The sequence below is a fragment of the Mercenaria mercenaria genome, chromosome 10 (assembly GCF_021730395.1).
Source record: "Mercenaria mercenaria strain notata chromosome 10, MADL_Memer_1, whole genome shotgun sequence".
Classification (NCBI taxonomy): Eukaryota; Metazoa; Mollusca; class Bivalvia; order Venerida; family Veneridae; genus Mercenaria; species Mercenaria mercenaria.
In genome coordinates, this window is record NC_069370.1 from 22,234,140 (window position 1) to 22,353,587 (window position 119,448).

At 34.2% G+C, this 119,448-nt stretch overlaps 6 protein-coding genes across 6 annotated transcripts; 2 read left to right on the forward strand and 4 right to left on the reverse strand.

Moving 5' to 3' along the window:
• The first annotated feature begins 246 nt into the window (after window positions 1–246).
• Window positions 247–16,947, forward strand: LOC128546364 (beta-mannosidase-like). Its single transcript, XM_053516810.1, has 17 exons — window positions 247–349; window positions 1,278–1,426; window positions 2,430–2,626; window positions 3,177–3,238; window positions 3,804–3,973; window positions 4,366–4,537; window positions 4,897–5,063; window positions 5,234–5,371; window positions 5,960–6,039; window positions 6,627–6,820; window positions 7,594–7,773; window positions 11,345–11,442; window positions 11,755–11,902; window positions 12,157–12,352; window positions 14,397–14,544; window positions 15,154–15,339; window positions 16,711–16,947. The coding sequence occupies exons 1-17, from the start codon at window positions 247–249 to the stop codon at window positions 16,945–16,947; spliced, it is 2,625 nt and encodes an 874-aa protein (XP_053372785.1).
• Window positions 16,948–16,963: 16 nt separating this feature from the next.
• LOC123559671 (sushi, von Willebrand factor type A, EGF and pentraxin domain-containing protein 1-like) lies at window positions 16,964–37,567 on the reverse strand. Its single transcript, XM_053516811.1, has 17 exons — window positions 37,435–37,567; window positions 37,259–37,351; window positions 31,744–31,950; window positions 30,771–30,977; window positions 30,280–30,486; window positions 29,829–30,035; window positions 29,244–29,450; window positions 25,632–25,838; window positions 25,194–25,373; window positions 21,123–21,326; window positions 20,706–20,803; window positions 20,297–20,365; window positions 19,805–19,898; window positions 19,343–19,443; window positions 19,066–19,134; window positions 18,119–18,239; window positions 16,964–17,208 (listed from the first exon to the last, which is right to left on the reverse strand). The coding sequence occupies exons 1-17, from the start codon at window positions 37,565–37,567 to the stop codon at window positions 17,204–17,206; spliced, it is 2,409 nt and encodes an 802-aa protein (XP_053372786.1). The 3' UTR covers window positions 16,964–17,203.
• A 10,834-nt stretch (window positions 37,568–48,401) lies between these two features.
• LOC123559670 (uncharacterized) lies at window positions 48,402–81,825 on the forward strand. The gene is made up of 12 exons (XM_053552501.1): window positions 48,402–49,054; window positions 50,357–50,409; window positions 52,293–52,481; window positions 58,776–58,916; window positions 60,143–60,305; window positions 64,416–64,679; window positions 68,685–68,749; window positions 69,189–69,400; window positions 76,693–76,842; window positions 77,667–77,832; window positions 80,049–80,258; window positions 81,426–81,825. The coding sequence occupies exons 1-8, from the start codon at window positions 48,475–48,477 to the stop codon at window positions 69,357–69,359; spliced, it is 1,626 nt and encodes a 541-aa protein (XP_053408476.1). The 5' UTR covers window positions 48,402–48,474; the 3' UTR covers window positions 69,360–69,400; window positions 76,693–76,842; window positions 77,667–77,832; window positions 80,049–80,258; window positions 81,426–81,825.
• Window positions 81,826–91,775: 9,950 nt separating this feature from the next.
• Window positions 91,776–93,015, reverse strand: LOC123559666 (heavy metal-binding protein HIP-like). The gene is made up of 2 exons (XM_045351670.2): window positions 92,721–93,015; window positions 91,776–92,191 (listed from the first exon to the last, which is right to left on the reverse strand). The coding sequence occupies exons 1-2, from the start codon at window positions 93,013–93,015 to the stop codon at window positions 91,776–91,778; spliced, it is 711 nt and encodes a 236-aa protein (XP_045207605.2).
• Window positions 93,016–100,746: 7,731 nt separating this feature from the next.
• LOC123560464 (protein draper-like) lies at window positions 100,747–114,058 on the reverse strand. Its single transcript, XM_053552502.1, has 8 exons — window positions 113,466–114,058; window positions 108,930–109,018; window positions 108,667–108,735; window positions 107,018–107,111; window positions 105,512–105,612; window positions 102,882–102,950; window positions 102,162–102,279; window positions 100,747–101,665 (listed from the first exon to the last, which is right to left on the reverse strand). Exons 1-8 carry the CDS (start codon window positions 113,824–113,826, stop codon window positions 101,661–101,663), a joined length of 906 nt encoding a protein of 301 aa, XP_053408477.1. The 5' UTR covers window positions 113,827–114,058; the 3' UTR covers window positions 100,747–101,660.
• A 369-nt stretch (window positions 114,059–114,427) lies between these two features.
• Window positions 114,428–116,675, reverse strand: LOC128546366 (protein draper-like). The gene is made up of 4 exons (XM_053516812.1): window positions 116,547–116,675; window positions 116,113–116,329; window positions 115,022–115,239; window positions 114,428–114,441 (listed from the first exon to the last, which is right to left on the reverse strand). The coding sequence occupies exons 1-4, from the start codon at window positions 116,641–116,643 to the stop codon at window positions 114,428–114,430; spliced, it is 546 nt and encodes a 181-aa protein (XP_053372787.1). The 5' UTR covers window positions 116,644–116,675.
• Window positions 116,676–119,448: the final 2,773 nt, after the last annotated feature.

Consider the following 119,448-nt stretch of genomic DNA (forward strand, 5'->3'; position numbering starts at 1 on the left):
ATTTGATATAAACTGAAAATTTGGGAGACCTGAAATTAGTAAAGTAGACATTTTCTATAAACTAGGGTTCTAAAACATGATAGTTTTTTACATTTGGATAGAAATAATTCGATGCCGAAAGAACTTCAACGATATCAGGATGTCGTTGTATAGCTTGAACAGAATACTGATCAAATAATTTAGATGCTGTGGTTTTGTGCAGATGGTATAACCTGCAAAATGTTCCGGGGGGGTTCATACACCCTTATGGAGGCTGGGATACTGAATGACCCATACTACCGTAAGAATGGACGAAGTTTAAACATTGGGGCGGGAGAGGAGACTGGCAATACAATAGAAACGTTTGAAGGTAAAACTTTGGAAAACACTGCGATATTTCTTTTCCCTTTCTTAGGTTAAAACCATAACAAAATGTTGGACTTATAATGAATACGATCAATAACCATTCGAACTTTGAACACGATGAGATTATAGCCACTATTAGCGATCGGTTTAGTTAAAGCAAAGAGGAAAAATTGTGAGTGCCCGGGAATTGTTGGGTGATTTTTGGGACCCGGGTAATGGTTTGACGGAGGACCGTCTTGTGAGTAGAGGTTAGTATATCGTAGTGTCTGCTGCACTCGGTTGTTCGTTTGGTCAGGCGATCGGATGCCAATATTGTCGAGTTCGCACTCGGCTTAAGATTATAAAAATAGAATAATATTGCCCCTTGTTGTACTATTAGAAGAATCATATCGCGCACTAGGTAAATTGTATAAGCGGGAAAAAAAGCCTGTCGAGATACTGCAATACAGAGATTCATACCTTAAACCAGCGACATATTTTTTTCGGCACTCTGTGTTCTACAAATAATAGAACAGGTAAAAGAAAACAATAGTAAACAGATAAAACATCGTAGCGTTTTAATCTCGAACATAAAAAGTCGAGCTCTGATTTAGTTTTAGATTTAGTTTAATATTCTCCGAGAAATAACTTATCCTAAATCAAGAAATTTACTTTAAGGAACAAAGAAAAAAACGGAGCTCTCCAATTTTTCCCCAGTTTTTCATGATACATCTATTGAGTTCACAAATACTACGTATATCTAGTTTGCTAATTGTCTTTATATATAGAACTGGAGTGGAGCGATGTCAGATGGGTTCTACTATTGTCATTCGTTATGATTGTCAGACGTTTTCTCCTCTAGCTGAAATTCAAATGTTGAATCTCATTGGGACAGAGTGTTTTGGGTTTTTTATGTATGAATGTTCACTTTCTAATTTTTTTGTGTTTAACAGTACCGAGTGATGTTTTACAAATGGACAAAATCCTCTTGTTTTGTGAGGGACTGGACACGATAGCGACAGTGACCATCAATGACAAATGGTTGGAAAATCTGACAATATGTTTGTTAGATATATCTTTGATAATCAAACCAGCTCTCAAGGTCAGCATATCTATTGCTAGATAGATCTTTGATATTAAATCAGATATCATATTCAATATATGCCTCTCTCTCTTTTTGTTAACTCTAAATGGCGTGTAATATTATGTATAAATAAAACATCAGATGGCAACTGAAACTTAAAATACCAAAACAATTTATTATACGTTGGTTTTATTTCGACAGAGTACTGAATTATTAGTCTAAAGTAATATACGTCTGGTAATTAAAAAGTAAATATTCCGTCTTTGGCATGCAATGTGGTATAATGCGTAGGACACCTTTTGCAATGCGACCTCTTGCAAAATCCTGACAGCTTCCAGGGATAAGGTCTCCACATACATTTCAGTTTATCACTTAATTTCTTATATTTACAGTTTTGTACATGTATTTAGTTTCTCTTCCTTTCACGCTAATTTATTTAATTAAATGTTGAATACTTTGATCTTTGAAATGACAACACCGTCAACTAAAGGCTGCAATGAGACCACCTAAGCTCTTTTTGCAATTCTGGCATGTAAGCAAGTTTTTCACATGACGACGTGACGTATGTAAACAAGCGCAATATAACTTAAGTACTCGATCTTCCTATGTGTAGCGTTAATAGGGACGATTTAAATCAGTTGTAAACAATCGCCTTATCGTCACAAGATTTTTGGAAACTGGTATTTACCAGCTTAACCAGGAAAGACGCATATCAACTATAAATGTTAGAGATGAATCCGTGATTATATAAGCGATGTGTGGGGTGGGGGATCTGAGTAAATTAAATGACCCGCTAACTGGAAAGTTCATGTAAAACCAGTCATCCAATCTGTAACATGGAATGTTTGGGTCGATATAATGCTTTTAAATAGCCTTCAATGTATTGTAGAAACTGAGAAAGATCTAAATATGGTGCGAACTTGTTATATTCGAAAATTAGAAAATAGCATGTTTGACATATGTCGGGTGTCCTGATTTACTTCTGCTAAATTAAACAAGATAAGTTTTATACTGACTGCAGGAAATGAATACTATTACTGTAGACTTCACATCACCTGTAAGTTATGGACTGGAGAGAGCAGGGTCTACTGAGTACAATATTCCACCTGACTGCCCGCCATATTATTTCCATGGTGAATGTCACAGAAACATGGTGAGAAAGATGCAGTGTGCTTTTAGCTGGGACTGGGGACCAGCATTCGTCACCATGGGAATCTGGTAAGCATTTCTTTAGTGGAAACATGTGGCCAGAACATTTTAACAATAAGATTCTGGTAATTTTTTTTCATTTGATACCGGAACAAGCTTTCTTTTTCCCAGGGAATATGATGGGTTTTTTCCCTTTGGGACTGGGGATCACCTTTCTTTAAAACCGCGGGGCTTTTTTCAGATGGGACTGGGATCACCTTTTTTTAAAACCGCGGGCTTTTTTCAGATGGGACGGGGATCAGCTTTCTTTCTCATTGGAATCTGATATTAAGATAATAAACCGATAATTCGTATATGAAGATCTGAAAACAATGTAGGACAGTGTGTGAACCCCAAATTCTAATGAATTTTTAAAATTGATTTTAAAATTTTAAAGTCAATTGTTAGAGGGGATATAGCCGCTTGACAAATTCAAATTTCTTCCATTTCTGCAATTGATGGCATTATTTTTACTAAAATCATCACATATTTTTAATTAGACAGCTTGCTTGATTAGAATGTCAAATGATTTTTGCGTTTTAGACTAACCCCTTCAATCAGATTTAAAATATCGTTTTAGGGACCCTCCGTGCCGCCGAGCAGTTAAGGTCGCCGACTTCAAGTCGCTTTCCCCTTATCGCTGTGGGTGGGGAAATCTCGCTGCCGTGTAGAGTTTCTTTCACGTGAAGAAGCCATCTAGCTGGCTTATGGGGATCGAAGATTCTGTTCAGGGGCTCTGACAATAAGTTATTTGTCTTTTTTTCATTCTGCAGGAAGAATATTTATGTACAAGCCATAGTTGGACACTGATCACAGACAAACTACGGAAACTTCACAAGGTAGGTGATAATGTTTTGAAACGTGATATCTGAAATAAATATTTGCTATTAATTGAAATACCAAGCATGATTACACAAAAACCAGTATCGCATTTATATTTTGAGTTTATTCTGTGAATGTCGGTTCCGATTTTACATGCAGGCAATCATGTACATCTACTAGGTGGTTAGCTGACTGGCTCCCAACGCAAGTAACCGCTTATTAATATAAGTGGCTACTAAGGTATGTTCATCTTTACAGTGTGATCTAAATTGTCCTCACATTCGAGATTACTTTCAGATATTGAACGTTAGTCTCCAAAATTTGTTAATATTCCTAATGTTAGAACAAAGGCTGGACGAACTTTGATATTTTTTGAACATTTCAGACAACGATGTTTGGAGATTACATGTGGATGTATTTACGCGAAATAGTGACAATATCGGCGGGAAAGGAATCTTAGAGTTGACACTTGAAGATACTGATGTTAGTTTAGTGAGAAAAGCGAAACTGAACGGTGGCTCTCAGAAATTGACAGCAGAGTTTGATATTCCAAAGGTAACAATGTTAAAAGTGAGCTACTTAACTTTTATGGTAGATTTTAATCGGTGCGAAATTATGCTGTCTGGGGCAAATTTAGGGAAACCGTTTTTAATATGACATGCATTCAAGGCATTTGTCAAATTTTGTATAGTCTCTGTTATAAAAGCCTTCAATTAGTCAATATATTCTAACAAAGACAAAAGCATGTGTATATTCATTCCAGTGAGACAAAATTCTCTTGATTAATTGACATTTCAAGAAAAACTACCTCTATAGACAAACACATTTCAGTTGTCCTGTTATCGATTATTTAACTTGTGTGTTAGTTGTGTATGAGAACCCATTTTTATATAAAATGTAACATATTTTGATAATTGGATTATTTCTGTATTTTTTCATTTTTTAAGAAAACAGGAATCATTGCCTGGTGGCCGAGAGGATATGGTCCACAGACTTTGTACAATTTATCAGTCGCACTGAAAACCGAACTTGGAATTCTTCTATCAGAGAAGACTGTAAGATTCGGATTTAGAACCGTTAAGCTTGTGCAGGAACCGATTTCAGCTCGAGAACGTGACGGTATATATGTTAGCTTAAGTCTCAGATTTCGAAGTAAGTGCCTCCCTAATGGATCTACAAATTGTCATGACCAGACTCATTCAAGCTGTATCTGATAACAAGAAGTACTATAAGACGCTTGTGTAGATAGTCCGAGTAATAAAAATGTAGTGCTCACGTAGACCTCTGAAATTTAACCATTGAACATTTTTGTACCCGATCTTTGAATGCCTTGGTAATCACAGTTTTTACTATACCATTTCTACAAGTGTATAATGTTTAAAATGATTCGACCAGACTCTAAACATGTCATACTAGTATGAGTAGTATAAAGCAATTTTTAGTAAATTCTTAAAGGCATTATTTGTTACCATTTTCAGGACTTTCATTTTATTTTCGCATAAACGACCATCCAATATTCCTAAAAGGTTCAAACTGGGTACCAGCAGACAGCTTTCCGGAACGAGTTACCAAGGCTAGAATCAGGAACTACTTACAGTCAGCAGTTGACGCAAACATGAACTGTCTGCGAGTATGGGGTGGTGGTGTAAGTAGCAATAACACAGCTCTAATTAAGTACACATACAAAGGCAGTATACACTAACCCGTTGGGCATTTTTAAAGTGATCCATTATAAATACTAATTAAAAAATATATGGGGGCACCCTTAATTATATTTTCTTTAAGACATTGAAAATTTGCAATTTTGAATTTCAGATTTATGAAACGGATTACTTTTATGATTTGGCGGATGAATATGGCATCTTAATTTGGCAAGATTTCATGTTTGCATGTGCATTGTACCCGGCAAATGAAGAGTTCCTGTCATCGGTGAGAGAGGAAGTTACTTATCAGGTACCTAAATGAAATGTTCCGCTTATAAATTCAGAAGTTCATGTTCAAAACTGTTCCTTCATATTGAATATTTTATGTCTGACAAAATATAATAAACATGCATTTTCATATTTGCTCTCATACGCTAGTAGATCCTACAAAAACGTTTTCCAATGGTAAAGATGGGTAAAATCTCATGTTCTTAGTAAAATAGAACCAATGGAATTTGAATATCATTTATTCGCTCTGGAGCAAGGTAAGACATCAACAACATTTATTACCTCTCTACTGATATTTTGTTTGTTTGCACTCTAGCTTAATTGATTGATAATTGAGCTATGTGTAATACACATGGAGCATTGAAATATAATTCGAATTTAAAAGAAAAGATCCTTAGTAAGCATTATAACGTTACCAATAAAAAAACAAAGGCAGATTCAGTTTTGTTGTTTTAAGTAATATAAAATGCAACATCTCTCATGTCTCCAGCGGCAGTTTATGGCTTTTGTTGGAATCCTCATTTTCAAAGAACAATAAATAAAGCGTAAAACTTCGGATGGGATCGAAACGATAATACATTCTTATACATGTCTCATTTTATTTTGAAAGATTATACGACTGAAAAATCACCCATCGGTATTCGTCTACAGTGGAAATAATGAGAACGAAGTAGCCATCACTGGAGGCTGGTAATTAATTTTTGACATTTGAACACATGGAATTTCTTAAACGTATAAGCTTTCAGTGGATGCTGGTTATTTCTTTTTAAGAGCTTATTGACATGTTGTATCCTTGGTTTTTTCATTGATTGTTTTATATATATGTACTTTTACAACTATTTACTCGTTCGTTTTAGTGGAAAAATCTTTCTACGAAGTTATTGACCTGCTATTTCCTTTTGCTTTTTCAGTGCATGTCGTATATTTGTACCCATAATTACAACAATTTACTCGTCTGATATATAAGCGCTTACTAACGGCTATCAGGTTAAGTATGTAGATGATATTTATTGAAAGCTATGAAAAGGTCCTTTGGAATTACAGAATGCAATCATTAACAGTTGAGTCAATTTAATTGTTTCTGTTTGTGAGAGGTAATGAAATGTGTAACACCTTTGAAGGGAATTTTGAATTTTGTTAAGCAGATACGTTGAATGAGCGTATAAGAAAATATAACAACACTGAGAACAAGTATGGGGGAGAAGTTTCACGGTCGTTGAAGTTGACTATCGATCTATATAATATTTCTGTATCTTCCTTTTTGCATTCTATTGTAGGTGGCCAGGTGTATTTAGAAATCAGAAATTAATGTCAGACTATGTGAAGCTTTACATAAACACAATTCAAGACATTGTTAAAGAAGATGATCCAACGAGACCGTTTTTGATTTCGAGTCCCAGTAACGGCGTACGTACAGTTATGGATGGTGGTATATCTAATACAGACCCAGGGGGTGTATTGTATGGTGACAGTGAGTGTATTTGTGTAAACAATATTAAAACTACTTTACTAGAACTATTTTGTAAATGCATGAAATATGGAAATTGATTACGTGGTCACATGTACAAGAACTTACAGCATTTTTGTGTACATGTATTTCAGCGGTTACTTTATGTAGTTCATCAATTTGGTCCTGTAAGTTACGTACAACTGGAAAGCATAAAGCTTTGGGGAAGGTCGAAGTACATCAGTACTGCAATAAATTAAGTTGTTATGATATTTGTGCTCCTTTCAGATTTTTTGATGCATTGCTCTACTTTCAGAAGTATCTGAACATACCATTTTTCGATCCATATCATCGGTCATTTTTAAAACTGTTTTGGTGTTCGTTTTTGATTATAACCTTTCTCCCTTGTCTTTGAACACTAGTTGAATATAATGTAATTGACAAAACTTTTTACAAACAATTATATAAAATTAATAAAATGGACTGAACCATGATGGTCTTGAGTGTGCAAAGTCTCACACATTTCAATGTGTTCATAATGAAGATATAATGTGACTGTTATATATTGTCAATATCATAGTAATCATATTACTAGTAATCAGACGGGCCGAAACAGGAGGTAAATATCCTTGCTTAAAGCAAGCCGACTGAACAAATGATACGGAAATAATCAATATGAAAGAAGCCATGTCAAGCATGCATTGGATAGGTGACATTTCACTTTTTTATAGATTTTCATATTTTACAGATATGTGCAGAATTGTTTACATGTGTTTTCAAAATTCTGTTAATTTCAGTTCATGACTATCAATACACACAACCTTTCTTCGACGATATGACATACAAAGTACCAAGAATGGCATCGGAATATGGTCTCCAATCATTTCCTAGCTTAGAGTCATTGGATGAAGTGTATGATAAACGAGATCTTTTCTACGAGTCAGACCTAAATGACTACAGGCAACACCATGCTGGCGGTAGGTCTTTCGTACTTATTGCTTTCTATAGAACGATGTTAAAAGGAAGTGTATTGAATGCTTTTAAAGTGGAATGGGCCTATTCTGAAGTTATCGGGTTTCGTTTCGAAATTTTGATTAATATAAAATTCAGCATATTCCTCATAGACTGCGGATTTTACTTTTTTGATATTTCTGTAACCTTTTTCTCTACAAACCTTCAAACACGACCATTGACGTCCATTTTTGATGAACCATGATTTCACGTCCGTCAGACTGTTTTCTTAAATCGTTCTGTTAAGTCAACAATATCGATTTGCTTGTTTCTCATCATATTTTCATTTAAAAATGTCTTTGAAATGGTGTATAATTTGTGGAGATCATTTTAACGTTGAAGTCGATATTTACGTTAAAGTGACGTCAGAGCGACAGATATGACGTTTAGTTTTGAATAAAAAGTTTGCGTTAACCTTGTCTCATGTAAAACCCAAACGATAGAATTTGACAAAAAGAACATGATCATGAAAACTTTATTTTCTGTCGATTGAAGGAATAAAATTATGGGGTCACCGAATTCATTTTCGCGTAATATTACGTTACCGGCTACCCCTACACCCCCCCCGGCCCCCCCCCCCCCCCCCCCCCCCCCCCCCCCCCCCACACACACACACACACAAGATAGCGCAATTGAGTATTTTTTCATGTATCTCCTCCTTCTAGGATAAACTCTACTATTTTATTTTTCCTAGTAAAATTAAATCAAAATAGCCTTTAAAACTCTGTTACATTCGCGAAATAATTTCTGTGTAGAACTCAGATTTTAATGTTTATATTATATTCGATATATGAGAATGCGACAAAATTAACACCCCGTTACCCTTTGCACTGAATTACATTACTCTACTCCTACCCCAGATATGAAATGCGTAATTAAATGGATTTTCTGATTCTCGTGATCAAGACAAACTCATCTTTAACCTATTTAAGTAGAATTTAATCAAAAGAGGCCTTTACAACTATTAATGATTTCATTCAATGTTACAAGTGAAATGATTTATCTCGCAAGTTAATGATAATACATGAAAACTCATGTATCGATGCACATTAAATTGTTAACATTTACAAAAATAAATTTAAAAAAACAACGACAGAATATAGTGAAAATCCTTTATTTGAATTATCTCAACCTTTTAATGTTAACAAGTACCAGTATAGAATTCCATCACATGCCGCTATTTCCGTGACGTATTATCTTTGCCTAGAAAAATGTTACATAAAGAATTTTATGCATCTAATAGAACTGAGGCAAACAAGTGTAGGCCTACATTATAAATATATGCCATAGATATCATATTAGTTAATATAGGTGTATTCTTAATGAAGCAGATTCGAACAACAACCAGTCTTCAGAAAATAATACTGGGGTAAACAGAATCTGGCCAACCTCGGCACAGTACGCAAAAAGTAAAGCGTAAGTGAAAATGAGAAATATTCATTTTAACATAACTCGGAAAAAAAGTGCTAATACAATTTTTAAAATTTAGAAAGCCTTTATGTAATTATAACATCATGTTCGAGTAAACATTATTTTATCTAACTTTATTACAAATTTTACGTTTTGGAAATATTTCGATTGTTTCGAGAGTAGTCGGACACACCGATTTCGAATTAAGTGAATCCTCCTCATAACCGCGGGAAAACAGCATATTTGTTGTAAGGAGGCTGTTGTTCTGAAAAGCTTAATTTATTTAGCAACTTGGCTAGATAGAAACAACATCCTTTCCAAAGAGGTTTTAGCTCTCCGGAGCTGTGTGTACAAATGTTATCCTTGTATTCATAGACACATAATAGAAACATATTCCATACATAATACTGTTTCCTAATATTAGAAACATAAGAAATACGAGTAAAGAAAACATTCCATGACATTAAAAAAAGCTCTGTTTTTCTACGCTACTGCGGGCAGTTAACCTAACCAGTGTTCCTGGATTCTGTATTCCCAACAAATAACTTCTATCTTCACCACATAAATCAGAGGTGGAGGACAAATGATTTCGGACACGTGCCTTCTATCAAATCGTCATGCCCTACCCGGGGACCGAACTCGCGATCAGTAGATCTGCGCTCCTACTGAGCTAAGCGGATGGCGTAAAAGAAAGAAAGAAAGAACGAAAGAAAGCAGCGGTTGTGACTGACACTCGCTGTAACTCAACGAAACCTCTCTTATATCATGAATACTGAACTTGTAAAAGTTATGATTTATTTCCAATAGCGTCTGTGGTATGTAATTTCAAAAAATTGAAAAATTAACTCTGACCCGTAAAAACCAAATTCCGCCATCAAATTATGCGAACGTATGCATGGAGCGGGTAATTAACAAGGCAAGCCCATGGCAACTTATCTTATGGTCAGACATTACTAGGGTGGTGAAGTAAGAAACGAAATAGTAAAAATGTAAGATCTCGGAATGTGCGTGCGTGCGTGTGTGCGTACTTAGGGAGGGTTAGGGATAATATTAAGAAAAACAAGATACAAACAACCTTTATTCCCTTGGAGGGGCGGTTGAGTCAAGGGTCATACGTCTGAAATTACAAACTTTAGAATATTTGAATCTGTTGTATAATATTGATCAATGATATTGTACAATAATAATGCTTTCTGTTTGTGTTTCAAGTGTGAAAAATACCAACAATAAACACAACTGCGTATGCAAATATTCTTCATATTAGCAGTGTTTTACAACGGAAAACGTGTTTATTGGTACTTTGAATAAGAACTATTTGAAAAAATAAGCTTTATCATATAGAAAGTTCCATTATTCGTTTCACGCCTGTAGTGAACAACTGATGAATGAGAATGTAAAATACTAAGATTTGAAAAGAGATATATCGGAAAGACAGCCAAACTAAGGTATGTTGTTATTTGGGGGTAGGGGTAGCGTAACGTAATTTTAAGTGAAAATGAATTCGGTGACCCCATAATTTTATTCCTTCAATCGACAGAAAATAAAGTTTTTATGATCATGTTAGTTTTTTGTAAAGTCTGTCATTTAGGTTTTACATGAGACAAGATTAACGCAAACTTTTTATTCAAAACTAAACGTCATATTTGTCGCTCTTTATACACCATTTCAAATACATTTTTAAACGAAAATATGATCAGAAACAAGCAAATCGATATTGTTGACTGAACAGAACGATTTGAGAAAACAGTCTGACGGACGTGAAATTATTGTTCATCAAAAATGGACGTCAATGGTCGTGTTTGAAGGTTTGTAGAGAAAAAAGTTACAGAAATATCAAAAAAGTAAAATCCGCAGTCTACGAGGAATATGCTGAATTTTATATTAATCAAAATATCGAAACGAAACCCGATAACTTCAAATTAGGCGCATTCCACCTTAAGTTCTGTCATACTCTTGAGTTTTGTCAGAACAGCTTGGTTTTCCGTAGTCATTCTTTGCAATGAAAACAACAATAATCCTATCAATGAAAACATTACAAAATATAAACATATTTTTCAGTTGCAGTTAACCAGTAATGATAATAAATTAAACTATACTCTTAGCGCCATCTCCTCTCTCTAATTTTAGGAAATCTTCAGATGCAGCACCTTATAACCATGTATATGTTGCCTCCAGAAAGCAGTGTTCCACATCAAAGGTTTGAGGATATAATCTACTGTACACAGGTATAAGTATTTTTATAACAAACTTTAGGCTAAACCATTATAATGGGCATGCTCTTGATACTATATGTATGATTCCTAATGTGACATGAGATTATTTCAATTTTTCCAGATTGTGCACAGCAATTTCCTGACTTGATAAATGATTATTTCCATTTTTCCAGATTTTGCAAGCGATTTCCTAGCTTGACAAAGGATTATTTCAATTTTCCAGATTGTGCAATTGATTTCCTAGCTTGACAAAACATCATTTCTATTTTTCCAAATTCTGCTAGCGATTTCCTAACCTGACAAGGATTATTTCCATTTTTCCAGATTGTGCAAGCAATTGCTATGCGAACGGAGACGGAACATTATCGGCGATGGCAAAGTGAAGTCAATCTATACGGCGAGGGAAAGACAATGGGCGCAATGTACTGGATGTTTGCCGACATCTGGCAAGCTCCCTCTTGGTCTTCTATCGGTATATTTTAATAATATTACAACATGTTTTACAAAAGCTATAACTGTTATAGATCAAGGCACAAAATGTTCAGGATAATTGAACGATCCGTATTGAATAGCCATTGCATTTTGTATTAAGTGCCAGTTTTAAATTGATGTCTAAACATAAATGTAGACGGCGCAATATTTGGACAAAACAAATGTGTATTAAAGTTATAGTACCTGATATAAATACATGGGATTTTAATACAAAAGTTTGTCTCTTTCTTCTAGAATACGGAGGTAAATGGAAAATGTTGCATTACTACGCATACCACTTCTTCTCACCTGTTTTAATTTCACCGTATGTGAGCAGAGACAAGTTACAAGTGTACGTTGTTGTTGATGAACTACCGAAGTTTCAGCGCACATATCTTCTGGATGGCAAAACATTTTCACAGAAAAACAGCAAATTTGGCACATTTTCAAGGTTGAGTAGTGGACCTATATCAAGGCATACTATATATTAATTGCATTGTTTCTACAAACCTTTCACTTGTGTTGAAAATCAATAATAACAAGCAAATTCGATGAATTGGTATCCCCCGCCGAATGGGTTTGTGTTGAGGAATGGCAAAGAAATTTATCCCGTAAAATATTAAGGAAGTTACCAAGAAGCGAATAATTTCATTACATTTGAACAGAAGTCCTTAAGAGAGCACAATCAATTAAGAATTCTGAAATGTGGGTGGTGACGGGGTTTGGGTTCTACAACTTCACATGATATATATTAATGGAAGGTTTTAAAAATGGAATTAATTTTTTTGATGGGGAGGGATGTGGGGGGAGGGGGAGGGGGCGGGGGCGGCAAAAAGGTCTACCTGACTCAATTTATAAATCGCCGCTCCACTACAAAGTAACAAATGCATAGGTATAAATACTGTATGAATATGTAATGATTATAAAAATGAAGTTTTTTTTTTATAACAAAGACAGTCAATATACATATGATATAACTGCACCACACGAGTGATGGGGGTTATAGGAATGGCCTCCGTCCGTCCTTCCGTCTTTTGTCCTTCCGTCTGTCCGTAACATTTTGTGTCCGCTCCGTATCACCTAAACCCCTTAAAGAATTTTCATGAAACTTGGGTCAACTGATCACCTCATCAAGACGATGTGTAGAACACATAAGCCAGCCAAATCGGCTGATGGTCAAGGCCACAACTCAAGTCAAGGGTTTGACCCTTCTATTTTGTGTTCGCTCTGTATTTCCTAAACCCCTTATAGGATTTACATGAAACTTGGGTCAAATGATCACCTTATCAAGACAATGTGCAGAACTTATTAGTCAGTTATGTCGGCTCAAGGTCAAGGTCACAACTCAAGGTCAAATGTTTGAGTCTTCCATTTCCTGTCCGCTCCGTATCTCCTAAACACCTTGAAGGATTTTCATGATACTTGAGTCAAGTGATCACCTCATCAAGACGATGTGCAGAACTCATGTGTCAGCCTTGTTGACTCAAGGTCAAGGCCACAACACAAGGTCAAAGGTTTGAGCCTTCCATTTAGTGTCCGCACTGTATCTCCTAAACCCCTTGAAGGATTTTCATGATACTCTAGTCCAATAATCTCCTCATCAAGACGATGTGCAGAACACATGAGTCAGCCAAATCGGCTGATGGTCAAGGCCACAACTCAAGTCAAGGGTTTGACCCTTCTATTTTGTGTCCGCTCTGTATCGCCTAAACCCCTTAAAGGATTTTCAAGAAACTTAAGTCAAATGATGACCTCCTCAAGACGATGTGCAGAACTCATGTGTCAGCCGTGTCGACTCAAGGTCAAGGTCACAACTCAAAGTCAAAGGTTTGAGCTCTGTATCTTCTTAACCCCTTGAAGGATTTTCATGAAACTTGGGTCAAATGATCACCTCATCAAGACGATGTGCATAACTTATGAGTCAGGCATGTGGGCTGAAGGTCAAGGTCACAACTCAAGGTCAAAAGTTTAAGCCTTCCATTTTGTGTCTGCTTTGTATCTCCTAAACCCCTTGAAGTATTTTCAAATTCATTTATTGCCTCATACATGGACAATAAAATATACTTAACAAAGTCAATGCTTTCACCCAGTACCATCAACCCTTTCACTATCCATAACGGCGACGGAGGATATAGATTTCTTTCAGACTGCCTTGTACATATAGACAAGATAAATATGATTATGCCTAATAAGCATTTTTCTGCATTTAAATCAATATCTAATGATGAAATAATTTAGTGAAAGATAAGCAAATTATACCTTAAAAAGATGAAAAGTAAATAAATTTTAAACGTTTTTTTGTGTAAAAAAGTAACATAATTAGAATTTACGTAAGAAATAGCCTTTTTTTCAGTTGCACGTGGAAGAAGTTTCAGCTACTTTCATATTATTGTACAAAATAGCTCAGGAAAACCAACTGGATATACCCCCGTTAATGGGTATGAGTTATATACAATGGAATTGTAATATGGTGCTTTATTTTTGATTAATTGCAGTTCGTGGAAGCACATACTGTTAGATCTTCTAAAGGATAATTTAGAAGGAAGTAATGAGGCACTGTTGTTATTGTCTGGTACTGTTTACCTGCGTGTATACTCCTGGGACAACATGGAGCCAAAGCATACAGAAGAAATAGCTTTTGAGGTACTAGTAATATTGCGCTGTTACAGTCGTTGCTATTCGGTTTCAATATATATACAATTTGCTCCTTAAAGGGAATTCCTATAGTTTTTTATGCGCATCTTTCTGCGCAGCCGACACTATCTATGGGAAACTGTCGTGAAGTCAACATTTGTTGAAAGATTTGAAAGATAATCTTAAATATGAGGAATCTTGCATAAAATATCATTTCTAATAAGTTTTATCAGTAATCAAAGGTTGCATTGTATGTTGTATTGACATGAATCATGCGTGGCAGGTATCTTGCCATTTTTGTGGCTATGTTTTGACAGCGCGCGCATTTTAGTACAAAGGCAGTGTTTTTCATATAATGTTAGATAATTAACTTTGCATTGATAAGACACTATCTCCTTTCAGATTATTTAGTATTTAGCAAAAGTGGGTTCAAAACAGTTTTTCAAGAAAACAAGCCTGGTGACCCATTGTTTTTATTTATTCATTGTTTTCAGCACCAATTTTCCTATCATATATGTGAATTTGAAAAAAAAAAGTTATTCATTGTATTTGACAGTGCCTGCTTTATGCTACAAACTAATCAAGATTATAACTCTAAATACTTCGACTTCATTCCAGCTGTATAAACCTGCCGAACAAGTTTATGAAGAATCTGTGGCAAATCTTGTCTGGAAAGCCGATTGTGGTGCACCAGAACATTGTTTCATTGTTCTGTATATCGGCGACCTCAATAATGGACTTTCCACGTGGTATCCCTTGACAACATTTAAGAAATCGAAAGGTTTAAGAGTACCAAATATGAAGGTATTTTTGAGTAGATAATATCATATACATTCATTGCCAACAAGTTGTTGGTTAGTTATTCATTTAAATCGCAAATTGATTTGATCCTTATACAAATTATTGAGTTCTTCTTTGAAATAATCTGTATTTAAATATATATATTACAAGACCCCAGAATTTTACAAATATTCTACTTGTTATTTTGACTGTCGATATTTAAATCTTATATCTAAATAACATGCTATATTGCGAGATATTGTCTAACTTATAAGTTACTGATCGCATAAAAAATTACTCAGCATTGGATTTTGTCGGTTTTGGGTTCCTCCAGTCATCGCACTAACAACAGGTCTGGTATCCAAATAGCTTTGCCTAATAAAGATGTAAAGAGAATGCCAAAACAACCGTACTTGAGCCAATCATGAATAGGAATATAATTTTGTGCAGAGCACAGACCTTTTCAACATATTTTCATAGTTTTGAAAGTTTTACAACCATATTATTCTCGTTTTATGGCATTCCGTATTAGCAAATAATCTAGTGCCAGCGATAGGCTATTTTCACATATTTTGTTGAAAACAAAAACGTATAAATAGTCTTATGCCTAAAGTTCCATAAGTTTTCAAATGTAAAGTTTAATACAAATAAATCAGCTGTCTAAATGGTGAATATGCATAATTTATGCATAATTGATGATTTATTTAGTTAAACACTTGTTTCAATATTACACATGAAATAATAAACCCTTGGCAAAAAAGGGGGTAATCAAAACAAGGATTGAATACTAATAATACTTTCTATCTTGGTAAGAAAATATTAAATAAAATCTGTAAAACAGAGCCTTTGGAAGCATAGAATGCAACCAAGCAAAATAACAGCAGACTCGGTTTGACTGAGTCTGTTTATGAGAGGTATTGGAAAGGGCAACATCCCTCACGCCCCCTAGCACCTTAAATCTAAAACCTTAGCAAATGATCTTAGAAAAGTATTGCGAAGAATAGTATTTGTTTTATTATTATGTTAATGTTTTATATTCCTGACATAAAATGTGGCAGCCACATGTTAAACAAACGCATTATAAAGCCAGGTTCGTTATTCACCGTTCCTATTCGTGTGAAGACTTTAAGCGATACCAGAAGTTCAAAACATGGCTCTAACTTGGTTCGCTATGACTAATAAGAATGGCCATAAAGACATTTTCGAATGTTCTTACATAAATAAACTTAATTCTTTATATATATCCTCCTCCCATATGAGCTAATGGAAATCATCCTGGTCATCTTCAGTTGTTCAACAGATGAAAGGGTCACATGTATAACACACGATAAACAAAGGAATAGTCGGCAGTTTTCTATATGTGAAATATAAGAACCCTTCTCTTCGTTTTTGTAGGTTGACCAGATTATGGAATCAGAAGACAGAGACACATTTGAAATACATCTTATAACGGACGCCATCGCTCCGTTTGTTTGGCTGGAAGCTTACAGCATAAAAGGAAGGTTTTCAGATAACGGATTTCTAATGTTCCAAGCAGAGAAAACCATTGTGTTTTATGCGTGGGAAAGTACAGATGTGGATACGCTAAAAGATATTATTTCTGTTAAATCTCTTATGGATATCTACAACTGACCGATAAATATAAAGGCAATGCTTTCTTTATATATTTGATTTTCCAAAAGTCAAAACAGCAGTAGTTTCGTATATTGATCTAATTGATTTAAATTCCAAGGGTGACATGTAGCCATGAGTATCTACGTCGAAAAGCAAACTGGTAACATTTCTAAAATGTCAGAAGAAGAACACGAACGCCTTTTATATTCTTTATATATTGATGAGCCAAATGTTCTGAAAATCATTTCTCCGACTTTTGTAGAGTGTCTTTGTTTTATCCTGAAACATATACAGAACCTCAATATCCACTCTGAGTAATAGGTGAAAAGCAAACATAGTTTTACATATGAAATGGAAGATTGACCTTATGGCATACAAACTACTATGAACATTGTATACTGCCATTTCTGTGTAAGATTCAATGTAGGTTTCAATATCATATTTCTATAATGATTATAACAATATATTTTGTGGTAAATAAGATAACAAGTTAATTTCTAGTGGTGACTTTTAGTGCCAAGTTATTTGAATATTCATCTATGCAAAGTAAAGTTAATTTGACCTTGTGATACAGGCGCATGGGTCTTTGCACGTGATTTGTCATCCCATTATGGAGAACATTTGTGCCAAATGATTTTGAAATCCAATCCCTTGTATGTTATGGACCAGACATTATGCCGATGCTCGAAACCTGTGACCTGCAAATGTGACTTTGACCTGGAAGCTAGGAGTTTGGTCTTGCGCCTGATATATCGTTGTCTCTTTATTGAGAACATTTATGCCCATTAATTTCAAAATCCCTTGATGAATGGCAGAATTATGAACTGGACACGAACAGATACTTTTAAGCTTTGACCCCTAAATGATACCTTGACCTTGGAACTGGCGGTCTGGGTTTTGCGCATGGCAATCCGTCTCATATTGTGCAAAATCATTGTTCAAACTCTTTAATGGCAGAATTATGTGTTAGATGTAACGGGCGGACTGAAAGGGAAATGCGGGGGACAAACAAGCAGCCTACTTAACAATATGCAGTGCTTCTATACAAAGATTTTGGTACTATTGTAAGTTTTTAAGAGACAAATGTAATAAATAATTTTAAATCCTTTATATATGCTTTGAAAAACACTAATATGTTAACTACAACATGTTGACGATAAAATACCATATGTACTATACATTAGCTTACCGACAAATATCTCTCCGGGTACCGAATTACTAACTGAGCAATTCCGGTTACAGTAATCGTCATTACAACACGAATGGCAGGATGGTACAGAACGTAAAATGTGCCGAAATACTGGGTTACACTGCAAGTAAATTGAACTTGATATATGTAACCGTGGTTACCTTAAATTAAAGGCAGATGGATTAAAATATTGCATTTCCTTGTCCGGGGATATCTTTGCTTCACCCATTCCGATATGATTTTATTACATATCCAACAAAAAAGAAAGACCTAGTGACCTACTTTTTCACCCACAAAAACTTCATGTAAATCATTCTTATAATACAGGTAATATACAGTTATACTACAAGTTTTCAGGTGAACAATTTAGGCCCTTCCTGAATAAATGTCTTTTCTCAATTTCATCTGCAAACTTATTCAGTCAATCTCTTTTCAGCATATTTTCGAAAATATAGATAAATAACTCAATAATCTTAAACTGTAGAAACATATACATATTGCTACAGTAATTCAATACAATGTTACGACATTAAACACATTGTCTTGGTCTAATATTATGTTACTGTCAACTTGTTACTATTGAATACTTGTATATCTCATTTTTTCATGCAAATCAAGAATAATTACCATCATGGAAATACAAAAAAAAATACAGTTATTTTGTGGTTTGTCTTTAAATGGTCGGTGTTAAGAATAAACCAACTATTTTTCTCACTGTGTTGTCCTGGTCTAAACTTTATTACCATTACCCTGATTAGTATAGAACTATGTATAAATGGTGAGTGTACGTTGCAATGTTTTGATCCATCTTGAATTGAAACCTGTCACTGCCTTTGTAACACATATTAATTTGACGATTGTTATTACAGAAAACGCACAAATAGCAATTACGCTAACAAAATTGAGTTTAATATTCTTAAAATGGATAAGAAAGTATTAAACAATACCAGATGGTGAGTGCAGCCAAGCTTGTAATGGAAACTATCTCCCCACTGGTATCTTCCTATAGAGCACACCTGTAAATGTCAACAAGTTTTGTCTGAAATACATTTGTCATAGCAATGTTTCTATTTATGCTCAAATTAAACCTTTAACTGATACTTGACATTAGTTATGAGATAAAAGAATGTAAGCAATGGTTATATCACATAGCCAAAATGTTTGTGTAACAATGATTTTTATACTTTACTCAGATGTAACGTTTTACCAAGCTGAAAGAGTTACCTGGTCCGATGAACACATTGTAACCTTGCTACACGAATTTATGTCTCCAGTATGATGACAATCAAAACACATAGGACCTCTGTGTTCGCGTGTAGGGAAGTCTGAAATGGGTTATTACAATGTTAAATCTAGGTATTGCCTGAAACAATGTATTGAATATAGTTGAGATTTTTTTATCCATTACGAAACATACACACAGTAGTGCTTGGTGACTTCATCCCAGATTTTGCACGAGAATACAATGCTAAAACGACTTTAGTATATCCAGTGGTTAATTGATAATGAACTTGACCAGTATCAATGTCATTGTTATGTGAGAAATATAGATGTAGACATCAATATGCTTATATTTATCGCTATTACTGTTAAAAGCACAAAATGAGTCTGAAAACCGACAATTGTCAAAATGACATTATCAATAAGCAATGGCACAGAAAAAGGACGCGGAGACTGTAAAGGTACCGGAATTTCCACAGCCTTTGTTGTTACACATATCAGTAGAGCAACATTCAACACATACTGCACTAGAGGTGCTATTCTCTTCTCTGTGACATTTCTGAAATGGGAAACGCTCTCCGTAAACAATAATGAACGATTCCAAAAGTTTAAAGTTAAAATATGTTTAACTTGAACATATATCCCAACAATGCAGATAGTCAGCCGCTCGGGTACCGGAGTGAAATATTAACCGTGATGATATAACTTAAAATCAACTGACCACTAACATTAGTTGTTGACTTTAAAACCAGAGGGAGATTTTCTTATCCGTAACCTAATTGGTGTGCTACTTGATGTTCCTGGAAAAAGAGTAACTTAATTCGTGACGAGCGTGAGGTTAAGTCACACGGTATTTCATGCGATATACATATATAGCGCTTCCAAGAAAGTATGCAACGCTCAAACTAATTTTACCGTTATTCTGTTGTACTTTCCCTGTGGATTTCAAAAACTTACATGTTCATCCATACAACCAGATCGAAATACCTTTCCGTGGACAGACGGATATGACTCTGTGTAGCAAACCTTAAAACAAACATGGATATATGTTGCTGAAATTATATATCTCCTGGTGAAGTTTTAAAGGAATTTATATTTCACTAGATAATCGGTGCAACGGAAATAGAAATGATGACGTCACTTAAAAACATTATGTCACTTAAAATTTCTGAATATTTAATTAGTATCATTTACGTAAAAAGAATGCAAAACGTTCAAGAATAAAATCAAATTCCACAATTTAAGCAATATAAATTGCAATATAAAACTGTAGAGATATTTAACTGTTTGAGCTAAAAAAAAACTTTCGTACGGAAATGCTTGTTTATGACCCAGTGAAAAGATATTCTAACAATTCTATATTAACCTGGTTCTTCTGGCATCGTGCAACAATGTCACAGTACTCGGGACTTGACATATCGTCGCAGTTAAAGCATATTTCTGGCTTTTTTGTATTCAGTATAGCTAAAATAAATAACATATCAACAGTCTAAGAAAGTCTGTAATTATTTCAACTTAAATAGGTCAAATGTCAAAACATCGTTTTCCCAACATTGTAGTTTGGAGTTTAATAGCAACTTTTGCCTCTTTATAAATTCCGAACATGATTACACTTTGATCGGGCGTTTAGATTGACATCACTCTTTAGAATCTGCTTTGTCTGCTCTTAAAATAAGTTACATACACTTTAGTTTGATTGTTTGAACAGTTTATCTAAACATAAATTTTGTGATTTATGCGAAGGAGCAAGCGTTCATGTATGTATATAAATAACACGTTCTACCTTTTCGTGTACATGTTTCTAAATGTTCAAAGAATCCTCTATCTGTACAGCGCACTGCTTTTGTTAGATTTTGAGATGCATCTTTAGCAAACTCATAACCTATATCACACTGATATAGAAGAAGGTCCCCGTAATGGTACGTCGTTTCCGTTGAAGCGTTAACAAACTGGGTAAAAGTATTACCAGCCTCAGGTAATTTACATTCTGAAATAGGAAAATCAGTTTCAGGGTGTTAAAAATGGATGCGAGTAATTTGAATTTCTATTTACGTTTCAGCATGCGAGCAGAAATTCAGAAACGTTCTGTGCAGCTGTATTAATTTTTAAGATGCCCCTGTAATACTTCGAAATAAATTGCACACTATTTCTATATTCTTCTATATTTTAAGATCAATACGGTACAAAGAGAAAAGATAAATGCTAAAAACTGTATTTCAACAAAAGTGATACAATATAAAAGTTTTCGCTTTTTGTTGTGACATTTAATATGTCACCGAATCCAGTCAGAACTATTTGGTTTTGATTACCTTAAATAAAACTTACATTCGTTTTTACGCTTGGTAGAATGAGTTTTTACGCTTGGTAGAATGAACCAAGTTGTAAATGTATGTTTATATTGTATAATGTCTCTACTTTTGAAACAGCAAAGGTGTTCAGTTTTATTGTCAATAATCATACAAGAAATGTAGATTTTGCAGTCTATCTACCTCCATAATTTGATGTTTCATACCTTTGGAGCTATGTAGGTTTATACTGATCCATTTTCTTGTTTAAATATTAGCTCCTTGGAAACCGCGCCACATTATAAGAAGTTTAGACGTCCTAAATAATGGAAACCCATTAGCAGCTTCAAAGAAGCAACTGTAGCACGCAATAGAAAAATAATATACCTACCTCACAGTCACTGTCTGCAGGTGGATTCTTCAGTTTTTCGCTTAACTGATTGATTTGAACACAACAACGTCCGTATCCAGAAGCCTTTATTAGGCAAACACGATTCAAATTATAGAACAAAGTCCTGTTTTCAGGTTTAGTTGGAGTTGGGAAAATGGGTTGCCAAACACGATAGACAATGTATATAGAAAATATATTAAAAATAGTTTAGATAATAACGAACTGGAGGATATATTGGTTCATTTAACCAAGGAGGTAAAGTTAAATGTTCGTTTTCTTTAAGGTCATAAGAAGACAACATTTTTGACTTGCCTCATTACCTTTTCAAAATTACATGTATTTTAACAAAGCGATCATAAACACATTCGTATATTGTTTTACTAGTTTAAGAATCATTATTTAAACAAATGATAGTGGCGTGCAGCTGAATTTTAAATATTACGGGGTCATATTTATAACTTAATGGAGCCGTTTGCGTTTAGTAAAATAGTTCCTTTTATTTCATGAGAATCTTTAAAGTGGCATTATGAGCATCTTACTGCACATAGTGTATTTTGTGAATGTTTTATAAAAGCAATTTTCGGTTGCTATGCATTTTATAATATATGTTAAATTAACGATCATGCCGAATAAGTATTTAAGGGGACGCATACTTTGAAATTAGAAAAAAGTGGGTGGGGTATGATAAAATTTACCTGCAAAAAAGTACAAGGTTTTGGTACATGAAATGGATACTGTTTCAACTGTTATAAGTACACAAAGGATTGCTCACTAAAATAAAAATGAAAAAACTGAAACAAGAAAGTTATTGTTGAATTACAGAAGACTTATTGTGTACATTCAAAGTCAACAATTAAGACGTTTTGGTGCGAAAATAATAGTGCTTCACCTTGTCCAAACATTTATCAATGTCCTACAGATTCTAATTTAAATAAGAATGTGAAATATGGTCACTGTCTTGCTTTTCATTTCGCATATGTACGCTAAAACACATTATTTAGTTTGTTTACAAAGTAGTGCATAAGAAAAGATACGGTGGTCAAGGAATGCCACATTCCAAAACTAAAAGAGTATATTCCCCTTAATACATTAAACATTTATCGTTACAGAAGTCTAGTGGCTTAAAATAAGGGCCTAGAAATGTTGCCATTATTAATTTTTAACTTGGTATTCATGAACTACAATGCACTTAAATATCAAAACACATTTAACAAACTTTTGAAAATGTATTGTCTTAAAAATCCCTAAAATAAGGTATGAAATTTGGTTGAGAGGTTCAATCAATGTGTATATGTGCAAAAGTAACATTCTAATCTCGTTCACAAACGTTACTTATACACAGCAGGCATGTCAATGATCAAAACTGGACGAATATACAGTTATCCTCACTTTAATGTCATTTATAATTTGTCCTTGAATTCTCCACCATACTTTTCACAACTCTGTTTGCACGAGTTGCACGAGAGTGCTGTCATTCACGTAAAAAATGGGGTCAAATAAGTTGTAAATGCAATATCATCTAAACGTAATTAATGGATTATGCAGTTCAAGATAAACTTTATCTCATAACGTAACGAACATGTATAATGTTGTAACAACAACTTTATTTACACTGATTTAAGTAGCAGTCGGTTTATAAGTGACTTTATTGATTCATTTTGTGTTTTGTTATTGTTGTCAAAAAGTATAACGGAAGTGCCTCACAACTGAAGCGGAAACCAGTTTGATGCGCAAAGTAGCCCAATGTAAGTAATATTTTTTGACAAATGTCCACAGAAATTAATAATTTTCTAATATTAAGAAGGAATATCTGAATAGGATTCATTATTTGATAAGTAATTATAATCATCGACATGTTTTTTTAAAAATAGTACACGTGCTGACACCTAAGTTGTCTCCCGTTGTTTATTAGAGTTACCTTTCGTCCGGCGCAGTAATACATTTGCAGTGAATCGCCGAGAAGTCGTGGGAAAATTAAAAACCATGTAAATAAACTAAAATTAACCACCTTTTCAAGATGAATTTCAAGTGATCGCCATTATGCATTTAACCCGCCTGACCTGTGTAGCATCTTAGATATCTGTTCTAAGGTATTCATTGTGTAGAATGTAATGTTATGCTCTTGCAATGCTAATCCCACTCTGATTTTTTTTGTTTACATTTTTATCAATGAGAAATATGGCGTCCATCCCGAGCTGAAATGACGTGAGGTTAAATTTTTACATGTTTAAGCAAACCTGGTGTGTTAGAAAGAAAATCTCATCCCTTCAACATTATTTGGAACACTGTTATTGTAAAAAACCTGTTTTTTCTTTATACAAAAGCTTAATATTTTGTGTTGAAGGTACTTTCACAAAGACCTCTGTTTTCCTATTACATTCATAGTACCACATCCTTATCCACAAAATACTGAATATGACAGGTGTCCATCAGTATTATATCAGTTTAGGAATATGGTTTTTATTTTCCCACCATCGATTTCTTGAATATGCACCCCTTCCGCATTTCTGTATGAACTGTGAATGTAGCAATATGCGTCCCCTTAATGTTGATGCTTTAGAAATAATAAAGAACCTCAAGAGTTAAAAAAATCGATCAACCGTGAAGTATGTACTCCCACAAAATCCGTTTTACACGAGTTCTTCAAGTCTAATGTGGTATGAAGAAAACAAGTAAAATTTATAGTTTTTATTAAAAATTACCCCAGTTATACATTTGGACAGTTTTTTTTTGTTGTTTTTTTTTGGTTTTTTTTTTTGGCTGTTCAATATATTTTTTATCAACAACCGAACCATTGATGAACAATCAAGGGAAAGAAATAAATGCTCGTACATTTGAAACTTAATATACTAAAGGAAACACCATTATCCGTAACTAGATTCCAACAACACAATTTAACATGAGCTAAAATCAGAAAAATACGTACAATAAAATAATGGCCAAGAATTGAATACGAACAATTTACACGTATTTTGAGTAAATCACTTCATATAACAACGCACTTCCGCTAAGATATAAATATATCATTGACAAGCTACGCGTCAGGGTAAACGTTTCCAAACTGCAAAATTTATTCACACATATTTTATGAACATTTACATGTAACTCTGGTGACTTTGCAAAATGGCTTTTGGAATCTATGCCTTTGCAATCGAATTAAAATCTGTTTATACATTACCATTAATTTGACAATGTGTTATGTAGCTACTCCAGTTTCCTGTCTTCTCACACACAATATTGTCTGGGCCAGCCACACTGTACCCATCATGGCACGTGACTGTGGCATTAGATCCATAGAATGTATCATTATGTTCAAATGCGATATTTCCATTCCGTGGAGTTGATAAAGACCCGCAGTCTGCAAAAATTTTTAATAGAAGGCAAACATCTAATTTCATAAAAAATATTGCTTCAACCAATATTATGAAAGTATCACCATTACCAAGTATGAAACATGAAAAAAATATTAATCCGAAGCTTTCGTTAACTTTTTCTTCGGACGGATATTGCGACAAAAATTGTAGCTTGCATCAGAATTTTATCAGAGCATCCAGGTTTCTTGACCTTCGTGTACACAACTCAGGTTTACGTGTTTTAAGACTCTTTATGACATTACCTTTCCGTATGCACGAAGGTATATTCTTCCATGTTCCATTCTCGGAACAATGAATTGTTGTAGTTGATATTTCAGCCGTTTGAATGTAATTTATGTTATAGTATCCTTCATCACAGTCTATATCTGCTGTAGACCCGTACTTTGTATCATTGTTCGGGAGTCTATTGGCTGCATTGTCTATGTTGATATTATGCACATCACCACAGTCTAAAAATGACATAAACTTAAAGGTGGTTATACAGAATTTGATCAAGTGATGGGTTTGGTCGAAAGTTTAACACAGGATCATTTAAACTTATTTGTGTGTACTAAATTATTAATATGTTAGATTTTCACTGGACGTATCTTTAGTATTTGATTTTCCTGTCATGTTTGACCAACCAAGATAAAGTTATTTTAGCATACGGATAAATCTAATAAGTATTCGTTGCCTAAGACGAATAGAAGTGCTTATGTATTATATTTGTCAAATTGTACCCATTAACAAATATATATTTAACCTACATGCGGAATATTATTACCTCCCTCCTTTTATCTATCTTGGTAACGCAACAAGGATTACACGACGTATTAAAACTTACCTTTAAGTTTATAATTCCATACATGTTCATACTAGTATATATATACAAACAGTATACAATATATGTACAAGCAGTAATCAATGTAAGATTTAAATTTAATCTATGCTTTCCAAAGAAATACTGAAATATATCAGTGAAATTAAATTGCTATTTTCACTGCTCTAAAAGTACTGGTACGGGACAACACAACACACAACTGTGAAAGAGTAAGAATCATAAATGATCCGAAAGTCTTTGCAAATTGTACATCAATATGATAAAGATGTATATAATTACCTATACGAACATACAGACATACGCTTCAGCGAAAGAAGATTTTTAAAAATCAGGGAATTCATAGAACTATCTAACAATGTTTCAACCAAGATATTGTGATTTCACAACACTGTGCCGTCATGGCGCAGTACACGTGACGTTACGCAGGTAAAATTGGTAAAAAGATGTAAAACCATTGAAAATCCTTAAATAAAAAGAAAATTTATTTCTTTTACATGTAAGAGCGTAATACAATTCACTCATGAACACCATATCTTACATATTTACTTGACGCTACGCAGATCGAGAAAATATTTCAAATGGTATTCACTTGGTTAAATATATAACAATCTTACAAAATTTTGTACTATATATAAAACACAATACTGTTTATATAACACGAACTTCTGATAAAAAAAATTGTATTTTGGCATATTTCTGCCATGAGATAGCTAGGAAGCAATACTTAAATACATTATCTTGATAAAGCGAAGTTTTCTGAAAATATTTTCTCAATAGTGGAAGGTTTCCTTGAAATATTATTGCGATAATTTACATTATTTTCACGATACCTTTTGTGTTAATGCCCACAACTGCCATTTATTTGCTAGATAAGTTTTCTCGATACTTTCAGAAATCACCTTGATATTTCGAACTTTTCTGAAAAGTTTTTCGCAATAGCCTCAAGATTCCTAGAAATAAAAAGTACATCAAGAAAAAAATAAAATAATTTATTGCGATAATGTTATCAGAAAAAAGCACAACTTTGCTGGAAAGTTTAAAATATTATCGTGATAATTACCGAGCACCTCGTGGCAGTTCAAAGCATTAACGCGAAATGTTGCGCTAAAACATTTTCAGGAAATAAATAAACATATCTAGAAAATATTATGTATTGCTGAAATGTTTTCAGAAAAAAATGCCTGGAAAGTTTACAAATTATCATGATAGCTACCTTGCAATCTCGTGGCAGAATATGCCACCATAGATTTGCAGATATAAAAATCTACAGATTGCGATTGCTTAAAATATAAAAGTAAGAGTACTTAAATTCAACCTTTTTAACCATTTTATTTTGAAAATAAAATGTAATAAATCATCATATTAACGAGAAGTCGTTCCAACAATCTTTTGATTGGGTCTTCATGACACATTAGCTTATATTTAGATATTTTACAGACTGGACAGGAAAAGATCAACATTGATTTTTGACCTTCGAGTGTGACTTTGACCTTTGAGCTAAGAATCTTGGTTTTGCGCATTCTGTATTGTCATTATATGGGGAACGGTTGTGTCAAGTAATATTAAATTTTTTTAATGGATTACAGAGTTAAGATCAGGACAGGAATAGAACCCTTGGACATTGGACCTCTAAGTATGATCTTGATATTTGAGATAGGGGCCTGGGTGTTGCACACGTCATCTTATTATGGGACACATGTGTGCAAATTTATATTAAAATTTCTTCATGGATATTCTAGTTCTAGCCCGGATGGGAAAAAGCTCCGTTTACCTTTGACCTGCAAGTTTGACCTTGACCTTTGATTTAAGAGGAGTCTGAATGTTGAGCACAATATGTCGTCTTCTAATTCGATACATTTGTGCAAAGTTATATTAAAATCCTTCATGAATTGTCGAGTTACAGACCGGATAGGAAAAAAAAGCCCAAAAGCCCATTTTACCTCTGACTTAAAAGTGTGACCTTGACTTTGGAGCTACGTATCCGGGTTTTCTGCATGCATGACATGTCGTCTCATTCAAGGAGATACTTTTACCAACTTATATATATATATAATTATATTATATATTTAAATCATGTTTTGCATGACAAAGATTTAGACCGGACTTGGTAAAAGCCCTTTTGGCATTTGATCTTGAAATTTGAGCTTGACCTCCAATCTAGGGTTCTGGGTGTTGACACGTCATCTGATTATGGGTAATACGGTAATAATCCTTTGATGATGAAACAGACCCTGTTGACATTTGACTGTCAAGTGTGTCCTTGACCTCAAACTAGGGGTCCAAATAATGTGAATAACATTTTGCCTCATAATGGGGTACATTTGTGCCAAGTAATATAAAACCCCTTCATGGATTGTTGACCGGGCAGAAAACAAGAGCTGCCCATAAGACAGCCAATGCTCGACTATTCCAATAATTGGCCAGAGCAAGAAAATATTACCAATCCAGTATCTATATTAGTTTTAAAGATAGTAACTTGCATGCAAAACTTTAACCAAAAGATTTAAGTTCAAAAGGGGACATAGTTTGACCAAAATGCAGGTCAGAGTTATTGGACTTGATGCTATCAACCAGTTTTATAACCCTGAAGGCACACGCGAAGTTTCAATTTAATATCTGCATTTGCTCTGCATATATTTATTTGCACGCAAAACTTTAACCAGAATTTTCTAAGTCCAAAAGGGGGCATAATTGCCCAAAGTACATATCAGAGGTATGGGACTTGACCCCGTGAGGTTGGTAATTGATGTAGAAAAAGAAAAAAAAGTTTCAAATCTATATGCCTTTAAGTAGAAGCTGTATGTACTTGCATGCAAAACTTAAACCAGGATTTTCTAAGTTCAAATGGGGGCATAATTTTGCCAAATGCAGGTCAGAGTTATGCTACTTGATGCTATCAACTAGTTTAAAATCACCTAAGACACAAGCGAAGCTTCTGTTCAATATGTGCATTTGTTTTGGAGATAGTAACTTGCATGTACTTTAACCAGGAAACTTTTTCATGTAATAAGAAAAAATGTGTTTATGGCGTTACTTTTCCGTATGCATGTAGGCTTGTTCACCCATATTCCATGTTCCGAGCAACTTATTGTTGTAGTTGATATTCCAGCTGTTTGGTTTTGCTTTTTGTTATAGTATCCTTCATCACAGTCTATATCTGCTGTAGAATTGTACTTGGTGTCATTATGCTGGCGTCTATTGACTGCATTGTCTATGCTGATACTGTTTAAATCACCACAGTCTGCAAAGGAAATGTTCAAAACTTACATAGATGAACACATTAATTTACTTACAGCACCTAATTGTATACTATTCTTCAACAAAATTTTTATTTGTACGGATGCCGGGCCTTTTTTCTTTTCAAAATAATATACTTTTTATTTTCCCATATTAGATTAGTTTTAGCATCCAACGGTAAGTCAAAATTGCTATAATATATGTATCATAATATCATAATCCTTGGCTTGAATTTATGCTGAACGGTTTGACATACTTTTCTTTCTTATACATGAATGTGCTTATTATACATCGCATATTATCAATCACCGCTGAATGTCCGAACATTTTCCGTTCATCCCCTTAATGTCGCAGAACGAAAACATGTAAAATCAATATTTACCCTTTCTGACACACCTCGGTTGATTTACCCATGTTCCATTTTCATTACATCTTATAAAAATACTTGCAATTCCTTCTGACTGACTTTCATTTTGATTATTATATCCTGCATCACAGCTAATATTTGCAATCGAGTTGTATTTCGTGCCATTAATGGGATCCCTGTTCTCAGCATTTGATATATTCAACAGACTTAAGTCTCCACATTCTGTAATAATTAAAATGCACATTTGTATGAATACCATCATATCTACTTTTTACGTGTAATTTTAGAAATAAGAAATTATATTTGAACACTATGAATTGCACATAATGTGATGTAATTCGTCCGAGTGTAAAATAGTATACATAAATGTTTTGTAGGTCATTCTAAATCATAAACGATTGTTTGTATTTGAAATTTAATAATAACAATTTGAATAGATGTACAAATCAATTGTATACAGCGGTACCTTTCCGTACACATGTGGGTATATTCACCCATATTCCATGCTCAGAACAACGTATCGTTGTAGTTGATATTCCAGTCGTTTGAGTGACCTTGGTGTTATAGTATCCCTCGTCACAGTCTATCTCTGCTGTTGAAGTGTACTTGGTGCCGTTATACTGACGTCTATGGGCTGCATTGTCTATGTTGAGGTTGTATATATTGCCGCAATCTAAGTATAGTCAAATACATTTTCAATATCTATGTCAAACAGATATATACAATTTCTTGTTACAATTAGCTAATAATACAATAACTACACATAAAATATTTCGATTAATAACACGCAATCACGTCTTGAAATCATAATAGCACCTGGCAGACTTCACTTAGTAAATATTATCCTCTTTTCTATGCCGTTAGTATAATGTACTTAAAATTTAAAATTACTATGTTTTATACCCTAACTGAAATCCTATATATAATTAACAAAATGATCCCAAACGCTGACATTACCTTTCCTTACACACTTCGGTACATTAGTCCATGTTCCATTGGCGGAACACTTGATCAAGGTTGTTGATGTATCCACTGCTTGATGTTTATGTTGATCAGTATATCCAGTATCACAGGCTATGACAGCATTCGACTGGTATTTTGTATCAGTTACAAAGAGCCTCAGTTTAGCATTTGATATATTCAGCTGGTCTAGCTTTCCACAATCTGCAGCAAATATGATTGATACTGTTCAGTTTATTGAACTTCATATTGTTTATCACATCAGGAATTAGGTACTTTACTTATAAATCAAAGTGTACAAACTGATTAAGTATATGTTATATTAACTAAAATAGGTAAGCCGAACATTGTTTTACCTAAGGACTTCGGGCACATTTTTATAGACTCGGTATGTTTTTGACAATAAATGCAGAAAGAGAAGTCAGACGACTTTCAGGTTTTACCGGAAGTAGGGAAATGGTCACATTTGTATTTGTTTACATGTAGATTTCACGCGCAGAGGTCACGCTGTCTAAAAGTACAAACTCTTGCTATTCTCATAGGTTTACTGCAGAATGCCAATCTTAATTAAAGCTTTTGACCCTAAGCAGTATTTACTTTCTAATTTTAAATAGGGAGTCACTTTGTCCTATTTCTTACGATAAGAAGATACCTGGAGCGAGTTTTTGATATATAAAGCAAAACCAAAACACAAATCACATAGGTATGCTACAGAACAAGACTACATTGTGTTTCTTAACCTCTTCAAATTGTTCTTGAGACACCTTTTGAGACACCTTTTGATGTTGTTTTACATTTTAAATTTATGCCTCAGGTTTCAGACCTTCTGAATTTTAGAGCTGCTGACCTTGAAAATTCAGCAGTAATTGCAAAATACCTTTCGCGCAATAAATACTGATCCTTCGGAAGCCTGAAAAGGCCATCAGATGCTAATGCGTTTTATTAAGTTAGTATACATATATGACGTTACCTTTCCGAACACACGTAGGCATATTCACCCATGTTCCATTCCCAGAACACCTTATTGTTGCAGTTGAAATTCCGCTTGTTTGAGCGTCGTTAATGTTGTAGTAGCCTTCGTCACAGTCTATTTCTGCTATGGTATCATTATGCAGACGTCTATTGGATGCATTGTAAATTGCGATGTTGTGTACATTTCCACAGACTAAGTAGTTATCTAATAAAATAACATTATCGGTATCAAAAATTATATACAATAATCTTGTTAAGGAGGTAGGATACCTTGTTACAAGGGTAAATTCAAATTAGTTGAACCGCAGCATGTTTTTGTATTTCGTGTAATATGAAGTTTTAACTGCTACAATCTCAATTTCGTTTGTCTCTGTCTCTTCAAGTTCAATTTTTATCCAGGTTTGAAGAACATGACCCTCCAAAGGTATTTCATATTGAAAGAAGAAGGAAAATATCGGATATTAAACACTTTTCAGTGTATTTTAGTTTCATTGATATCCGTAGAAGTCTGCATAATTGATTATTTTACTGGTATGCACGTTATTTTTCTTATATAAGCTTAAAATGTATATGTCGCGGGCTCGTGTTTCCATGGTAACGCATTTTCTCTCATTTTTAAACAACTATGTATAAAAATAGGGTTTTCGACGGCTTCAGTGCCATTCTGTTAATGACCAACATGAAATATTTGGGTAATATTATTAGCAAAATACCAAGCACTTTATATGGTACCCTATTTTTCTTAAATTTTAAAGTAACCATGGCAACAGAGATGTTTAAAATAGCTTATATCTTGCTGTTTATCGTAATTTCTTTAAAAAAATATTGAATAAGATTATCTTTCTGGTTGATGTAGCTTTAAAACATATTATTTCTAACGTAGGTTACATTTTCGTGCTATTTGCATTTATTCAAACAAATTTCATAGCTTAGAATACGTACAGCAGTACCCTCGTCTGCCATTTTTCATGGAAAAATCGTTCAGCGTGCTGCTATTATTCTCATGGATATTGTTGAAATGAAAATAAAAAGCCGAAGCTGTGTTTCTGAAATAGACCAGTGTCAACGCTTTTGAATTTTACATTTAGATACATAGGTCACGGGCTTCGTTTCCATGGTAACATCAATTCAATTTAAGAAACCACAATTTTCTACTGAAATTTGAACAATTTTAGATCGTATTTTTAAATTTTGTTGTACGCAGTAACAGGGGAGGCTTAAAATACGTTCACTTTAACACGTTTAATGGTAAAAGATTTACTAAGATTATCAGTTTTAATGAATTTCGAATAGCTGGAAAATACATGCAACTCTAAAGCTAGAATTTCCGCCACAAAATTTTCTCGAGAAAATTTCCGCCAAATTCTAGCCTAAGTTCTCTCAAAGTGCGACGGAAAGTTTATCAAGTGAAAAAATCAAGGCCGGAGTTAGACGAATGTATTCATCTGCGCGAAATAATTCTATCGCTTTATAAGAAAATGTCAATTTTGAGAATCCTGTTACGACTGTTCTGAACTATTTCCTTATGCCCTATTCCATTTAAACGGCGAAGTTTATCAATGGACACGTGAAACGGTACACATGGAGAGGACCATTGTGGTACCAAGGAGGCCTGTTGAAGGAGCATGTTTAACCTGACGGTTTCGAATTGAATGTTAGAGTAATAACATTGCCCAGCATAACCGTCAAACTAGGAATTAGGAACACTTCCATAGGCAAAACCTTGTTCACGCACTTAAACTGACCGGCAGAAACACAAGTAAACCAACACACGAGTTTACATAACTTTACACCGTAAACCACCACACGGGTTTACATAACTTTACACCGAAAACCAACACACGGGTTAACATAATATTACACCGTAAACTTAGTTTTCCTACACACGGGTTTACAAAAACCTTACCGCGTAAACCAACACACGGGTAAACATAACTTCATACACAACTGACATGATGTACACTTTTATACACAACTGGCATTTGCCCTGACACGCCGAGGATATATACATGGACACGCCTAGAACAGTAGTTTTCTTGGATACATTATTACTTACACGGACAAGTTTGCATTTAAATGGACAAACTGATGCTAGTATATACACAGGCACGGACATGCCCTGATTACTGACACGGACATACTGGCATTTGTATATACCGCACAACTTACACATACCAACTGACATTTGTATACATTATTACTTACACGGACAAGCTTGCACTTAAACGGAGCACTTAAACGGACAAACTGATGCTAGTATAAACACGGACACGGACACGCCCTCATTACTGACACGGGCATGCTGGCATTTGTATACCGCACAACTTACACATACAAACAGACATTTGTTTACATTATTACTTACACGGACATACTGGCATTTGTATACCGCACAACTTACACATACCAACAGACATTTGTTTACGTTATTACTTACACGGACATACTGGCATTTGTATATACCGCACAACTTACACATACCAACTGACATTTGTATACATTATTACTTACACGGACAAGTTTGCACTTAAACAGACAAACTGATGCTAGTATAAACACGGACACGCGCTGATCATTGACACGGACAAGCTGGCATTTGTATACCGCACAACTTACACGTACCAACAGATATTGTATGCATTATTACTTACACGGACAAGTTTGCACACAAACAGACAAACTGATGGTAGTATAAACACGTACTCGCCCTGATCACGGACACGGACACGCCCTGATTACTGACACGGACATGCTGGCATTTGTATAACGCACAACTTGCACATACCAACACACATTTGTGTACATTATTACTTACACGGACAATTTTGCACTTAAACGGACAAACTGATGCTAGTATAAACACGGACACGGACACGCCCTGGTTACTGACATGGATATGCTGGTATTTGCATACCCCACAACTTACACATACCATCAGACATTTGTGTACATTATTACTACACGGACAATTTGTACTTAAACGGACACAACTGATGCTATATACGGGCACGGACATGCCCTGATTACTTACACGGACATACTGCCATTTGTAACCGCACCACTTACACATATCAACAGACATTGTATACATTCTACTTACACGGACAAGCTTGCGTTTGACTACATTACTACTTGATATAAACCCGGCACTGAATAGACAGACTGGCGGTACTCCTTTCGCGGACAGAATGGCGTTTGAGTAGATAATTACTAACGGACAAACTGAACGTACTACCTTTACGGACAAACTTGCGGTTGTGTACATACACGATAAATCAACCAAGGCACTGACTTCTACTGAGATTGAAATCCCTTACTGTAAATAACAACTACGAACTACCCATGGAGACACCAATCCGTAAACGCATATAATATTCAATCTATAAAATTAACGAATGAAATTATCAACACATGCGCCTGCCCGCTTATCCGTTTTTTATTTTTGCCGCCACGATAAATTCTAAAATTATTCACCCGAAAATTCAAATCAAATAGCTATCGATCCGAAATTGATGCACGATTAACCTAAATATCATTGCTTCAAACCTTAAATATGGTTACCGTGTAAATATTTTAAATACTAAGTATCGGTTATTGTGTCAAGTAAATCCTATTAAATCGGAATAAATGTTAATCAGGCTTTGATCGACTTGATTGATTTCTTTATGTTTTATGTCACGGCAAAATGACTGTCCTCCAAATGATCACATCTTCACAATAAGACCATTATTTGGTCCAAAAGCTTAGATGACATTTATTATTGGACAAAAATCACCAGCCACATAAAAGTCAGGTATTTCATTTTTTAAAAGTTGTAGCTCCATCAAATTACTGACAAAATGTTGTGTAGGAACTGGTTCGCCTTTCATTTTATTATTATTATTATATAATCGGAAGTGGCCTTGCAATAATTCCGGTGAAGGATACTGATTTTTATTTGAAAAATAATCCATACGTACAATGTCGAGTTTATTGAAATATATTTCCAAAAATATGCGATAAAGGTAAGCGACAGTCACACTGATCACCCATATTTCTAATTATGGAAATACATCGAGTGCTGCGCCCTCAGTTTGAAAAGAAATTCAATTACAGGTGCAATTCTTTATAATACCTATTACTATACGCTGAAGATGAGCTATAGAGATTATAGCACGTACGATGCAAGGTACGAATCTGCTTTCGAGCTAAGAATGTTTTACTAATACGTGTATTTAACTACTGCCGTTCCTTAAATGGTGTTTGTGCGTTGCTGCAGGTGCTGGTGGTCGACCATAATAAAATAACTTGCTTTAATGAACTGATGATCTGTATCTAATCTTAGTTCAAAGTTCATAGCTGAAAAATTATTCACAGAGATGAGCTGTCACTTATTTAGTGTCAACTATTTAAAATAGGCGTACCTCCTTTAGTCTTTCATATATGATGTACTAGCACCATAAAGATTTAAGGACGAAAAGAAAAATATTTCTGGATAGAACATTTATTCTTGTTATAAATGCTTGTTTTTGAGTTATACGCTATGTCATGTTATGAGCATCTCGCACTACCTGAAGAAAGTCACCCTCTGACCTATAGGCCTATTATCGATTTGCTTTTCTCTATTGGTGATGTCACAGCTTTATTACGTCACTGTTGGCGTATTTCTTTTGCCGTCATGTACCAGTACTGAATAACAGTGAATGAGTAACGCATATTCACAGGCCAATTATATAGCTCTAAGTCTATTAGCGCTATAAGTTATATTTTTACAAGGTTCCAACATCAAATTACAACATTTGAAAGCAAATATATTTGAGGAGATATATTCATATCTATTCTTGTGTGCTTTTTCTGTCGTGAGCATCCGGGATAAAACGAACGTGACTTTACACTGTGCTAAAAGCTCTATGCCGTAGGTTCATGCATAATTTTGATAGAAACTAAGTGTTTTTCTACAGGTTTGATGCAGAACCTGCTGAAGAAAGTTTCTGTTCACGAGATAAATGTACCACCTACAGCAAATTATAATATCTATTTCGTTTCCTATAGAGCAATATATGGAACTTACAGTTTATTTTAATGTGAAACACTAATGTACGATTACGTCTTTTTTTCAGACGTGGCTGATCAGACTCGAATGAAAGTGATAAATTGTAAACGTCACGAGTTGGACTAATGTTGACATAACTTTTGGCCCAATCCATTTGTATAAATAATTAATTATCCTCCTTATGATTATCATGTTCATATTGTTATCTGTATGCCTTGATAACAAATACAATAAATTATTATTAAACTAGATTCTATACTAGATCTAATTACTAAAGGCATTTAGATGTCGGAATATTAAGGGTACGAATCATTGCCTCACTGTCACGATTAAATTTTATCTATTAGATCTATGAATTCGTTAATCACTTCCTTTCCCAGAATACTTACAGTGCAGCGCATGACCTACAGCTCAATACAGTTTATATATTCCACCCGCCATATTTGCGAGTCGTCTGAGAGCGATTTCATAGGTTCGATACCCGCTTGGCCGGCCAATAAAGCAGAATAGGCATCTGTTGTCACAGATGGCAGACTATCACCACCACACCCTGACATTCTATTACTAGAACTATCTGTGAGTTTATTTAGCAAAGAATCAAAATCTATAACGTTGCAATCAACATTACCTGTATGCACCGATCCTTGTGTAACCAACAATCTGACATGTTCAACTTAAACTTCAGAATTTTCGTCGGCATAGCCTCATCCGCCTTCGATCGTTTGCTCTGAGAAGTACTAGGCACTTGTTTATCATTTGCCGTTCCTTTCTTAGCAAGTTTCCTCCTCATTTCAGAGATTAAATCGGATAAAGCTTTCTGTCAGAATTTTGCTAGTCAGGCATTGGCTTCCTCGTGAAAAGAGGGTGCTTATGACGTCATTATTGATGACGACAAATTCGGTAATCATCGGCAGTTTCCGCCGTATTCGCTAAAGCTGGAGTGCTATTCTTATAGTAAAATATATATCATTTATTTATGTACTTATTTATTTATTTAACTTCTGTACGATTAATATCTAAACAAAACCAATATCCGTCGCTAAAATAAACCTGGTTATTTTTTAGTAATAACCCTAATTATTGTACATTTCTTGGGGAAAGAAAAAGAAGTTTGATTTTGCATAAACTTCGCTGGTATTATAACATCGAGAAAAGAACGGCACCTTCCACGAGATTGCACGTGCATACTGACATCATTCACCAAAAAGAAAAGCATGAAATAAATGGCGTCGTTCGAATTGTTTTTCAAAATTAGACACACACACACACACACACACATACATGTAAACGCAACCAATCGGGGATGTAAGCTATAAACCTACCAACTGGGAACTTCTTTATTACTGTAGCTACAGTTATCATATTTCTATCAACTCTTATTCTTATGATCTTAAAATTATCCGAGGCTTTAGATTAAAGCTATCTTCAATAATTATTGTTAAGTAATGAGATTTTTCACATTCAGAACGGGGAATTTTGTGTTTAAACCAACTGAGGTGAATGTGTAACAAACCGGGTGTTTGTGTATAGACGAAATGTGGAATTGTGTGTTTCAACAAAACGGGGAGTTAGTGTAAAGACTAAATGAGGTACAAGTGTATAACTAACCGGGTACGTGTGTAAAGTTGAAACGAGGAACTAGCTATTAAAATGGTGAATGCGGATGCTCCTGTTACATATCATATATATGAGAAAAGACAACCGAGGGACTTAATTTGATTTGATGGGGTTTTACGCCATTTTAAACACTATTTCAGTTATGTCAGGTGGGCAGTTTACCCAACAATCGTTCCTGGAAAGATCAAGTACTAGTACTCAAGCTGTCATCTTTCTTACATAAAGAGACCTGGTCGGTAGCAAGGATTGAACCCATGCCCCTTAATCAGTGAGTAATTACGAGTGATTTTAAGTCAGCGATTCTAACCACCCGAAAACAGAGGCGGTCAGACAATAGAGAAAGTTCTATATTCTGTATGAAGGTACATGTAGCACGTCAATCATTCGACATTCAATCAAAAATTGTCTATGTCAAATGTTAACATTAAAATAACTGTTTATGACAAGACATAGAACAATCGAAGAACAAACCAGACTCATGATGCAGAGACATAAAAAAGCACAAAACAGTATCTGGTTTTATCAGTTGTGTGCTTAAATCACTTTCCATTGCCTACAGCAACTTTTGAACTTCGATATTATAAGATTCTTTCACTGGTTGTAGGTGCAGATAGGAATATCCGGCCTCGAGGGTAACTGTTTAGGCGATAACGAGGCTCTCTGCCGAGTTACCGCCTAAACAGTTACCCGAGAGCCGGACATTTCCATCTGCACCTATAACCAGTGGTAGAATCTTTTTCGTGCATACCGGTTTCAAGAAATAATAATAAAAATAAAATCAATTGAACAGCTTTCTTTTTTAGAACTATTTCTTATGGCAGTGTATTTAAACAAAGCGCGGGAAACCAACGTCCGTAAACATGAAAGACGTCATGACGTTTCAAAACAAACAACAATGTTTAGTTCCGGTTTTGTTTTACCAGTTGCAGCGTAACGTTATGAATTTTTGATAAAATAACGTGATTTGAATCGAGAAATATATTATCAGGAACCAATAGGAACTGTCAAGGTATTGAATTTTCATTCCGTTTTTATAAATAGGATATAAATTACTACACAACTCTTTTACATATATGTAGTTCTTATACGTCATTTACATCACGAGAGTCATCTTACACCACCCCGGGGTGTAAGATGGACTTTTCCAGCACCGGTAAAGATACCGAAAATCCCCGTCTGGTTTGCAAGAATAAGTATTCTTGCATAAAAACTACTTTTTTCACTGGATCCGCCCATGTATTAACGGGAGAAAAATCGTGTGCAAACAAGGCAATTCACGTGCTGTTAATACCCGATTTTTATTTTTGAAATGCTTTGCCAGGGATATATGTATGTATTTTTACGCACACTGATATTTGGCATCTGCGTCTTGTTTCTTCCTTAACAACCTCATCTTGTAGCATTATAAATACAATGTAATCCATAGTATGTTTAGCTGTATCTGTTTCCAACCCCAAACGTACTGCCCCCATCAATGTACGCCCTAGCTTCTCTTAGAGTTCACTCCCTTTACAAAGCGTCTGTTCAGTTATTGTAAATAACTGTGAATAAATAAGTATCGCGTGTAACTTGTGCTATTGTTCGTTTTTAGGTATTATATTTATGATTTTGGTAAGTATCAGTCGGTATGTTTTTATCTAATTTCTCGAAGAATTTATATAAACAGCTTGGAAACTTGACACTACGTTCGTACTTATCCGTACTCCAACTGCGTGTCCGTACTCAGTATAACTCGAATGCAAAGTTATTATTCTTGAAATCGTGATCGAGTCCACCAAATTGTGAAATGATATGAACAATTATTGGTAATTTTATGTTTGTAATAATGAGAGATAAAAAATCGCTTAAAAACCTTCAGGAGGTGCTTTTGATAGCGTTGTTTATTTCCGGGCCCTGGATACGGATATTTAAAACATGTTTACCGTTTCCAAGAACAACTGGAATGGTAAATAAAAAATGTACCGGAATCGTCAAGTCATCACGTATGAAAACAATACATAAATCGTCGTGAAATATATTTTTATGCAAGAATAGCGACAATACACGTTTGTTTTGTGTATTAACATCTGCAGAAGCCCTTGGGATATGTTTGTGACCTCGACCTTCGGTCTCGGTCACAAACAATCCCGCGGGCTTCTGCAGACGTTAATACACAAAAAAACGTGTATTATCCCTACAATAGTGTATGTTTTAGTTCCTTCTTTATGTTTTAACTGAAAAAATTTAATTAGGTATTCACAAATCTCAGGGCGGATACAGGATTTGGTGTAAGGGGTGCAAAATATTTGTAGTAAAACAACTTGAAGGGTTCGTGGGCATGTCCCCATCTCCCCCTCCCCTCCCCACCCCACCCCACCGGAACATTTTGAAAACAATAGATCCATCTGGTGCATTCTTGGCGTTCTGAGGTGCTATTTTTGGTATTGAAAAAAGACAGGTTTTATGATAGAATCAACCCAAATAACATGCTACGTATAGTCCATGTTTTAATGACTCGTCAGACTTATTCTTGCTTAAGTATCTCAGAATGGAATTTCTAAGCCCGATTTCTGAGGATTTTTATGGGGAGGGGTTACTAAAGTTTATTAACGTAAAATAAAAAGCTTTATAGGAGCTCATGCAAACTTGTCGGACTTTTACTGTGCGAGCGTAGCGAGCAAGAAAAAAATGCATTGTTTTACCTAAACCAAAAACAAATTGCCTATGCGAGCATAGCGAGCGAGAAAAAATGCATATTTATATTTTCACCCAGAACAAATGATGAATTACCTATGCAAGCGTAGCGAGCAAGAAAAAATGCCCCAATCCCTGAATCCGCCCTTGAATCTGTGCTAAGCAGACAATTTATTTTTCCTTCAGTTCTACTCGTTCAAAAGACAGAATTAACAGTCACACATAATTATAAGTGTAGTTCCTTTAGAAACCATTCGGATTAACGAAATCATGCATACAACAAAAGCACAGACAACTTATTTGGATAATCTCCCAATCGGCGTAATATTCAGTATATTTTTCATTTGTTGTGTTCCTACATTTAAACTGTGTATTATTATATATACATTGTATACATTATCATGATTTAAACTATAGTGCCGTTTGCTATTTAATAATGATAAGTTTCAAAAAGATAAGGCATTACAAAAATGACGTACCCAGAGAAGGATATCAACTCATGACTCAGGCTTGAGACGAAAACAATAGTAGTAGGTAATTAATTTGAATAATATAGAACTGAGGCAAACACATGACTCTAAATCAGGAAGAATGACAGAAACAAAGCATTTATTTTTATTTGCGCTTTTCTCTCCGATAACAGGTTAACGAAAACTTGATTTTCTTAGAAAAAAGAATTTTGCGCTTATTTAAATGCAAAGTAAAATTTTAGGTTCCATATGCGGAAACAGGAAATAAAAATCGGGAAATCTTAATTCAAACCCCGCAATGACTCGCAGTCCCTGACTTTTGCATGAAAATTGTTATTTCTTGCCCGGGAATAAAGCAATCAACATTAAAAAAAGACTTAAACAAAGTTTACAGCATTTCCAGTCATAGTTATTTTGCTTCCAAACTATTTTCCAATATAAAGGTTTTGTTTTTATCTTTTTTTAGAAAACCAGGCTTCAGTAAAACGTTGACTTTACATAGTTAATCTTTCAAAATTTGTGAAGGTCGTGTGTTCGAATCCCACACTCGGTCTTTTTCCCAATTTTGTGACGATTTTTCCTTTAGAAACTGAACATGATTTAATTGCAAACAAAACTATCAGGAGTTTCGATCACGAAAATGAATATAAAGTAAAACATTACAAAGGTAGGAGAATGAAAACTGAAGCAACAGCTGAATTTATCGCAAAGTTTATCAGTACTCTTTCAAAACAAAGTACATGCAGAAACGGAATGCTCGTGTAAAAATCGTTCTGATCAAGGAAGATTAAAATGAAATCAGTCATAGGTATTTTAAATTCATGATATTGTTGTTTTAATAAAAACGTTTATATCATAAGTATATTTATGATTATTAAAAAAGTCAGTAAAATCCTTGTGCAGGTATAAAATATATAAAAGTTCAATTTGTAAGGAATAAACAGCAGCAGACTATTGTGTTTTACCATTATTTTAATTCTTCACTGCAAGCGCTTTCAATACATATATCTTCAGGCAGTTTACATTTTGAAATAATGTACAATGACGTCACGTGATAACAAAAATTACGGGAAACGTCGTAAACAGACGTTGCGGCAAACTTCAAGAAAAATATATTATGCACTCAAGAATACCCTGTGTATGTATGCACACAAAACTTGAAACAGATATATTATACCATTTAAAAGGGAGTTAATAACTGTGCTTAAAACATATTTATGCTCGATATATCAGTTTAACAAATAATATCAAGATGATTAATTAAAAAGTAATAATAGCTTAAAAATCAATTATGGATACAGTAAAGAGAAAGAATTGCTCAAATTACCCTCACGTTCTTTATGACAAAAGTGGTATATAACCAATGATAGATATAGCATCAAAAATTAAAGGGAGGTAATAAAATTTAAGGCTAAAATTGTATTTCAGGAAAGAAAAGAGATAAAAATTTAAAAACAAAGCAATATAGTACGTTAAATGTACACAGTTGATGGTATTAATTTCTAAACAATTATGACCAATACTATTCCACGTGTAAAGATAGATGAGCAAGCATATATAAAGAGGAGATTCTAGTTACACTGAACATAAATAAATAAGTTTAAGGAGGTCGCTAGACTCGCGGGCCCCAAGAACTAATAACAAACAAATGATTATTATATCTTTGTGTATCCCTCAATGTTATTAATACTAGTAAATCATACGTATGCCACTGTCAAAACTAAAGATAAATATACTTGCACCCATAATAAATACTGCGTTAATGTGTCACCGAACAGGGAAATGTCTTATTTTGTGTCGGTCAGTTACATGAGTGAAGTATGAAATAACCATATATGTAACAACGAATAATATCGTTATGTATTTAAAAGCTTTATATTCAATAAGATCCTTCAGTCGCAATAAAATTTTCTCTGTTTTCAAGTTTCAGTCAAACGATTAGTACATGTATAATAAGTTGTGAATTGATACGATGCGTTACATATTGTATTTTCTAATACCTCGGGAACTCATCTGTAGAATACTGTGATTGTTTCTATTTCATCAGCACTGTCAGTTCAATCATCAATAATTTTCGTTCTTTATTTCCCCAAAATAACACATAAAATGCTACCGCAATAAACGCACGGTGTGATATATCACTGAATGAACACAACTGATAAGCAGGTGAGTGAGGTCGTTCCCACCCCGTTCAACAAACAAAATTTCTTAAAACGTTGTTTTGATCAAATTGAACTTCTACGGACCTGAATTGAAGAAAATATCATGCGCAGATATAATTGTATATTATACTCATACTTATTGTAGAATGACAGGAATGTCAGTGACAGAAGAATCTCCTTTTGGCTAATGAGCATATGCATTGTAAAAATTACCCTTGGTATGTCAGTAACGCACTGAGAATTTGAGCTTTCAAACTTTACACGTCAATGGTTTTTGTGTAACAACTTAATAACTTTTATAATGCTAAAAGCGACAGTTTATAAAGATAAAACGCTTATTAAAAAATAGCAAATTCATGATATAAGTTTTAAAATAGTGTGCTTCAGGTTGCAGAATCTGGGGACAATTTTTCTGTAGGATAATATCGTTCGTTATTTGAACATCAAATTTTATTTTATTTATTTATTTTTTTGCATGAGCATTGTTTTGTGTTTAATTGATGTCTCACGGTTTCTATATTTTTTGCCAAATGATCCTAAACCCGTGCAGCCGCAGAATTATCATTTTATTTGAACCGTCGTAAACTACAATTATTTCGGACATGCACAACACACTTTATAGCCTATGCTTTGTTGAAACAGTTTTCTATCATGAATTTCTAGACCTGGCGATCGCTAAACAAAAATCGCGCAAAATTAGCATGCAGTTCCCGTGTTAAGGTAAATGCACGAGTTAGCTATGATCTAGGCTTTAGAATTTCCAAGTGTTTAAACAGTTTTAAGAATGTATTGGAGTCAGATCCTTGTGTCATTTTCTTTGATGTGTAGTAGATAAAATCAATCAGATAATGTACTAATGTTATGATTAATGTGGTCTCTAAACTTGAAAAATACTTAACAAAATAAAAATGTATCAAACTATTTCGGCTTTGTAGTATTCACTACTCTTCAACATACGTAGATAATTGCGTAACAAGTTGACAGCTGCTTATACATGTATAAACATCGTAGGAGGTAATGACATAACAAATGCTGTTTCAAATGCAGCACAGGTTTTTGAGAGGTATTAGTATCTTTTTTACTTTTGGGACATTTTTACGTCATAGATTTCAACACATTGCGATTGCTGAACAAAATCAGCGCGAAATAGCATGAAAATCCTGTGTTAAGATAATTGCATGAGTTAGCTACTGTATGATATAGGTTTTATTATTTGCACGTGTTCTTAATCAGTATTTTAAACGTACTGGAGTCAGATCCTCGTATGCATTTCTTTGATGTGTAGTAAATAATATCAATAAGTTAATGTACAAATGTTGTTGTTCTTTTTTTTTTTACAAATAATGAAACTGTATTAAAATTCTCTGGCTTTGCTGTATTAATTACTGTTGAATTTACATAGGTAATTGCATTATGAGCTGAATATATGAACATCTTTGGAGGTAATTAATACTACATTTATTTTTTCAAATGCAGCACGGTAATTCAAAAGGAATTAGTATATTTCAGCACCGCGCCTGAAGTTGAAAGTTTGTTAAATGCGATGAATATATATAGAATGTATATTTTGAGTAGTGTTCCTGTGTATTATAATATTCTCAGTTTAACATAAGTATTGTCAAATCAAGTCATTAATATAGAAATAAAAGCGCATAACACAATAAGCCGGAAAAGATATGCGGTAACATAAATATATAATACTGTCTTGTGAACGTAAAAAGATATTTAATTGGTAATTGATGAATTAATCAACATAATCTTTTCACTCATAAGCTTATAATAACGAAAGCATTATGTTAAATTAGTGAAAATAATTTAAACCTTTGTGTGTATGTACTACGAGTTGTATACAGGTAAACTGGGGAACTGCAGTAAATGGCGAAAGATACACACCGTTGTAAAATTCTGATTGTGTGTGAGATATGTGTATGACCAGAACCGGCGTACCGGGGAATAAATTTCTATCGCTCCGAATCAGCTCAAATTTCGAGGTATGACTAATTTGAAGGTCAGGAGTAACGTGGTATTGTTAAAATGAACTGGGGAATTCCCCGGTTCGAGGCGTATCCCCAGTACGTTGGTGTGTATTCATACGAAATTACCCAGTTGGCAGCGTTTACAAACTCACACACACACACAAACAAACACACAAACAAACACACACACGAAATGAAATAAAATAAATCAATAGGTAAAACTACTATTTCTGAAGGTAAAGCTTAGAACTGAATCGACATTATATACATGTTAACTTGATTTAACAAAATGTATTTTATTGGAAGGCGAATATCAATTCTACGAGGTGTAACCTTTTTGGCTGTTCTGTTTAGATGCTCAAAATATCGATATCCTTATGCAACGATTACTGAATGCATTTTACAAAAGCAACAACATTTATTTACCGACCTTCATGTTTCTCTAGCTACCTTAGATGTCTGTCAGTTCATTTATAGGTTTAATACATATTCATATGTAGTTTCTGTTTTAGGTGTTTTAATATCTACCGAAAACTCTTTAAACACTTAGACAAGTCTTGCCGTAAAGAAACTCAGTACACATGAAAACAATACTTTTGACAATTATGTCTCAGTCTTGTGGATTCTGCTGACATTTCAAACATGCCCTTAAAACGCTTACAAAATTATAAAGTTCTTAATTGTGAAATTGAATAATTTTATCATTTTTCAACTGATTGAAATTTTTTAAATTGAAGAAACAATTGGTTATCCGCATGCGAATTGGCAACTGGTTCCCCTGTGGAGATAGATCTATATATTCTAAGTACTGGACATTGAGTCTTAGAGCAAATCAAGCGTTAAATGGAATAATTTGTTCCCTCGAAAGAGGTACGTTTTACTTTTCTCAAAATTTGAATTACCAGTTGTCTCCCAGAAGGCAGTTGGTTATCCGCGCGAATTGGCAACTGTCTGTCCTGGTCATTGCGGAGACATATCTACACATTTAAAGTGATGAATATTAATATTTAATAGCAAATCAAGCGTTAGATCAAAGGATAGTGTCTTTTTGAAAGAGGTACACAGTATACATGTATTATCTTCAAACTTTGAATAACCAATTGAAAATTGACATCTGCGTTGTTCTTTGCAAGTAATATGATTTTGACAGAGAATTTTTAAGTAGTCTTTCTGTCTACCGTTTAACAATCTCATATTGGCTGACTCAGTACCGCATTTCTTCCTCATGGTTTTATCTCGGCATTTACATGCTACATTTCATCCTTGTAATACATGAAGTAAATATGCTTTTTAAAAGCTGACTTTTCTCTATGTTGAATCTGAAACAAAATTGTCCAGTGTGTCTGTCTGTTTGATGAAGCATTTATTTCAACACTTCTGTTTAAAGTGATAGTGCCATCATGCAATTCAATGTATTGCTCAGCCATTAGTGTGATCTCATCTCTCAGCTTAACAGCTCTTTTTGTCGGGAACAAAGCATAATCTGTAGAACAAGTGTGGATGAACTATTCTCTGTCCAGTCTTAATAAGAACTGAAAAAAACCAACAGTTTTTACGGTTTGGTTTATCTGCGCTTGAATCTTAAACCTTCCGCATTTACTTAGAGCTGCTTTCTTTGGTGCAGGATGATCATTACCTTGGTCTGGAGGCATACTAATGTGTAAATTGTACGTCCAGGTAATAAAGTGACGCTTAAGCCCGTTTCTTTTATTTCCATTAATGACTATAAAATGCTCAAATATCTCGTTACACCAGTATCATTTATTTTCCTTAAGTTCGGTAATTTCAGCCGTAGTGTTTTAATAAAGTTGTGTTTAGCACCTCTACGACCTCCCAAAGATATGACATCAGTTTAAGCATGGTCAACTCAAGCTGTTTTAAAGATACGAGCGTAAATCTTGTTCCTTTAATGGTGTTCTCCATACTGGTCACCTTTCTCTGACTCGAGCAATTTCTCAAATGCCTCAACCGTAGTCGTTCATTGACATGACGCAGCCTTTCGTCATTATACCTCCGTTTTTTTCTTATGATGTTTATCTTTTTTATCGATAAAATCATTTAGCTGTGAATCCAAAAAGCCCATTCGGTCATCTATCACCACTACTTTTTTAGAGTAGTCCATATAGAAGCATTAGCATATGCTTGCGCTACGTAGGACTCTCAACTATACGTTAAATCACACCGCCCTTTGTACACCAGCAAAACGTAACAACCACTAGTCTATACACATCCTTGAATGTAATCCCGGACGAGCTCCAACATTGTCAAGACGATATAATTACATGACCCAAAGAACCTTATTTTCCTTTAACTAAAGTTAAAACTCTTCCCTTTGTCACCTTCTTGTACGGAAAAACCCTGAACTCCCTTTTCATGTATGATAGAATGTTTTTGCGTCTCACTAAATAGTATACTTTCTTAAACAGCCTTTGACAAATCTTACACAGATTCTTTTCCAGGCACTTTGCAAGTAAAGGCCCTCGAACTTTTTTATCACATCCAGAACTGAAAATTCCCCTCGATCTTTTCTCGACAAAATGCATAATATAAATTTAGGGATGTATGATGTCATCTGTAAACTGATATACAAAGAGCACTGTATGCCAATAGTTTCAAACACAGTTGTAAATCTGGCTCTTGCCAACTACATCGGGTTACGATTATGAATTTCTTATTATATTTCAACAATAAATAATTCACATTTTACCGTTGTTTGCTTTACAGATTAGAAGAATATTTCCAGTAAAATTAACTGAAGGGCAAATAAAGCACGAAAAGAAACAATTTCCTGACACAGATATGGCGTCAGCTATGAACGAAAAAAATATCCTTTACGAAATAGAAAAAATTCTTCATGAAAGAGACAACTGGGCGTGCCGGAAGTCTTTTAATCTGTTGTATAGTGCACGTAATTCAGGTAATTGTGACCCTAAAGAATTTCATAAGAATTGTGATTACAAACCGGAAACTGTAACAATATTGTTTGGTGAAAACGGAGTTATTTTTGGCGGTTATGCAAAAAAGGAATGGAGCATCATTGGAAATTTTATAAAAGATGAGGCTGCCTTTCTTTTTCGCAAAAGTCCAGACGAAGGCGCAACGTTAGAAATGTTAAACATTATGAAGAACCAGGAAAATTGGGCTTTGTATTGTCACGAGAATTATGGACCATGTTTTGGAGGAGGAAGATTTACATCAAGCGATTTAATGGCATTTAAAAGACCTTGGTACGGTCTTTGTATTCTGGAAAATGGCATATTTAATCTAAATGGAACCAGTACAATTAAAAGTGGCGTTTACTGTCCCACAAAAGACGGTACGGATTTGATAGGTAGAGGACCAATGAAAGTGACAGACGTTCGTGTATATCAAGTTGAAGGTAAGGTCAATTTTAATTTACATACAAATGATTTACTTACAAATACATTCAAGAGTTTTTATTGATAGCTAGAAATTTGATCATTTGGTCCTCAGCGCCTTGGCGTTGGAGCCTGCAAGGGATATCGATTATCACAGAATAATGTGACAATTGTATCCAAGTGCTATCTGTGCTTTAAATACTTGAAAGAATGCACGGATGAGTACCTGCTTAAAAACTGTGTATAGACTCTTTGCACCACTTGATCATTGGCAGTTTTAATAGTTGAAATGGTCCTTTCGTGATTTAGAAGGAGCTAAAACAATATTTATACGGGCTCTATAGGCAGTATACTTGAAAGAGCTAAGAGATACTAGTATGTCTTTATATAATTTTGAATACTTTGAGAAATACTCCTAAGCTAAATAACATATGATATGAATACAGACTCGCGTAGCTTGGAGAAGAGAAATATCTAGTGAAGTGTGGTACATGAAGTTCTTATCAATGTTTTCTCCCCGTTGAATCTAAGGATATCTGTTCTAGAACATGTGTGAATCACAATTGTAGCTGCGCCGTGTGATTTTTTGTCACATTGTAAAATAGAATCGGAAATTAGTTACAAAATACTTTAAGTTTCAAATAAACTTATTTTATCAGTGTTTTTATTTCGCTTTCGGCCATTATAAATGAACTAGTAAAATCAGACATTTAACAGACTGGTCAGCGTTTTTCGTAAAATCACGAAATATACTCATTTTCTAAAAGAAATCAGTTCTTCATACTATTATGTAATCATAAAAAGTGTAACAAAAGTAACTTTGTGATGACGAAAAACCATTGGATTTATCCTAAAATTATATTGCTTACTTCGACAGAAATAAAAAAAAATGAAAAAAGGTTAAATATCTGACTTTGACAGAAATGGGAGCAGTAGTCTAGTGGTAAGGCGTTGGCCGCTCAACTCGGAGATCGTTTGTTCGAGCCATATGGGGTCACGGACACTCCTCTTTATCATTGAAAAACTTCCTTCTGGTTGTATATATCTTTCACTTCTGCTGTTCATCAATATTTCCATAGATAACCAAAGTCAGACTGTCGTGACGCTTTTCCTGAAAATGGATTCATAGACTAAAATTATGCATTTCTAGCCATTGGAAATACTTTGAGAGTATGAAATGAGACACTGCATGTTTCGAGTTTCCGTTTTAAGGTTACAAACTACAATACATTTCGAACATCCATAGTTTTTTTTTTTTTTTTTTTTTGCTTTACGCTCTTTTATATTCTGGTGCTTAGAACGATACTTTTTTGCTATTTCAGTGGAAAAGAATCCCGTCTGGCGAAGAATTCCGACAAAAGAAGCCGAAATGGAAGTTAGTATTTCTCTGACAGAAATTATCACCATTTGATTTATTTTTTCTTGTCTTCAAAAGATAGGGCGGGTAGTTTTAAACAGGCACGGTGATAATGCGTAGCAATATCTAATATCTTCAAAACTTCACGAAAAAGATGCTCAACTAACACCTGTTTATTTGAACTTCATTGCATAGCTAAGGCGTCACATTTACAGACTACAATTACCCGTGGGCAGTCATACTATCCTCAACGTCGTTGTATTGTCTCAGAAAGTAGATTTTGAGTTAAATAGAAATTTTGAGATTTTAACCCTTAACTTAAATTTTGTGATTTGACCTACGTAACTCAAACTAGCTACTATAGTATATTTAAGATGCATAGGCTCTTTCGAAATCGATGGGACGAAAGAGTGATAATGCGATGCAGAAAGTGGAAATCATGCTGCTCAAGTGCGATGTTAAATGGTGTTTTCGCTTCGTGTTATCGTATTTTTGCATCGTACTATCGCGCCATCGCATCCCATCGTTGGGTCTTTGGCTTCTCACATCGTATTATCGCACTTTTAGAGGTCGAAGGGCGAAATAACGATGGCCCTAATGGGACATCGTATTATCTTGTAGAGCAACTTAGATAGAAGGGTAGATGTTTTACATGAACGTAAATTTTCATGTAACTAAATTACTTATGATTATCATGAAAGTACATTATCATTAATATTCAAGCAAGCACTTCCATTGAAATTTGTTGTTAATAACACATGCCTTTTTCGTTTTACGAACTAACATAGTTTTAAAACATTTTTTATAAATTATAAACGAGTAAAATGTTATAGTAGTTTGCCTTGCCAAATTCAAAAAGAGTGCTTCATCTTAGAATATTTTTATTTAGTTATGTTATATATATATGCATAATTATATTCCGTTTAATTAAATTCTCTCGTTTTGATAAATGCAACACATGTATTTGTTACGTGCCTTTTGGAATATCGGACGAAGTTTTTAACTGGATAAAAATATTCGTTTTGCGAATTTGATAAAAAAAAAAAAACATTGTGATTGTTATAAACGTCCTTGTTAAATATCTAATACGGTGCCCCTAAAGTGACATGTTACACACTTTTTTTACAATTAGGTAATGTGACACTTTTTTTATTTCGTTTAAACGAAATGATTATTTCGTTTAAACGAAATTATTTCGTTTAAACGAAATGATTTCGTTTAAACGAAATAAGTTATTTCGTTTAAACAAAATGATTTCGTTTAAACGAAATAAAAAAAGTGTCACATTACCTAATTGGAAAAAAAGTGTGTAACATGTCACTTTAGGGGCACCGTAATCTAACTTCATTGATCAACATCTTATTTTATAGTCAGTAAAATTTTACTATGTTATCTATTCATATGGATATGTAAATTAAAAGTCCTGCTGGTTTCTTAAAGCCTTAAAGCCTTAATCCTTATCATGCTGGAGACGATTGGTTCTGCCTTGGTGACCAGTGTAGATCATGATCAGCCTACACATCCGTGCAGTCTAATCAAGATTTGCTCTGTTCGCAATTCAATCAGTATTTTTTGATAAACACCCTTTTAACTGTTAATGGTACTGTCCAAATTGAAAGACGGACAAGTTTATTATAGAAGTTCAGCGGGGTAAGGGTTAAAACACTTCATGTCTACCTTTATTGTATGTATTTCAATTTACAGATAATTGTTCCATTTCGATATTTTACAACTTTAACAGCGCATTAAAATACTGTGTTTCAATAGAATTTACTTAAAATAAGGTCCCTGTCGGAAAGCTGTCCTTAAATCAATACTATATAGTAAATTGTTCCCATCATGCAGTTTTGTTAAAAAGAAACAACTTTAAGACAACTACAGATCTCAATGAAATTTTCCAGGAATTGAAAATGAAAATAGACGGAATTAAGCCGAAGGATGAGCTGGGTGTCAGTCATTTGAATATCTTACTTATTGGATCATCACGTGCTGGAAAGTCAAGCCTTTGCAACACTCTTTCAGTAGTTTTGACCCGCAAGCTAGATCGCGTTGCCGAAACTGGAAGTGAAAATAGCAGTGTGACTAACAAGGTATTACATTTTTACTATACGAATACTTGTAATTTTATCTGTTTTGAGAAAGTTGTCACCAATGACTGAGACGGATTTTCCCGCTGTAAACCATGGTCGTGCCTCGGCTTTGAAAAATGTATACGCACATGCGGAAAGAGTGTGAAAGTAGGTACGGGGGACATCCCCTGAAAAAAATGAAATATAGACTTTAAATGATTCACCCTGACCGCTTTTGCGCCTTTGCGGAACTAAATAATAAGGACAACTCATAGAAAAAACGCGCATATCTCCTTTGTGCACACGACGGTTCATTTTTAACGGGGTGCTGTTCAGAAGACAAGGTTGGTAATGGAGAGCTTGTCCTTTCGTTATTGTTGTCTTCATTTAACTGTTGCAATGTACTGTATGGATATAAACAAAAACGCTTTCGAAATAAGTATGTTTTCCTATAGAAGTACACTAAATAGCTGGCATTTTTATTCTATATGAAATGACTCAAGTTCTCAGGATGTAACGCCTATATTCTCACTTTATTTTGTTTATGTGCATTTCTTGAAAACAATGTGTTAATTCTGAAAATGCAAAATCTAGTCCGGTGAGAGGCGTAATTGTTAAAAATAATTCAGTTGTTTCTTAAAGGTTTTCTTTAACCTTTAAAAACGAGCAAATCTCATGCAATAAAATCAAAATTTAATACTGGGAATTTTAAACAAAAAAGTCAAGATACGTGATTCCCATGAGCTTAACGAAACATTCTTAAGCTCAGCTATTTACATGAAGTTTATCATAATGTTACATTGTTTAAAATTTCACATGCACAAAAAAACGGTCACATCAATTGATATAGAGTGCTCTGAACGTGACAAGCAGTTTAAACAAGTAAATATCGATAAAACCGATGGTTGCACTCCGTAATATGATAGTACAAGACTGAGCACATACAGAAGAGATAACCCTAAAATTTTCATTGAGAGAAATACATTAAATAAAGTCTAGAAATTGATTTCCAAGTCCTTGAAATTAACAAAAATGATTTCACAAATGTGCAATGTATGATAGTTTTGCTAATATCAATAACAGAAATTTTAATATTTAATTCAAAGTTGTGATCCTCAAAGAACGTCAACTCTTGCCTTGGGCTAATACTTTAAAGCAGAGGTATCTATTAGTTTACTTCCCTTGCAATTACACAATTGAGTGGAAAACGAAAACGGTTTAAGACACAACATCATACCTTTTGCCACAACAAAAATATTTAGGATTTATTCATATGTATTTGATTTACCCATCAAAGACTGGTTCCTATGATTTTGTCAACTTACTTATGGTAAAAGATTAACTTTTAACAAGCCGATAATAGAATGAAATACCAGTAACTGTTCTTTGTCCATTTAGAAACTTTCAGTTTTTAGGCCATTTTGAGGCAAAAGTGAACCTTCTGCTTTTAACAGCATACAAAACATTTATATTATTCTACAAAACCATTGTGAATTTACTCATATATGTATTGAATTCCAGAAAGGAACTGCATGAAGGGTCCACACTTCTGGACAATTCAGCACCTTTAAAAACTCATCATTTTTTTTAAAAAAGCTGTTACATGTCTTCGTTTTGATGCATTTGCAACATCAAGCGAGTGTTTTAACTTTACATAACTAGGTAAAACATCGTATCGGACAATTGTTTACATTTATTTCTTTACAAATGGCATTCTTATTTAAAAGGGGGACAACTCATTTAGAATATTTTAAGTACCCAACTATGTGGGACAGAACAATAAAACATGTACTAGTATTGTACAGATAAGTTTTGTGTCAAGATGCTGTTCATTTACTAAAAAATCTGTTGTTTTTTTTTTTTGTGATATACTGCTAAACCTTAATCCCACCCAGTAGTTGCTGAGAAATACTCCGGACTATGATAGCGCTATAGTTTACTTATGTTGAATAATCAAACGGCAATAACTCAGAAACAATCTTTCGACCAGAACATGAAGATAGTATGCGCATCATATCTTGGGAGTGAAGCTTTCTATGAAGTTTCGAATAATCTGGACAAGAATTGGTACTGTAATATACTAAAGAAGATGATATGCGCTCTCCTCTTAGGAATGAGGCTTCCAGTGGTGTTTTTGCCACTGACCGTTTCAAGGCGGTGCCCCAATGTGTTCCTTTATTTGTTCGTTATGTCCTCGTGTGTTTGCTTTGTGTGTGTGTGTGTGTATGTGCGTGTGCGTGTGCGTGTTTGTAAGTAGCGCGCGTGCGCGTATGTATGTGTATGTGTAGTGCACGTCTGCGTGTTGTGGGTTTCGTTTTGCGGAGGTTTTGTTTTTGGAACATACCACTCCCTATTTGATATATGTCCTTGTTTTTTAGCTCACCTGAGCTCAGGTGAGTTTTTTCTGATCACTCGATGTCCGGCGTCTGTCTGTCTGTCTGTCTGTCTGTCGTCTTTCTGTCCGTCAACATTTAGCTTGTGTATGCGATAGAGGCTGTATTTTTCAACTGATCTTCATGAAATTTGGTCAGAATGATTACCTTGATGAAATCTAGGCCGAGTTTGAAAATGGGTCATCTGGGTTCAAAAACTAGGTCACTAGGTTAAATCAAATAAAAACCTTGTATATGCGATAGAGGCTGTATTTTTCAATTAATCTTCATGAATTTTAGTCAAAATAATCATCTTGATAAAATCTAGGCCGAGTTCGAAAATGGGTTATCTGGGATCAAAAACTAGGTCACTAGGTTAAATCAAAGAAAAACATTGTGTATGCGATAGAGGCTGTATTTTTCAATCAATCTTCATGAATTTTAATCAGAATGATAACTTTGATGAAATCTAGGTCGTGCTTGAAAATGGTTTATCTGGGGTTAAAAACTAGGTCACTAGGTCAAATCAAAGAAAAACCTTGTGTATGCGATAGAGGCTGTATTTTTCAACTAATCTTCATGAAGTTTAATCAAAATGATTGTCTTGATGAAATCTAGGTCAAGTTCAAATATGGGTTATCTGGGGTCAAAAAGTAGGTCATTAGGTCAAATCAAAGAAAAACTTTGTATATGCGATAGAGGCTATATTTTTCAATTGATCTTCATGAAATTAAGTCAGAATGATTGCTTTGATAAAATCTAGGTCAATTTTGAATATGGGTCATCTTGAGTAAAAAAGTAGGTCAATAGGTCAAATCAATGAAAAACCTTGTGTATGCGATAGAAGCTTTTTTTCAATGGATCTTTTTGAAATTTGGTCAGAATGATTGCCTTGATGAAATCTAGGTTGAGTTTGATAATTGGTCATCTGGGTTCAAAAACTAGGCCACTAGGTCAAATCAAAGAAAAACCTTGTGTATGCGATAGAGGCTGTATTTTTCAATTGATCTTCATGAAATTTGGTCAGAATGATTACCTTGATGATTGCCTTGATGTAATCTAGGTCAAGTTTAATATGGGTCATCTGGGGTCAAAAAGTAGGTCACTAGTCCAAATCAAAGGAAAACCTTGATTGCCTTGAAAAAATATAGGTAGAATTTGAATATGTGTCATCTGTAGTCAAAGTATAGGTCACTAGGTCAAATAAAATAATACCTCGGGTATGTGATAGAGGCAGTATTTTTCAACTGATTTTCATGAAATTTTTGTCAGAATGATAGCCTTGATAAAATCTAGGTCAAGTCTGAATATGGGTCATCTGGGTTCAAAAACTAGGTCACTAGGCCAAATCAAAGAAAAACCTTTTGTATGCGATAGAGGCTGTATTTTTCAATTGATCTTCATGAAATTTGGTCAGAATGATAGCCTTGATGAAATCTAGGTCAATTTGAATATGGGTCATCTGGGGTCAAAAACTAGGTCACTAGGTCAAATCAAAGAAAATACTTGTTTATACTCAAGGATTTTGCTCCAATTTTAATGATAATTGGTCAGAATATTTGTTTCTATGAAATCACTAGGTCAAACACTGTTATGGTGTATTATGGTGTGTTTTTCAGGTGAGCGACCTAGGGCCATCTTGGCCCTCTTGTTTTCTATAACTCTTCGCTAAATCCCAACCAGTGGTTGCTGAAAAATACTCCAGACATGAATTTTACTATAGTTAACTTATCGACAATAACTCAGTATGTGCCCCTTCTTAGAGCATAAAAAACTGAGCTTACATAGCGTGCATATGAAGAAAAAAAGAGGAGAAATAAAATAGTGAAAACTAATGAAATTTAATAGGTATGTATAGCCTACCTAGCTAATTATTTGTACCTTGTAATCTGATTTTTGCATGGTTCTCATATAATATAGCGTGCAACATTGAAGTTAAGAGAACTGACTGTTAACGTATTTTTGCACGTTTGATAAACCGTTTTGCGAATGTCATTTATCCAGATAACATAGAATAAATTAGCTGTTCATTTATATAAAACGACAATGTTACTACCACTATATAGATAAAATAAAAAAATGACACGTGAAATAAAATGAAATAAAATGAGCTTGAAACTTTCGGATCTCTTTCATTATGAACAAATGTCTTTAAAGGAGGCACATAGACCTATTAAATTTATTTGGCCATACAATAGGTTTATATTTTAATTTACAACTGCGAAAAGTTTCATTAAAATCTACGTTGCAGAATTTTTTATTTGCGAAAAATGCCATCAAAAGTGTAAGATTATTACCCTTAAAAAGTGTGAATCAATTTCCAAATTAGCCTGAAAAATAAAGTGGGCATACTTCAGACATTTTTGTATGCTAAATTATCAAAACCTAGCCTGAGAAAAATATCAAAGCACTCGCGATTATTTTTTCAATTTTAAACCATGAATTTTGTAGTGTTGTTACTGTTCCGAAAGGAATTTAGGTAAATGTGGAGATGTTATTGAGTCTAGAAGTTTGTTCTCAGAATATTTAACTAGATGCATTTAATGCTTATGTGTATTAGACCATGTCCATTGTTTCATCACAATTGCAATTGGAAATGCTCAATAGAGAGAAGGACAGAGAAATATTTTAATTCACGATATGCACCTGTCGTAGTTTGATCTATATAGTGTTTGTATACTTACAACAATATTTAATTAACGATGGCATTTTAATGCTTACCTTCGTTTATGTAGAAATGATGACCTAAATTTCTTTACAAATCGAAACACAAGTGATAAACTTAACATTTTTCAGCAGTTAAGGAGAAAGATATGTGGGTTATCTAGTAAGATATCAGTTAAAGGTCCATTACTAAGGGAAAGTGAGTTGGCAATTTTTTTCATAGCCAGTGCATAGACTTCTGCAAGACACTAAATAATGAAGATTGGCAGGTCAAAATTTACAGAAGGGCTTTGGAACTCAAAGAAATGTATGTGTATTATGTTGAAATTTCAATGAATCGACAGAATGACCCCCAGGTCTTTTTAACTTTCTTCATACTTCATAGAAAAATAATTGTACATATACTAAAAATTCGAATTCACAACCAACTTTGATTCAAACTTTAAATGTTTTCAGCTATTAAAGAAAAAATATGTTCATTTTTAGTATAGAACTTTAATATTACTATTAAAGATAAACATTATTGTACATCGTCGCCTCGGACCGCCTGCATCCAGTGAGTGAGATCATGGGTTCTTTCCCGGGCCGCGTCATACAAAGACGTAAAAATTGTATTTTCTCAAAACTATAATTAATTTCCCATAGAGTTACATATAATTACATCAAAACAATGTTCTGGAGACAAAAGCAAATATCTATCTGACAGAAACACAAACATCCCTATTAAGTGTCCGTTGACCTGCTACTTATCTCCTCACATCTGTCAAAATAAATAGTGTATTGCATTTAACTGGATGGACACGGTCAAGCCAATCCGCAGATAATCATTTGCGAAACAAATCATGATCTTCAGGCAACTTGATACCCCTTTCTGTTCAATTACATCAGTTCTATAAAATTTGGTTACTTTCAGACGCTCAGGCTATCTATCTTCATTGTAATATGTCATGGAATGAGGGACTGCTTTTCTCTCGCATTCACTTCATTTAGTTGGTTAACTTGGGGCAAATAACTGTACTTTATCACATAGGGCTCGGCATTAACCGGAATGTTCTGCGACTGGTCTGCACGGTGTCAGTATAATGTGACCGGGTAGGGGTATCATGTCAGATGTCAACGGCGTGATATTCCACTGAGGCAGCATCGACTTTTTATTACAGAAAAATAGTTGAAAAGACGTACAACCTGAACACACATACTCTTGCAAGTTTGTTAAGTTATAATGGGCGTAAGAAAGAATGCAAATAATTTATCAAACTGAATTGTAACTTCATTACAGTTGCATTGTTACAAACTTGTTTGCAAGACGAACGACCAGTTAAAAATACATATAACAGATATCAGAGGCTACGAAGAGCATCGAGGGTACGATTATGAGCTTGAAAAGATATTAGATGGAGAACTCAAACCAGGTTATCATGTAAGTATGAACGTAAACTTAGACCTATACGTTATTAATATTTTAATATTTAAGCTCATAATCGTACCTAGCAAAAACATTCATAGGTCATTTCTTGTGCAAAAGCAACACAATGCTGAGTGTTACAAACAATTATTCAGTTTATTCAACATTCATAAATTTCATTGACTTAACTGTCATTATACTTAATTAATACAAGACCTAGCAATAACATTTATTTTAATACATATGACTGTTTAATCAGTTCTATAATTCGTTTGAGACCTTCCACTTGACAAAGATTGTTTTCTAACTGATGGAATGCCGCAAATATCTGACTGATGTTGAACATAATATGTGATACCATGTTTGTTTCAACGTTTATTAAGATATAATGTCATTTGTTAATTGAAAGTTTAGTTATACTTTAATTATGTCCAACTGAAACTGGTTTTATAATCTTGTTCATTGACTCGCTTCTTTTACGGACTGTTATGAATCATTTTTGAAAATGTATCATGTACGTATTTCTGGAATGAAGTCAGTATGTTTTCTGAAGGAAAAAGTATGTATAACGTTAATGCTTTTATTTTACATGATGTAATTCAAGTGAATATATTTGTTTTCTATTTTAGAAGACATGTTATCTAGAATAGATAACGCTTCAACGAACATGTTAATATATGGTTTCTTTAGTATTGTGTCTTTACTTACCGGCTCACCAGTTTCAGTGTAGCCTGAATATTAGGACAGTAGTTATAAAAACTTATAAAATTGGTTTAATAACAAGACAAGGACGTGCCTGAGTATATGCATGCGTACGTACTTGTGTGTGTTCGTGCGTCTTTGTCAGTTTGCTATTATTTGTTCTTGTTATTTCTGTTAATCATCTGCGGGATACACATTCAGCATCACGAACTTTTTTTTATGAAATCCTTAGAGTTCATATACTTACTCAATTTTCTAATAAAAATGTTCAAATTCGGAGCATACTTTGAAAATCCATAACAGTTATTTTTGTCACGACTGGCCATAACGTCTATCAGCTGTAATCAAATTTTGATAATTTGGAAGCATATTAAACAAACTAGCAAAATAATTAGTCGGTGTGATTGAGACTGTTCATAAGAGGTAACGGAATGTTCAATGCTATTCATGAAACACTAGCGATGAATGAAGCGGAGATCTATAACAAAATGACATTGAATGAACTCCTTAGAAATTATTTTGGTATGTTTATTTAACAGTTCGACGATACAGAAAAGGAGGTATCTAAAAGTGATTTGGCGTACGCAGCTAAAACGGACAATGCGATACATGCAGTTTGCTTTGTGGCGGATGTTACACAGAAACATAATCAACAATTGCGTCAGCAGTTTCAAAAAATAAAAAAAGTGATCAGAAAAAGAGGTAAAAAGTTGACACTTCTTTCTTCAGTCATATCATGTTTTCTATTTTATTACATATTGCATCCAATAATTGCTAGTCGTCGTAATAGTATATTTGACTTGATTCTTGACCACATTTAAAAGAAATCCTTCTGATGCTTTTTCCTTCAATATGTGTTGTATAGAAGATAATGTACGCAAATTTCTATGTCCCAATTTCTAATTTTTCGTCACACATTTTAACGTGCATAATTCATTTAACAAGAGATTATTTTTACCCTAAATATATTACTTTTTATTAATTTACTTCAAGTTTCCTTAGCATTTGGACATAAAATATTGACTGACACTCCCTTCCGAAAAGTTGCGTCAGACAGTGTAAAATATCCACTTTTATTCAAATACAAAATTGTAAACAAAGCAAAAAACGTGGATTAAACTAGAAAAAATACCTTTTAACATTTATACCCTCAAATCATTTGAAAATTTTGTCAGATATATTGGCATCAAAATATGAACAGTAAACCTGATCAATAGTCCTTGATTCCTTACCTGTAATCACCTGTTCTATCATATCACTGACAACATTTCTATGCGAATGGTCTGCAGCCAGTCATTACGAAATCTATACGCCTTGCCTGCGATTTTAGCCAACGAACTGCTGATTGAAAATACTGTGTTTTACATTTTTATCAAAGCATCCTTATTAAGCCAACCAGGCGGGTGATTTTTAAAATTAATGTTTTTGAAAAGATGCTGACAAACCATGTATTTTTGATAACGCTTTAACTAACCAACAGTTACCAAGAGTCCTAGAAAAACGTTTTGACACACATCTTCACCTTAGGTGACTGTAAGAACAAGAGATGAAAATCTCCATATTTATACATCTTGCCATCTCGCTATTCTACTCGTTATAACGGGTTTTGGTGGGATATACGATGGGCATATTGCCTGACTACAAAAATCTCCAATATTATTCGTTATAAAGGTATACGTATAATCCGAGGCGATATATGAATCTAAGCAGGCTATATGCCAACCGTATACCCCATCAACCGTATATCCTTTATAACCAATTTATACCTTAGTTTGACAATATTTTTGTCTTTTCAATTCCCAACTTGCTACCTCAACGCAAATTGTTTTTCCAGCGTTTCCGTAAGACATGCGGAAACATACGAAGATAACGGTGTGTTTGAATTTTTTCCAGTTTTGAAGAAATTGGACTTACAAATGGAATAATACAAATGGAAAAATACATTTATTGCTAGTTTCTTGTTTCTCCAGTAATGATATGGACTGCAGAAAATGAAATAACCGAAGTAAAACTATTATTATATTCGTTATATTTACAAACCGATAATCAGATGCTTCAGACTAAGCTGTCCAGCCTGCGGTTACGTGTACTCCAAGCATTCAGCAAACGTATGCCATGCGAATCGACTTTTTGTAGACATTTAACAAATAAACACGGAAGTCGACTGAACTTATGCATAACGTGAAAGTCAACGAAAAATTAAATTCAAGATGTCATATCAGCTGATTAAATGATGTTACTGAACCTACTGTAAGTGGTTAGCTGCATTTGAAGGCATCTTTAGTCGGAAAGTCAACGAAAACTTAAATTCAAGATGACATTGTCATATCAGCTGATTAAATGATGTTACTGAACTTCCTGTAAGTGGTTAGCTGCATCTGAAGGCATCTTTAGCCGGAAAAAAACCCTGAAAATACTGATGCTAAAAGAACAAAGTTATGACGCTACAAATGATGGCATGCCAAGATGTTTGAAATTAGCGCATTATAAATATGAGTATTAATAAATTCAGCTAGATGTTTTAAGCTACTGGTTGATTAACCAGTTCTGAAAGGTTTTTTTCTTTCAGAGTTTCTTTACTTTTCAAATATTGTAAAACAGTCTAAAATTCTCCGGTTGAGGTAATAGGAAATTTTATTCCGGATTTCAACAATTTAATTTTAGAGTGATGGAAACAGTGCGCGGATTATTTTCGTGTTGAATGATTCAATACAATGAAAAGAAAATAACACAGAATTTTTTATATGATATTTTTATTTATAACCCATCCTTTAAACATTACGGCATTTGTAGAACATAAAATATATATCTCATTTTTTTCGGGGAAGTTGTCTTTTTTCGAAACATACAGATCTGTTGCTTACCGACCAAAAAGGAACCAGTGTTCGGCGTAATTAAAATATAATTATATATAAGGGACAGTCATTCAAACACAATCTGTTTTTCGTAAAAGAGGTATCATCTGAAGGCGTATTAAATGTAAAATTCGCATTAATAAGGCGGGTCCGAAATGACATTCAGCATATTACCTGATTTCTGTAAACGATTTCTGCTTTCTTCAGGTGTAATAGAAAATCGCGTGAGTGTTTATGTAAGAAGAACTGCTTGACAAGAATTCGTAATAACACGGAAATTGCGGGGTGTCGTTGCTAGTCCACTACATTAAGTTAATGATTATCTTAAACCGATGGCATGGTATCCTAAAACATTTTACAAAGTTTTGGCATAAGACAAAGGCATATGAAATAATTCAGCCCAACATAATGTACGGTTATCTTATCTATTATTAAAAACTGAAGTGATTGTTGTTTGAACTAACTGCGAAAGTAACTATTAAATTTAAAATTTGCGACAATTACTCCGAACACTGGAACACGCCCTCGGCAAGCGCTTGTTTCACCACTTTTGTTTTAAAAACGTTTACTTTTATTTTCAAAATAAAACTTAGTTTAAAATTTCGACTATTATTCATTCGTTTCAATTCCTTGTTGTTGTTGTTGTTGTCAACGTTTCTTTACTTCAGTGAAATTCGCTCACTGTTTTGTTATTGTTTATCAGAAATAAATTCATGAAGTGAAACAATACTGCTTTGTCTCATGTAAATATATACACAATGACGATCTTTTAAAAACGGGCAGTCAAAACTGTACTAGTCTGTGTAAATGGGTTCAATAAAGCGAAAAGTCGTTCGCGGGATTTACAGCTTTATATATCGTGCAAGTTAACCAATGAAAATCCGAGAAATTAATTTGCAGTATTATAAATTATTATTAAAATAAACCAATGTCTAAATACGTGAGGAGAAGGACTGCAATGCCTAGTGGATAAAGTAGACGATTTCATATCAATTACTCTTTAAAATTTGAATTCATTGGACTAGTTAGCCCAGTGTTGTTGGTGTGTCAATTGTGCTCCATTTTGTACTTGATGCAATGCCAAGAGAGTCATGCTTGTTTTTCGACGGCAGAGCAACATAATCGGGTAAATAAATTCCCGTTATTTCAGCTGTTTCTCTCATTTGCATCCTGTCTGTGTTTATACCTTCTGTACCTTCCGCATATTGCTATCATCAGGGGCCTCCGTGCCGGAGAGGTTAAGGTCGCTAGCTTCGAATCTATATCGCTATTTGACTTGAAATGTATTTGTGTGACTCTTGCCCCAACAAAAATATGCTATCATCGCTTCTCTTTGATTCTTCTCAGAGAATAATTTCTGAATGTCCCATGAAAACTAAACTTGTGCGAAACATCCCTATGGCTTTCTGTATCTCGCAACTAGAGTATATGTTGGAGTCATTCCACGTTCTATATAGAATATGATGACTATCAGGTGCTCCATTTTTACAAGATACTTTTGAAGTGTACACATCTCCTGGTCTCACTGGTTTGAAATTGGTTAGCTGGGTGACAATGAATTACGCTAACGTATGTAAGAACATTTAGGTGAAAGGTTGTACATATACGTTTTTATTACATTTTCAAAATGGATAGCTAATTTTATCTTAATGCGCTATATTTATTTTCCCGTCCACATGCATCAAAAAGTCTAAAACATTTTTGTAAAGTCATTATTTTTATTAAATAAACACTTATAATTATTTATGAATAGATAAAATATAAGCGTGTTGTATGAAATATTTGCAATCGGTGTCAATAAAAATGTTATTTCCAGTGTCTATGATTTTTGGGACAACCCTTGTATATGAGGTCCAAGCGAGCCTGTGAAGCCAGAAGCCAACAGGATATTAAGAATAAAATGTTATAAGTTCAACTAATTTGAAAAATGAAAATACTTTAAATGTTTTCTTTGCAGATTTACCCATCATAGGCATTGCAACAAAACTAGATACACAAAACCATGATTTTGAACAAAATTTTGAACATATGTATAGAGATACCAAATGTGAATACAAAGTGAAGGGGGTAGCACTGAGTCTAGAAATACAAGCGAATGCGGTGTTTCCTGTTGTGAATTACACAGACGATGAATATTTTCATGAAAAAAAGGACTTCTTAGCGCTTATAGCGTTAGATTTCATCATACAGAAGATTATGATTCACATTAAAGAGCTGAAAGGTAGGAGAGATAACAAGGTCTAAAAAAATTCGTTGTTTCCGGTTACATGCTAAAAAAAATAGGGTTAGTAGGTCGAATTTTTTTTCGGTGGGGGGAGGAGGGGTGAGTGTTTATTTTATTCAGTGAAACTTCTCGGAAATTGTTTTTATGTCAAAAATGAATACAAATGAAGGGGATATGCCTTAAGACAATCAGTAAGTTCATTTCTAACATCCCTGACAATGTTTTAAGCATAAAAAGTGCAGTTTTGCAAATTTTTGTTAAAAAGTTGAAAAAAAGTCTCCAAGGCCATAAAAACATTTAGGCTCGAGCCAAAAATTAGGTAGTTCGGGATACCGGAAACAAACAATATTTTTACGCCTAAACTAAACTTTAGGTACATATTCTTCAGTGTTCGGTCTCGCTTGAAATGGATGTCCTTAACAGCATATATTTCGTGTTCATTCTCCAACAAACAATGAAACTTTCTGTATTGTCGACTACACAGCCATTTTTTGTTTGCTATATTTAGCTTAAATGGAACGAAAATCCGATCTGGTATATATTGTATGACTTGCCTTGACAGAAAGAAACTTTTGAAACTGGTGGTATTTAGGTTAATTCTATGTATGATATATTAATATATTAATTCTAATTATTCTTTTATTAGTTTTTTATTTCGCCCATTTCTAATATTATCACGTAAATTTTCATGCAGTTTTGTATTTACCACTGTATAAAACCTACACTTTTGCTGTTCAGCCAAGAAACTTGGATTATATATCGACATAACGTTATCATTCATAATTTGTAATTTAAACATCTAATTCAATGATAATGGTGTGGCACATTCATTTTAAAATTAACTATGAAATTTCCAGACTATCCTAATTAATGGCTGTAAGTTCGTTGTCTGTTCCTATTAGCAGTTACTAATTTATCTACGTGCTACTTTTTGAAAACACCACACATGATTTTTCGGACTTCGTATCAAACGTTTTTAATTAACGGTGTAAACACTTATTGATTGTTAAAGTCTTCTATTATATTACTCAAGTTAATTTGGTTATTGTTGTATTTACTTTGTTTATTTCATATCGATTTTTTTATCATAATCTCGCAAGAGTGAATGCGTTGCATGTCATAAACAACTTTCCCGAAGAGGTTCTTCAAATGTAAAAGTTCATGTCTTGTACAAAGTTAAAAAAGACTTTGTATTCTGTTTGCTTCAAAAATCGTAAGTTCCATTTGCGGTTTTCGACCAATATGCTTAAATCCTTTAAGAACTATTTTTTGATAAAATGTATCAATCGGATAAAACATTTTCTAAAATGTGACATGCTTCTTCTTTGGTTATTTCCTTTGTTAGTTCATTAAAACGCCCAAACAGTATTGTGTGTCGCACTTATCATACTTGAGCCCTTTTTAAAGGTCAAAAAAACTTTTTAGTATCATGTGTAAATTTAGACAGCTGTGTAAAGGATTTTTAAAAAAATCTTTTGCAAACAAAGTTCAACAATGAGTGATGCAACATCGAGAAGAGGCACCTCGATCAAAGGGTAAATCACCATAGCGGTTAAAGGTCACCATGATTTATTTGTTGTTTTGAGGTTTCATTGCAATGAGGGTTGCTCGTTTTAAAGGCAAGATTAGGTTTTTCTTTGTACAGAATGTAAATATTATAGTTTTGAACTATTTATAATATTTTATGTTCATACTAAAATAGTTATTTTGAACTTTGTTATTATTAGCCGTAGTAAAAACCGAGACCACTTTCTTTGGTACAACATGGATGGTACCTGCAAAGTTTAATGGTGTATTTTGACACATCTATACCTGTTAATAATTTTAGTGGACTAAGAGTTTTTCGGGGAATTTCTTCCCTTTGTTGTCATTTTCCTTAGGACTTCAACAGTAAAGTTCTTTAAATTTTGCTCCCATCCTCTGATATTTGACTTTATCAAAACCTTTGGGGGCCTCCGTGGCCGAGTGGTTAAGGTTGCTGACTTCAAATCACTTGCCCCTCATCGATGTGGGTTCGAGCCTCACTCGGGGCGTTGAATTCTTCATGTGAGGAAGCCATCCAGCTGGCTTACGGAAGGTCGGTGGTTCTACCCAGGTGCCCGCTCGTGATGAAATAATGCACGGAGGGGCACCTGGGGTATTCCTTCACCATTAAAGCTGGAAAGTCGCCATATGACCTATCATGTGTCGGTGCGACGTTAAATCCAAAAAAAAAAAATATATCAAAACCTTTTACCAAAAATTCTAAGTTAAAAAGGGACATAACTCTGTCAAAATTCAAATCACAGTTATGAGGATTGATTTTCCTGGTGTAGACTTCGATAGTAAATAACTATTTTAAGTTTAAAGTCAATAGCTTTGATAGTAACAGAGACATTTGACTTTATCAAAACCTTTAACCAAAATTCTAATTTAAAAGGGGGCATTATTCTGTCAAATTCAAATCAGTGTTATAGGGATTGTTTTTCCCTGTGTAGACTTTAATATTTGACTTTATCAAAAATTTTAACCAAAAATTCTAAGTTAGAAAGGGGCATAATTCTATCAAAATTCAAACAGAGTAACGCAGATTGTTTTTCCTGATGTGGACTTCGATAGTAAATAATTATTTTAAGTTTCAAGTCAATAGCTTTGATAGTAACAGAGATATTTGACTTTATAAAAAAATTTAACCATAAATTCTAAGTTAAAAGGGGCATAATTCTATCAAAATTCAATCAGAGTTATGGGGATTATTTGTCCTGGTGTAGACTTCGATAGTAATTAACTATTATAAGTTTCAAGTCAGTATCTTTGATAGTAACAGAGATATTTGACTTTATCAAAAACTATAACCAAAAATGCTAAATTAGGAAGGGGCATAATTCTGTCAAAATTCAAATCAGAGTTATAGGGATTATTTCTCCTGGTGTAGACGTTTATAGTAAATAAGTATTTTAAGTTTCAAGTCAATACGTTTGATAGTAACAGAGATATTTGACTTTATCAAAAATTTTAACCAAAAATTCTAAGTTAAAAAGGGGCATAATTCTATCAAAATTCAAATCAGAGTAACGCAGATTGTTTTTCCTGGTGTGGACTTCGATAGTAAATAATTATTTTAAGTTTCAAGTCAATAGCTTTGATAGTAACAGAGATATTTGACTTTATCAAAAACTTTAACCTTAAATTCTAAGTTAAAAGGGGCATAATTCTATCAAAATTCAATCAGAGTTATGGGGATTATTTTTCCTGGTGTGGACTTCGATAGTAAATAACTATTATAAGTTTCAAGTCAATAGCTTTGATAGTAACAGAGATGCTTGACTTTATCAAAAACAATAACCAAAAATGCTAAATTAGAAAGGGGCATAATTCTGTAAAAATTCAATCAGAGTTATGGGGATTGTTCTTCCTTGTGTAGACTTTGATAGTAAATAAGTATTTTAAGTTTCAAGTCAATAGCTTTGACAGTAACAGAGATATTTGACTTTATCAAAAATTTTAACCAACGGAGACGCCGACGCCGGAGCGAATGCAATAGCTCTACTTTTTCTTCGAAATGTCGAGCTAAAAACAGGCACATCCAAATTTTATATCACCTACCGCATAGTGATGATATAATAACTCAAATCCTTTTGCCGTTATAAACTCTTTATCATATCGCGCATAATATAATTAAACTATGTTGAGACGGTCCCCTTGAAAAATCTATCGCCCTAGGTGTCCACAGTCCACGTAGACTTAATCCGTAAATGTCTATTATTGCTGTCATAACTAATGTCCTGACTTCTACAGTGCATTTATCATTTTTGTGTACCAGAACATCCACACAATTTTTTTGCGGACTGTACGTTATTCGAAACGTGTTTTGAAATAACGGCGTTAACACTTACGGTTGTTTTGTTAAACTTGTCACTTCTATTATAATTACATGCAACGTTATATGTGTTATTGTTGGTATTTAACTTTGTTTATTGATATCGATTTTTTCTAAATCAACCTACATTCTCTTTCGTACAGAGTGGAAAGCGTTGCATGATCATAAGGACATATGGTTCACCCGTAATGAAGAGGTTCTAAAGCTGGTAAAAGTTCTATGTCTTGTAAATTGTTGCAATAGCTGCGGTAAATAAATCTTTGTAGTTTGCTTGTTTTGATAGCTTCCAAGAGAAATCGTTACAGTGTAAACCATTTGCCGGGCTTTTCGAACCCATATCAGTGCTTTCGAAGTCAGCTGTTTGAGACACATAATTTTTTTTAAAGATTATCATATCGGATAAAATATTTTCCTATAAATGGCTGACATGCTTCCTTCTACCATTCTAAATGGTATGAATTTTGCGTTCTGTTATTCTCCTATCAAAAATGTCAAACAGCTATTGTTGTCGACATTATCAATACTTGAGCTGAATATTATTAAATGTTTTGTCAAAAAGAACTTTTTAAGTATACCATTGTGTAAAATATTCGAGACAGTTGATGTAACAGAAGATAATTTTAAAACATTCACTATCATTTCTTTAGACACAACCAAAGTTCAAAAATGAAGTGATGCAAATCATCGAGAAGGAGGACAACCTCGAATACTGTGTGTTGGAAAACCAAACGCCGGAAAATCTGCCTTCATTGATTCTATTCTGTCAACTGTTTCTGGCAGGGTTTCAAATCATGCAACTGGAGGGTTTGCTCGTTTGAAGCAAGAAGAAGAAGAAGGGTTTACTCCAGCTACAGAAAATGTAAACTATTTATAGTTCTTGCAACTAGTTTAGGGGTAATATGTTTTGCAATTTTCAATACTCAACAAATCTGTATATGTATCAGAAGCGACATTTAACTGTATGTATACTTTCACGAAAAGGATGACCCAGTATCGATCACCTGAGTGCTTTGTAGCTTTCCTTTTTTTGTTTGGTTTAACGACACAGTTTAAGTGATATGGCGACTTTCCAGTTTTAATGGTGAAGAAAGACTACAGCTCCACCTCAATGCATAATTTCATCACGAGGCTAGAGTCCACATCGGATATGATATTTCGTGGTTTAGTAAAGAACATTATTTATTCTTCTGTGAACGTATGTTGATTTAATTAACTCTAATATTGAGTAGATTTTATTCTGTCAACAGAGAAAACGCTTTGAAACATAAGAAGCACATGTTAGATCGCTCTTTCACTGTTAATGCAGTTGAAATTGTCAATTACAGACAATACTTTCACTTTTCTAAGTTCTGAGAAGCTCACGAAAAGACTTTTTAAAATTGAGTCTGCTACTATTAATCTTTAATGCGTTCTGTGCTTCAAAAGGGTATTGATTTTATTCGCTATCACAACAACAATCTTAAACTGCCATGTGAAAAATGTATCACCGTACTTCGACTCAGTGTGGTTCTTTTGAATCATGGAGTCCATCTAGTGTTTTTACAATCGAATTATGTTTAAGCCGGTGCTAGCGAATCACCGTCAGGTGGAACGTAATGATGACAGAAACATGATATGTACAATACACAGAAATGCTCAATGACATGCTTACTTACATGAAAAAAATCCACCAAAACTTACACGCCTTTGCAGAATACAAGGAAAGGAAGCAATAGAAACAAAGTTAAGAGCCGTGCAAAATAGGCCGAAACACAAACGTTAAAGCAGCTTAGTCCCAGAAGCTTTTAGATTTGTCTATCATTGAGTATTTCACTTGTTCCTTTGGAAACAGGCTACTCACACTTGCAGCTGACTAATTGGCACCAATACTGACATGTATATTCCAAACATCTTTAGACACTGGATCGGTACGGTACCTGCTGGTTGGAAAGAAGGCCTGATTACTCCCATCTACAAGAAAGACCCCCGGAACATCGCCTCTAACTATAGACCAGTTTCCCTCACTTCTGTTGTCAGCAAACTTCTAGAACACATCATCTTCAGCTCCACCATTAAACATCTAACCTCCAACAACATACTCACTCCTACCCTGCACGGATTCCGCTCAAAACGATCTTGCGAGACTCTGCTCATCTCTACCATCCTGGGTATAGCCAAGAATCTCAAATCCGGAAAAGATCAGGTGGACGTCATACTTTTGGACTTTGCAAAAGCTTTTGACAAGGTCCCATTTCAACGTCTCTTACTTAAACTAAATTTCTACGGCATCCGTAATAACACGCTTCAGTGGATATCATCTTTCCTAAACAACAGCAAGTCCTTGTAGAGGGGAGTTCATCAGAAAAACTTGAAGTTCTTTCAGGAGTACCTCAGGAAACAGTTTCGGGACCCCTCTTATTCCTGTTATACAACGATCTTCCCACTGTTTGTCAGTCGTTTCAAGCCAACCTGTTTGCTGATGATACGGTACTGTATAAACACATCCGCAACGATGAAGATGCCACCAAGCTCCAAGAAGACCTCACAGCTCTGGAGGCCTGGGAGTCCAAGTGGCAGATGAGCTTACATCCTGATAAATGTACCGTGCTGAGGATTACAACAAACAAACGTCACTGTCGGGAGACGAGCTACTATCTCCATGGTCAGCGTCTCCATGTTAACGACAGGGCCAAGTACCTTGGCGTAACCCTCAGCGACGACCTTCAATGGGAGAAGCACACTCAAGCAACAGCAGACAAGGCATCACGTACACTTGGATTTCTTCGTCGCAACCTGAGAGATTGCAGCAAAACGGTCCGCGACACCACCTACAAATCAATGGTGCGACCTACAATGGAATATACTGCAGCTTCCTTGGACGCTTACAAGCTGAAGTTGTCAATCGTCTTGACAAAGTCCAGCGTCGTGCCGCCAGATACGCGTGTAACAACTACACTGACAGGACTCCGGGATGCGTCACAGCAATGGTTAATGGACTCGGCTAGGAACCTCTTCAAGAGCGCCGAAGAATCTTACGATTGACCATGCTCTTCAAGATCTCCCACAACTTAGCGGATATTCCAGAGGCAGCACAGATTGTCAGAGGCAGCGACAGCAGAACTAGGGGTTCCAGGAGGCTATTTCTCCCATACACGAACGTCACTGCGTATAACCAGTCCTTTCCCAGGTCGATACAGGACCGCTTGCCAACCACGGTCACGGACAACACAGACAGCGAGGCCTTCAAGGCTGCTCTCCATGCCTCGGTAGCAGCCCCGCCTCTGTACTCAGTGTAGGCAGCTCATGTGTGTACCATAGTACATAACTGTACAGCCTTTAGAGATGTGACTGTCTTGCCCCAACCCAACCGTGGACAAAGTACAATCCCGTTATTGGAGTCCTGTCCTGTACACGAAAGAATAAGAAGAAACAAAAACAAAGAGGAAAGTGAAGCGTACAATTCGAAGGGGGCTGAATACTAAACATGTGGTTTGTCTCAAGCCAGTGATATATATTTTATTTTGACAAAAGCTTTAATAATTTCATTGAATATATTGGAAAAATTGTCACGACCCACAATCTTACAACGTTTGCATATAACATCTCTAATATTTGATACGCCTTGTCTAGATTACTATATAATATATAAGATGAAAAGTAAGGGCAGATTTCCCGAAAGCACAGCACCACAAACACAGCCATAGAGCCATACATCGCAAATTAGTCCCGCAAGAAGAAGAAACTGTAACGAAAAAATATAGTGAGCGGGTTGCTTAAAAATTCCAACAACAAGTACATTTTAATGTTATGCAAAATAGAAAAGAAAAAAGTGTGGGAGTGTTTGGGTGGGGGAGGGGGCAAAGATGAATACTCAACACGGAAAGTCACGTTAATAACACGCTATCTCCCTACACTACCAGAGCAGCGCAAACACACTCACACAAGACACACACACGCGCGCGCGCAAACGCAGGCGCACACGCACACACATACATACACACACGCGTATACACAAACACAGAGAGAGAGGGAGAGAGAGAAAAAGAGAGAAAGAGAGAGAGAGCAAACAGGCAGGAAAAAACAACATGGGATGCAACGCCTAAGGACTGCCGGCGACCAAAATTATGGTATGCACAATAACGTACTCATAGTACAAGGAGAAAGGGTACAAATGCAAGGGGGTGATTGGGGAAAGAAACGCTTTCAACAAACAAGAAAACATACGCAACACAAAATCCGAGACTTGAAATACGGGCACCGCATTGGAACGGTCAGTAACCTGCCTAAGGGAAACTAGGGTTTAAAGGCGTTACGCGCATGCCAACATAGCACTTACCCTACTTTCAAAAAGTTAGACAAGGCAGTGTAAATAAAATAACTGCCCGCTAAGAAAGGCTCTAGCATTAGTTACAAAATACCAGATCATATAAAGTTAAACATATATATAGGGTTAATCTAAGGTATAATTAAAGTAAAGTAAAAGTCAAAACCAATGTACTCAACAACTTGTCGGAAATCAGAGAACAAAGAGTCTAACTTTTAACGGCATGACTAAGGAGCTGCAAGACAAAAATCCACCCCTCCGTCCGTTTTTGTAGGATTTAGGAGACTCTTTCACTTTTTTAGTCGTCGCACCAACAAATAGAAAAGCGTAGTTACAAACTGTAGAGGGGTCAACTGCTCATAACGATTTTCGCATTATATCCTCTTTTAATAAAAATGTTTACACATTTTACAAATATTTGATTAAAATAAGCATTATGCTTAATAATTCCGAATTTTATTAACTACATACCCATAGTATGCGGGGTGTGTAACTTCAAGTTTTAGAAGTTTATTAAGGTTTGTGTTATATTTCTTTAAAAGTTCGGACGACCTGTAGTAAAATGTATTGAAAGCTTTCCGCAGTTTATGATATCGGTAACCCTGTTGTAATAACTTGTTTGGTAATATGCAGATTTCTATCAGTAAAATCCTGTAATTTTGAGCAAGCCCTTGCAAAGTTCCGGAATAGTTTTATGTCTTCCTACCGAAATATTTCTGTTCTACGTATTGAGCCGTACCGAATTTCTAAGACTGACACTGTGACAGTAGAATAAAAATCGCGCTTCTTCTAAGAATCAAGCTCAAATAAGATTGCGCGAGCAACCCCTGCTATACTACTCGCCAGAGATTGAGACTTCCTAGAATCCAGTTATTTACTTCGACCGAAAATTGAACTGCGCTAAATACTCGTCCTTACCGTCTCTTATCCCGAGGTTTCAGTTTAGACCATTATTATTGATATTTCCGTAGTTATGAGTACTGTTTACTGGGCCCAATCCTAGAAACAAACCGTGGGAACTCACACCCTAATTGGAATTATCTTTGGGTAAGTTTGCGCCGCTACTTTATGTAACGTGAACATTGTCAATCTGATTATGCAAATTATTTAATTTATTTTCTTACTCTGCTAAAGAAATTCTTACTTAAGTTTTAACAAACCTCTTTGTGACTAATAGCTTATATCAGTCACTATTTTTTCCAAATCATTTTGAACAGTTTCTCTATCTCCGGAGTTATCTGATAGGGCATTAACGCGTGGGATACACATAAAACTTTCCTTTTCTACCCGAATACAACCATTATGATCACTTTGTACTGATTCACAATCACTTACGTCCATCATGTAGGATATCACTGACTCTTAAAGATTTTTATCTGATTCTTCCATTATCAGAAAGTACCACCCGTACTAGGTAAAGATTACGCGATCAGCATTAAAGATTCTTAGAATTTCAAATGATTATTCATGGCATTAGAATTTCCGATGTTAATATACCGTCCACCGCTGCCACCAAACTTCTATCGAACCCCTCGTTGAGCGTTGGCATGCTAACTCTAGAAGGGTGCTACGTTAGTCAAATACCGGACCGGTACTTTCCCAAGATAATTATAGGAAATTATAAACGGAGGCAATTTTAAAGCTTAACTTTAATATTTATAAATTACAGAAATATTGAACAAAACACTAGCATGGCATTGCATCAGTTACGTATCAAGATATAGAATAAAACGGAAATATAATGAAATGTTAAAAATACAACTCATATAATAGCCAGTTGTGCGTTTACCGTACGAAAACCGTCCGTGTTCGATATTGTTAAAATGTTGCGCCGTTACTACTTGTATACTGCGAGACTGTGACGACACTTCTGAGAGTGAATTGAAGTAATGACGGCTCCAAAACAAGGAACTGGTTACACTCTACCAATTCAGATCCTTCTTTATTTCATATAAACAATGAAATCTTGAAACCTCATTTTAAGTTCTTTAGAGCTTTTCAATGATATGAAAACCATATAATTATGGTCATTTTGTATGACATGTCTTCTTATCAAAAAATGAAAAATATTGACATGTTATGTTACACATAAGAAAAATAATCTGTTCTGAAAAACATCACCCCCTTAAAATGCTCCCTTGAAAATAGCCATTTAGCAATTATGCGTATGTAGACATTTTCTCAAAGAATAAAACTAATACCTGGAAATTCGCAATGAAAATGGTCTTGATCTTTTCTCAATACCATAAGCAATAAAAGTAAGCCAAAAATATAAATGTGACTCATTATACCAGATTTCATCCATAGCATGGAACTACATTTTGGACTACTCCACATGTAACACTGAGTAGTCACTTCTTGTTTGGTGTAATCAGTCCTTTAAGGAAATTAATTTTCATTTACTACAGAAGTGTTGTTTCTCTTAAATTGTACCAGTAACCTAAATACATGAAAAATACCAGTTTCAGTTTGATAAAATCAATCTTTAAGTTTTACGTTTTTTTTCAGTAATATATGCTAGTGCGCCAAATTTCCTTCAAAATAGCTGTCGTGACATAATTTATGACCACTTTTCCTTGATGGGGTTTATTTTTGCCACATTTTATCATTTTTAAATCTAAACTGCTCTAAGATCACCCACTTTTACTATAAAATATACCCAATCTCACCTCTGAAACCTAAACTTTAGCAATATGAAGTCAGTTAATATGCATTTTTAGAAAAAAAAATACACCCTAAACAGTGAAATTGAAATATTTTTGTTGTTTTCTACACGTTCTCTGCAAAATTTCACTGCCACTGTCGTTTTCTATCATAATCTGACCAAACTAACCCATGTACAGCCACATTTGAATAAGTTTCACTTTTTACCTCTGCTCAACTTGTAGTTACTCAACATTACACTTTTATTTTTATGATTTCAAGCAACAAACATAATATGAAAGGATGTTTCGGGAATATTTCGTAGTTGAATCACATTTATTATCACGTTTCATCGGTTGAAAGAAACGTAAATCAGTTGAATAGCAGAAAACTAGCATTAACATCATAAATAAACACTGCCAATTTCAAGCACAATCTGAATATTTCGATTGCGAATGACAATGCACATTAAAATTAAATTCTGGAGGATAGTATAGAAAACGAAATAATGGGTCGTTACAAAATATAAATTTGGTAATGTTTTGAAGTCCACTACAACTAAGGTTTGATCCTTACACCTTTTCAATAGTTTGATTATATTTTTGATTAACAGCAAAAAATCACTGTAATCACTTCTAAATTAATAAATGTTCCTTAGATTACCAGTTGTCAGCTTAAAAATAAAACGGTGATTAAGTTATGCCGGTATTTGTCTGAAGAAGCAGATGAACACATGCTGAAAACAACTTTCTCCAGTGATGAAAAGGTGTCATATAGCAGTTTCTTTTTCAATTTAATCTTAGTGATAGAGAACTGTAACAAAACCTTACGTATACCCTACTGCAAGATTCTATTCTTGATTGTTTTACTAGATTGAAACCCGTGCTCAAGCATGCACTTGATTTTCGCTTTATGCGTGTTCGACAGAAAACTTTTTTTTGGTTCTCTAAACGATTGCTTGCAGCGTGTCTAACAAATGTATAACTTTAAAACGTGTTATATATAGAAGGAAATTATGGTGAAAAGCAAACAAAATGCTTATTTTGATAACGTGAATAACTGCAGTGTATATTTCCCTTCGATAACGTGTCTATATAGTAAAATGGAATAGATGTTAAACAGAATGTTATATGTAGCAACACACAGTTTTGTCTAGTGTGACCAAACTGATTGAAGATGTAAATTGATTCAATATTATTTTCCAGTTCAATCCTCATCAACTTAAAACTGGAATCGACGGGAAGAGAAAAACGCAATTGTATTTCTGTGATATGCCAGGAATGCATGAAAAGAACAAACTAAATGTTGAGCAAGTAAAATACATCCTCGAAGGACATGTTCCGAGTCGATACGAGGTAAACAAAATAATATACTGCTTAAAGGTGGTTAATAAGATTTTGTTAGTCGAAAATTCAATAAATGATCATATACACATACATTTTGTATTTCTGTTCACTGCTTAATACATGTTGTATTTTCACTGGAGGTTTTTTTAATTGGTCTTCCTGTCCTGGTTGCCCAACCAAAATATGATTATTTTGGTACATAAATTTGATAAACATACTTTGCTGAAGAAGTCATATTAATATAAGAGATATTGTACTATATTTGTCAAATATTTACATTGACAAATATACGTTTAGCCGAAATTCATTAGAAATGCAAGTTTGCAGAAATATTATTACCTATCTTGGCTACGCAACCAGGATAGATTACACGTTGTTTTAAAACTTGCGTTTTTGTTCAAATTGTTGAAATGTCCAAATATCTATCAAATGCAAATGTAAAAGTAGAATTTGAATTGAAATCAAAATCATTAGTCCATTTTTAAATACTTTAATATTAAAAGGAGTAATCACAAAATTTCATACGAAAATAATAAAACATACATTTCCCATAGAGATCTATGAAATGGGACCTTTTGTACTTTAAATATAGATATTTTCATTGATCCTCAGAACGCAATAGCACATGAAAGCTGGTGAGTAGGACTTAACAGCAAATCAATTTAGGTGATCATTTGAGAGGGCATTATTTTTGGACCCATTTCCCCTGTAGATTGTTTACCGGGCAAGCTAGAGGCCTTTAGATACTTTAGGTAAGGAAATTGCCGTCGAAAGTAAAGTGAAATAATAACGATTTGCAGCTCTTGTTTTTACCTCTGGTATTTCAATTGCAGATGATTCAAGGTATATGTGAAGATGATGAGGACTTCATAAAAGAGCCTGAAAAATCAAACAAGATACATTTGGTTTGTTTTATAGTTGACGGAGCAAACGTGGATGCCATTGAAAAATGGGAAATAGAATATTTTAAACAACTAAAAAAACTTCTGATGAGAAAAGGTAACTAAAATTACCGAGGCCTGTATGATAAATTAAAGATCGAAGCTAAAAGCACATGCATCCGGTAACGGGCTGCTTAAAACTTTATACCCCAGATAAAACCTTTAACTAAATCGGGTAGAAATGTCATTTAGTCTGTTACTTTTTGTTGGGTTTAACGTCTCAAAGACACAATTATAAGTCATATTGAGAGTTTTCAGCTTTTCACAGTGGAGACTAGAACCAATGACCTCCCGTAAGCCAGGCGGGTTGCTTCCTGAAATGAGACTCAATAGTCCCCTAAGAGACGCTCGAACCCACATCAATGAGGAGCAAGTGATTTACGTCAGCAACCTTAATCACTTGGCCACGGAGGTCCCATAATCTCTTAAAACAACAAAATTGATTCTTAACAAAGTTATCCGCTAGACAGTTTATGATCCTTGGGACAGAGTTTTGATCAGCTCAACGACAGGTTATTTGTGACTTGATATTTTTTAGTAAATAAAATATAAAAAGTTCCTTAAGTAATAGCATACGTTTTGATTGAGTCTGTTCATGAGAGGCAATAGAATATGCATAACTCCTCACGGATCAGTTATGTCCTGTCTTCGCAACCTAGTAGTGCCTTAAAATAAAAGTAAGATAAGGCTTTTCCATTGTTGAATGTTTTATTTGAATTGCAGAGATGTTGAACGAACTGTGTGTCACCATTTGTTATGTATATCTGTAACAACATTTGGGGATTTCTTGCTTAATCTCGCTCAAATTTTCAAATTCTTGTACGTAAGGATGCCACATAGCTTAGGTGGTGTAAATAAGATGTATGTAAGGATGCCACATAGCTTAAATGCTTAGGTATCCGCTCCTGCCTGAAAAAGTGTTCGAAGGGACTTTGCATCAATTATAAGTAAAAAGTCTACGTTTTCTTTTCTCATTAAACCGAGTCAGCTGTTGTTTTGCTTGGTTGCGTTTTATGCTTCATCTTACTAAGGATTTTTTTCTACGATTTTATTTTTTGTCCATGGGCATATAGCGATTGAAGTGCCCAGTTGTCTGTCCGTATTAACCAGATTGCCTACAGCCAACATTAATGACCCGATTTAGTTCATACCCAAACTCAACTAGTGGCAAGAACTACAAACTGACCTATATAGATGACCTTGACCCTTATATGACCTTCATCGTCAACTTAAAACCTTAAACACAAATTTTATGGTCCTACAACCCGCAAAATGACCCAATGTACTTATTTAACCTTGTGGCAAAACCTACAAACTGACTTGTTATAGATGATTATAAACTTCAAATGGCATTCACCTTCAAACTTGAAACCTTAATAAACAACATTTTAGTCCATCAGCCCGCTTTAATATGCCAGTTCAGTTCATAGTCACATGGCATGACCTACAAACTAACCTATATATAGATGACCTTGACCTTCATATGATCTTTACCTTAAACGTAAAAACCTCAAATAAACAGGGGCCCGCTTGTGATGAAATAATGCTTTGAGGCGCACCTGGGGTCTTCCTCCACCATCAAAGCTAGAATGTCGCCATATGACCAATAATTGAGTCGGTGTAACGTTAAACGCAACTAAAAATAAAATCAAATAAATAACATCTTTGGTCATATACCCGGGGCATGATTTTGCGTTTTGAAAATGCAGTTCATTGTTTCTTAAATATATTTGTGTCACTTAAAACCAAGTAAAGAAATGGAATAGAACTGAAAGGCTATGACATGTTTTAGCCATTTTCTTTGTCACAGTGGTTACTATGAAAATAATTAGTAGTGGATGTGGTGATTTTTAGTTATATTCGATGTCATTATGATAACTAAAACTATATTTAAAAAATGAAAGTTGTTGTGTGTTGTAGGTACATGTATTTCCTTGGTCGTCGATGTCAATAAGAACAGAATTGACATTTAAAGCGATTATTCATTTTAAATATTTTCTTTTCCATTGTGGTAGTTATGAAAAGAAATGGAATTGAAGTTTAAGTTATTTAAGGTATTTCTTTTTCCGTAGTGGAAATTAGGAAACATAACACTGACTATGCATTTAAGGTATCTCCATTGTCATTGCGGTAACAAAGAGAAGAAATAAAATTGAAAAATGGTAATGTTTTCAGATATTTCTTTTCTAACGTTGGGATCTAAGAAAGTATATTTTCATTTATCGCATTGGTAACTAACAAAAGAAATTAAATTGAAATTGATAATGTTTTTAGGAATAGCGTTTGCCACAGTGGTTACTAAGATAGATCAACTTGATAAGACACTCGGACTGGACTGCGACACACCATATATGAAATCATGCCTGCAAGAATGTTTACAACAGATAGAGAAAACATTCGGCTTAAGAAGAAGCGTCGTTTTTCCCGTTCGAAATTATGTACATGAGCGAAGTGTTCAACCAAGTACAGATGCTTTGCTTTGTGGTAACTTTCAGTTTTCTACCATTTTATTTTGACTAAAACATACATACGAAAGCAATATCATAATAATACATAGTTACATTTTCAAATGGACTGGACCATGACTTTCACCTCAGTAAAGTATCCTCTTCAGGCTTTAATTACACGTTCCGTCTTAACATAGATGTTTGAATACGCTTGTACAAAATAGAATGTCTCAGCAATTAAATAGCACCTGTTAAAAAGTTATCAGATCTATAAGAAAACATAAATTAGGGTTTATAATCAAATCTTGAATTGGCCTAGGTCAAGACCGTTCGGGAAAACAAGATTGCCATGACAATAATGACGACAAGAAAAATATAAAGAAGAAAGAATACAGTCAACATGAAAATAACATTCAATGATTTTGAGCAATGTTTATCATCGGCTAGTTCTGAAGAACATTTAGAGAAGCAACTTCTATTTGTTCGGATATTGTCTACATTTAATTTGGAAATACTTGGTGTCAAATTAAGATACTCGGAGTCAAATTAAGAAAACCATACTTCTTTCCAATGAAATTGTATCATGGAAACAGAAAATGATACCATTATTCTGTGATGGGTCTTTAACAGATAGGAGGTCAAGTAGTAAATTTTATGAAATAGGGAATTTCGATCAGAACTATTTCTGAAAAATATTGTCTCACGATGACGATTCAATCCAACCACTTTTTAAGAAAAATCACCCCACAAACCACAACTCTATAGCAGTGTATGTATGGTTGTGTACACAATATATTCACAAAAATACATAGACAAAGTAAATCATAAAGCCAACCTGGAAAACAAATAAAGGGAAACAGTGGGGTTAGCCTTAAAACGGTCGATTGCAAAATCGTCACTGTAAAGCTGTAAATCAATTAAGGGTGCAGACCAAACGTCACTTTAAACCCATCACGTTCCAAAGTCAAATGTAAAAAGTTTCACCCGTCAAGTGGTGGAGTAGAATCCCGACACGAAGAAGTTTCTCTGCTAGATGTTCAACAATGGATGTAAAATTCCTGAATGCAAGTGCAGGACATGTTTGGTCGAAGTAACTCCTGGCGTCTGTTATGGAGTCAACCTCGGCCACTTGTTATCTTGATCAGTCATCTTTTATAGTTTACAAGATGTATAATTTGTTTAACGATGTCTTGTCTCGTTTCAGACGTGCTTCGCGAAATAGTAAACCTGGCAGCTGGAAGATGAAGATTTTTTTGAATATACTAAAGTGAACCTTTGTCGGGCTGTATTTAAAAGAGAGATTGATTTTGAGTCGATGTAAACAATAAAGCGCACATGCAGTGACAACATTTTTGGCTTGAAGACGGAAACAAAACAGTATATTTATTACACGTATAACAATTCATTTCTGTGTAATACGTTCAGATGTACACAATAAAGCTAACTACAATGTATAAGTAAATTTTTCATGAAGTAATGCTCATCAAATACATACGTCATCTTTTGTTCATTCAAACGTTCAGGCAGTTCAAGTATAAAGCAGGAGTATGGCATGTCAAACGTATGTTATTATTATTGTATGTTTGTTATTGTTATTCAATGTCTTGTCATTCATATTCTAAAAATCATTATTGTTATTCTATATTTCGTTATTCTTATTGTATCTTTGATATTGTTATTCAATGTCGTGTCCAGAATATGAATGACACGGCATTGAATAACAATATCAAAGATACAATAAGAATAACGAAATATAAAATAACAATAATGACTTTTACCATAAGAATATCAAACATACAATAAGAATAACGGCATATACAATAACAATGGTAAGACTTATAATATGAATGACATGACATTGAATAACAATATCAAAGATACAATAACAATAACGAAACATAGAATAACAATAATGACTTTTACCATAAGAATAACGACATATACAATAACAATAGCAAATTTTAAAATATGAATGACAAGACATTGAATAACAATAACAAACATACAGTATTAATGTAATAACATACATATATAATTTAGCAACGTTTGACATGCCATACAGGAGGGCTGCATCGATTTTATTTTCATTGTATGTTTTACGAGAGGCGGTCCTATAATATCCGGACTTCTCATGTTCCTGTCTTTCCAGTTGCAGCTTCCTACGCATGCAATACATGAGCGAAAACTACATTTTATCGCTTATAAATCGGTTAGTTTATTTAGCAACGTTTGACATGCCATACAGGAGGGCTGCATCGATTTTATTTTCATTGTATGTTTTACGAGAGGCGGTCCTATAATATCCGGACTTCTCATGTTCCTGTCTTTCCAGTTGCAGCTTCCTACGCATGCAATACATGAGCGAAAACTACATTTTATCGCTTATAAATCGGTTAGTTTATTTTCAATGAAAGTGTGTATACACGAATTTTTTAGCATTTAAACAAAGTAGGTGTTAGGGTCCCATGGACTCTAAGCTGGAGGAACAGATATCTGTAATAAATTTCCTGATTTCAGAGGGTGAAAAACCTTGTCACACTTATCAAAGGTTGCAGAAAAGTTTTTTTTCTAAAGCCTGCATATCCCGTTCAACCTTTTATAGTCTGGTTTCACAGTTTAGGTAAGGCAAGGAGAAGCGTGAGGGTCAAGCCTAAGCCAGGGAGACCCGCTGAAACAGTGACTCATGCAACAAAAATCGCATAATGGCATTGCAAAAGGTAGCAAATAAGTTAAGATAGGTAAAGTGTCGGCTCATCAGATTTCACACCCAAAACTAGGTATAAGCTAGGTAAGTGCTGAGTGGATGCCAAAAAAAGCAGACAGAAGACTAAAAGGCATCCAGAGTGACCATAGCAAAATAACATTTGGAGCGTTTTAACCGTAATGAAAATAAGTTTTTGTACTGTATTGTCACTTTGGATGAAATTTGGGCTCATTATGCTGAAACAAAAAGCTCAGTCAAAGCAGTGGAAATGAGCTGGTTCCCCACCTCTCAAGAAGTTTAAGCTGTCTCCTTCTGCTGGCAAGGTTATGCTAGCTGCTTTTTGGGATTCACGTGAAAAAATACTGGCTCATGTCATGCCAAAAGTTCAACCTGCGAGTAATTTTGAAAAAAAAAAATCAAAAGAAAAACTGAAAAAAAGTTTTGTCGTCCCTTGCGCTAGCCCTGAAAAATGTCGTTCTTTTGCATGACAATACCCTCTCTCATACTGCCTCACCTACAGTAGACTTACCAACTCATTCAAGTTGCAACTGTTGTCCTACCCTCCGTACAGCCCCTGCGACTTTTATTTGTTTGGAAAACTGAAAAAAGGCTCGCTGGGGACCAGGGCGGCTTTGATTTATGCTGTAAATCGGTACCTCAGCAATATGTCTACATCATGGTCTGCAGAGGGAATAAAAAAGCACCACGAAGATGGCAAATGTGTAAAGACGTAGATGGGGAATACTTTAGAAATAATAAAAAGAATTTTTGAAAAATATTGAACTATTTTTGAGAGATAAAAAGTCTGGATATTTTTCGATCGCCCCTCGTATAATTTTTCTTTATACTATGCTGTATAATAATTATTGCTTATTATGCTTATATGTATTTAATGTAAGTGTTCATGGGTCAAAGCAAACAAGTTCTAAGTTCAAATAAGCAAAGAAATTTCTAGACTTAGACCTTGTTGGCTTCCCTCTTCGACGTGTATTAGGCAATGAAGGAAAACGTATTTCTGTCAAAACGTTTTTTGTGACCTAGAGTCATGAAACATTATCGGATGTCAGCATAAGACGTTGTGCATCTGGCTTATTGTTTGGGATTTCAATTAGCCAACTAAAGTTATAGCCCTTGTCAGTCTAAAATATGTATAAAGGGTCTAAGAGATTGTATCGCGTATATTTCGAAAAGTATTTGACATAGAGGCACGAAACATTAAGCATTTGAAGTTGTACACATTGGGTTTTGTTTGGGATGTCATTCACCCAGACCAAAGTTAACTTATTACTCTTGACTTTGCCGATGTATGCATATATGGCCAAAATGTCTGCGTCGCACGTACCTAAATTAAGTATTTGACCTAGATTATCAAAACCCTTAGGACTGTGCGTATGAAGATGTGTACCTGTGGTTTTGTTTTGGATTTCACTCAGTCAGACCAGAATTATGACCCTTAGTTAGGTCACTAACATGCAAACTTTGTATATCGCATGTTTTTCAATATGTATGAAACCATATATGTTTCTTATTCAGCGTGTAGAATTTTGCACCTGATGTTTTATTTGGGCTTTATTCAGCAAGACTGAGTTATGATCCTTGATTTAGTAAAAAATATATAAAGGTAATAAACATTTTTATCACATATTTGACGTCGCGGGAGTGTAATAAAGCCATTATTTAAAAATGATAATACACTAGTGTAATAAAGCTTTGACGTCGACGTCATTTATAGTATTGGAGACGTTGGTGAAATCGACGTGTTTATACAGTAATTATAGTAATAGAAAGTAGAATTGTTTATGTTTCTGCAGGAAAAGCTGACTTGTGATAAAAAGAATATTACATTTGTGACTTTCCACACTGAATTTATTAAACTCGTTGAATAAAATTGATAAAATGCTCGGCAGAGCCTCACATTTTATTATTTTATTCAACTTGTTTAATAAATTCAGTATGAAAAGACACTCATGTAATATCCTCTATGTATAGCATAAACCTCAAAATGTCCGTGACACTATATGAATGTTGCGCAACATTAAATAATTATGCACTTTCATCTGGAATTTATTCCCTATCAATCTCCCCAATAAACCAAAAGATATGTTTTAATCTTGTATTTGTTTTGATGTTTTGATGTAACCATTTTCCCACTTACCCTCCTCCACTCCAACCACTACCCAAGGTTATATCTAAGTTTACTTAGTCCTGCATTGTCAACAAGCAACATAACCACTGTACAGTGAGTTAGTGAAGGCATCAGCGCACGCGTCTAGTTCCTTAGTAATTTACGAAAGACCCGTGGTGACATTTCAACTTCATTATTTCACGATTTCTGCTTCCTGATTTCACGATTTCCACTTCATGAATTCACGATTTCACGATTTCCACTTCATGAATTCACGATTTCCACTTCACGAATTCTCGATTTCCACTTCACGAATTCACGATTTCACGATGGTGAAATCGTGAATTCATGAAGTTGAAATCGTGAAATCGTGATTTCGTGAAGTGGAAATCGTGAATTCGTGAAGTGGAAATCGTGAAATCGTGAATTCGTGAAGTGGAAATCGTGAAATCGTGAATTCATGAAGCGGAAATCGTGAATTCGTGAAGTAGAAATCGTGAATTCATGAAGCGGAAATCGTGAATTCGTGAAGTAGAAATCGTGAATTCATGAAGTTGAAATCGTGAAGTGGAAATCGTGAATTCATGAAGTTGAAATCGTGAAATCGTGAATTCGTGAAGTGGAAATCGTGAAATCGTGATTTCATGAAGCGGAAATCGTGAATTTGTGAAGTAGAAATCGTGAATTCATGAAGCGGAAATCGTGAATTCGTGAAGTAGAAATCGTGAATTCATGAAGTTGAAATCGTGAAGTGGAAATCGTGAATTCATGAAGTTGAAATCGTGAATTCGTGAAGTGGAAATCGTGAATTCATGAAGTTGAAATCGTGAAATCGTGAATTCGTGAAGTGGAAATCGTGAAATCGTGAATTCGTGAAGTTGAAATCGTGAATTCGTGAAGTTGAAATCGTGAATTCATGAAGTTGAAATCGTGAATTCATGAAGTGGAAATCGTGAATTCGTGAAGTGGAAATCGTGAATTCATGAATTCATGTAGTGGAAATTGTGAGTTCGTGAAGTGGAAATCGTGAATTCATGAAGTTGAAATCGTGAAATCGTGAATTTATGAAGTGGAAATCGTGAAATCGTGAATTCATGAAGTGGAATTCGTGAATTCGTGAAGTGGAAATCGTGAATTCGTGAAGTGGAAATCGTGAATTCATGAATTCGTGAAGTGGAAATCGTGAATTCGTGAAGTGGAAATCGTGAATTCGTGAAGTTGAAATCGTGAATTCGTGAAGTGGAAATCGTGAATTCGTGAAGTTGAAATCGTGAAATCGTGAATTCGTGAAGTGGAAATCGTGATTTCATGAAGTTGAAATCGTGAATTCGTGAAGTGGAAATCGTGAATTCGTGAAGTGGAAATCGTGAAATCGTGAAGTGGAAATCGTGAATTCATGAAGTGGAAATCGTGAAATCGTGAATTCAAGAAGTGGAAATCGTGAATTCAGGAAGCAGAAATCGTGAAATCGTGAATTCATGAAGTGGAAATCGTGAAATCAAGAAATCGTGAAATCATGAAATCGTGAAATCAAGAAATCGTGAAGTTTTTTCGTGAAATCGTGAATTCGTGAAATCGTGAATTCATGAAGTGGAAATCGTGAAATCGTGAATTCATGAAGTGGAAATCGTGAAATCAGGAAGCAGAAATCGTGAAATAATGAAGTTGAAATGTCACCATGGGTCTTTCGTAGTAATTACAACGATAATAATTCAAATGTATAATTTTGTTAATTCTGACACATGATTTTGTATTTCTTTTAATTAAAACAAATATTCAACCGAATATATTTACTATAGGCAGCCTTTTAACTGCAATCTATTGTTAAAACTTTGTTTCAAATGCCTTTCATTACTTCTATCAAACTGAAACTGTAATTATTTTATTACGTTGCGTGTTATATTCCAGTGGATCTTACTTTACATTTCACTTGCCGAAACGCAGCTGTATTAAAAGAATAAAGTTAATCACTAGAGCAAAGCGTTACCATTCAATATCAACATGTGGACATCAAATTCACTTGTTTTTATTTTACTTAAATACTTATAACCTATACTGTGTTGGTGCGCCGTAAAACCCAAATAAATAAATATATAATAAATATACCCTCTCCATTGCTTCATCTGCAACGTTGTTACTTTTCATTCACGTGTTAGTTTATTTTTACTTAACATATATATCAAATCAGAGTTGTGTATCATTTTTAGTTGTTTGTTTTGTTTTGTAAGTTGTTTATCTTTTAATGTTATATGGTTTAATGTTTTATCTGTGTTGTACATGTAACATTGTACATAAATGTAAGCCACATGTTTAATTTAAGTAAATTATTGCACATATTTAGAATAAGATACTTTACAACCCGTGTCTTATTTAATATAATTCTTGTATTCTTACATCTTGTTTTTGAGCTTATACCTGACTAAATGTATCTATCTAATAATTACTTTCGCGTAAGCAGTGTAATCTTTCTAACTTGTCTTTTAAAATTAATCATATTAGATCGTTATATTGTAAATCACTCGTGAAGTGTATGTCATAACGAAATTTGAGAATATGGAAAAGGTCTCTTCTTATCTTGCACAGATATAAGTGTTTAAAAGTAGAACATGTCTCTAAATGATAAAGAGAACAATATATATAAACTGTCAGAGATCATAACCTCGTGTTCATTCAAAGAACGATCTACCGTCTTTACATTTTACAGTGTTGTTCGGTAACGCTTAATAATGCTTTCGTTTTATTGGCAGTGCACATGTCTCTATGAATAAGTACTGCCTTGAACTCACGGAATCTTTTGTTTTCTTATTTTGATCTACAATTACTTACTTATGAGCATTTTCTAAAATATGTCAAGAGTACAAAGAAGATATTTAGAAGCTTACTACTTGATTGTACTAATCAGTACTAGAAACTAGTTATATTACTTATTCAGTCAAGAAAAACTGTAATGTCATCATCTTATTAAATAATGTTGTAACTGAATGTTGACAGACTATGTTATTTCATATGCGAGCATTATTTTCTGAATGCGATTTAGTGAATTAAATGTTAAATTATTGTATATAGATAAATAAAAATCATTATGCTTGAACATTTGTTATCTTGCACCTGTTCCAATATTGAAACAAACAATGACAGCAATGGTCACATCCAAACGCTCAAATATCTTTCTTGCTGATGTCCTGTTGTACGTTTATGTAGTTATTTTCAAAATACTTTAAAGTGAACATATTTTGCCTAAACGGTCAAAAAGAGTTTACCTTAATTTAAGAGCTGGCATTGATTATTTGTTCAAATATATCTATAAATACTTCCAACTATTGAGAAGTAACAAATGGGAGTCGAATAAGAATCAGTATAATTTCAATCGCTTAGATAGACATTAATCTTAAATATTGTGTCAAGGACGATGCCCAAGTTTTTCCCATATTTTTGCGTTAAAAATCTTGTTGACTCTGTTCAGGAAAGTGTGTGTGTGAGTTTTATATACATGTATGAAACCACGTCCATTCTTATGGGAAAGAAAGGAGGGATGTGAAAACTCTTTGTATAATCCTGCTTACAACATGTTTTCAAATATGTTAAACGAGTAAGAGTGTATATTTCCTTAAAGCCTATAAGCCTTATTTGCAAATGTATGGGACCATTACATATATAACAGTTATATTAAATTGCAATTCAATGTATCAACTGACGTCTTAAATATTATTGTCAGTATATCTGGGATATATAAAGTAAGCCTCTGTAGTTCTACTGTCATGTAACTTTGGGTAAACTATTGAAAAGCTGTTTACATGAACTGAAGTAAACTTGGAGGACGCTCACTCGCACGGTTCATATGTCTCTCAACCATTGCTACAGCACAGCAAGCCGTGTATGCCTCACTCATAACATACTTGTGTTCATCAACAGTTTCATTTCAATCCACGAAATTGTTTTCCCTCTTAAAGTTACTTAACTAATTGTTGTATCAAGAAGAACTAAAAAGCTTTTTAGAATAGTTTTAGAATAAGTGTATTGATATGTCAGCATGTACTATATACTGCAATGTGTTTGAAATTCAGAATATAAAGGAACGCTTGGCTGATCCTGTATTTTGAACACAAGAACAAAATTATGTAGGTCCATTTATTATCATTTTCTCCTTTGGTCTCCTATTAATTAATCTGAAAGAAAAAACAATATATTTGGGCCAGCTGTATTAGTGACATGATAAAATTATTGCATGATAAATAGTTTAAAATACTGGAAACATTGTTGTTTTGTTTTTTTTTGTGTTGTTGTTTATGCAGATAACTCATGAAACAGTTATATTGTATATCAGTTTTGCTACAATTCAATTCGTCAAATTTTGTACAAATTACAAATAATTATGTTGTATGGCGACGAATATTCAAAATGCGCCATGACATCATAAAAATATAAAAGTGTGTTTAATAAATAGGCCGGATTTATATATTACATAAATAAATTCGGTTAAGTTATTTTTAGTGAAATCCTAAAAAAGTGTTCTAAATATTCAATTGTATGATGTTTATAAAGGGATATGATAATCGTAGCATAATAAATGAAATAACAGCCATGAGAGTTCGTACATGCAGCTTTCTGACATCTTACGTCCGTAAGTATTTTTTTAAGTTCATGAAGATCCATAATAGGTTACCTTTGTTATATGTGAATTTATGTACGGGGCAATAACTCTGGTTACTGAAGCGATGCTGACGAAAGTATGCATGCATCACCGGCCTATAGTGAATACATTTGTGTAATGATTCATATAGATCCATCAAAAAATATTCTTTTTTACCATATCGAGGGGAATAACTCTGCTTTTACAGGGTTAAAAGGGATATCAAGGTCATGCCCTAATTAATGATTAGGTGAAGTTTTGTGATTGTAGCTAAAATGCTTTTTGATTTTAAGCCTAATCAACTTTTTTACCAAATTAAGAGGAAAACCCTGCTTTACTCGGTAAAGGTGGATAAAAAAGGCTTTGATGAATCTAGCTAAAATACTTTTTGAATGATAAGAATTTTCAATTTTGGACGGACGGAAAAGAAGCTATGTCATATAATACAGTATGTCTGAAGCAAAACATATATTTTACTGTAACAGTAATGCAAATAATATAATATACATAGTATGGATCAACGGAAGTTGTTCCTCATAAGCAACTGTAATAAAAATCATAATAAGAGAGAAAAACATATACATGTAAATATATTTTACAACTATAAACTGTTGTTTACACTCACACGGAAGTTGTAAACATTCAGGATTTGTTTTTGATAAAATATAAAACGTGAAAACGTGATGTATAAAATCATGAAACGTCATATTTCTTTTTTAAATTTCATGAAACGTGAAATCGTTTTACACTTCAGTTTTTTTTTTCAATTTATATAACGTGAAAACGTTAAGTATAAAATCATGAACTTCACGAATTCACACTCTTGTGACAACTTCATCATATTTGTGGGTTTTTTTTTCATTTCACGAAACGTGACATTGTTCAGTATAAAATCATCTACTTAAAGACCCACCCCGACCTAGTGCCCTACTTTTTCCTCATACATGAACTTCGTGCAAATCATTCTGATAATCCTGGTATGATATAGCTATTCTACAATATGACAGGTGGACAATTTAGGCTCTCCCTGAATTATTTGGTTTTCACAACTTCATCTGCAATCTTGTTCAGTCATTTTCTTTTCAGTATAGTATATACATTCATAGAATAATAACTATCGTACACTGTAGAAACAAAGTGTGGTCTAAACTCACCTTAATTCATCAAGCACTGTGCATACTACCACAGTAATTTTATAATATATTTAGACACTAAACAAATTGCATTGGCCTTATATATGTCACTGTCAATTTGTAACTAGATACTTGTTATTTCTCAATTTCTTCATGCAAAGCATGTATAATTACCAATCATGGAAATACAATAGGGTTATTATAATAGTAGCTTGATCTGGGATGCAGTATTCGGCTCGAGTGGAGCAAAATCCACGAGAACCGAATACAAAGTCCCAGATCTAGCTACTGTTATAATGACCCTTTTATTATATACCTTTACCATTTTGATTCTTGTTTTGTTCTTGAACGAAATCTTCAATGTTTATCGATATTAAATGGAACTTAGTGAAGTTTTTATGTGCGCTATTTATAGATGTGTCGGGTCATGCATATTAATGAAAATACTCCTGCAGCATACAATACGGAAGGTACAATACGGAATTTAAAAGGTACAATACGGAATTTTTGTCTGTCTGTTCATATTTTATTGTGAAATACAAGCCGATTTTTTACAGAATTTATATAGGTATATAATAAAAAAGAATACAGTTATTTTGTGGCGCGTCTTATAATGTTTTTACACTTCACAACATCATGATATTCTAAAAAAAATATAAGATGTGAACTAGTGAAAAACCATTTTTCTTACACTGAATCGTGCTTTATATTATCATTTTTTCTCATTTCAAGCGATGTTGTTCTGCTATTAAACAGTGCTGTTTCAAAACAGTATCTGTACAGTTATTACAGTCCTTTCTATTAATTACTTCAAAAAGCAAAACATTTGATGGCGAGTTTATTTTATCCACAGTTTATGTTTATTTTTTATTGCCAGTATGTACATATATAAACAGACAACTACATCGTATGTACATATATTAGGCAAAAGGGTTGACCAAGTTCTCACAACATTCCTATGATTATTTATGAACTAATGCTCCAGAAAATGTGTTCCATCTGTAATTATTCTGATGAATAATTGTACCAGTGCTTCCACCAGATAATACCTCAACCCATACCACCTGTCCGGCTGTCAGCACTGCCACCGTGTCACCAGTTAAACACTCGTAGTATCCGGCCCCATAAAACAATGTCACTGTATACTTTGTACGATCAACCATAATACCAACGACTAAAGTCTTGCTGGTCTTAAGACAAAACGCTATAGTGAACATATATGTTCCATTTACAGGTGTTGTAAATTTGCCAGTCCCATGGTTGTAAGAATCTCCTTCGTTGAAGAGCACAGTAGGAAACACTATCGTCTGTCCTGTAACAACAGCAATGTTTGAATCCAATCTTGCCTTGAAAGCGACTGCTGGTGTAAAAACATCATCTAAAAGCGAGCAGAAATGATTGATGACACTGGTATATAAAGGAATTTCATGTTTCATTTTGATATATATATATTAAACTCATTTGAATTTCATGATATAAGTTTACCGGGGAAACTTTCATTGTTCACTCAAATTGAAACGCTCTGTAATGGAAAAAAGTTTTACCTCGAAACCATAATTCAGACATCAATTCATACACAACTGCTCAATAATTGGTCAGTTATCAAATTATAGTAACGTAGCAAAATTCTAGAATATGTTTTAATTAGAAAAACAACAACAACATAATTTCAAAAAAACAAACTGTAATTTACATTTCCTACACATTTTAGAAACTTTTTTTAAATGCATACTTCCTAATCTTCATTGCACATCTTGCTTTCAATTACTAACATTTGTAAAATTATTCTTCGTTTGAAATGATTGGCATACGTCTGGACATGTGCCTCTTTAATGAAAAATACTTTCAAATGCTCCGCTTTAGTAGAATTTCATTAATGTGTTTATACTTCAAAACATAAATTTTACCTTTGATAGCTTGTAGTTCTTGGATCTTTTTATCAAGAGTCTCAACAGTTTTGTTTTCCAGGGCTGCAAGTTTATCATCAATGTTCTTGCCATACCCCTGATGCTTTTCACTTACTGTCTTTGCTAATTTCGTTTCATAAGCTTTCATTCTCTGGACGTTTTCGTCGTACGTTTCGAGTTTTGTGTCAAATGCCTTCAGTGTGTCATCAATTCCTGTCTTCATGTTTTCAACAGCCTTGACAGACTGTCCCATTTCAGTTTTCAATCTCTCCATTTGAAATTCTATGCGAACCATTTTTTCCAACACTTTCTCTTCAAAGTCATACTTTGAACATTGCGGTTCTTCCGAGTTGACGCACATAAAAAGTAAAAGAAGTAAAAATATTTTGCAGAGCAGCATATTTGTATTCAGTTAATATATTGTAACTTCCTTCTGACGGCACTCTTCTGCACAAATGATATTTTTGAAATGTAAGAAAACTGACATGCGTTTCCTCTCGTTCCACGGTTCTAATTAGTTTTCAGAATGAAAAACCCATTTGCATGTCTGAAATGTACCTACTTTTCGATCCGCCTCATCCGTAACAGCGTATTTCGTGATTATTAGCTTTGTTTTGTTTTGCAAGATGCAATTGAAATAAATAATCCTCATTCTAAACCTCATTCTCACCGAGGATGGTAGTAGGATTTGATTGATCATTTACATGTATTTAATAATGTCAAATTGAATATTATTGCCATATACTCTTCCTGTGTCAAAACTGGTTGAAATCAGGACTTTAAAAAAAAGCTTACAAAAAATAAAATTACAGGGCAGTGCCAGTTGCCTTCAAAATTTATGCAATTCATAAGACAAATTTGAATTTAAAAAAAAAGTGTCAGAAATATCTGAAATTTACAAAGGAAAATACCCCATCAAACATTTTGACAATTAATTCCAAACTTATCAAGATATTGTGAAAAAGTTCCTTAGTAAGATATATAATGTCAGTGATAAATTGTAAAAGGTTAAAAGGGAAATCAAGAAAACACATTGTTACGGACAAGGTGGACCAAACAGTTACTGTATGATTGCGCAAGCAATTAAGAACGAATTATTGTTATTGTTAAATAATACAACCAAGAGGGTTGTTATCTAAACTGACATGCGATAAGTTTATGCTTTGGCATTTTAGAATTAATTAGAATCGCAATACTAGTAGACACCTGCCTTCAGATCGTTCAACAAAAATGAGAAGATTCTTAAGTATCAGGAAATTAATGTTATATTTCTTAAGAAAGCTTTGAAACTTAGTTACTGACAGACTATATGTTATGGAAACATAGCATTACGAGAATTTTAAACTTAATTTTACTTATTTTACATTGAAATTTGAAAAGCGTTTATAACTGCCTTAATTATAAATATATCTATATTTAACGATTATTAAATACATATTACTCCATCTTGTATTGTTGAAGAAAGCAGGAATGCTTTTATTGCCGTGACGGCCTGGGTTCGATTCCCGGCTCCGGCATCTTTTTCCTTTAGTTGGGCATTTTTAAAATAGTTTAGAAAAAAAAACTCATAATCTAATTTTCATTTTATGGCCAAACTTCAATTTTTAAATAAAGATCATTTTCAGCCCAAATCTGAGGACAGTGACTTTAAAAATTTGCACCGAAGCACCAGAATAACTCAATTACGCGTCGATGCACATTAAAGGATAAAAGATCAATTTGACGACAGGTACACGGTACCCCGCAAGCAGGTATTGTATACAATGTAGGTTTAAGAGTTTATCCCTATCTGTATGCCATGGTCAAAGTTAATAATTAGTTAGATATTTCATTCTCTTTACTCTTTAGTGACCTTTATCTTTCTGTAGTCAAACGGATTATTGTAAGTTGAGTCTTTCAAAGAACTTGCAAAAATGTGTAGTTTACGGAAGCTTATCAGGGCCTCCACTTATCTAAAAGTTTTGCGTCAAGTCAACTTGTGTCTTTTCGTTTTGAACAAAAACATCTGATGAAGGCGTGATAATTAATACGTTATACGTAAATGTTTTTAATCATTACGCATACTTTTTTTATCGAATTGCGTGAAATATTTGTCAATGCGACTAACTTCTTCACGTCTAACTAGATCTTTCAGCGAAGTCGTCAAGAAACATAACAAGAAGATAAATGTATTTGGTATTTCAACATAATTTACTCGATTTGTTACATCTTTTTCTCGAGAACGTTTACTTTAAGGCGATATAATTATGCATGTCACGTGATATTTAAACACGTCAGGTTCAAAAATTGCCTATATTGGTCTTGTCTGCACAGTGATGGTTTCATTATGACTACGCCAGAAATATTCTAGGGAGACATATTGTTTTTCCCCGAGTTGTCTGTCTGTCCGTCTGTCTGTCCCGACGTGCCCACATGTAAATTTGGGGTTAGCGTTTCTGTTGAATTTGACATTCTGAGGTTGTGGTCATTCTGGGGTTAAATTGGTATTGTGGGGTTAACAAATAGTATTGTGGGGTTAAAAGGATCAAAGGAAGATAATAGGTAATATAAGGGATTACCCCACAAATCCTGTAAGTTCGTCCGTCTGTCCTCCACAAATCGTGTCCAGGCAGTATTGTTTAAACCCCTTAAAGGATTTTCAAATTACTTGGCACAAATAGTCACTGTAACAAATCATGGAGGCTGGGGAGACATGTGTTTTTGTTACAAAAACCCTTCTTGTTTGTGAGTTGATTTTAACTAAACTTGCACATAACTTTTACCACCAAAAGATCTTGGTTCCTTTCTTGAACCAGGCATATCCCATGACTGACTCGAGAGTTATATCCCCTAAAAGGGCAAAACTTGTCTAATTTGTGGTCTTGTCTGCACAGAATTATTGTTTCATTTATGATTTGATTTTTTCAGCTATATTTCAATATGAACATGTGAAATTTCATAATAACAGAACAACACTTCCCCCTCTTCCACCCCACCCCCACATCACAACCCCCTCCCCACACTGAGGTGACTATAGGTTTACTCTCCATCTGTCTGTCTGTCCATCCGTCTCACAATGTTTATCTCGAGAATCACGATGTATATTTTTTTTTCAATTAAATATTTGTCGAAAATAGAAAAACATCGAGCATATTGAGAAAAGTTAAGTCGAAAAGTGAAAAACATCGAGCATATCGAGAAAAGTGAAGTAGAAAAGAGAAAAACACCGAGCATATCGCGAAAGGTTAAGTTGCATTACCTCTATACTTCTAATCTTTGTCAATAAATTTTATTGACATGTGTAAAACATTTTATCTAGGCGAGTAAAGACAAGTCGACTTAGCACAAAACATCTCACCAACTGTAGGCCCTAATAAGCTTCCGTAGTAGTTCATATTCTTTACACACAAGTTATTGTTGTGTCACTTCTATTACTATCAAAATTTTTGCTAAAAACCATGGTGTCAAGTACGGTGCCCCTAAAGTGACATGTTACGCATTTTTTTCCACTTAGGTAATGTGAGATTTTTTTTTATTGAAATAACTAATTCGTTTAAACGAAATAACTAATTCGTTTAAACGAAATCATTTCGTTTAATTTCGTTTAAACGAAATCATTTCGTTTAAACGAAATAACATTTCGTAAAAACGAAATCATTTCGTTTAAACGAATTAGTTATTTCGTTTAAACGAATTAGTTATTTCGTTTTAACGAATTAGTTATTTCGTAGTTATTTCGTTTAAACGAAATGATTTCGTTTAAACGAAAAAAAAAGTCTCACATTACCTAAGTGGAAAAAAGTGCGTAACATGTCACTTTAGGGGCACCGTAGTCAAGCATTGAGTCAAAACTTTTGACTATTGAAATCAATAAATGGAAAGTGTCTGTAAAAATGAGATTTCACGCAAAGAAGAAATAAACTAAAAAGTTGATTATTAAATAACTAAAGTTTTATGAAACTTATAATTATAGAAGTGAAGCGACTAAATGTAGATGTGGCATTGCACCGATCAGGTTGGAAACACTTGTTGTATTTGCTACAGCACAATGAAAGATAAAAAAAGACATTTTATGTTACCATAATCTATGAATATAGAGAAGAACTGTTTAGCTTTTTAAACCAAGTCAATAATCGTTGTAATCAGTTGACAATAAATAATTGTTATATGTTCACCAATGCAAATGTAGAAAATAATGCCGCCAAAGCCTCCTATGCTATTTTTTAAACAAGAGGGCCATGATGGCCCTATACATCGCTCACCAGAGTTGATCTGGCCTACTGACCTAGTTTTTGACCCCGCATGACCAAGAGTTGAACTTGACCTAAAGATCATCAAGACAAACATTCTGACTAAATTTCGTAAAGATTTGGTTACAACTGTGGCCTCTAGAGTGTTCACAAGCTTTTCCTTTGATTGGACCGGTGACCTAGTTTTTGACCCCATATGACCCAGATTCGAACTTGACCTATAGATTATAAAAACAAACATTCTGACTAATTCCCGTGAGTTTCAAACTTAAATTGTAGTCTCTAGAGTGTTGAAAAGAATTTCCTTTGATCTGGCCTAGTGACCTAGTTTTTGACCCCATATAACCCAGATTCGAACTTGACCTATAGATTATCAACACAAACATTCTGACTAATTCCCGTGAGTTTCAAACTTAAATTGTAGTCTCTAGAGTATTGAAAAGAATTTCCTTTGATCTGGCCTAGTGACCTAGTTTTTGATCCTACATGACCCAGATTCATACTTGACCTAGAAATAATGAAGACAAACATTCTGACCCAGTTTCATAAAGATTGAGTCACAAATGTGGCCTCTAAAGTGTTCACAAGCTTTTCCTTTGATTTTACCAGGTGACCTAGTTTTTGAACCCACATAACCCCGTTTCAGACTTGACCTAGAGATCATCAAGACTAACATTCTGACCATGTTTCATAAAGATTGGGTCAAAAAAATGGTCTCTAGAGTGTTCACAAGCTTTTCCATTGATCTGACCTACTGACCTAGTTTTTGACCCCACATAATCCAGTTTCAAACTTGACCTGGAAATCATTAATACAAACATTCTGACCAAGTTTTATAAAGATTGGGTCAAAAATGTGGTCTCTAAAGTGTTCACAAGCTTTTCCTTTGATCTGACCTACTGGCCTAGTTTTTGAACCCACATAACCCAGTTTCAAACTAAACCTAGAGATCATCAAGACTAATGTTCTGACCAAGTTTCATAAAGATTGAGTCAAAAATGTGGTCTCTAGAGTGTTCACAAGCTTTTCCATTGATCTAACCTACTGACCTAGTTTTTAATTCCACATAACCCAGTTTCAAACCTGACCTAGATCAAACCTGTATCATTGCTCTTTTCAGTCTGTCATTCCATTATTCCTTCCGTCAGTCCGTAGTTTCTTGTCTGGAAAATAACTCTGTCATTCATCAAGTGATTTTAGAATTACTTGCTGCAAATGTTCCCCATAGTGAGACGACGTATCAAGCACAAACCTGGACCCATAGTTATGAGGTCAAGGTCACATTTGGAAGTCAGAGACCAACATGGATTATTTCCTATCTGATCTGTTCAAGGGATTTCGACATTATTTCGCACAAATGTTTCTCACGATAAGACGATATGTCAGTTACAACTTTCAGACCCCTAGCTTAATGGTTAGTTTTACACTTGGAGGTCAAAGGCTAACGTGGTATTAACTTGGTCTGCTTCGTGCCCGGTCCAAAAAATTGTAATCTATTTAGGGATTATAACATTACTTGGCAAAAATGGTCCCCGTAATGATAATCGAACAACGTATCACGAGCAATATTCAGACTCTGAGCTAAAAGGTCAATGTCATGTGAGGTCAAACGTTAATACGTTTTTAGCTCGACTATTCGAAGAATAGGGGAGCTATCCTACTCGCCCCGGCGTCGGCGTGAGCGTGAGCATGAGCGTGAGCGTTAGTGTTAGCGTTAGCGTCACACAAATGTTAAGGTTTGCGTACCATCCCAAATATTTTCAAAGTATTTTAAAGTCCATTGAGATATTGCTTTCATATTTTGCATACTTTTTTACCATCATGACCCCAGTCTGTAAAAAGGAGGAGGCAACTCTATCAAGCATTTTGACTGAATTATGGCCCCTTTTCGACTTAGAATATGCTTAATATTGTAATGTTCAAGTTTTACTCATAGCTTATATTATAATTTCAAGCACTGAGAATAGTCGAGCGCGCTGTCAACAGTTTGAACTGACAGCTCTTGTTTTCTGTCCGATCGATAACATAGCTCAACCAACGATCAAGAGATTTTAATGTTACTTGTCAAAAATGTTCCCCTAAATGCGACACGGGTGCAAAACAGTCGGAATCCTGGAACAAGGGTCAAGGTGACACCTTAAGATCAAAAGTCAATAAAGTTCTTTTTTCTGTCTGCTCTGTAAATCTGTCATCCATCAAGGAATTTTAATGTTACTTGGCACAAACATTTCCCTTAATGAGATGACATGTCACGCGCAACTCAAACCCCCAAGCTGAAAGATCAAGGTTACGCTTGGGGGCGTAAGGTCAATATCTTTTTCCTGTCCGGTCAATCCTCTTCTATCCATCAAAGTATTTTAATTTTACTTGGCTCAAATGTTCCCCATAATGAGACGTTATGTCATGCACAACATCAAGATCTTAAGCTCAAACGTTAAGATCACACTTGGTGGTCAAAAATCAACATTGACGTTTTTCTGTGCGGTCTGTGTAATATTTTAGGTCACTGTCTGTTACTTTTTCGTCCTTGCATGACTATCTATATAACTTTGTATATATATTCAACATGAGCTCGTGTGTCATATAACCAACTAAAATGGTGTATTTTCTTCAGAACTTTTTCCGTTTGAATTTAAAAATGAAATGTTGTAAAAATATTTTTATATCAATAGATGTTAAAAGCAATGAACAACTGTAGACTCTTATACATAAAAAAAATTGACTTTATAACACATTGTATATGTAGCACAATATTGTGTATACATTGAAAGATATCAGATCATTAGCTTACACTGCAGTTGAGATAATTACAGTCACCTCCCAGTAGAAGACTGTATATCGCATAATAATACTTCCTTCACGTCCTCCGACGGGTCAGTATAACGATCGCAACAAAAAAGACCAAGGCTTCCAAATTCCATGGTGGCGTTTTTACCTTGCTTTCTCTACGCGCAATTCCAAATGTACTGGAAAGCTGAGTACCACCTGTTTAGTTGTGATATGTAAACCAAAAGAGACTCTATTTATTACGTAATTGATTGTACCAGTATGTACTTAAACCATACTTCCTTCTCAGTTATGTAATAAACGGGTCGCCGAGTAGCTTTATCGAAAGCTAAACACCTACTTACCTTTTGCCTGGTTATGTCCCGTTCTTAAAAACAAAGCTTTACATGTTAATTAAAAATGAGTATACTTTAATATCTGGTAGAAATGTATCTGGTAGAGCACACTGTCGTAAGATAGCCCCTGCTATTTTTATTAATTTCCCTTTCTAGTTAAAGTTTAAACATGCTGTGAATCTTAGGTACTAATACATAACTATATATTTGTATGGAGTTTATTGTTGGATTACAAAGCATATTTCTATCATTTTAGAAATCAACTTGTATTTCATTTTTAACGCAGATGTAGGCGTGTATTTTAAGCACTTACATATAAATTTGTTTGTTTGTTTGTTTGTTTTGGGTTTAACGCCGTTTTTCAACAGTATTTCAGTCATGAAACGGCGGGCAGTTAACCTAACCGGTGTTCCTGGATTCTGTATCAGTACAAACCTGTTCTCCGCAAGTAACTGCCAATTTCCCCACATGAATCAGAGGTAGAGGACTAATGATTTCAGACACAATGTCGTTTATCAAATAGTCACGGAGAACATACACCCCGCCCGAGGATCAAGACGCGACCCCGCGATCCGTAGACCAACGCTCTTACCTACTGAGCTAAGCGGGCGGGCTATGTATTTGTAACTGTTAAGGACTATTTATCAAAATTCAAAGTTGCTTTTACGATAGCATAAATATATTACTTATTTCTTGACAACAAAACATTTTAAGAAGATTCTTAATATGTTATTTATGTGATAAAACAAAGTATTTGACTTGAAATGACTTAACTTGATATCGAAATACAAAGATGTTGCTTTTACAGTAATAAAACTTTATTACATATTTCTTTAAAAAGTAATGACGAAACGTTTGAAAAGTGTTTTTGCTTAAACATATGAATTTCAAAGAGACAGATATATCACAACACTTTGTTTGGCAAGAAGGAAAGCTTCAGGATTAATTAACAAACATTTAATGTGTCCTGCTACTTGGGAATAGCAAGAAGCTGAACGGCAACATTTTTCCAAAACATCTATGGGCATTTATAAATTACTATTTTGCCATTTCAGAAAAAAAAAGATTCATGCTTTATATAAAATTTAAATTTCCGCACAAATTAGTAAAACGAAAGGCTGAACATTTTTACAATCCTTTCTTGCTACGGGAGATGTGTAATGTTCAATACTTCATTGATAGCCTTTTCAAGATCAGCAAACGCGTCATAAACTATATAGAAAAGTTCGAGTCCTTTAAAACATAATCATTACAATCAAATTTTTGACACAATACATGTATTTCAATTTACATGCATAGTTTATGCTCTTCTTCTCAAGTTTTTCATCTTCCCTCATTTGTTACGATAGCTGTTTCACTAACATTGTATGTAACATTATACAGTTATACCCTAATGTCATAGCTTCTGTCCATGAAATTTTGTTATACTTGAGGTGCCAAGCTCTTTGGTTTAATCCTATGTAATGTCAAAGGTGTATCTTTGCATACAGAAAGAAGTTCAAAATATAATGTAATTTATATAATCCAACAAAAGGTGTACATCATGTGTGTCCGATCAACTCAGCAGTTTCTTTAGACTTTTCATTCTTTCAACCTGAAAATTGCAAAATGATTTTGTTCAGACACAATATGGTGATCCATCAATACTCTTTGCCTATTTTGAAATTGCTTAACAGTATGACATTTTTCTTTAGGTTTAACATGTACATGTTATCAGTATGAAGCTTTAAAATGCTATAAATGATCGTGTTGGAGGTCTATATGACCGATTAGTTAAAGTCACTGACTTTGCATCATGTTTGACCATTACAGCTGTGGGTTCGAACCTCGTTTGAAATGTTAAATTGTTCATGCGTGAAAGTCATCCAGATGACTAACGGAAGATCGGAGGCTGTTGACCCTATTGCTCGTTCCCAGTTGCCTGGAGGGGTCTTCCTCTTGTCAAAAAGCTGCGATATGAACACATGACCAAAACTATAACGGCATGACTTTGAACACAATATTAATGAGTTTCCAAATAGTTGTATGCTTAAAGTGATGATGTAAAATAAATATGAGTTATATGCTAATACTGATAACGTAGTTCTTACCAACAAATATCTCTCCATTATTTGAAGTATTAGATGTGCAGTTACGATTGCAATAGTCATCTTCACAACAAGAATGACAGAGTGGAATCGATCGTTTGTGGTAAGATAAGGAATTGCACTGAAACAAAGAACCGACTGGTCTAATCCACAGCAGGAGTTGAATTTAGTACGGGTTTCTTGAGCTGATCTTAAGCAGTTCTGAGGAGGTGTAACTTATGTGTATCTTACTAATTTTAAAATAAATAAATCTTACTAAAACTGTAAAAAGACGATTGAATTAAAAAAAGTATTTAATAGTTAAAATTATCTACAGTATGATAATATGTGAGTAAATAATACGACCATCTAAATCTTAATATTTGGGTATATTCAAATATTTGCTGCTAAGTTCTGTCAATTAATAATAAAAATGCCAGCACGAAATAATTGTCATGAAATGTAACAGAATATAATTCTTTGAACAAAAAAGAAAATTTAAATGGCTACATGGGTGATCTTAGCATGAAAATTTAAATTACAATGTAAGTCTTAAGAAACTAACATTCAAAGAGTGCGCTTTGTAATCGTTGATAACTTTAAGTAAATCAGTTACAAAAAATAAAGACGCAACGATTGTTATATTCAAGTTTTGATCGGGCAAATATTTAAATATTACCTAAAATATATCATTTCATGTTATAGAAATATGAAAAACAAGAAAGTCAAAAAGAGGTACATTACCACTTTATTAGCACAGCCTTGTTTGTAATGAAAACCTTCTCCCCACTGGAACTTTTCTATTGAACAAACCTGAAATATTGTGAGTTCTAAGTACGAAAAGACTCGATTTTTTCATAGGGTATATAAATCTTAACTTTATTTCTTACTGGAGGAATGTTTTCTTATGTTTGGATAGGATAGAATCTGTTGACATTATAAAATTTCCTATTTCTGTTATATCAGAAATGTTTAAAGCGTGTGTGTGTGTGTGTGTGTGTGTGTGTGTGTGTGTGTTGTTTTTTTTTACTTGTCCTGTCTCTTATATCAAGAGCGTTAAAACATGTGTTGTGTCATGTTGTGATGTCTGTCTCAGCTATATCAAGAGCGTTTAAAGCGTGATTGTTCTTTTTTTTTTTTGTCTTTTTGTCTTGTTGTCTTGTTGTCATTTCTCAATATTATCAAAAACGTTTAAAACGTCATGTTTTGTTTTGTTTTGGTTTTCATCCTCAGCTGTATTGATGACGTTTAAAGCGTGATGTTTTATTTCGTCTTGTACTTTCTAATATATATCAAGACCGTTTAAACCGAGATATTTTGTTTTGTCTCAGCTACATCGAAAATGCGTTTAAATCGTGATGTTTTATTTCGTCTTGTTGTTCTTTCTCATTTATATCAAGAACGATTAAAACGTGATGTTTTGTTTTATCTTGTTGTCCTTTCTTATCTATATCAAGAACGTTTAAAACGTTAAGGTAGTTCTGCACGTTTGGATCGAAACTTTTTCTACAATGTAGAATTTGATTAAACTCCAATTTTTCAAAACTTCAGAATATACCTAGAAAATTCAGCAAATAAAAAAGATAGGGTCGTGTGCTTGATTTTTTGCTAGGCTGATTTGAAAAATTTGGACCTCACGCAATATTTCATAATGGGAGTCTATGGGAAAATCATAACTTTCATAACTTTTCGCGGATAGAATTTTTTCTACAATGTAGATTTTGATGAAACTTCTCACAGTTGTAAATAAACACATGGCCTATAATTTGGTGAAATAAAATGTATAGGTCCGTGTGCTTATTTTTGAGATATTTGACCATGATTAAAGGGAACCGGGCATTTTACGTTAATTTTAAGACATTATTTTGAATTTTTTAACGTGCCACATGTTTTAATATCATATTTTGACTTTAGAAATATAGCAACAGTGCCATTGTAACAAATTTACTCACAGGTTTCGATTAATTCATAAACTGATTTTCATTTCCGTACGCCGAATTCAGGCTTTATTCTACGTTTTCCGGGAAAATGGCGTTACGCCATCACTTCCGGTTTTTCAAACGTGCAGAACTACCTTAAAAAACGTAATGTTCTTTCTCACTAATCATTATAAAGAACGTTTAAAACGTAAGGTTTGTTTTGACACGTTTATCTTTCTCAGCTACTAGTATACCAAGAATGTTTGAAACGTGGTATCTTTTGCTGTCCTTTCTCATTTTTATATAGAACGTTTAAAATCTGATGCTTCGATTTACCTTAACATGCCCCGACTCAATTCAGATTATATGAAACAAAATTCAACTTATTATCAATGAAAGTTAGGAATTCTATGCCAATTATTATCAGAAAGGCTCAGAAAGGCAGCGAATTTGAACTCCTTTAAATAGAGTACAAAAAAAAACAACTTCCATTTGATGAAGTCTTCACTGCATAATCATAATGCTACAGATTCTCTGGTCAAATACGTATTTTATTGATTTGTACCTTGTTGAAGGCCTCATTGTAAATATGTGATTTCATTTGTATCTGCTTATGTCATCGGAATGAGTTTAACTTCGTAAAATAAAGAAATTATCATTATTATTATTATTATGATGATGATGATTATTATTATTATTTTGTTGTCCTTTCTGATTTATATCAAGAACGTTTAAAACATGATGATTCGTTTTGTATTATATGTCCTGTCTAATTTATATCAAGAACGTTTAAAACATGGTGTATGTTTTTGTCTTGTTATCCTTTCTCAGATGTATTAAGAACGTTTAAACGTGAGGTTTTATTTTGTCTTGTTGTTCTTTCTCAGCTATATCAAGATCATTTAGAACGTGAGGTTTATTTTTGCCTTGTTGCTTTTTATGTTTGTTTTTTGTTTGTTTTTTTTTTATTTTTCTCAGATATATCAAGAATATATATAAGTTTAAGCATGATGTTTTCTTCCGTCTTGTTGTCCTTTCTCATTTATATCAAACAATTTTAAAACAACATGATTCGTTCTGTCTTAATGTCCTATCTCATATATATCAAGAACGTTTAAACGTGATGTTTTGTTTTTATCTTGTTGTTCTTTCTCAGTTATATCAAGAACGTTTGTTTTGTTTAATCGTTTTATCTTGGTGTCTTGTCTCAGATATTTCTAGAATGTATAAATGTGATGGTTGGTTATCTTTGTGCTCTATATCAAGTATATCAAAACCGGGTATAATTGTTGTGCTCTATCTCAAGTATATCAAAAACGGGTATAGTGTTGTCTCTTGATTCTTTTGGTTATTCAGGTAAAATATATCATGTTTTGTTTACACTTCGCATATTTCTGAGTATATAGTTCTTACTGATTTATATGAAAGTAGAATTCAGTGAACCGATCAATTTACCTGGTTAGGGGTACACATGCTGACAGTGTCACAGGTTTTCGGATCTCCGGTATGAAGACAGCCAAAACACATGGGTCCACGATGTTCACGTGAAGGAAAATCTTGAAATAAAGATGAGGAAAGCTTTTGTAAATAGAGGTAAAATAAACCATTTTGCATATAAGAATATACATAACACAATTTAAAAAGGAAACAATTGCTTTTATATTTCCATGAGTAATGTTATGTTGGATTATTTCCAGGTACAAATACATTTTTCGTTTTGTTTCTTATTTTTTCTTTCATTAAAAGAAATTTCCTGTTCAATACGTCCACAAACCTTTCTGGTTTTCCATCTTAACTATTCTATATAATTATACTCTATACATATAGCCAGTACTAGAGAAGTTGTTATTGTGACAAAGCCGGACTTGTTTCGGTCTTAGTCATTTCTGCGATGTACTGGAGTCATTACTTATCAGTCATTACGGCTATTGGCTACAGCTAAAGATCGCCCGTCCCTCGGGTTCGCCAATCATTTTCTACTTGAATAACATCTTACGACTTTCAGTTGTGCTACAAATCAAAGAACATAGCATTTTTGCCCGACTATTCAAAGAATACGTAGAGCTATTGGACTCACCCGTGTGTCGGCATTCGCGTCCCGATTTGGTTACGTTTTTGTATGTAAGCTGTGGTCTCAGTTACCACTTTTGGGAATGGATTGAAATTCACACTCTTATTAACTGTGATAACCTAACTTACAATGCATAGCTTCCATAGCTCTATTTTGCTTTTTAAAAATATTATGCCCCTTTTTCGACTTAGAAATTTTTAGTTAAGGTTTTGTATGTAAGCTGGTATCTCTGTACCCACTAATGGGAATGGATCTAATCTTCACACACTTGTTCATAATTTGACATGCACTGTGCATGTCTCATAACTCTACTTTGCTTTTTTCAAAATTATGCCTTTTTTCAACTTAGCAGTTTTTAATTAAAGTTTTGTATGAAAGCTAAGCTACTATTTCAATATCCACTAATGGGAATCGATTGAAACGTCACACACTTGTTCACTGTCATGATTTGATATGCAGTGCATATGTTCAATAACTCTACTTGGAATTTTTACAAAATTATCCCCTTTTTTGACTTGTCAACAGTCAACTCCCGTACAAAGTTGTCAGAAATTGGCTTTAAACGTGCAAGCTATGCGAATGCGACCGTAATACTTCCCCTCTTGAAAGAATCATATTTATGATGACGAGTAAGCCGTTTTGGCATGGACAGTGCCATCTTCCGCGAGAGATAAAGTCCGTATACCGGACGAGTCCATCTTACGACGTTTTAACCGTAACAAATCAAAGAGCATAGCATATTAAGACAGAAAAGCCCAACTGTGGCGAAATTTGAACATGGGTCGCTCGGGTGCAAGTCCACTAAGCCAAAGAGTCGACTCCCTGGCGCAGTTGTCAGAGATTAACTTTAACCGTGCAGGCAATGCGTAAGCGACGGTAACAAATACTACCAGAATTTCCGCATCCTCTGTTGTTACACATGCTATTGTAGCAGCACTCAACACATACTGAGGTGGTATTGGCGCTCTCTAGCATACGACATTTCTGAAATGGAAACTAACATATCTCAGAAAGTGGTAAACGACATATGCAACTAGAGCTATCACTGAAGGTGATTAAGTTACACCCCCACCACCCCCCAACGACCACCTCCCGCATGCACTGACACAGTACATAGCAATTTGACGCACGCAAGATTGCATAATTATGTGGACTGTGTGTATATAGACTTTATGCAGATATACAAACTTTATATATATATATATATATATATATATATATATATATATATATATATATAATAGAAAATATTAAAAGTTACTCCTGGACAAGTATATAATAAATAAAAAAGAAAAACATCCAATGGGTTTCCTCTATCTGTATTTCTGTCCACCTCTCTGGTGGACAGAAATACAGATAGAGGAAACCCATTGGATGTTTTTCTTTTATATATATATATATATATATATATATAGTATAATAACAAAAACAAAGTCTCATAGAATATTTTTCTGAAAGAATCTAACATGCATCATGCACAAGTAAGGTTGCTACTGATCACTTGTGTAAAGTTTCATTAAATTGTGTGCAATGGTTCTGTAGATTAGGCGCGCCCAAGATTGCATATGAAGACTATGTATATAGCATATTAGCAAAACATAAAGTCCCATAACTCTGCAGAATATTTGTCTAAAACATATGCAGACTCTATGTATATAGTATTTGGTAAAAAACAAAGTCGCATAACTGTGCAGAATTATTTTTTTAGAACCTAACATGCACCACGCACAACCAAGGTTACTAGTGATCATTTGTGTAAAGTTTCATTCATTTGTGTGCATGTGTCAGGAGATTAGGCGCACACAAGATTGCATATGCAGACTGTATGTATTATAGTACATGAACAAAAAAAAAAAGAACAAAGTCCGATAACTCTGCAAAATATTTTTCTGAAAGAATCCTAACATGCATCATGCACAACTAGGTTTACTAATGATCACTTGTGTGAAGTTTTATTCAATTGTGTGCATGGGTTCAGGAGATTAGGTGCGCACAAGATTGCATATACAGACTCTATGTATATAGTATAGCAACAAAAAAAACAAAGTCCCATAACACTACACTTTTTTTTTCTGAAAGAACCTAACATGCCCCATGCATAGCTGGGGTTGGTACTTGTGTAAAGTTTCATTAAATTGTGTCAAGGGGATAAGGAGTGTTGGTGCGCACAAGATTGTGTCTACACAGAGACGGACAGACAGACAACCTGAAACCATATACCCCTTACAAATTCGTTGTGCAGGGGGTACAAAAATGGTTAGTAAATATAACTTATATTACAGAAATTTGAAAAAAGTATATATCATGAGACTACTGGAACAAGTCTGACCTTCATATTTAAACCTCGGCAGATTACAATTTGTCACTAAGTTCGTACGTAAAAAGAATCGAGTTAACACTCATGTTGATAGTATGGTGTTAAAGATGTACACCTATTGTTTTGCTACCATTTAGATTTAAAAAGTAGACACATGGTGCTATCTTCATTCTTCGGTTGCATATACCATTATTACACACATAGAACAATATCCTGTTTTACCTTTTCATCCATGCAACCTGAACGAAATTTCTTTCCATGTGCCGCCTTGTGGGACTCAATGAAGCATGTCTGAAAATAAAACATTTACCATGCCCAAAATAAATTACAATTTCCACTGGTTTTATGCAGTCTCGCAAATACATTTTTTCTGTATATCCTTAATCAAATTGCAAAAATGTATGTTTATAGATTTAAAAATATATGTTAAAAATACGATCTTTAAATTATTTTAACCATCATTTTATTGTATAACATTTTGTTACCTCACTGGCCTGGCAGTTGGCAACTGAATCACAATATTGTGGACTGGACATGTTGTCACACTCATAACACATTTTCTGACTCTCTAAATCTGAAAAATATGATCATTTTAGAGGTTAGATACTAGTAATATATTCCACTGAGTTTTCTCAACACCTGATGTAATAGTTACAAGGTAAGAATGCAAAGAGCACATCAAAAGCAGTCAAACTCGACCCACTTTCATGGCTGTAATTCAAATGTATATCAGCCAAAAGTGAATAACTTCTATGGTATATCAGCTAAATCAGGCCACTTCCATGACTGTAATGCAAATGTATAGCAGCCAAACTTGAGCTACTTTAACATGGCTGTAATGCAAATGTATATCAGAACATATCGAGCCGCTTCCACGGCTGTAAGGCTTAAAATAAAATTAAGTTTGTTTGACCTTTACCTACCGACCCGATAAAATGGCCCCGACTCAAATAATTTTATTGCATTCCAGAGGAAAAAATATTTTTATTTTCTTTTCACTGAGAGGGAAAAACTGATTTTGGTGCTTGAAACTGGCAATTATTTTATTTAACAAATGCAAAGATAATTATGGCAAGTGAGAAAGTAACCCGCGGTCAGCTAGTAGAAAATCGATAAAGCGGACTGTTTATTATCTCGTGTATTCCGAAAACGTGTCAACTTTGCCGATAACGTTGCCTAAAGCCATAGGATGCAGACGACATCAAACCGCTTATAACCGGAAGTCAATCTGACAAAAGGACATAATTTTACAAATCTAGTATCTAATTTACCCGCGAAACGTAAAGTATACCAAAACGTCATGCCGGTAATTTTCCATTCCACGAGCACGTGCGACCTATCGTAATATCTAATTTCCATCGGTCGACGTTACTTTTGTTTACACATACACAAAAAATGCGCGTAGTGCATTCATTTTTTTGTTATTATTGCATCAATATTTTTAGCACCGCTTAAGAAGTAATATAGTTTGAATTCTATAACGATTTTAATAAGATATCGACAGGAAGGTAGGCAAAATTCTATAAAAACGGTTAATTTTAAATTTAGTTCTTTGTAAAATTTCAAACAGTGCGATCTTAATTATTTATTTCTTTCTAAGGGTAAATAAATGATAAATTCTATGGGCATAAAGTTCAGACTTTTGACCAGAAAGTACAAATAACAGAATAAAAATATCTTAAATAATGAAAAAGCGTCAGCAATTTAAAAACATGGCGTAAAACGATTTTTGGCAAACAGATTTATGTTAGTGCGGCAAAATAGCTCACGGAAGTAGGATATCCACAATTATCGTTTGACACATTTACCTGTCAATTTATACAGGATGTTGAATTCGCTTTAACAAATTAAAGAAGAAACTTTTTTATTGATTAATTTAAAGAACCGAAGCGGTACGATCAAACAGTGATGTGTCATATGGCGCGAAAACATGACGTAATTCCATGACAATCTCGGGCAACTATATACCGCTTTGATCTCCACTTCAGATGATACCGACATACTTCTTTTAGCTCTTCGAAGGGGATATTAATTGATGATGAAAACAAGGACAATGACTAAGTTTATCAACAGAATAATTACCAATAATCGTTTACGCTTTTTATTTCGCTTTCAACATTGGGTGGATTATCATTATTGTGTCCATATTTTTGGGACACTTTACAAAATAATCATTTTCCGGGAAATAAGTCTTGAGAAAGTGAAAATAACTAGTCCTAACACTTTTGGAAAATACGGTAGGGGCTAGACTTTGTTTATTAATACTATCGATGCAGTCATTATGGAGAGCAACTAGATGGTGGAGATTACAAAAATACAGTGAAAAAAAAATGTCTGCTGTGAAAAGGAAATTTAAGAAGAACAAATATTATTGATAACAAAGGAAACATAGTGTACATGAGAATATTATTTTGTCTACTATGTGTTAAATTATATTTGAAATTTGCTTGTACATAAAACTGCTTTCATAACAGTGACAGTATTGCTGCAATTGACAGGTGAGTGGTGGGAAATTTAATTATCTGTGAAAATATATTATAAACTGACTTAATTGTTAATTTCAAAATGTCTTTAATCAGATATCGTTTCGAAATGCATTTGTTCGAAGTGAGAAAATCTCAGTTTTCGAATTTCAAGAAATTGACAAGAGCGTAAATGTGTTGAAATATTACAGGCAAGATAGTTTAAATATTTTAATTTTGTTATGCCAGAACAAAGAGCTATAAAAATCTTTTGCCAGGACAATGGCATAATAAATGTCTGATGTCGGAAAACCCAAAGTTGTTTCTGTTCTTAGTAACATGACCAATACGTGCAAGTAGATTGAAGCTAAAAAATCATCACTTTTGCTTGCATACTGCCATAACCATTGTAAAAACCTTCTAAAACTCATAAAAAGCTATTATCTATTGAATTAAGCATCAAACACTTGTTGAAAATAAGCTGTAATTCAATAGTGTGATTAGATGACAAATATCGCGTATTTTCAGGACTATATTGTTTTGTACTTTTAATTAATTTATTTATTTGGGTTTTACGGCGCACCAACACAGTATAGGTTATATGGCGCCAAACAGAACTACAAATTTTGGTTCCACATCTCATTTACATGGAAATAAAAACATGAGGTATGGAATCAAAATTTGCATACCTGCTGGAATCACAGAGTTACTGCAAAACCAAGTGTTAAGACCCTATTAGATCATGCAAGGGTAAGGCAGTGGTTCCAATTCTTTTCATACACAGATCGTCCCAGAACCACATGGGGCTTGTACATTTAAGCGCAGATGTAGTGAAAACAATCATGAAAACACTCGATATATATATAAAGAAAAAGTGTAGACATGAAAGATACTCAAAGACTTGGTGAACTTTGCCTTATGTGCAAATTAAGTCCCATATTGTGTGTGCATGAATAGGGCTAGGGGTTTATATATTGCAAGCATACATTTAATAGAGCATTTTCAGAGATTATCTACAAGCAATAGGTATTAATAAATAGACTTTATTACTGAGACAACAAACATTTAAAAAACTAAAATATAATAAAATTATTTACCTACCTACCTACCCACTGTAAAAATACTGGGTCGGTAAAGGTCAAACAAACTTAATTTTAATTTAGGCCTAATGCAAATATATATCAGCCAAAACTGAGCCACTTCCATGGCTGTAATGCAAATGTATATCAGTAAAAATCGAGCCACTTCCATGAATGTAATGCAAATGAATATCAGCAACATTCGAGCCACTTCCATGGCTGTAATGCAAATGTGTATCAGCCACAATCGTCCAACTTTCCTGGCTGTAATGCAAATGTATATTAGCCGAAACTAACCCATTTCCATGGCTGAAATGCAATAGGGTTATTATAACAGTAGCTCGATCTGGGATGCAGTATTCGGCTCGAGTGGATTTTGCCAGATCGGATCTCACGAGGCGCGCAAAGGCCGAGTGTGATCCGACCTTGCAAAATCCACGAGAGCCGAATACAAAGTCCCAGATCTAGCTACTGTTATAATGACCCTTTATTATATACCTTTACCATTTTGATTCTTGTTTTGTTCTTGAAAGAAATCTTCAATGTTTATCGATATTAAATGGAACTTAGTGAAGTTTTTATGTGCGCTATTTATAGAAATGTGTCGGATCATGCATATTAATGAAAACAGTCCGCCAGCATACAATACGGAATTTAAAAGGTACAATACGGAATTTTTGTCTGTCTGTTCATATTTAATTGTGAAATACAAGCCGATTTTTTACAGAATTTATATAGGTATATAATAAAGATGTATATCAGCCAAACTCGAGCACTTCAATGGTTGTAATACAACTATGGAAAAGTATTTTATAGGGATAACACGTTGTTTTTTTGTTTTTTTTTGGTTTTTTTTGTGTGTTATCCAATAAATTCCGAAGGGTGTGTAGTTACATGGGCCCGTTTTATGCTAGAATATATACCAGTTAACAAGAGCCAGTTCAGAAGAAATCTGGTGGCAAAATAAATTCAATATCAAAAGCAATATTTTCTGAGAACTTGTTATTCATAAGAGAAACCTTTGTAACTTTGGTAAATGAATAACAAGCAAACTTCAAAATACAATAATACATATAACAAGAGCACCGCCTTGCGGGTGCTGACGCTCATCTGGTTTTATTGTTTTTTTTTTATTTATTGTTTTTTTTTTTATATATAATAGAAAAATTGTCCTACCCAAAAAAGTCCAAAAAGGGCCATAATTCTTGCAAAAAGCGGGATGGAGTTATTTTTCTTGCTGTACAGAGTCAACTAATGATGGTGAACAAATGTTGCAAGTTTTAAAGCAATAGCTTTGATAGTTTAGGAGAAAAACTGACCTAAACATAAAACTTAACCAGGCAACGCCGACGCAGACGCCGACGCCGATCAAGTGATGACAATAACTCATCATTTTTTTTCCAGAAAATCAGATGGGCTAAAAATCATACATGGTTACAAAATGATAGACACAGCTTAAACTATTTAAAGACAGTATTACCTTTATCACACTGAGGACCTTTATAGCCAGGAGCGCACCCACGACTGCAGTTTCCGGTATCGACTAGACAAATTTTATCTAAACATCCATCACTACATTGTTGCGTGCACTGTTCCCCGTACCACCCAATCTTACAGCCATAGACACAGGTTCCATCGCTTTGATTGCAGCTGCTTGTGAAACAATTGCCATTGCATTGTTTATCACACATTTCTCCGTACCATCCAGTACTACATCCCAGTTGGCAATGACCGTTATTTCTGTCGCAAATGCAATTTTTACAGTTCTGATTGCAAGGAATCGAACAATTTCCACCGTACGTCTGGTTACTCAAACATCCGACTGAGCAGTTACCAGACATTTGGTGACATGTGCCATTTAAACAATATGGCGAGCAGCTGTTTGTACACTGGAATCCCCAAAATGTGTTTTGACACCCGTATATACAAGAACCATTCGCAGTATCGCATGTATTACTGTTGAGCGTTGGAATATTGCAGTTGGAATTGCAAAGGTTCTGGCATTTCTCTCCCCAGTAGTTGGTATTACAGCCATTCGCGCAACTACAAGACTGATTACAGTGCTGATATGCACAACCATCTTGACATGGTAAAGTACAAGTTGAACCACAGTAACTTGGATACTTACATCCGTTTAGACACTTTCCTGGTATGGAAATAAAAACATGCAGGTAAGTTATACGAGGCACGTGCAATAAGATTCTTTTTTTTTCATTGTATATTCAAAAATTATTTGATCTATCTCTTTCAAAACAAGGTTTTTGTTGATTTCTCTTTTAATTTGATTTAATACTGGGCAATACCATTGATATCATACATGGTTTTCAAAGACCTCCGATGATGGTAACAGAAACTCAGTTTTCAAAATAATGATCTTGTTAAGTTTTGAATTTATCGTAAAAACATTATGTGGTATTTTTACAATTGTAAACTTTCAGTCATTTAATGCACCATTTCTATAAAAAAAATCCTTTTATTTTTAGTTTTGACAATATTTGAAAATGGATTCTTATTTTCATGGTATCATAGTTAGCATAAAAGCAACAGTTTCATGCAAACTGTGTAAACTTTCTAAAATGTGTCACTTTGCACTAATTTTACAATGGGAAATATACTTTCTTGGTCATAAAATTAACAGTGAATGTATTTAAAAAATAAAAAAAGATGTACAACCATCCGTCGAAGACGTTTTGATCTAGATTCCGAATAAAAACGCAATAAACAAAAAGAAAACCTGTCACGAACTGGGTGGATCAAGTAGCTAAAAAAGTTTCTGTCAAGGAATTTACAGTCGTCTTACTCGTGTCGGTAGAATAAATACACGATCACGGATTTGAATTATCACATAAATGATTACGGCATTTACAATGTCCATAATTGTTTTCACGGTTGATTCTCCATATATGATATAAATGTTAATTCATATTCACTTACATTTCATTGAATAAGATTTAAGAAGAAAAACATTTGGTCCCATGTGAACAAAACTAACCAAATCGATTTTAGATTACATTTAATTTGTTTTTAACTACTTACCTGTATCCCTATGACAGATATCTTTGCAAGTTGAGCTACACCTGATTCCGCACTTGAAACCAAAGCGATTAGACCGACAGCCATGTTGACAGTATCCGTCACTCTCACGACAAATTGCCAACGGACTTGAAACGTTTATTGTACAGTAATAGTTGCACTGGAGGCATTTCCCATTGTCGCGGTAAAAGTTTCTGTTGCATTGGGTGCAAACAAATCCACTAAAAATATTTTGTATAGAAACGTTTTATTTTCTTCGCCGTTATGTTTCATATACAGTATAGGTAGTCATTTTTTATTCAAAGCAACATCAACGATTTGCATACCTATCAGATGCATACCATGCACTTTATGTGCATAATCTTACGATCAATCCCAACGTAACTTCTGAACTTGAAAAATTACATTCGCAATATTATCTCAGATCACAGGTGGCAGTAGCTTATATCTACCTTTCTCATGGCTCATTGTCACAGGGTCAAAAAAAATTCAAAATGACTTTTTGGCATTTTTTCCTTAGAAAACATAATAATTGTAATATACTTAAGTATATATGGCTCATGGACCATTACTGAATCCTAGGTACGCTACTGCCACCTGTGTCTAAGAAGACCAAAAATCTGGTTAGAATTGTTGAGGGATATATACATTTGTATGATGTTTCGGCAGAATGAAAACAGCGTAAATTTCGTTAAATTGAAAATAAATGCATCTTGATGTTAACGTCTCATCAAGAAACAAATATCTGTAATGTTCTAACCACAGATTTTACAAGTTTGTCTCGCTTACTGGTTTATTAGACCAGTTTTCGCAGTATCCATTGAGTAGATTATTTCTGTGCAAATATGAGGGCTGCAAAGGATTACATACAGTTCACATATTAAACTATAGATAGGTTATAAATCACTTATTGACCTTCAAATTAATCAAGTATTTTTACGTTACGCTTTTCCGTTACTGCAAAACTTCAATAAATGATCTACATCCGATGTATATTCTTATACCTACGTCTCGTGCTAATAATCTCTTTAGACCCGCCATTGACTTCGAATAAGTGAGTAAGAAGTTTTAATTGAATTGATACATGTACTTACCTGCTGTTAGGACCAATAGAACACAGCGTGCAGTATTTGTCTTTATCTGAACACTGAAGTGTACAGTTAGGCCCTGCAAATCCTGCCTTGCAGCCTAGCATACATTCACCAGTTGCATGGTTACATACGTCTGTGTCAGAACCGTTCCGTTCACAATTGAGCGAGCATGCAATCGTATCTTCCGTTACTAGTATGTCTTGGCGTACCAATTTGGACTCTGTAAAATAAAGTATAAAAAACATTTTGTCAGAGATAAGCGGAAGAATGTAAAGCATTATCTTCATAAAGTACTTATATGCGTGTTTTCTGATATGCAAATTTTGGATTTTTGAACTTAAATTTTACACTTTCACGACAGTTTGACCTCAACTGCATCTCAAAATAATGCAGTTGTTATCACATAGAACAAAATTGTAAGCTACACAATTGCTTACCTATACAGGTTACTAAAGCCACATGTAGAATTAGAAAAGCTATTTTACAAAACGTCAGTTTGCCTGACCAAAACATTTTAATATTTGTAACCAACATCTAACTCAGTTACATTATCATTCAACTTATACATGTTTAATTACTGACTACTTTAGATAAGATACCTTGTTATCATGCAAGTCTTCAAATTTTTCAACACTTGTTAGTTCAAAATGATATCATATGTAACTAGTTGTATTTGCAATGAACTTCTTCACTGACTTGAATCTAACACATCTTGTACAACGGATTCGGTTATCTGAAATCAGATACTATATCACTTTTTGGGTAAGTACGGAATCCGGTTAGTGCCATGTGAAAAGTCGTCCGTCGCCCCTCAAAGGCGACGTACGACATTGCGATACGACATCACGACAATGCGATACGACACACGACAATGCGATACGACGCGCGACAATGCAATATGACATTCGTCAAAATGTCGCAATGTCGTGCGTCGGTTTGGCAATTTTGGCACGAAATGTCGAGATGTCGCGTCGCATTTTCGTATGTCGTATCGCATTGTCGCGCGTCGTATCGTATTGTCGCGATGTCGTATCACAATGTCGTGCGTCACCTTTAGTTTATACATAATGTTTAGGTCGATTGTGAAGGAAGTTCTACAACTTATATTAATTTCTCTCGACACCTCATTCCTGGTGGAATCCATCACCACGAGGGTATGAGAGAAGAGGCCAGTTTCCCTTTTAATGCTGAGCGCCAGGCAAGGGAGCTACTGGTGCCATTTTTTACGTCTTTGGTATGACGCGGCCGGGGACCGAACCCGCGACCTCCCACACTCAAAGCGGACGCTCTACCACTAGGCTATCGAGGCGTTACCTTTGAGGGGCGACGGACGACATTTCACATGGCACTAACAGGATTCCGTAGGTAAGACAGGTTGATAGGCTTAAAGCTACCCGCTCACAATTTGGGTGAAATTTTTCAACATGTGCATTTTCAACAAGTCTGCATAGAATGTATATATGCCACTAAAAACGATATAGTGTCTGAAAGTAAACGTTAGATATTGGTAAAAATGCAAAAGAATGTAAATTTTCTGCATTTTTTTTCAAATTTTAAAGCGTTGCAACGGTTTACTACCGTCTGCACAATAGCTTCGATTATTTATAAAAATATCTTGCAAAAGTCTGATGTCAACAAGTTTGCACCACTTGCCAGTTTCAAAGTACTCACTTTTTATTTATTACTGAGAGGAATTATTTTCCAGTTAAAATTAGTCATTTTATATTAATTTTAATTTTAATCTATTCATATACATGTAGATGAAAAAAAAACTAATTGACTGGGAACACAATACTAGATAAATGATAAAAATCGGTAGATTCAAAGTAAAAATATAACCATTTGAATGAGGTGTACTCGGGTATACTGGACAATTTTTTGTCCACAATATTGAGATTGTAATAAGCAATTCCTTGATTCTGCTATTTAACAACTAGAACTATAGTTCAATTTTCAGTTTAAACAGATAAAACAAATCATGAACTTCACACAAACAATTGAAAACTAAAATTAAAAAAAAATGTTTATAACAGTATTAAATTGACTGTATATTTTACTCGAAAAATGATAAGTTGAGTCCAATAAGCCTCTGCAATTTTGTCAGGCGCGATAATCATCATTAAAAAAATTCTTGTATCTTAAGTTGATACTAGTACCTTAATTCTCGATTGCGAAACTAGTTCTTACAACTTTGATTAATCGCTCTCAACATCCATTCCAGATGGAATCAACCTCGAGTTTAGATTTTTTAGTTGTGTTGTAAAATTAAAAATGCAATTAATAGTTTAAAACAAAGGCAAACTCATGACAAATTGCTGTACCTCGAAGAAAAATAATAGAATTAAAATTTGTGATTTTACATGTTATTCTATTTTTCTGAGACTCTGGATGCCCAGGACAAACCTAAATTATAATTATGGTCCAGTATACCTGAGTACACCTCATTCAAATGATTATATTTTTACTTTGAACCTGTCGATTTTTATAATTTATATAGCATTGTTTTTCCAATAAATTGCTCTATAATGTGCCGAAACTCGCATCTAAACATAACCAATGGTTACGGAACTACATACAGAATAAGACCTACATATTGAACGCCCTCCGTAACTTGAAACTGGCTTTTAAAAATTGTCTCAAATGACAGTGACAAGAAAATGGAAAGCGACAGAAAATAATGGGTGGTATTTCAGCTCTTGCCAATATAAGGATTTTTGCTATTCTATATATGTAATAACACTCCACAGAAACAAAAATTCTCAGACTTGTTGTCATTGAGCAATCAAAACTTTCAAAAAAATTGTTAAAAATTATCGAACATGTTTTTAAAGGTATGGATCTGCAATTTACACACTAATTAATTCAACTTCAGGTATGAGATAAATGTATGCGCTATCTGAGAGTTTTAATTTTCTATTTTAAGTACGTCACGCAGAGAACGAAAACGGGTAATAAAAATGTGGCGTTAGATATCCATCCAGTACTTCGAGCAGCAGGGTATACATTTGTTAAATCAGATCATTTGCAGCTTTATCTATAGATATGAACCGATCAATGTCGTTATTTTTCTGACACTTTTGCGACCAAGTGTCTACATCATCGTTCACACGGGACTGAACATACAGTCAAACCTGTCTTAGAGGTCACTTTAAACAGCATCTTGCATAAAGCAGCTAGTCAATTAGCTCCCCAAATGTCTAAGGAAGCTTAGTTGTGTCACTTCCTTGGTTGAATGCTTAATACAGGCTTTATTGTAGGATTTTCCTTTATGACGTAGTCTTCAAGAGATGTTCCCAGAGAAGTCAAATCCAAACATTTGATGAAGTGATTAATGGAAAA

Bases quoted from the DNA above. Each gene is read 5' to 3' on its own strand.
- LOC123559670 (XM_053552501.1), top strand. From the start codon at position 48,475: ATGGCGTCAGCTATGAACGAAAAAAATATCCTTTACGAAATAGAAAAA. The intron at 58,917-60,142 runs GTAAGTATGAAC...TTTATTTAACAG, and splicing joins AACTCAAACCAGGTTATCAT to TTCGACGATACAGAAAAGGA. The intron at 60,306-64,415 runs GTAAAAAGTTGA...TTTTCTTTGCAG, and splicing joins AAAAGTGATCAGAAAAAGAG to ATTTACCCATCATAGGCATT.
- LOC128546364 (XM_053516810.1), top strand. From the start codon at position 247: ATGGAGGCTGGGATACTGAATGACCCATACTACCGTAAGAATGGACGA. The intron at 2,627-3,176 runs GTAAGCATTTCT...ATATCGTTTTAG, and splicing joins TTCGTCACCATGGGAATCTG to GGACCCTCCGTGCCGCCGAG. The intron at 11,903-12,156 runs GTATATTTTAAT...TCTTTCTTCTAG, and splicing joins TCCCTCTTGGTCTTCTATCG to AATACGGAGGTAAATGGAAA.
- LOC128546366 (XM_053516812.1), bottom strand. From the start codon at position 116,643: ATGTTGGTTACAAATATTAAAATGTTTTGGTCAGGCAAACTGACGTTT. The intron at 116,330-116,546 runs GTAAGCAATTGT...TTTATTTTACAG, and splicing joins GGCTTTAGTAACCTGTATAG to AGTCCAAATTGGTACGCCAA. The intron at 115,240-116,112 runs GTAAGTACATGT...AAATATTTTTAG, and splicing joins TCTATTGGTCCTAACAGCAG to TGGATTTGTTTGCACCCAAT.
- LOC123559671 (XM_053516811.1), bottom strand. From the start codon at position 37,567: ATGAGGAGGAAACTTGCTAAGAAAGGAACGGCAAATGATAAACAAGTG. The intron at 30,036-30,279 runs GTACCGCTGTAT...TAATTATTACAG, and splicing joins ACCCACATGTGTACGGAAAG to AATGTGGAGACTTAAGTCTG. The intron at 18,240-19,065 runs GTATTGTTTAAT...ATTTACTTGCAG, and splicing joins TTGGCTGCACTCACCATCTG to TGTAACCCAGTATTTCGGCA.
- LOC123559666 (XM_045351670.2), bottom strand. From the start codon at position 93,015: ATGGTTCGCATAGAATTTCAAATGGAGAGATTGAAAACTGAAATGGGA. The intron at 92,192-92,720 runs GTAAAATTTATG...GCTCGCTTTTAG, and splicing joins AGAACTACAAGCTATCAAAG to ATGATGTTTTTACACCAGCA.
- LOC123560464 (XM_053552502.1), bottom strand. From the start codon at position 113,826: ATGTCTGGTAACTGCTCAGTCGGATGTTTGAGTAACCAGACGTACGGT. The intron at 109,019-113,465 runs GTAATACTGTCT...CATATTTTTCAG, and splicing joins AGGTCCTCAGTGTGATAAAG to ATTTAGAGAGTCAGAAAATG. The intron at 102,280-102,881 runs GTAATGTACCTC...TCTTTGTTTCAG, and splicing joins AAGGCTGTGCTAATAAAGTG to TGCAATTCCTTATCTTACCA.